The sequence below is a fragment of the Phyllostomus discolor genome, chromosome 6 (genome assembly GCF_004126475.2).
Source record: "Phyllostomus discolor isolate MPI-MPIP mPhyDis1 chromosome 6, mPhyDis1.pri.v3, whole genome shotgun sequence".
Classification (NCBI taxonomy): Eukaryota; Metazoa; Chordata; class Mammalia; order Chiroptera; family Phyllostomidae; genus Phyllostomus; species Phyllostomus discolor.
Genome location: NC_040908.2, coordinates 35,967,064 through 36,111,242, shown reverse-complemented (window position 1 = coordinate 36,111,242; position 144,179 = coordinate 35,967,064). Strand labels below are relative to the sequence as shown.

At 36.5% G+C, this 144,179-nt stretch overlaps 2 protein-coding genes and 2 long non-coding RNA genes across 9 annotated transcripts; 3 read left to right on the top strand and 1 right to left on the bottom strand.

Moving 5' to 3' along the window:
* Positions 1–33,159: 33,159 nt before the first annotated feature.
* PNPT1 (polyribonucleotide nucleotidyltransferase 1) lies at positions 33,160–83,802 on the top strand. Of its 2 annotated transcripts, none has more exons than XM_036027984.1 (28): positions 33,160–33,348; positions 38,576–38,636; positions 39,235–39,305; positions 39,952–40,057; positions 41,449–41,498; positions 42,485–42,548; positions 42,645–42,692; positions 43,621–43,734; positions 47,978–48,164; positions 49,239–49,290; positions 49,531–49,588; positions 51,457–51,553; positions 52,006–52,108; positions 61,276–61,346; positions 62,889–62,925; positions 64,826–64,892; positions 64,987–65,076; positions 66,451–66,504; positions 72,317–72,423; positions 72,869–72,940; positions 73,031–73,094; positions 73,505–73,588; positions 73,898–73,981; positions 74,846–74,952; positions 75,235–75,290; positions 76,314–76,392; positions 81,096–81,143; positions 83,503–83,802. In XM_036027984.1, exons 1-28 carry the CDS (start codon positions 33,205–33,207, stop codon positions 83,659–83,661), a joined length of 2,334 nt encoding a protein of 777 aa, XP_035883877.1. In that variant the 5' UTR covers positions 33,160–33,204; the 3' UTR covers positions 83,662–83,802. The 2 variants fall into 2 exon arrangements, with proteins under 2 accessions (XP_035883877.1, XP_028371421.1); XM_028515620.2 differs by having other exon boundaries at positions 39,231–39,305.
* Positions 81,503–91,845, bottom strand: LOC118501094. Of its 2 annotated transcripts, none has more exons than XR_004903673.1 (2): positions 88,986–91,845; positions 81,503–83,256 (listed from the first exon to the last, which is right to left on the bottom strand). It is a non-coding gene; the product is annotated as an uncharacterized LOC118501094 (long non-coding RNA). The 2 variants fall into 2 exon arrangements; XR_004903674.1 differs by having other exon boundaries at positions 91,348–91,845.
* A 206-nt stretch (positions 91,846–92,051) lies between these two features.
* PPP4R3B (protein phosphatase 4 regulatory subunit 3B) lies at positions 92,052–141,246 on the top strand. 4 transcript variants are annotated; one of them, XM_028516978.2, is made up of 16 exons: positions 92,052–92,519; positions 93,808–93,863; positions 103,208–103,306; positions 105,540–106,163; positions 111,144–111,221; positions 112,328–112,444; positions 113,897–114,013; positions 124,569–124,700; positions 125,965–126,067; positions 127,293–127,334; positions 129,337–129,495; positions 132,984–133,153; positions 135,146–135,285; positions 135,600–135,784; positions 137,367–137,569; positions 139,614–141,246. In XM_028516978.2, exons 1-16 carry the CDS (start codon positions 92,378–92,380, stop codon positions 139,707–139,709), a joined length of 2,463 nt encoding a protein of 820 aa, XP_028372779.1. In that variant the 5' UTR covers positions 92,052–92,377; the 3' UTR covers positions 139,710–141,246. The 4 variants fall into 4 exon arrangements, with proteins under 4 accessions (XP_028372779.1, XP_035883873.1, XP_035883876.1 ...); XM_036027980.1 differs by having other exon boundaries at positions 92,378–92,519; positions 135,621–135,784; XM_036027983.1 differs by lacking the exons at positions 92,052–92,519; positions 93,808–93,863 and adding an exon at positions 100,916–101,255 and having other exon boundaries at positions 105,512–106,163.
* LOC118501093 lies at positions 118,269–120,340 on the top strand. Its single transcript, XR_004903672.1, has 2 exons — positions 118,269–119,464; positions 119,703–120,340. It is a non-coding gene; the product is annotated as an uncharacterized LOC118501093 (long non-coding RNA).
* Positions 141,247–144,179: the final 2,933 nt, after the last annotated feature.

Here is a 144,179-nt window from a genome sequence, read left to right as displayed (position 1 = left end):
GGGGGAAAGAAGAGGTGAAGCTAGGGTTGAAAACAATTTAGGATTGACCTGAGATAAAAGGATTAATTCCAATGCGGGTGGGGGACAGGATTCAGAAATACTGAAAAGCTTTGTTTTCCTCACCCTGTGTCTTGGAACCGCCAGATCGAAGTTGGCAACTCTAGGTTAAACATCATAACAGCTGGGATGAGGAAACTCTTCACAGAAGGGCCACCCCAAAAGTCAGGAATGAAAAAATGCTAGAGAAATAAACACAACAAAATCCCTTAGGAAAACATATCTGGCCACTGGGTGGGTATCAGCCTTGTGTCATACTTGATATGCACTGGAATTTTCTTCCTTTAAAATAAAGGCTTTCTTTTTCCTTTCCTATCCTAGTTTTTAGGTATTCACCCATCTTTCACAGAGAACTTCAATTCTAAATATATTGTTCATAAGATGTTTTATTTTAGGGGAAACATTAGCCAATTGCCTTAACCTAGGGTTAAATTAAAAAAACATTACTTTGAAGACTCACTGGATAGAGAGCAAGAAAGGAAATGTTTAATAATTTCTTCTCTTGGAAGAAGCAGTTTGGTTTTCCACATCATTTCCCCTGAAGGACATATAAAACTACTACTGCTAAGTCCTGGTATGTCTCTTGGTAGAAGCACAATTGTTACCCTACCTTCACTCTGCATCTCTTTCTTTTATCTCAATTGACTTAAATTCCTTCCTTTGATGCTTCAGCATCAAAAGTTCTGTCATCTTTCCCCCAAACTGATAACTCTTCTTTTTTTAACACAGGTAAGCTACACAAGAGAAGCTGTGCACTCATGTTCCCAAATGTTTAAACCTTTGCCTTCCCAATACTTATTGACCTTCATCCCACCTACTCACCTATGATCTCTTATGCCCATAATGTGGTGTGAAAACTGAGAGCATGTAAAAACTACAAGGTTGGGAACCTAACTCATGAGCAGCCAGTCAGGAGACTCTGGAAAATAATGTTGAAACAATATCAAAGTCAAGGGTAGAAAGAGGACCCAAATAGACAACTAAAGATTTAATTCCATAACTGAGATTTTGGCTGGAAAAAAACTAGGTAAGAGCCCCTTTAAGCCAGGGATGGGCTATATAGAGTAACATATATTGAACACTGGCTTGGCAGTCAAGCATATGCTGGGTGTAAATTCTGCTTCTACCAATCAACACACCGATGACCACAGCAAGTTACTTAGCCTCTATATGCCCCAGCTTCTCAGCTATAAAAGTAGAGGTAATATCACCTCCTCAAACAGAGTTGTTACTAAATAATGGAAGTTCTGGCAAATAAAAAACAAGTAAAAATAATAGTGATAATAGCTAAACTGTACCTAGTGATTACCAGATGCCAGTATTGTTTACATATATTACTTAATTTAATCCTCACACCTATCCTATAAATTATTCAATATAAGCTATTTGTAGCTACATTTCACACATGAAGAAACTGAAGTTAAGTAATTTGTCTGTGGTCTCTCAGTTAGGAAATAGTAAAGGCAGGAGTCAAATCCAAGTACTCCTACCCACCATGCAACTTTTTACTACTCTACTACTACCATCCATTATTCACCAGTATATCCCCAGTACCTAGAACAATGCCTAGTATAGTAGACATTCAATAAACACTTCTTGAACTAAATTGAATTTATAGCTTCACTTATACTTTGACAGGCAAGAAGTGAACAGCCCAGTCAACCAAATAAGTGGTGTTCATATTAACAATATCTATCAAAAAGTATGACTGGCAATTTTCATTGAATTAACTTGTTTTTATTAATTTGAGGAAACTAAATGGGAACTTGGGTAGACAGAGCACACTCTAATATTCATAAATGTCACCAGAAGATAAAATTACAGGTCAATACCCTTTATGAATATAATTGTAAATATCCTCAACAAAACACTAGGTTGCCAACTGCAGCAGCATACGAAAAGAATTATATCCTGTGGGGTCAAATAGGATCTACCACAGGAGTATAAGACTATTTAACAGATGGAAATCAATATAATAACCACAAGGGGCCTTGAAAATATGATGTCTAACATTTGTCATTTTACCAAGAAGCAAATTTGAACCACATACAATGCGAGACTGGTATGTGAGGACCAGCTGGGAAGATGTGGTTGGTGTGTGCACCAGGAATATGCCCACTGAAAAGGCAGATTTTCCCTTTTCTAGATCCTTATCTTTGTAGTATTTTTTATAAAGCTGTGGAGGAAAAGGCCTCTTTCTGGAAAAGTGGGCCCAAAAATCAGCCAACAGATAGAGCTATAGTAGTATTTATGAATTTGAGAATTCGAAAAGGACTTGGGACAAATCCCTAGAAGATGTCGGGGACACACCAGATAGAATGTGATAACTGTGAAAACTAATGTCAGATCACGTCAAAGCTACCCAACTGCAAGACCAAATAAATTCTCAGAAATTCAGCAAAAAAATCCCTATGCAAACTTTCAAAATCCAGTTTATCTTATCATCTTCCCAAGTTGTGGTAAGTTCACAATTTCCTGTTTGTCAATTTCCTGTTTGTCTTCAGAAATTTAAAAAAAAAACTTTTACAATGTTTTCACATTTGGAAAAATAGTACAAGCAATCAATGTCAAGCCTATCATAATAAAATAATTAAAATGTACATGTAAAAAATATGAAATTTCTTTGCATTGTATCATGAACTTAACCACATTACAAAGTAAATATTATGTTCTTTGAACTTTGTAAGAGTAGACTAATGGCTCAGAAACATGTGTGATCTGACTAAATTAGTGTTACTATGGAAACTTGATATTTTCAGTTTCCTGACCCTTAAGGTTGATTTCAACACTGCAATATTCTGTGTTTTCCATTTTGCTGCTATAGTTTAGTACAACAGAAAAGCATGCTTCAAATCAAAGTTATTAAAACCTCCAAACTAAAACTAAGGAATAAAAGTAGAAAAAAAGCTATAGTCTTCTTTAAAAAATTTCAGTCATGTGTCATCTATGGTTCATTCCATAATCCAAGTGCTCATCTGGCTTGTCTTTACTTTTCCCAACAGTTTGCTGGCAGATTCACAAACTCAAAATAAATAGAACTTTTCCACTATCTAATTCTGAAATTGGCAGGGAAACTCAATGATGAATCTATTCCTACCTCAAAAAATGTTTTCTTTTATACATTTCACTCACCCATACTCACTCAAGTTTGCAGACTACACACACACACACACACAAAACTTGATTGTGAGGGGTATTTCCATCATATATTTCTCAGGAATAAGTCAAATACAAATTCAATCCTAATTCCTGAAATTTCAAATAGGAATAATCAATTTTCCACCACTTTCCATCTTGGATTCCTTCCAGGACATTTGAGGAGATAAATCCCATAGGCTTTATCACTATGCAGAGAGTATTCTTCCATATCCTCACAATAGCAGGTGGTGCTGCCAGCTCGTGGCTTTACCTACCCCTCAACTTTCATTCTTTTTAAAAACATAAATGCTTTATAGGCTATACAAACTTTTATCCAGCCAACTTACCTAGGACTTACAGCAGTAAAATAATTTAAACTATCATTTTCTCCACTGTGCACAGGTAAATGAAGGGTTATTGTTATCTAAAAATGCTTTCCCTACCAACATTTTTCTCGCTTTTTTCAAGTTAAACTTACCCCTTCTCTGCCCACCAAGTCCACCTTCTAGTAAAAACCTTTCCCAAAGTCTTAAAAGGGCATTCATTCTAGTTTGGAATGAATGCCAGGGAGTGACACAACATGAACCACCCTGCTTTTTCCATGTAGGTGCCTAGAAACAACTTATAATTTCTAGTTGGAAAAAGACAAACCTGGTTATACATGGACTTTTACTGTGGAATCTGTTAGCATTTCTTTTTCAAGCATCATTTTCAGTTTATGTGAGGAAACTTATCCCCAGGGCATTATTTTAATGGGATTTATTAATTTATACTGCACAGCTCCTCTAAATTAATTTTACCAAAGCATTTTTGATCATGGCACTACCCTACTCAAGAACCCTCAATGATCCTCTTTCTTCATTGACTACAGGCTAAAGTCCTAAAAGGACCCTAACAATCTGGCAGCAGTTAGTGCCTGGGACCTCACTTCCTACCCTCTCTACCCAGACTCTCTCTTCCATCCAGACCAAGGAGAACTTATAATTCCTATCCAGTGGATATGATGCTTGCTATGCACCAGAAAAGCTGGGTATTATATTGAAGCTTCCTTTTTTCCTATGGGAGATTATCCTGGTTCTCTCTCCACAATTCATATTAGTTGTGCTGGAAGTAGACCCCTTAGATTATTAGACTGTAAAGAGTTCTATCCACAGCTGATGAAGAGGAAGGAACACCCAGAGATCCTGAACTTGGAGATGAAATTAGACTTTGGATTGTCTCCTTTTGGAGAAAAGTTGTAAATATAACCATGTGTGGGTAAGAAGGATAATAACCATGGATGCTGAGTAGTCAGAGACAGACTGTAAAAAAGTCTGTGAATGTCTCCCCAATATATTATCCACTCCTCTCTCTCTGTACAGCAACCATGCTATCTGGTTGGCATAGCTGGCACATCTCCAGCTGTAGGTGGACCCTAAATCTCTTGTCTAAGCCAGAGATTTTAAATCTTTTTTTTTATCTCATGACACACATGAACTAATTACTGAAATTCTACAGCACACCAAAAAATATATTTTTGCCAATCTGACAAAAAAAACTGGTATAACTTTGATTCATTCACCCTGGATGGCTGTTGTGTTGACTTTTGTCATTTTTTTATCTAACAATGTAAGAGAAAACAAGTCAGTTCACTTGACTACATAGTCAGGTATTGCATGTTTTAGAACTTCTTGCAGTACACCAGTGTGCCTGCCATGGCATACTGGTTGAAAATCGTTGATCTGCCATTCCACTTCTGGGAATATACCCAAAGACTCTTGAAACACCAATTCAAAAGAATGTATGTACTCCTATGTTCATAGCAGTGCTATTTACAATGATTTGGAAACAGTCTAAGTGCCCATCAGTAGATGAATGGATAAAAAAAAAAGCTGTGGAGCATCTACACAATGTAATACTATGCAGCAGAAAAAGGAATTCCTACCTTTTGCAACAGCATGAGTACATGCTGTTAGAGACTATTATGCTAAATGAAATACATCAGTTGGTGAAAGACAAATATCATACGATCTAACTTATAAGAGAAATCTAGTGAACAAAATAAACTAATAAGCAAGATAGAACCAGAGGCACAGAAACATGGAACAGACTGACATCTGTAAGAGGGGAGGGAGGCAGTGGGGACTGACCAACAGAAAGAAGGTGAAGGGATTGATCAAAGAACATACATGAAGGATCTGTGGACATAGACAATAGTGCGGGGATTGACTATGGAAGTGGAGGACAGGCTGGATGTAGGGGGGCAAAGAGGGGGAATGGATAACCATAATAGCATAAATAATAAAACATTTGAAAAAACTGAAAAAAAATTGCTGGTCTACACCAATCATTTCATCATATACCAGACCTAAGTCATTTGGTAGCTGTTATTCTCCCAACCACTGTGGTTGGTTTAATACAATCAGAGCACATCTAAGAATTATCTTCAATGGCTAGAAAAACAACACTCTTCTCTTGGTATAAACAAGAAATCATATAGTCCAGATGTGATAGCCAGACCCCAAGATGGTACCCAATGATTCCAGCCTCCTGTCACATCTTTGTATAATTCCCCTCTCATAATGTACCAGGGTTGGTCTGTATGACCAACAAAATAGGGAAGAAGTGATGGTACATCACTTCTTTTTTTTTTAAGATTTTATTTATTTATTTTGAGAGAGAGGGGAAGGGAAGGAGAAAGACAAGGAGAGAAACATCACTGTGTAGTTGCCTCTCCCACACCCCCTACTGGGGACCTGGCCCACAACCCAGGCAAGTGCCCTGACTAGGAATCGAACCAGCAGCCCTTTGGTTTGCAGGCCAGCACTCAATCCACTGAGCAACATTTGCCAGGGCAAATCACTTCTGAAATTACATTGTAACATACTGGGTTCTCCTTCTTTCCTTCCTTGCTTCCTTTCTTCCTTTCTTTCTTCCTTCCTCTCTCTCTCTCCACCTGCCTCTCCTTCACCCTCACTATCACTTCTGGGGGAAGCCAGCTTCCATGTCATGAGAAACCCATAAAAAGATCCTTATGAGAAGGAACTGAAGTCTTCAGCCAACAGCCACATAAATGAACTTGGAAGTGGATTGTCCAGACCCAGTGAAGCCTCAGATGACCACAGCCCAGCTGATGATATCTTGATTGCCACAACCTTTTGAGAGACTAAGACAGAGCCACTCAGCTAAGCTGTGCCTAGAGTGTTAGCATACAGAAACTGAGATAATGAATGTTTATTGCTGGTCCACTAAATTTGGAGGTGATTTGTTATGTAGCAATAGATAACTCATACACCCGAGGACCCATCTAGCAACTAAGAATACCAGGCTGAAGGCAGAGAGGACTATGAGGATCATGGAGAAAAAGAGCTACAGCCCTAACTAATTCACCTCTAAAGCTCACTCTACCTCTAGTTCTTTTCCATTATATAAGCCAATAAATAAATGCCCTTTATTTTTTTAATCCCATTTGAGTTAGGTTTTCCAATACTTCCAAAGAAAAGTAGGCTGATGGAGAATTTGTCTTGGGGGACTTAATGCCCACAAATTGATATTTCCAAACTTCCTTGATCTCTGCCTGTTTATTCATGTAGCAGCCCTTTAGTCTCTGCCCACTTAATTCTTACCCATCCTTCATAGCACTGTTCAAACCTCACCTTTTCTGATCTAATGACCACTGCAAAGGGTATCTAGGTGACCTAAATTCATAGAGTTCTTCAGCTTTCACTTCTGTTCATTTAGCACTTGTCATATACTGTCTTACCTTTGATGAGTATATGTTTATCAAGAGAGTAACATCCTCTAAAGTAGGGGCCATATTTACATACTTTTAATCTCTGTGGTACTTATCAGAGAAGGCACTCATTAAATTTTGACTGAATCTGTCAGTCAGAGTTTCTTACACAAAAGTGAACTACCGGGCTTGGAACCACAGATCTTTCTGGTGGGTCAGATGCCAAGATACCTGCTGTGGCAGATGGAAAAGTCAGAAGAAAGGAAGAGTTGCCTTTTTGCTGGCCCATATTTTCTCAACTTCATTCTTGGACATGCAATAATGGAGAATTTTAAATATGCTACTTGGTTCCTGACAACATCATCCCATAAAACTTTGTGTGCATTGAAAAGAGGCATGTCTCTCCAGGTAATCTGTAGTTATTAAATATATTTTTGAAGCCTATGTAATACCCATTCTAAATAGCCTGAATTCAGTAGAGTACAGACCAAAATGTCTTTTTTCCCCCTGATTATTACTTTAATCTTGCTCTGCTGAATCTTCCTTTCCTGTCCTTAACAATATTCTGGGCAGCTCCCACAGCCTTGAAATGACTACATTATTAAGAGTCCAGTCCAATTTATAACTTCATTTTCAGTTCCTCCCTTCCTGTATCTCAGGCATTTGTGGCCAGGGCCTAAAACAAGGAAGGGACTTGATCTCCTCACTCCTCCTCTGTTCCCCCCTCAGTGGTGGGCTTGAGGGTCTGGGCTTAGAGTAGAAGCAGAGACAGCATCAGGGACAAGTGTCTACTTAAGTATTGCATTGTTACCTTCTCTTGGCTGATATTGTTTATTGGCCTCTGTATGGCAGACATCCCAACACTGGGGTACATGCGTAAGGGTTCTTCAGGGATCTGAAGGGGACCTCCCCCAGAAGGCCCTTCTAATACCTCCTCAGTTTCTCCCCCTGACATTGTCTGCATAGCCTCTTGCATAGGGTACTTAGCAAGTCAGCTCAAATTCAGCTACTTTCTATGGGGGCTTCTCTACCCCTGAAAAACCCATATGCTGCTACCATGTCACAAAGTTGGTACAGGCTGCTCCACTGCCTCTCTTCTCTCTGCCCTATTATCACACTTCCACTCTCTACTCCCTTATTCACACAGGAACAAGTGTGATGACCAAGAAATGAAATATCACTCTCCTCATTTAATCCAAATCTCTGTAGGTAGTCTTCAGAGCACATCCTTCTGGTTTCAAGGGGGAACCCCAGTACTTTTAATTAAGCCAAAGACTCACTACTCTAAGAACACAACTGTCTCCCTAGTACAGTCAAATGTTTAGTGGATTGAGCATGAGGAGTGGTGTCGTCTCAGATGATAATGGGTTGTGGAGAGGTGGTGTAGGGGGATGCAGAGTTCATTTTTCTGACTCTTACTGAATTCTTCTGGTGATAGCCAATCTCCAATGTTCAGTATATTGAGTACTTGGTACCTCTTTGTCCATAGTTTTGGTTCCTAGTTACCAAATCCCAACCCAGCACTCTAATAAACGTGGCAGAGAACGAGAACCTGGTCTGTCAGGAAGAACTGGATTCTTGCCTCTGCTTGTCAACATTAACTCTTACAGTACTATTATAGTAGTCTCATTTCTCCATATTTTCTCATCTGTAAAATGAGAATACTATTTACTTGATCAATTGACTTCATACATACACAGGCTAAAAACAGAATTGCATTAATTTTATTTAATATTTAGGTTGGGTCGATGGAAGAGCATTCACTGAAAAAATAAATCAGTTATGCCAGTTTCTTAGCACTGATATGTATTCCCAGCTTGTCATATATTATATGTGAGGTAACAGGACTACCATGAGAATTAAATGTGATCATGCATGAGGAGGTCTTGGCATAAAGTAAGTGCTCAATTAGTATTATCCATCATTATTACTATTATCTCTGTGACCTTAGACAAGTCATTTGATCTCTCTGAGTCTCCATTTCCTCATTTTTAATTGAAGATAATCATAGAGTTCTGAAGAGTCTATGAAATCATGTTATCTGGAAACAATTGTAAATTTATTCCTAAATGTTAAAATTATCTATGAAATGAGGACATTGAACCTTTAAATTATTTTCCTCTTCTAAAATGCTATGCATTTATTATGTGGTATTATGAAGAAAGAATAGAAACTTGTTCACTTTTCAAAAGGGTGTGTTGTAGTTATTAATAAATAAAATCAATAAACACTGCTTCAGTCTATCCATGAATTCACAATTCCCAGAGTATAAAAGATTGCTCTTCCCTTGTATCATACATTTATTTTTTATCTATTCTCCAAAATGTTTACCTCCTCAGTGTGTATATTTCAAGCACATTCACATAACTTAAAATGTAAGGAAATTACTTAAAATGCAATGGAAAACTACCAGAGAATCAGCCAATAAATTTAGTCATAGAGGTTACTTATTCCAATTCCTGACATCTGAGATACTGGTGGGAAATTTTCTTTCTTCCATCATGATTTCAAATGTGAACACTAATCATGGAAATTCCAAATTTTTCCATATTCCCTGCCTGTTGAATAAGGTAGAAAATATATTCAGACACTAAGGGTTTTTAGCCTGGCTTGTGTGGCTCGGTTGGCTGGAGCATGCAGTGAAATGCTGTGGGTTCGATTTCTGGTCAGGCACATACCTAGGATGCAGGTTCAGTCCCCGGTTGGAGCATGTGCCAGAGGCAAGCAATTGATGTTTCTCCCTCCCTAGCTTCTCCCTTTCTTTCCTTCCTCTCCCTTCCTCCCTCTCTCTTTCTCCCTCCCTCTCTCTCTCTCTCTAATCAATAAGTACACACACATATTTTTTTTAAATTTTACACAAAGGGTTTTAAAAAATAATCTATTTAATTCCATTCATTAAGCAAGTCTATCAGAAATATCTTGCATCAGCCAATTGAAATTTGAAGGAAATATAAATCTAAGTTTGTGTTGTCACAACTTAAAATTGAAGCCAACTTTACTATATCTGCCTCTGAGGAATAAAATAGTTAATGTATTCTTGCTACTTAAGATATTCAGACTTACAATCATTTCTAATTATTAAACTTTGAAACAGGAGATTCTCTTAGGAACAGAATCGATTTTTTAAGTTTGAAAGTTGGAGCCTCTGTGCAAATTTGCAAGTGGCTCTATTAATTGAATCAAGCAAAATATCTTTGAAAGGTCTTCCTTATTTATATAGCCCTGGACGATTTAAGAAGTATTTTTGCATGCATTGTTTTATCTGATGTGTGAAATCTGCCGGGAGAAAAGCAGAGCAGTTAAGGAAAATGTGGCTCAGTGACGGTCAGTGACATGGTCACAGGAACGGGTAGTGCAGAAAGATGAATGCTGGTCTTTTGTTTCCCAGACCAAGGATCCTGCAACCATAACAGACTGTTTCAGAAAGGTACAGAGACCTCTGAGGTCCTGGGAGAGCATGTCAGCTCTCACTCTGCCATCAACAAGTTAAAATCAGCCATTAAAAATCATATCCTGCATGGAAAAATGCTTATGAACTTTTCCATTTATTCATTCACTCATTCAAAAATTATTTGTTGTGGGTATGCTTTGTGCCCAGCATTGTGCTGGCACTTGGAATGCAGTCATGAGTAAACCAGACACAGTTCCTACTGTCCTGGAGCTTTCAATTTAGTCATGGGGATAAAGTCTACGCACAAAATCACATGAGTAAATGTATCAGTGTAAATGGAGAAAATGCTGTCCAGACTGAGCACAGCATGCCTTTAAAGTGTCTAACAGAGAGGCCAGGCTTCATCTGAAACATCAGGGGTGGCTGGGATGGGAGGAGGAGGTAGGGAAAGGGGCCTCCCAGGCCACAGAAAGATACACTAGACCAGATGATCACACCCATAGAGGCCCCAAGGCCAGACGGATAATTGAACATGCTTTATGATAGCAATTTCACCTAAGCAAAGGGGGAAATCTAGCAGGAAGTACACCCAAAAATTAATGATGTTTTCTTTTGGAGAGGCATTAGCAATGTTCATTTGGTCATTTATGCTTTATTGAATGTTCCGTATTTTCTGCAATTAAAAATATAAGCTTATTGATCTGAGGGGAAAGTCAGCCTAAGAAAAGGGAAAGAGCTGAGTAGAAAATCTGGTCTAAAAGGCTCCTGTGTGAGGAGGGAAAACACAACTCTCCCAGTCATTCCAGGCCAGAAATCCAGGAGGCTGAGCGTGAAGCTGAAAGTAAATGGTACAAGAACATAATTAGCTTTGGTAACTTAAAAGGTTGCTGAATACTTAAAATGTATGAAGCTAATAATGAAAAGAAGCTAATGTTCATTGGGTCCTCTTATGTGCCAAGCATTATCCTATAGTTTTTATTGCATTTCTTGGAACAGGAAGATAAGATAATGGTGCTTTATTTCCACAATTTACCCTCTGATTGTATTTCTTTCTTCCACACTTACTCTACTAGATGGTTATCCCCATTTTGCAAATGAGAAAGAAAGTAAAAGTTAAAGAGGAGTCAAGTAATTTGCTTCAAGTCAGATATCGATTCGGGGAGAACTGGGATTAAAAGAAAAGGTCTGTATGACTCACAGGAAGCTCCCAGGATTCATGTCTCCTGTGTAAATGTAACAGAGATTGTTTACATTAAGATTTTTCCAGGAGAATTAGGAAGAGTTGTAATTATGGTTGTTTGTTGCTGTTCAATGAAGGTAGGATTGTGCTAACAGGATGATAGAAGATCTGTGCCAAGCATTGTGTTTTTAAACACTTCTATAGTGCCAGGGACTGCTCTAAGTGAATTAGAAATCTTGTCTAATTCAATCCTCATAACAACCCTGTATGATAGTATTATTGTTATCCCCAGTTTACAGATAAGGAAACTGAGTTACAGAGATGTAAAATAGCATGCCTGATAGCATGCCCGATGTCACCAAGCTGTTATTGGAAGCAGGCAAGGTGATTCAGAATCTGTAGGCCTAACCACCAAGCTATACTTATTCCTAAATTCTTAGCTGACTCTCCAGGTGCCCACTAAATGTGAGTAATCTATTTCTGAAACTTCCCACGGGCCCTGTTTAGACCAGTGAAAGACAAATTCCTTTAGAAGCTTGAAGTAGGCAGTAGACTACTCTGACACTGACCACCATTTGCCTGAGGGTCTGAGACCTACTATGCAAAGAAGTCAGCTCCTAATTCCCAGGGTGGGAAGGGGAATAGACCATAAGACTGAGGTTCTGGTTGCCTAAAGCAGCTTGCCTTGTAAAAAACAGAGTCTATGCTAGTGCTTCTCAAACTGTAGTGTCCATAAGAAACACCCAGAGAACTTGTTAAAACACAGAATATGAAACACCCAGAAATTCTGATTCAGTAGGTCTGCAGTGGGGCCCAAGAATTTGCATTCTAACAAGTTCCCAGGCGATGCTGATATCACTGGTGGGGGTGCTTTGAGAACTACTGGCAAAGGCCAAGAGATGGCAGGACTGTCCTGGGAAGCAGGACTCACATGAGCGTGGGGCCCTCACATCTAACTTCTGAAAGTGAGTAGGGAGTGTTCTTTACACCCCACCCCACCTTCAGTAACCTGGTTCCAGAGTAGATGGGTAGATGGATGAGATAGAGAAGTAACTGTGGCTCTCAAACCTGCAATAAACCAGAACTGGAAGTGTTTGCTGAAAAACAAAAGCAATCAATTTTGGGGTCATAGAAGTTTGAATGTTTTTTTCCTTTTTTGTGCCAGGAGCTTTTCTGGGGGGGTTGGGGGCAGGGGGTAAGGTGTTCTGTTGTCATTTGGGTAATTATTTTTCATCTGAAAGAAAAAATAATATATACTCAAGCTTTAAAACATTGGTGTTATTAACCCCCAAACCTCTAAGTTCACCTACAAATATAAAAATTACATTTCACACTTTGAGTTATAAAGGAGGTTCCAAAATCGTGTAAGTAACACCGGAGCGCCCTCTGGTGGGAGCTGACTTCTCCATTGTCTAAGCAGGAGTGTTTCTCATGCTAAACAACAATAAATGAGATTACCATTATTTTTTGAAGACTTTAAAGGTGATAAATGTTTTGTGTACTGAGAAAAAATATTTTAAAAATGTTGATTAGAGGAAAGAAATGTTGGAGATTATTGTTATTAAAATATTAGGAAGGTAAACTTTAGATCAGATATTGATCTAAATCAAATCAGATTAATCCAAATCAAATCTGCCACTCCTCACATTTTTACCTACTAGTTTTGGCTCCATTGATAATTTTTGCCTAAAAAATTATTACAATGATGACATAAAATATTTTTATTTATATTATAGCTTTCAAGGCATTGCAATAACATGTTAATACATAAAACTAGGATTCTGGTAAACTCTTGAAATCATATCAAATTATGAATATTCTGCTGGTCTCACTTGAAAAATGCCAATGACTTTTTTTGAAGTCAATAGCTTGTTTCCGTTTACTTGACATTTTGTAAAACTGTCTTATGTATTTTGTAAAATATCCTGACCTATGGCATGGATCTCTCTGGATTCATAGCACATACCTATAGGTTCAGAGCCAGGCCTACAGAGATGCAGCTCATGACACCTTTAAAATATTAAGTCCAACAGGTAATCTCTAGCACTTGCACGGCTGCTAGTAAGCACCACCTTGATTACTATAACATGGTATCAATATTTTCTTTTTTTTTTTTTTTTTTTGCCTTTTGGTGCTTTTTTATTTTTTTTTAATATATTTTATTGATTATGCTATTACAGTTGTCCCATTTCTCCCCTTCTCTCCCCTCCCCCCTGTACCCCCCTCCCACCCACATTTCCCCCTTTAGTTCATGTCCATGTGTCATACTTATGAGTTCTTTAGTTTCTACATTTCCCGTACTATTCTTGCCCTCCCCCTATCTATTTTCAACCTACATTCTATGCTACTTATTCTCTATACCTTTTCCCCTCTCTCCTCCTCCCACCCCCCTGCTGCTAACCCTCCATGTGCCCTCCATTTCTGTGGTTCTGTTCCTGTTCTAATTGTTTACTTCGTTTCTTTTGGTTTTGCTTTAGGTGTGGTTGTTGATATTTGTGAGTTTGCTGTCCTTTTACTATACATGTCTTTTCTGTATCTTCTTTTCTTAGATAAGTCCCTTTAGCATTTCATAAAATAAGGGCTTGGTGATGAGGAACTCCTTTAACTTGACCTTATCTGAGAAGCACTTTATCTGCCCTTCCATTCTAAATGAGAGCTTTGCTGGATAGAGCAATCTGGGATGTAGGTCCTTGTCTTTCATGACTTGGAATATTTCTTTCCAGCCCCTTCTTGCCTGTAAGGTCTCTTTGGAGAAATCAGCTGACAGTCTGATGGGAACTCCTTTGTAGGTGACTGTCCCCTTACCTCTTGCTGCTTCTAGGATTCTCTCCTTCGTTTTTACCTTGGCTAATGTAATGATGATGTGCCTTGGTGTGTTTCTTCTTGGGTCCAACTTCTTTGGGGCTCTCTGAGCTTCTTGGATTTCTTGGAAGACTGTTCCCTTTGCCAGATTGGGGAAGTTCTCCTTTATTATTTGTTCAAATACGTGCTCAATCTGTTGCTTTTCCCCTTCCGATTCTGGTACCCCTATAATTCGGATATTGGAACATTTAAAGGTGTCTTGGATGCTCTTAATCTTTTCCTCAATTTTTTGAATTCTTATTTCATCATGCTTTCCTGCTTGGTTGATTCTATCTTCCTTCTGGTCCACTGTATTGTTTTGAGACTCATATTCCTTCCTTTCACTATTGTCTCTCCTCCGCATGTCTTCCTGCATCTGTTTTATGGTAATCTGCATTCTTTCATCTAGATTTCGTCCAAAATCCACCAGTTCCGTGAGCTTTCTGATCACCAGTGTTTTGAACTGCGCATCTGATAGATTGGCTAATTCTTGGTCGCTCAAAAGGATGAGTCCTGGGGGACTGATCTGCTCTGTTGAAAACATGGTTTGTTTGTTTTTTTCCCCTGTCTCTCCTTTTTTTTTTTTTTTCCCTGGTCTGGTTGCTCTTGTTACGGTGGAGGGCGGAGCCTTAGGTGCTAAACGGGGCTGGGCACCCCAGTCGCTAGATTGTGACGTTATATGTGGGGGCGGGGTGGGGCGGGAGCGGGAGCGGGGCGGGAGAAAACAATGGCGGTAGTTCCGTTCCCCTGGACTCAGACCCTTGTCTGGGCTTCTGGGCCGCGAGTTCTGCCCTGGTCCACAATCGCTGTCCCTCTGGGTCTGCCAGCCGCAGCTTGCGTACTCAGGGATCACCGCTGTCTTCTTACGCACCGGATGGCTTTTGCGCCAATTTCACGCCAAACCTTCCCCTGACCTCTGCCCGCCGCCGACCCAAGCCAGCCCCACGCCCGCCGGTTTGTCTTCTCCTACCAGTCCGGATGAACGCGTCTACTTCAACTTCTTGGCTGCCCGACTTCCATTCAGATAAATCCTCTGCCGGATCTGGGTGTTATTCTGATAGTAAATTATTGTTGTAAATTATTGGTTTTCTAATCTTGGTTGTACGAGGAGGTACGGTGCGTCCACCTATTCCTCCATCTTGCCGGAAGTCCCTCGGTATCAATATTTTCTTACCAATCCTTCCATCCGTCAAAAGAGCTGATGAAAATTTGAATGAATTCCATTTTTTAATATAGCAACTGAATTAGACTTATATTTTGCAGTATTTCCTTTCTTTTAGAATTCTAATAGTAAGCTATTAGCATTTAATAAATGTTATGTACTATTCACAACAACCTTACGTGATGGGTATTCTTGCTGTTTCCATGCTACAGATCAGGAAACTCAGACTCACAGTGGCTAGAATGCTCACCCAAGGGCATACAGCTGGTTAGGAGCAGAACAGAGATAGGCAAGTATACTTTCATCTCCTTTCCTGGAAACAGGTAGAGAAAGGCTCACAATAGAACCCAAAAGATGAGGCCATACTGTTTCTCGCATATTCATTGCTAATGAGAGGTATTTTCCAGCAAATGTTATTTATATTGTTCTTAACCTTACTTTTTTCTAGAAGTTTTTCATCCCAAACTCTTAACCAGTACCTCTGCTGTTTTAAATTGCTTTGCCTGTAATAAAGAAAAAGCCAAGTGGAAACATAGGTAGTTGTCTATTGGAAGGTGCCCCTGCTACTATAACCATGCATTATCTTTATGAACCTGTTTCTCTGTCCGACGCCTTTATTTCCATAGAGGCAACAACGTCTTCTCAATCCCTTGGAATCCAATCATCTATAACCTTTGACCTAGCCCTACTCCAAAATACAATTAATTGTCCGATCTTTTTTGTCCCTGATCCCCTCCTCCCTGCTCCTGTTTCTAGCATCCTGCAGTGTCTTGACTCCTCTCTGTCTTCAATCTCTCTACGTGTATTTTGTCTCATATAATATCCAAGATTATTCTTCCCAAAGCATGGCTCTGTTTGGATCATTGCCCAATGAAAAGCTCAGTGTCCATTACACACAGAACCCCGAAGGCCTTTCATAATTTGGCTCCAACCTACCACTCCAGCCACACCTCCCTCGCCCAGCTTCAGCAAACTCTTTAGTCACAAACAGGCAGTCTCAGTTGTTCTCAAATAATATTGTGAGGGTGTCCATGCCTTTGCTTGGTCTTTTCCTTCTTATCACATCTCTGTATCCAATCCTTACCCATCCCTCAGAGCCTATATCAAACACCACCTTCTTTATGATTTTAACTCTCCTAATTCTGAAAACTATAAAAAACATCTGCTTGTCTGAGTTTATTTATACTTCCTCTGTGCCATTAATTATTTTCAACTTTGTGTTACAGGACAAATCTACATGGATGGTCGATAAGCACCTCAAATTTTGCCTGACCAAAACTGGTATCATCTTCTCTCATGCTCCAAACCTTTCACAACCCTGAGAGGCATACTAGAGGCTCTCCTCCCTCACCCTCATCTCTTACTTTGAATCAAGGGCCAAATTTTTTGTTCCCCCAATATCATCTTTACCATTCACTCACACTTAGTCTTCTTGTAATATCCAAGTTTATGTTCCCCTCAGCACTCACTGAACTGTAGCAATTAGTCCCAACACTTTTCTCTCCCTCTAATCTTACCCCTCAAGTTCATCCTCCACACTACCATTCAGGACATCTCTTAGAAACTCAAATCTTCATATCACTGCCTTGCTTAAACCCACCTACAGTTCTCCACTGCCTACAGAGCACCCTTCTCTAGTTTCCTGTCCTATCACTTTTCACCTTCCTTTTATAGTCTAGTGCCCTGAACACACTGTCATTTTACACTTCTTTGCCTTTGTTCTGCCTGGATTTATCTTCCTCTTTTCCAGGTCTTTCATGTTGCCTTACACTTGGGGGTATCATTTGCACAGGATACAATGAGTTGTGCCAGCAGTGGCCCCTGGCACCCTCAGCCCCTATTCTGTACATGATGAAATCATACCTATTATTCTGCTTCAGTTCAAAATTCTACCTCTTCTCTGGAATTCTTCAGTAGTCTGTGCACATGACTTCTATTATAGTACCATGCTATATACACACACACACACACACACACACACACATATATATATATATATATATATATATATATATATATATATATTTTAATCATCTGGTTATGTATTTGTCTCATTACCAAACTGGATGGGAAAGACCTGACTTATCTTTGTAGCTCCAACTCATAACCCAGCACCTCATACATTCAATAAATGTTGCTTCAACTAGAATATTATGGTCATACCATCTCACTTTCAGGATGTGACTTGCTAGAGATGGGGAATTCTGGTTTATAGTATAACATCTTTACACTTTCCATAGTCATTATACAAAAAAAGGCTGACTGAGTATCAGAACCTTCTGGAGAGCTGTTTTAAATATAGTTTCTTGGAATTGAGTGTATTACAAAGGTGGCATTTCATATCATTGGGGGGAACAAATAGCAACCATTTATTCAATAATGCTCATTTTTATGACACACATAGGAATATAACGTGATCAATAGTTTAATAGTTTGATTGTGATACAGAGCTAATGCTGAGAGAGTAGAGAAAATGTGTACAAAACATAGCACTCAGACCCACTTTGCTGGAGTGGCTGGCTACTCTGTTGGCATGTCCAGTATTTATTTACTTGAGTATACATTTGCTCTTGGGTTTACACTTGGTGTTTGCAAGGTGTGCTCAAGCAAAACTGCTGGGTCAAAGCCAAAGATTAAAGAGGAGAATGAACCTCTAAAGTGAGTGGAATGTAAAGAAAATGAAGAAGTTTGCTTTGTTGGCAAATATAATATAATGTACTATTTTTAGCATTTAATAACTAAATGCACTTGTAGTCAAAATTCCTCTATTTATGAAATCCCTGCAGCAAAAATAACTTGGTTATTGTCAATCTAAAAATCTCTAAACCTTAATTTCCTTTTTCTACTAGAACAATTGTTTTGATAACATACTGTAAGTAGTGAAAAGTATCTCAAGAATGATACTATTGAATTATAGCAGAATAGATTATATCCCATAATTGGTGTTGGGACAACTGGTTGACCAAATGCAGCTCATAGACTAGGGGGGAGGGAATCCTTGAACAATATCAACATGATCAAGCCTGAACTCATATTTTTTCCCAGATCTGGCCTTCTTCACACCTCTGTAAGCAAAGCACCATTACTCACACCTCTCTAAGGCATATCATGTCATATTTGGCTCTTCTCATGCCCTCTCCCCAACATCCATTGCATCACCTAGTCTAATCAATTCTACCTCCTAAGTGTCATGCGAATCTGTCTACTTTTCTCCAATGGACTGCCAACACCCCAGTTTGGACTTCCATCATCTCATATCTGGGTTTCTCCAATACCCTCCCAATGAGTCTACCTGTCCATATTCTTGTGCTTTTCCAATCCATTCTCACAATCCATAGCCAGAATGATCTTTTAAAAATAAATCCAATCAGGTCACTCCCCTGCTTATAACTCTTCAGTGGTCCCCACTTATTGTAGGATAAAAACCACACTCCCTAATGAGGTTAACAGAACCCTGCATTATCTGGCCCTTTCTCTAGCCTCACCTTTGGCCACTTTCTCCAGCAAACCTCCTTATCCAGACACAATGAATCTATATTACTCCTCTCTTATTTTCTGGTTTCTGTATATGTGCTGTCTTTGCATTAACCACTCTTTTTCCATCCACTTTCCTACTTATCAAGCAGCTCCCCACCTTCGCTAGAAAGCTGTGCCTCATACCGCTACCCACCAGTTCCCCATGTCATCCTGCACTATGCCCATCATACCTGCTATGAAACCAAATTATATACCTGTTTACTTGTCTCTTTTCTTCCAAAAGACTATAAATCCACTGAAGGTAGGGATTTTGCCCCTTGTGTTCACTCTCATACCTCTGAGCTTATCACAATGCTGGGTGCATGGTAGGCATTCAGTAGTTAGTTAGTCAAATGAACAGATAGATGGATAAATTAGTAAATGAATGGACAGCGGGATAAGTGTTATAACAAAAATTATCATAGAGTAGGAAGACCACCCTCAGGTTCTATGATTCACTAGAAAGACTCATAGAACACGGAGATGCTACTATACTCAGAGTTATGATTTATTAAAGCAAAACATTACATGTTAAAATAAATAAGGGAAGGAGGTGCATAGAACGGAGTCCAGGAGAGACCAAATGAAAGCTTCCAATTGTCCTCTCCCAGAGGGGTGTCACAGGGAGTGCTTAACTCTCCCAGCAGCAATGTGTGACAACACAAGGCAAAGTGTTGCCAACTTGGGAAACCCACCCAAGTCTTGGTTCCAGAGATTTTATTGGGGTGGGGGTCAACCACATAGGTGTGGAGCACCTCCATAACTGACCTTAGTGGCTCAGTTTCCAGCCGTCCACTCAACGGTCAAACTGATACAGGATGGCCCAAACCCAAGACATTAAAAAAATAAATAAATAAACAAACAAATAAATAAATAAAATTCTTCACTGCTAACTGCACTATTAGCATAAACTATCTGGTGTGACACAAAATCTCAGATATACAAAAACATTCTTACCAGGAAGGATATTTTAAAGACCCAGGAGGTGGTCAAGGGCCAGTCCTGAAGACCTTTCAAATGTACAGGGTTTGGGTAACCCAAGCCTCCCGAGTTAATCCTTTAGTGCTTACAGAAACTCAGTAGACTAGAGTGAACTAAGAAAGACCACATGACAGAAACATCAGAGCTGCATATTAAGATAAAGTCTCAGCCAAAAGATACGTAGTGAGATATATAGGTAAGAAAACACTTCAAGCAAATGTAACAGAAGCAAAAGCAAAATCACTAAGACCTAAGTGAGCATGGCTCTGTTGCACGTGGGTCACCGGCCAGCAGTGACCACGGAACGCTGTGGATGGCTCGCCGAAAAACACACGAGAAACAAACACATGCACAGAGACAAACTAGTTTCTGTGGGGAAGTAGGGACGAAATGGCCACCCCCCCTAGTGGGGAGCGTACTGATTTACAGTCCATACCTGCTTTTATTGGGCTCATTTTTCATAATAATTCAGGTAAAGTACAGTACTTATCAGGGGGAAGTAAGGAACTATAGAAAACAAGGAACTCTGCTGGTCTATTGAGTCGGGGTCAAAGAGCTGTAAGACTTTGAGGAACAAACTTCCTCCTTGGACTCTTCTCATTCAACTGAGAGCATTCCAAACAAAGAAGGTTTCACAGTAATTTACAAGTTCTTTCTTAGGCCTGATCACCGGGGGAATCCGCCCTTTTCAGCACAGAGCTGCACCACCCTGTCATTGTTTTAGGCTTAGCTGGAGCAAGGGAACTAAGGCAATAAGGAGATTTTCTCCCAGACGATACTACATCAAAGCCGAGGAGCGAGGGTCCATCACCCCCTTTTGCTGCAGCCCCCCAAATCCTTCTTTTGGGGGGCCTCCCAAAGTGATCGTGCCTGGCTTAGGTCGTTCCCCCCCGTGGGGAATCTTACCCGTCTTTGGCTAACCGACCAAACTTTTTGGGGTTCAGTTATGAATAAAGTAGCAGAAGCAGCATTCCTGCCAGGGAGATAAGCTTTTGTCTCCTTGCTAGCTTACGGTTCCAAGGGCGTTCCCTTAGCCTTAGCCTTAGCCTAGGTGGGGGTTTCAGCTTCTGATACCAGTCAGGGCAGTTCCCAACATGGCTCCTCAGGGAACTAAAAGCAGCTCATACGGCCAAAATCCTCTCTACTCACAGACCCTCAAGCTTCCCTAGGGTTTCTGTTACCATCCCTCTCCCACCTTTTTCCCTCCCTCTAGGCTCTCTTTGTGAAAACTGGGAAAACAAATCATACATCATCCTATTTTCTTTTCATTTCTATTTTGTATGGTATGTAGAACTTTTTGCTCTCACAAAATACTATAATTTCTTTCAAAGTATCTATATTGCAACTCAAAACCAAGTATTGATTATTTTCTTTCCTTCTTGTAACAATGTTTCCTAGGGTCAGTGAGAATAGGATACCCTAGTTACTTCCTGAGTAGAGGAAAATGATAAGATAGCAGCAAATACTGGAAAAGAGTAGTAAGTTAGTATCTCAAAATATAATCTCACTATATGTGTATGTCTTCTTGAAAATTTCTCATGAGAGAACAGTCTTCCACATTATTTGAATTCCCCGTAGCACATAGCTGAAGGGTTTACATCAGGCCAAGTCTGCATGGCCATGCTCTCCTATTCTCTCCAATTAAGTGAAATAATAAATGTGAAAACAATATAGTGCCTATGCCCAACAGACTCTACAATAAATTATTGTTGAAAATGAACACTAATACTTGAGCACCAATCTAAAATTTAACTGTTCCTCAAAAGGGGTAACGACCTGAATGTGTACAGAATTCAAGATTTGAATGAAACATACCATGTTCACAAATAAAGAAGCAAAACTTACAAAAGCAAAAAACTAAAATTTTCCAGAAGATAATATTGGAGGAAGAGTTAAACTTTGATGGGGAGAGTGGAGCAAACCAACTATGAAAAATTAAACTAAGCTAAGTATCTAAGGCTAAAACCAAATTAAAGGAAGCCTAATAAGAACCAGGAAGAGACCTAAAAGAAATCACATGTGTCCTCTTCACCTTGGTATTGATTTGTTGGGAGTCCATCTGAATCTGTATTTAAAGAAAAAAAAGTACAGCCATTTACTATGGAAATTGCTGTTTTCTCACGTAATGGTGTAGGCTTCATAAATGTTTAGTGGTAATGAAAATGATGTATATTGGAAGCAAAAAGGAAAACATAGAAATTTTTCAAAGGAAGAGAAAATGCAAATGTGAATGCCTAAACAGAATCTCTGTGAACTTACTAATTTTGAAACCAAATCCTGATACTGTGAGTACCAATACCATATGAAAGACTGAAAAAGACAATAAAATATTAAAGTTAATATTACTGCTCAACTTCAAAGCCCCCTCTCTTCATTAGATTGTTGCATGCGTATAACCACAAAAAGGAATGTTTTATTTTAAATGTAACCACTTCAAGGAATAGCATATGACCTTGAACATAATCCCTTTAAAAGAGAACAATCTGTGTGAATAAAGCCTTGTGATTTGAATGAGGGTTAAAAATGATAATATAAAACTACTTTGCACACAATAGTCCATCTATTAACAACAGCTCATGCCTATGTGCAAAGCCACCTGTTTTATGTCCAAGACACAGCAAGTGTATTTCAATACAAAACCACAAGTTACTCCCAGACATCCTAAATTTGGATCAACATTATTATCATATGCAATGAGCAAAAACTCACATGTATGGACTGCTTCTCACCTGATGTCTTTTGTGTAGATTATCAAAGCGGAGGAGAAAAGTGGGTGAAGGATGGCCTTACATTGTTCCAGAGCAAACATTAAAGCCAGCCTATTCCAAAATCAGATCAAAGAAATAATTATTCTGCTAAGAAAACACAGAACAAATTCGAGGAGCAAGAGTTAATGTTAATATGGTCTGAAATTCCCCCTAACATAATCAACCAAAAGCAACTCCAAAAATATTCTCCAAATTTAATCCACATGAATTACAAATGACGAACACAGATAACATAAACCCCGATGGTCTGGACTACTCTGACTGAGCGCACAAGGCAGTGTTGGCATCGCACTTTACCACACACAGGCTTTTGTGCTTGATTGCCCTTCCTTAGTGCCGACTTTAAATGAACTGTTTTAAGAGAAAGGAGAATGAACCCACTATCCCAACATAAATTTTAAGTAATAATCAATGGAGGGTTGAATTTTGTCAGAATCCTAAAGATATAAAAACATACATAAAAGTCTCTATTTAAATTGATTCTACTCATCACAATTCTGTAAAACTTCTTCTGAGACAGTTTGCGACAATGAATGAAGGCACCAGGAGTGTGGCCAGTACAGGAAAACCCCCACTAGAAGAAAATGACAATGACTAGAGGTGGAGGAAGTAACCAATAGCCATAATGGTGACTGGAAATACCATGATCAGAACATTCATGAGACTGAGGGTCTGGATACTAAGCTTAGCTCTTCCAAGGTCTGGAAAAATCAGGAGTGATCCCCTCATTGGAACAGACCTCTTTCTGATATTTTTTGAGGGGGTAGGGGGATGGAGGGAAATTTCAGTACACCGAGAGACGAAGTCAGCTGAAAGAGGTTTTACTATCCCTTATTCTCCAAGAATGTAGCAGCAAATATTGCCCATGAATTATCTAACCTTGACCCTCTCTGCCTAAAGGTGGGAGTTTTTAGTTATTCAAATGACCCAGAGCCCAAAACTACTGAATTCACTTTGTTCCTGGGAAAGATAGAGATGTCTGCTACCTGTTCCACAAGTTTGGGTGAGCATTCCAAAGGAGAGAAATATGCTGACCTTACCCTGTTATTGCTTTCCTTATAGCAAAAAAACGTGGGTCAGTTACAGCTTTCTTGATGAATCTATGACAATGGGGAAAAGGCATTTTCTTAAATGTTCCCTCTACTCTCTTATGTGCAGCACTAGAGACTTGTGAATTAAAATGACGAAAGACAGATTAACAAGAAAAAAAGGCATACAGATTTCATTGCAGTTCATATTTTTTTACTGCACAGGGACTTCACAGGAAAGAAGTAAGAAAGGGCAATAAATTGTAGAGAAGCAGCTAGACCAGGGGTGTCAAACTCATTTTCACTGGGGCCACATCAGTCTCGAGGTTGCCTGCAAAGGGCCAAAATAATTTTAGGGCTGTATAAATGGAACTTCCTTAACTGTTGAGGAGTTGAAATTACATTTAGATGCCTCCCTTTGAAGGCAACCACAAGGCAGATGTGGCCCCCAGTGAAAACGAGTCTGACACCCCTGGACTAGACAAAGGGCAATGAATTGTAGAGAAGCAACTGGACGAAGGGAAGAGGGGTGAGGGCTTCATGGGATGTATCCAGCCTCTGATTCCCTGATTATCTGGAAAGGATCTAACACTAGAAATAGTCTGAATTAATTTCCAGTACCACAATTCTAAGAAGTTGTATGATGTTGTAAAGATATTCAATGTGGGCTTTTAGGGGCAATAAATTGTGAGAAAGCAACTGGGAAATACAACAAGTGCATGAGGAAAGCTAATGTAAGTTATTCTAGTAAAGTTTGTTTATGCAGACTCCTCTGAGGGGCGGCCCTCCCTCTCCAGTGATGTGGCCACTCTCCTCATCCTGGTAGTGGAGCAGGGGGAAACTTGGAGTCACCTTTGCAAAGGGAGATCTACGGCCTACTTTTAGGTATATAAGGGGAGGGCAAAGAACTCTTCCTGTACTTGTTGAGCCTCAATTTCCTCCAGCTCAAATTAATTCTTAGTCCAAAGTGGCATATGTGAGGGTACATATTATCAACCACTTCATTATATACATACATACACACCCACTATGTATTATTTGGAACTATTTTAAAAGCAAATATCAGAAGCCCATAACAAATTCACTCAAAAAAAACCCAAACACTATTGATTCACTTACCCGAAAATGACCCAAATATCCATTAACTAGTAAATGGATAAACAAAATGTGGTAAATCCATATAATAAAATATCACTTGGTCGTGAAAACTAATGACATAATGATGTGTGCTACAACATGAGTGAACCTTATAAACAACCACCATCTTTTCTTCACTGCTATATTCAACTTTCAATCCAATTATCCCACAGTTCTCACTCTTCATAAACATTCACTTGGCTTCGTATTTGGAGCTACTTTTTCAGCCTAGATTCCACAGTTTCATCTCTATAGTAATTCCTCTGCAACTATACACAACTCCTTTGGTCCCCTCTCCCTTTGTCATTCATGCGTAGTGTCTCCGCTTAAGCTGACATAGTAAAATACTATAGACAGGGTGGATCAAACAACAGATATGTGTTTTTCATAGTTCTGGAGTGTAGAAGTCCCAGATCAAGGTTCAGCAGGATTGGTTCCTGGTTAGAACTGTCTTCTTGGCTGGTAAATGACCTCCTTCTCCCTGTGTCCTCACATGGCAGAGAGAGAGACAGACAGAGAGAGAGAGAGAGAGCACCATTTTGATGGCATTCCACCCAAAAGAGCTAAGAGCCAAGACAAGAATATCTTAGCAGTAAAAAACTGTGCTGCAGACCACCAGGAGCAAAAGCTGGGAAAATCACAAAAAGTCACCTCAGAAGGACCCACATAAACAAACTGTGCAGTTTAGTGATCCCGGCATAGGTCACCAGCCAACCCACAAACACACCCTACATCATAGCCAACCTTTGGATATCTGCTGTAATGGTGGAGGTGAAAACCAGCCAGTGTTAGTCAAGTAAGAACTCCATTGGCTCCAGAAATTGAACTCTTTCATCCCTCTTCCACTCTCTCCTCCCATGTCCCAATCCTGGGATTATAGAGGCAGGACAAAGCTAAACAAATTTTAAAAATGAAAGAACAAATTGTACCTTTACTTCACTTCTCTGGACAAGTGGAACAAAGAGGTCTTGAACTATATGTGAAACTTCTGGCTTCCTGCTTAGCAAACAGAAATCTGGGAAGAGCATCCCACCTTTAAACAATCATAAAAATAACAACTGTAACAACAAAGCCAGACGATCCAAAAATTCACAGCTCTTCCAGAACCCATCAGAGACTTAGAGTGACAGAGCAATCAAGTAATGTGAATTCTGAAAAAAAAAAAAAGAGCTTCCAAAGAGAGACAGGAAATGAGTTTTCTCTTACCAGGAACAGTCACCAACAAACATTGGTAAGAAGAATTCAACTATATTTTTAAACCACTTTCTAAAAGCCAGGTGTGGGCTGAGAGAATATAGAACCCCTGAGGACTGCACACATAAGAGGAACTCACAACCATTCACAGGCTCTTCTCTGTGGGCCTTACCGAGTGCTCACAAAAAAAGACTAGGGTAACAGCAAGTGTCCTGAGAAACTGTCCCTCACAGTGCCTGGAAAGGAGGGCAACAGCTGATGTGAGAAAATCAGAAGCCCCACTAGATCCTTCTGCTGTATCACTCCATAGAAATATAGACCTAATGTGCTGTGGGAAGGTAACTAATACTGCCACCCCTGAGACACTGTGAAACCCTATTGCAGATGGGAAAAGGAACCCTTTACCTCTAGGGAAGGACAGACTACATGCTGGATCCAGAGTTACAGTGGCAAGAGAGACAGGAGCACTGAGAATGCTACTCCACCCAACATGCAGGCACACAGTACCTTTCTAAGACTGAAAGGTTAGTTAATCAGAACAGCAGAAAACATCATCATTCCCCTCACCTCCCACCTCCAGGGTAACAAGCTTCTAGTAACAAGAAATAGTTTCTACTGCTGGGAAAGAGGAAAGAGTTTGGAGAGATACCCTCTCTGAGGAGCAGTGTAAAAGAAAGCAGGAAGCAGGAAACTCAGATCAGTTCTGAAGCAAATTTAATGAAAGGACTGTTTACAGACAGGAAGGCAGATTCTGAAACTAACAATGAGGAATGCTAAAATGCTGAAGAAGGAGCAACAGTGGAAAACTGTTAAGCCTTAAAGCAGCAAGAAGAAACAGTGTGATTGGAGAGATAGCACCAAGTAAGCAGGGCCACCTGACAGGTGCTCTAGTGACAGATGAATGCAGTCACTGCCACACATAAAAGAATTATAGATTTGTATTTTAAGTTTCTCTCTTCTCTTGCCCCCTGATCTCCAGCTGGTGTCTCCCAATGGCTGACCCAACCAAAACTCAGAGGGCCAGGAGTGTTGCAGGCGCTGGAGTGTTGCAATCCATAAATCAATCCCTGTGGCACAGAGCAGAACCAAGAAGGGTAGAGAATGGATGGAGGGGGTGTAAATGGAAAATAACCAATGCAATACAACCTAACTTTCCTCTTGCATCAACACTGACTCCATCTCCATAGATTTGGTAGCCTCTCCCTCCTCAGAACTCAGACCCAGGCCTTCTCCCCTTTTCTTTTTACCTTCTCTCTAGGTAATATCTGTGTTTCCATGGCTTGTGATGCCCTTGGCGTACGCATGTGCCAGCGTACACAAATGTACGCTGATCACTCGTACATTTATATTACTCTAGTCCTCTCCTTGGATACGACACTCAGATGGAACCATTTTGACAGCTGCTCTTGGGTGTCTCTGACACTGCATTTACAAGCCATCTAAGCATGTTAATCATCTTAATTCCTCTCTCTCTCAGTGTCCAGTTATCAACAAGTCCTACAATTCCAACACTAAAATATATCCCAAATCCGTCTATCCTTTCTCCTTGTCACTCTTGCCACCATATTACTCCTGATCCCTACATTCCTCTCTTGCCCTCCTCCAATCCATTCTGGACTTGGCAGCCAAAGGGCCCATATTAAAATGTAGACTAGATTATGCTACTTCCCTGTTTAAACTTTCCAGTACCGTCCTCCCCTACCTCATCTTTGCCAAATTCCTGCTTACTACTCTCTAGCCACACTGGCTTTTCCTAGTCCTCATGAAAGCAAAAACCTTCCTGACTCAGGGGTAACCCTCTGCTCCCAACCTGTTGCACACACCTGGCCTCCATGTTTCAGAAGCTATCTCCTCATACTTCGGGGGGCTTAGATGTTTCATCTTCAAGAAGGCTTTCCCTAGCCACCTTATTTGAAGTTCACCCTCCTCCCACTATTCCCTATCTTTGTACCTAGGTTATTTCCTTCTTAGCATTATTTTTTATAAATAAACTCTATTTTTCTGTCTATTAATTTGGTTATGTTTTTTGTCTCTCATACTAGACTGCAAGCTCCATAAAGGGATTATTATGCTCTCTGACTGTCTTGACATGATTATCTCCCCTGAACCTAGCATAGTACCTGTCATAAAACAGATATAAAATAAACATGGGCAAAAGTAGGTTTACAGTTGTGACTATGCGAAACACAGAGTTTATTCTTGTAAATTATTTTTTATTAATTGTTGTATTATTTCCCATACAAACAACTCTCAAACTACTTTGGAGATCCAAGGTGGCAAAGGAGTAAATAGAAGGTACACTAACCTCTTCCTAGGACCAATCTGGAATTACAACTAAACTATAGAGAAATCATCCTCAAAAAACAACTGAACACTTGCTGGAGAGAAGCCTTATAACCAAGGACAAACAGAAGAAACCACATCACCACAACAAGACTGGTAATGAGTGTGGAGGAGGCACAAGAGGGCTATCTGGGCTCCCACGGGTGGCAGCTGAAGCTCCAGAGGGATATTTCAGTTGCCTGGAGGCTCCCTCTGAGAAGCGTGGGGTCTAAACCGCAAGCTGGCTCCCTAGCCTACAGTACCAGAGCCAGAAAGGAACCCAGATAACATCCAGCTGTGAAAAGCAACAGGATTTCTATCTGCCAGGGAGAGAAGACTAGAGATGTGGAGAGCCTCTTAAAAGGCCAACACAAAAAATTTCATTTGCAGCCACTTACCCTGGGCTCTGGCAGAGGGAGGGCAGAGTGCACTAGAGATGTGTGAGGAGAGACTGGGATTGGCACCTCTTGGGAGAGCACTGAAGGAACAGCCACCAGGATTCCTCTGCTGAGTCATTCCCCATACTGCAGGAGCCATCTTTCTCAGGCAAAACACTCCCCTCCAAGTAGCATCAGCCTGAAGGGAAACAATAGCCCTGCCTGCATGAACTACTCTGCCCCACCCTATGGCAGTTAAGCCCAGCTGCTTACAGCTTGGTTAGCTTAACAACTGATCAGTTCAACAGCTGATTAGTTTCGCAGCTAAGGGGGATAATACAAAGGAGTAAAACTGGGAAAACAAGAAAACAGACCAAAAATGAAAGAACAAGAGAATTCTCCATAACAAGAACTAGATGAAATGGAGGCAAGCAATTCATCAGCTAGAGAGTTTAGAGTAATGATTATAAGGATACTCAACTGCATGACAAAAAAAATGTAGAGACCATAAAAAAGGATCAGTCAGAAATAAAGGCTGCAATATCTGAAATAAATAATACACTGGAAGGAATAAACAGTAGGTTAGATGAAGCCAAGGATCAAATCAGTGACTTGGAAGACGAGATAGGAAAAAAAACAGGCAGAGCAGCAAGAAGAAAAAAGAATTCATAAAATGCATACAGCTTAAGAAGCATTATGGACAGGATGAAGTGTAACAACATTTGCATCATGGGAATACCAGAAGGAAAAGAGAGTAAGCAAGGGATGGAGAACCTATTTGAAGAAATAATGACCAAAAACTTTTCTAATCTGGTGAAAGGAAAAGACACACAAGTCCAGGAAGCTCAGAGTCCCAAAATATTAAAAATGCATCTGTCTTTTGATCCAGCTATCCCACTTCTGGGAATATATCCAAAGGGACCCAAAACATTGACTTGAAAGAACATAAGCACTCCTATTTCATTGCAGTGTTATTTACAATCACCAAGGTATAAAAGCAGCCCAAGTGTACATCAGTAGATCAGTGAGTAAAACAACTATGGGACATTACATAATGGAAAGGCAATTCTTTCCATTTCTTGGCCATAAAAAAAAAAGACAATTTTACCTTTTGTGACAATATGGATGGACCTGGAAAACATTATGCTAAATGAAATAAGCCAGTCAGGGAAAGACTAATACCACAGGATGTCACTCAAATAGGGAATCTAATGAACAAACTGAACTAACAAGGAAAACGAGGACAGACTCATAGATGGAGAGCAGAAAGCAGCCAGTTGTGGGGGTTGTAGTTTAGGGGGTGGAGGGATTGAACAAAAAAGAAAGAACTCATGGACATTGACAGGAGTGTCATGATTGCTTGGAATTTGGGTATGAGGGGACTAAACAGTAATGGAAAAACACAATAAAGATTAAACCAATTAAAAAAAAATAAACTTACTTTTGCTCCACCACATATTATAACACCTTATTTCTATGTGGCAGAGATTATGCTTAGCTCCAAAAAAATACATTTGCATTTAAATCTGCATAACAACCCTGAGAGGTAGGTATTATTATTATTATTATTCTCATTTTACAAATGAGGAATCTGAGTCATAGGAAGGGTAAGCAACTTACCAAGAATAATATGTGACACAGGTGAGTTTCCAACCTATCTCATGCCAGAGCTAGCATTTTTAACCACTATGAAATATCCACTACCACACACATCTCCAGGGATGATGTAATGGCTATATGGATTTATCAATAAAGTGGAAGGACAGACATAGATTGTAGCCAGAAGGCAGCCCGAGCAAGTAAGAGAGGATAGTATTGAAGTTGAGCCCCAATTGACACACGGGAGGGAATGTGTGCCGAGGACAAAGAATCATACATGCAAAGACACAGTCAGGAGACAAGGTGGTGTGTCAGAGGGGAACAAGTAGTTCAGCTTACTGGGAGTATAAAATGAGGAGAGGGAAGGAAAGTAGTACAGTAATAAGTCAAAATTAATGAGTCACTACAGGAAATATTTATAGTCCTCACAAAGTAGTTTTGACTTTATTCTGTAGATTAAGGATTTAAGAAGCCACTGAAGAAATTTAATTAGGATGAAGGCACAGCTAGGTTTGTGGTTTAGAAAGATCCCTCTGGCAATGGTGAAGGCTTTCTTTCTTAAAGTTGGGTATGCTACATTCTTTCAGAGAAAAAATTTTCATGGACCCTCTCAGTGTTTGCTGATACTTTTTATTATGTTCCTTAAATGTGTACATATACATTACAAGACATAAAAACTCCTTATATAGGGTCTAAACCAAACTATAAGCCAAGTTAAATTTTAATTCATAATGTAATGATGTTTTACTTAAAATTGCTACTCAGAGTGTAACCATTTTGATGCAGGTTCACTGAAGTTTAAAGAAAAAAAAATCTGAGAAACATTTCTGTTGTGTTTAATTAGGTTACCTTTAATGCCTTCTAGAGTTATAGGTAAAGAAGTTCCTTTTAAATTATATTTTGTCTGTCAAAATATAATTGGAAGAACTATACTTCTAGACTGTGACATCCAGATCAAACCTCATAGATAATGCTTCAGTAGTTATAACCACAAGAATTTCAACTTTTAATATTTTTGCTTTTCTGTTATTCTTAAAATGTTTAATATAAACATAGTCTGGATCACCTGTATGACTACTTTATAACAAAGCTCTAGCACAAGATTTCAGTATCAACATTTGCCTTTATGATTCAATTACTGCCATTTCAACTATTTTGGATTGGTGTGAGGAAACAGGTGGGTTTAATGTATAAATGCTGCTTTCCAGCATTTCCAGTTGTATGAAAGCTAACTGATCTGTAAGGGTCTGAAGGGAAGAAGATTATTAAGTATTTCGAATAAAGGAAACTAGAGAGAAAATTAAGAAAAGGTTAGATCCAAGTTGTATCTACCACAACTTGGAGTGCTGATGATGTGCCAGATACTGCGATAAACACCTTACAACTTTTGTCATGTTTAATCTTTGCAAAAACCCTTTGAGATTCATATTATTATCCACTTCTATAGATGGGGAAACTGAGGCTTAGAGAGACAGGAACAGACAAGTAAATGACAGAGCCAAGACTGGGACCACTTAGGACTAACTTCAGGTCTATGCTCTGAACTATTAGGCAATACTGCCTGAATGAAAATGATTATACAGTATTAAGTACATTGCCAAAAGGCGATTTAGTATTGTTATTTTATAAACCCAAAGTCATGTTGAATTTTGGCAAATAGATTCTGATAGATTTGTCATTATCACAGGTTTCAATGGATTGGTCTTGAAAATACTGCTGCAACATAAAGTAAAATCAAAGGTAGAGGAAGAGGCAAAAAATACCTTAACACTGAATAGCCATAAATAGAGTTAGTAGTAATACCTTCTACTGATATAGAAAGTTCAAATCAGTGATAATAGATCATGAAAGCAAGGTGTCAAGTAGCTGCTTTGTCACCAAATCATTTGTCTGTTTGGAGTTCAACATTTTTAGTTCTTAAAATCATGTCTGAGTGTGTGTTGCATTTTGTTGTTCCAGTTTCTTTGGGGGGAGGGGTTTATAACCTTAAAAGACAAATATGACTCTCAGAATTTAAAAAAATAATAATAATCGATTCATTCAAGGAACCACATAAAGGTTTTTCCAACGGCCTGGATTAGGAGGGGTGGGAGAAATCTATCCACTCCTTAAAATTTATCAAACTCAAATTTCAGAAACATTTTCCAAAATTGAGTTGGGCCTAGAAAATATTAACATTTGAATTAAAGGGGCAGTGAAATAAATTACTAAAGAGTAACAATGAAAATGAAGATGAATCAGAAATTATGATATAAAGATACCTAAAATGATATAGATAAAAAAGAAATTAACTTACTAAAATAAATTAACATAAAGCAGTAATATGTTTGTTGTGTGAAATTTATAAAGTAAACACCAGGGCACAGTGGGGAGATGAAGATCTCTTGTTATGTGGGGTCCACCACAAAAGTTCTAATTCTCAACTCACAGAAGCCAAATAACAATAATGTGTTCTCTGACGACTTCTATTACTACTCCATATGTCATATATTTACTCTACTTATTTAACATATTATTGTAGAACTTTCTTTTAAACGATAGCCCAAAAAAGCGCATTATTTTTCTAATTGCCTTTCATTGGCAAATATTCAGAAGAAAGGCAGGTTGTCGCAACCTCATTCAAATAGGTTTGACCCTCTCTGGCTCTCGTAGAAAGCGTCCAGGGTATCCCAGTCCCCGGAGTTTCCCCGGCGCTAAGGAAATGAAACTGCAACAGGCTCCGCCCCACCACCCGCAAAGTGAGCCAATCAGACCGCAGCCCGGACTGACCGCGTGCCGGGTGTCATGGCGGCTTGCAGGCAATGCTGCTCTTGCCTCCGGGTCCGGCCGCTGGGCGACAGTCCCTTCCGTCTGCTCGGCCGGAATCGGGCACTAACGCAGTTGCAAGTGCGAGCACTATGGGGTGGCGCGGGATCTCGTGCCGTGACCGTGGACTTAGGCAACAGGTAAGGAACGACGTGCATTCTTTGCCCTTTCACAAGGCATTGTGTTTGGCCAGCACAAGTACATTTATCTCTCAGGGTAGGAGTCTGGCAACCCAGGTCTCTTTCCCCTCTTTAACTCCAGCCTAAATTCCAAGTTTCCCTTTCCGGGTTTGGAGTCTGTCTCTCTCTGTCTCAGACTCGTGTCCTTTGCTTCTTGGCTCTCCATCCTGCCCTGTTGCGGGCTTCCCTTCTTCACCTGAGTCTGACCAACTGACTTCCATTCTCTGCAATTTCGAGGAGTCCTGGACCCTGAAATGTGAAACATCCCACCTCAGGATAATGAGCTGACAGTGGATGCGTACGTCATGCAGCCCATTTTCTTGCCTAAGAGCGTAGCCAGTATGATCCTGAGTATGAAGGAAACGCCAGTCATATGATACACTCTTTAAAAACCTGTAGTAAAGGTACTATTACGCCCATTTTTATAGTTAAGAAAGCAGAGGTTCAGTAATGGTTAACTTTCTAAGAGTCAACAAAGCCAATACTATGAGACTGTAAATTTTGAACTAGTGTTTCTCTGTTGCAAACCCCGTACTTTTTCCAGGGTTCTGTTGCCAGAATTCACGTCTAAAATTAGTTTAAAAGATTCTATTTGAATCATTTTTAAAAGAAATGAAACTGTTAATGTCCATGTTATATGTACACATACATACAGACACACTTTTTACACGTACTTAAAAAATTATTTTTACCCTAGCCCTGGCTGGCTTAGCTCAGTGGATTGAGCGCAGGCTGCGAACCAAAGCATTGCAGGTTCTATTCCCAGTCAGGGCACATGGTTGGGTTGCAGGCCACGGCCCCCAGCAACCGCACGTTGATGTTTCTCTCTCTCTTTTTCTCCCTCCCTTCCCTCTCTAAAACTAACTAAATAAATAAATAAAATCTTTAAAAAATTGTTTTTACCCTAGTTCATATGAAAAACCAAAACATCTGGCTTTAAACCAAGGCCTTTCTCCCTTAACCTACTGAATGATTGATCTTGAACAAATTACTTTACCTTCTTATTCACAAAATGAGAAGACTGGACTAGATCAAGAGTCTGCCAACTTTTTCCGTAAGGGACCAAATAGTAATTAGTTTAGACTTTGTGGGCTGCATACTGTCTGTCACATTTTCGTGTGTGTGTGTGTACAAATCCTTTAAATATGTAGACACATCCTTAGCTGAAAGGTTGTACAGAAACAGGGTATAGTTTGTTGACCTCTAGACCATATGATCTATAAGGCTTTTTCCACCTCTGGCATTCTTCAATTCTGATTTTTTGAGGGAGAAGGTATTCTTCTATTCTTCAAGGACTGAACAAATGCCCCAGAACATTACATGCAACAGACACCTACTATGTGCTAGACACTAGGGACTCAAAGCAACAAAATCAGCTCCTGCCCTCCAGATTTTCCATAAATAATCGACCTTGAGTCTTTTATTTATTAGTCAAAAAAATAAAGCTCTTTTGTAGCTAGTTCTTTTTAAACCTGTGTTATGTATTGTAACAACTAGATTCATAAGTAGCAACACTGCTGAGTAAGGTTTTTTATCTTTGTTACAAGATGTTGTTTGCAACATTTAATGGGTGACTACCATGCACTTTACATTTGCTATCATGTGAATTTACAGTGCCTGAGGAAGTTTTATAGTATTGTGGTATTTTTCAGATATGTATTTAATACAGTAACTTTTGAGGCAACTGTTTAATTTTCATTTCAATAAGCTTTCATTGAGTATCTACTATATATAGGGCTCTGTATGAAGAAGTAACAAACACAGGTACAGTCCTGGGAAAATCACTGTGGCAGAGGTACTAACAGGGTATCATATCAAGTGAACACAGGCATATTTATCCCATGCTAAAGCTTCCCATAGAGAGTGAATATTGAAGGGCAAGGAGAAAGTAGCAGAGAAAGTGCAAGTGCAATTGCAGAGGTGAGAGAGTGCCTTTGAGTAGCTACAAATAACTCACTGGATGTAGCAAAAAGTGAAATGTGAGTTTAGCAATGAAGGTGAGCCCAAATGACAAGGCTACATCATAAAGGTGATTTTTGGTTTGTTTAGTTTAGTATTACTGAATTTTTTTTTTTGGTGGATGCTGAAGGAAGATGTTTCTGAAAATGTTCTTTAAGTATCTCCCTGTAGTTCTACTTCCCATGGCACATGGTTCCTCTCTTCCCCTTCCCACTTCCCGAGCTACCTTCTCCCACTCCTCTTTCCACCAATAGAATCTCCTTGTTCATCTTATTCTTTTTACTATTTATTTCTTCAAATGCATTTTTGGATTAGGTATTCACTCACATGGTTGAACATTTAAAAAGCTCAAAAATCTCCTTCGCATATAGTTCCATGGCCACCAGTTCCAATTCACAGAGGACACCGATGTGTTGTCCATCTTATATGTAGTATTTGGAGATGTTTTGTGCATAAAGTACTGATTTCAGCTATAGGTTTGTGGGAGTCTACTTAATGCTACAGCGTGACTGGTTCTGAGCATCACATTCACCCCTCCTACTATTCCAGCTCTAGCCTCATCTCTTCCCCTCATCATTCCATCTGTTAGCGGATGCCATCTTATTGTGGAATGTCATAACATTATGTCTAACACATTGAACAAAAATAGAAACCCAACCAGAATTCCTCAGATATTTATTGTGGTTAAAAAAAAATCTCCATAACATTTCAAGGTCAGGGCTGATAGTACAAATGTACGTGTTATCCTGACTTTCAAACTGAATAAAATGAGTCTAACCGAGTAAATAAACATGCTTTTCACAAACTTAGGCTTCTGTCAAAATAATGGATGGCAATATTAAGAGTCGTCCATTCATCCCTTTGACATGTGATGGATAAAGTAATCTTACTTGGGGTAGGGAATTGGGAGGGGGGTGTGCACACATGTATATTTTCTTACAGATTTCTGAGCACTGGACTATGTTAGAATGTTTCTAAGGCTGATCTCATGGGTCTGAACATCTCCCTAATTATCGTCAGGAGTCACTGAGGTAATTGGCCTCACAGTACTCTCTCATGAATTATGGACTCTGACAGGATTTGCCTGTCTGTTTCAAGCCCTTGTACACTTTGAAGAAACTGGGAAATAAGGCTGACAATGCTGCCTAATTCATATACTGTATAAGATAGCTTTATTAAGTTACACATTTTAAATAGGTAAATTGTATGGTATATGAATTATACCATACAGTTTAAAATGTACAGTTCAATGATTTTTAGTATAGTCATAGAGATTTCTGAACATCACCGATAATCAGTTTTAGAAAGAACACTTTCATCACCTAAAAAAGAAACCTCTTATCATTAGCAGTAACTTCTCATTTGTCCGCAGACACCACAGCCCCAGGCAACCACTAATATACTTTGTGTTTCTGTGGATTTGCCTATCCCAGGCATTTCCTATAAATAAAATCAAATGATAGGTTGTCATTTGTGACTGCCTTCTTTCACTTAGCATAATGTTTCCAAGGCCTATCCATATTATAGCATGTATCCTTTTTAATGGCTGAATAATATTCCATTGTATGGATTATAACACATTTCATTTATTTGTCAGTTGGTAGACTGTTGGGTTATTTCCATTTTGAGGCTATTAAGAATAATGCTGCTAAGAATGTTCATATGCAAATTTTTGCATGGATGTATGTTTTCATTTTTCGGGTATACAAGAGTAGAGTTGCTGGGTCGTATGTTACTTCTATGTTTAACCTTCTGAGGAATGGTCAGATTATTTCCCAAAGCAGGTACACCATTTTACATTTCAGTGTATGAGAGTTCCATTTCTCCACATCCTCACCAACGCATTCTCCTAGTACATAGGAATTTGTATCTCATTGCGGTGAAGTAGTATCTCATTGTGGGTTGTTGTTTTTTCTTTAAGATTTTATTTATTTATTTTAGATTGAGGAGAAGGGAAAGAGAAAGAAAGGGAGAGAAACATCAATGTGTGCTTGCCTCTCATGTGGGCCCCACCAGGGACCTGACCTGTAACCCAGGCATGTGCCCTGACTGAGAATCAAACCGGTGACCCCTTGGTTTGCAGTCCATGCTCAGTCCACTGAGCTATACCAGCCAGGGCTCATTGTGGTTTTGATTTACATTTCCCTGGTGGCTAATGATTTTGAGCATATTTTCATGTATTTATTGTCCATTTGTAGATCTTCTTTAGGGAGACATCCAGATCCTTTAGCAATTTTTTAAATTGGGTTGTGTTTTTCTTGTTGACTTGTGAGAATTCTTTACATATCCCAGGGACAAGTTCCTTGATTTACAAATATTTTCTCTGTGGGTTTTCTTTCCATTTTTTTAAATTAGACTTTATTTTTTAGAGCACTATTAGTTTCACAGCAAAATCAAGGGGGAAAGTACAGAGATTTCCCATTCACCCACTGCGCCCCACACACATAACTTTCTCAGCTCTCAACATCTCCCACCTTTCTTTTACTTTCCTTATGATATCCTGTGAAGCGTGGAAGTTTTTAATTTTGATGAAACCCAGTTTATTTTTTCTTTTGTCACTTGTGTTTTTGATGTCATGTATAAGAAGAATTAGAAGTTTGTGGAGATTTAGTTTCAGCTTTCATACTTAGATCTATGGTCTGTTTTGAATTAATTTTTATTCATAGTATAAGGAAGGGGTCCAACTTCATTAACTTTTTTGCATATGGATATCCAGTTATCCAGCACCATTGGTTGAAAAGACTCTTCCTTCCCCCATTGACTTGTCTTGGCACCATTGTTGAATATGAAGGTCTCTGGAGATAATTTTTGGAATACATATTGTCCTGAAAGCAATGGGGAAACTTTAAAGGATTTTAAGAAGGGAAATGATCCAGTTTGTGTGTTAAAAGGCTGCTTTAGTCAACAAGGCAAGGGATGAAGAGACTAAAGTAGGTAGTAAATGGGAATTAACATTTAGGAAGAGAGTTTCTGTACCCCCAAAATACTTTCATTCGGATTACTCCTGTGCCTTGGTTTCTGTATTTTTCCTTACATAGCTCTTAAATTCCCTTTGTACTTTTAATAATGATTATGAGCTCTATCCCTTGTTTGTTTGCTTGGTGGGGTCCTGTAGGACTGGTAACCTTTAGTTCATCTGTTGTTAGAGTCTTTGATTACTTTATACTAAGCTGGGAATTAAACTGATGATTTAAGTCCTTTTTCTATTGAATTTTTATCTTTTAAACAGAAAATTGGAAATATCTTCTGGAAAACTGGCCAGGTTTGCAGATGGCTCTGCTGTAGTGCAGGTAAAAAGTCCAGTTTGTACATTTTCATTTTTAAAAATGGTTATGGATACTGACTGGTACTGCATATTTTTACATCATGTAACTTTTTGGAATGATGACACTGGAAATAAATTCAGACCATTTCTAGTGTCAGAACTATTCTAGATAACCAGGTAGTCAGATGGTTGAATATGTTAAATGACTTTTAAGATGTCTTCCAAAGTTAGGGTTCTATTTTATTCTATTAATAAATTCTATAATGCTTTTCCTGAGAAAGTAATCTTACTGGTTTCTTCTATAGTAATATTTGGGATTTTTTTCTTTTGTGTAGCCTAAATTTTCACATAAGAAATAAAAATGTGATTGGATGAGCCTTTTTCCTTTTAGTTCTACTGCTTTTAAAAAGCTCGGTGACTGTTCTAATTTGGAACATGATCATGCAGAAGAGATCTAGATTGAACAACTTGTAAAATTATTTTCACTGTCACTAGGCCATGGGATAACAGTCCTCTTTACTTGAGTTTAACTGAAGGGAGGAGGATCCACTCGGTCACTACTTACATGTTAATATCTGATTTTAAAGGAATTTACCTCTGTTGTTTATCTTTAACTAAGTCAGGTGACACTGCGGTGATGGTCACAGCAGTCAGTAAAACAAAACCTTCGCCTTCCCAGTTTATGCCTTTGGTGGTGAGTATTTGCTTGTTGACCTGAACTGTAAATATTGCATAAATGTAGAATTTGTAGTATTTTTGTCCACTGTCTTAACTTCCCACAACAAAGTATTTTCCTTAGTTGTCTGATAATGAGTAATTGAAAGGATTTAAACTGATTGCTTCATACCAATTGTATTAGTAGTTAGCATACTTTAGAATGTCCGGGTTCAGAAGTTGACAAGAAAAGTGGAAGTACATGAGTACTTGATGTTGAATAAACAATGAATGCATTGTTTTCCTAGGGTTCCTTTTAGTATGAGTCTGTAAGTATTAATATATGTTTGCTGGAGTGAAAAGTTCGTTAGGATTTTACAGCTTTTTTCTATTATAAAAAGGGTTGATACAAAAAAAGAAAATGTTTGACCTGACCAGAATAAGCTACTGTGGAGAGTAGTGGGGGCTTTTTAATAATCAATTTGCTAAAACATTTCTATTAGTTTTTCTTCTCCTAAGTGATACAAAACTGTAAAAGTAAATAAAATATGCTCCACTCTTAGTCTAGTCTAAAATATGTTGTTTGCAACTCACAAGAATTATCATCATCATAACAGTTCTTAGGGAGTAGTTTTCTTACTACAAAAAGCAGTCAGTGAACTTCATTCTTCTCGTTGCTACTTCAGGTTGACTATAGACAGAAGGCTGCTGCTGCAGGTAGAATTCCCACAAACTATCTTCGAAGAGAAATTGGATCTTCTGAAAAAGAAATCCTTACAAGTAGAGTAATAGGTAAGATATTGAGAGGCATTAACTTTCTCTATGATACCTGTTTTAGCTTCCCTCTCTTTCATCTGTGTTCTGCAATATCTCCTAAGTTTTCTTTCATTGCATTAACACTGCCTAAGACTATTTACCTGCTGTATTCCTTCACTCAAATACAGGCTCCAAGAGAGAAAAAAACTTTCTTTTTGTTCACTTCTGAATCCCTTGGACTTGGTATACTGCCTGGCATAAAATAGTCATATTCAATAAATATTTGTTGACTAAATGAATGAATCTCCTTGAGTACGTAAATTCCATGGCCCTTGCCTCTACCCTGTTGAATCTGTCCCTAGTAAGTTTCATTTTTATGTTTTGCATAGTAATTCCTAAAAGCATTACATTCATCAACTACTGAAATGTGTCTGTAATCTTTCAAATCTTTGACATCCTTTTTTTTTTCCAAAGTTTTTATAAATTTTACTAAGACTATAAGCCTTTTGGATTGAAGAAGCTCAGTGAACCCCAAACAGAATAAAGTACAAAACCACGTTAAATACAGGCATGTTAAACCAATCACTGTATAGTTTAAGAATTGACACATATATAACAAAAACAAAGAAAAGCAAAGGCAAGATTAAACAAAATCCAGGATCATGGTTACCTCTACAGAGAAGGGTTGGGGGATGTGACCACAGAGGGGAGCTCAAAGACTTCAAATGTATTGATGTGTACTTTTTCTCAAGTGACATAAAGGGTAGATAAGTTTTAATTGTTATTATTCTTTAAATTGCATATATACAAAATAATACATTTGCATATATAACAGATTATAATGTAAAGTAGAAAATAAATTAATGAATTTTGTTCATTCTTCTGTGTTACCTATAACACAAGCCAAAAACCTGGGATTCATCTTGAACCACCCCCTCAACCAAATCCAATCAATTATCTCTCCTGAATCTTTCTAATCTTCCCCTTCCGCTGCCATTCTCTGGTCCAAGCCTCCACCTAGAGCACTGAAACCCCTTTCTCTTCCATAAGACAGAAATCTTTGACATTTAAATGTTGTGGGATCACTTATATTTTATAGTTCTTATACCCAGAAGTTGTTAATTTGTATATATTTATATGCATTCATCAGGCACAGAATACTAAGGAAGGATTTTCTTTTAGTCTGCTACTGCTCTTAAGTTTCTTTCCTCTGCTTATGTAAGTGATACCTATGGAATCAGAATGAGGAGCTGCTGTCCAATTTTAGATTTGAGTGTGCCTGGTTTGCTAATTTTTTGTTGTTAGGGCATAGTGTGTATTAATTGAAGCATTGACATTTATCTTTGTCCTTTTCAGTAAATCTGTCCAAGGGAATTTTTTTAAATGTCTCTCTCTCTCTCTCTCTCTCTCTCTCTCTCTTTTTGCAGATCGTTCAATTAGACCTCTTTTTCCAGCTGGATACTTTTATGATACACAGGTAGGATCTCCTTTAGGTTATTTGTTTCCAGGTCTATCAAGATCATTTAATGAATCTCTGTAATACCTTTTGGCTAAACATTATATAAAGAATACAAAAGAAATTTTGGTGATGCTACTACATTTTACATTAAATTTTTTAAAAAACATAATTTTAAAAAGTTAATATTAGTTCAGTTTCAATTTGAGCTGATACCTGAATTACGAGTAGGAGTTAGCCAACCCAGGAATGTGGGGAAAGCATTCCAGACAGATGGGATGGGAAGCACAAAAATCCTGAGGCAAAAAGGAAATTGATGAGTTTGAAAGTTGAGAGTGGCTGAGGTGGGTGGGTGCAGATCAGGTTGGGCCTTGTAGGTGACATCAGTGACAGAGGCTAGGACAGGCAACACGCCTTACCTTTATGACTCATTTTTATTCCTCAGTCCTCTAAACCTCTGCTTCATTGTGTTTTCATACTTTCTGAATGTTTTCTTTCAGAATGACCCATATACATTAACTATTTATTTCTTTGGTAAAAATAATTACGCCTTTGCAAGAATGTCATTGCCTCAAGAAATTACTTTAAGTATAAGACATAGGCATTTTATCATAGTATAAAGGAATTCGTTGGCTTGTTTTGTCTGTACTTACAAACAGATAACAATATTTTTATGTAATAGAAATAACTAACATTTACTGAATATTTCACCATGCCCAGTTTTATAAATGCTTTACACACAATATTTCCAGTAATTTTCTTAGGGACCTTTTAGGAAGATGCGACTATTTTTCCTTTTAAAGATAAGGAAACTTGAAATTTAATTTCAATAATTTGCCGATGGTCAAGCATGTAATTAGTGATAGTCAGAATCAAGGGGTTTGACTATAAAGGCCATGCTTTTAACCATGTAGTGCTCCTATACTTTAGGGCAAGATATTAACCGAAGTGATAATCCTTCTAAATCAAGCATATTTTAAGTGCTTTGAATTTTTGCCCTGTACCAGGTCCTTTGTAATTTGTTAGCAGTAGATGGTGTTAATGAACCTGATGTCCTAGCAATTAATGGTGGTAAGTATAAAAATAGAGATTAAAATTATCACTATTGAATTTTAAAAGCAATGAAATATTTTTATTTCAGCTCTTATTTTTTTTCTTTTGTTTAAGCTTCTCTAGCCCTCTCATTATCAGATATTCCTTGGAATGGACCTATTGGTAAGTTAGGACTTGAAAATAAGAAACATTCGTGATATTCCAGGAAATACTTGAGAGCATGCTGTAAGCAAGGGCCTAGATTTATTGGTTTCAACTTATTCTCTATTATTATCTTGAATTATATGACATTCTAAGATTTCTTTCAATTCTTTGTGACATTTCCATCCTTCCTTGGGTTTTGTTTCTAACAGCAATATGTTATGGTATTAGAGAGTTTGTGTTCCTAGATACTTTGACTTCTTGGTTGCCTCTTCTATTTAAGGACTTCTCTTTTGACTGAGAAATGGTCAGAGTACATACTCTTTCAAGATAAAAACAAACATGCTTATGATTTATAGCTCTTATAAGTTATAATGACACAATATAAAAATGATTTGTCGAGTAATTATTGAGTGTCCTAAATGCCAGATACTGAGCTAAGTACTGAAGGAACAAAGGCAGCTAGGCACCAGCAATTCAGAGACAAATGAGGCAGCTCTTGAGAAACACAAATAATTATTTGTAAAACAGTATTGTAAAGGGGAAGTCAAAGTGCTAAGAAAGTGATAAAGAAGCATAGGTTTGTTTAGTGTTGTGGAGTAAGGCTGTCAAGAGGGCTTCTCAAACGTAGTCAACATTTAGTCTGAACCTTAGTAGGATCAGAATGTAAGCATTTGCCTTGGAGAAAGTACAGTCTAGACCAGGAGAAGAGTTTGAGCATAATCACAGAGGCATGGAAGACATTGTATGTTTGAGCAACCTACAGTGATTCAGTGAGGCAGGAAGGTAGGGTGGGATACGATGCTCCTTGGGCCTTCAATGCCATGGTGGAAATAGGGACTTTATTTTGGTCACCATCGAAGATAGGGATTGAAGCCATCACTGGAATAATGTCTTGAAAAACGGAGAGTTTTTATTAAACAATTGACAATATTTTAATATACTCTAGGGGCAGTACGAGTAGGAATTATAGATGGAGAATGTGTCATTAACCCAACACGAAAAGAAATATCTTCCAGTACTTTAAATTTAGTGGTTGCTGGAGCACCTAGAAGTCAAATTGGTAAGTAGTTTAAGTACTAAATTTGTTATGGGTTTTACTTATGAGTTCTGGCTTCTTAAAATGCACTTAAACTCTTTTTTTTTCCTATGTGTGTTTTATCAGTCATGAGAATTTTTGTTTTAGTTTATTGCTGCCTTATTTTGATAGTGTGCTTGTCATATACCTGAGATTACCTGACAATACCTAAAATTTCAGAATGTTGTACAATTTTGATTAAAATACAAAAGTCTGTAACAAGGTAGTTTTAGTGATTATTTTTAATGTTTTTATTGATTTGAGAGAGAGAGAGAGAACTATCTATTTGTTCTACTTATTTATGCATCATTGGTTGATTCTTGTATGTGCCCTGACCAGGGACCGAATAGAACCCTGGTGTATTGGGATGATGCTCTAACCAACTGAGCTACCTGGCCAGGGCCAGAAATTATTTTAAAATTAATAAGCCAATCTAAAAATTAAAGTTTTAAATCTGGTAATAAATTGTTTTATAGTTTAAATATGTTCATTTAGCTAATTCAGTCATTCTAAGCCTGTTTGGTGTCCTCTGAGAAGGAGGTGACCTGTTTCTGAGGTGGAAAACTAGTAATAAAATAGAAGAAATGCATTGGGTCACCTTGACTGCTTGTAACAAAAATGTCATAAATGCATGAATGAAAATCAGAGCCTGGTTGTATTGGAGGAGAATGGGCTTTAATAGTCAGAATGAGCTAGATTTGAAACCCAGCATCTGCTACATGTTAACCGTGTTATCTTGGACAGACTAAGATCTCTTCTCAGTTTACATACATATTTGATGTCTACATATTTGATGTCTGAGACTTTTCGACATAGGACCTTCTGATGTAGAAACATTTTGATGAAATATAAACTATTAAACTTTTAGTGCTTCTTTTGGTACAATTAATGTCTGAAACAGCTAATTTCTAACTTCTTTTGGATTATTGGTCAGTAATGGAATAAGAAGTAGGTGCTATATAATAGAACTCCTGTAACAAGAGTTATATGTTATCTACAAATTAGCTAGGGATTGTGTTGTTAAACTAAATAAAAAGGCTTAAGATGGGAAATTATTTTTCTCTCAGGTAAAAGAAATTCAAACGTAAATGAGGCCAGGATAGTTACAGCACTTAGGAAACCTGGATTCCTTCTAGCTTTCTGCTCTGCCATCCTCAAGGTATGGCACTCATCTTCATGCTTATGATCTGGCTGCCAGAGCTCGGGCCAACTTATTGGACTTAGGGGCAGAAGGAAGAAAAAGGAAGGGAATAGCAAAAAGGTGTGTGCTGGCTGAGTGAGTTACCCTCCCTTTTAAGGAGCCTTTCCATAAGTCACCATATGGCAGTTTGCACTTCCATCTCATTGGGCAGAACTGACACGTGATTGCATCCTTGACTACCCAGGGAGACAAGGAGATGGTTTTCAGATTCTTCTTCCAGAAGGTGGGATTCATACTGTGAAGAACTAGCACAATGTAAAGAGGGTATTCCTAAGACTTGGGGAAGCCGTGAATAATAGACAAGCCCCTACATCATATTTAAGCATCACAGAAAGGGCCTTGAGCAGAGTATTAGTGTATTATTTAAGGTTCATTTGGTCTTCATCTGATTATTTTTTTCTTAAAGTAACAGTATTAATTCGTAAATTGATCTGACTACTTTACAGTGTTGGGGTGAAGAATAGAGTCAAGGTTTGTAAAGTGCCCACCATAATACCTAGTACTCAGTAGGCACCCAAGTAATACCTGCTATTACCATTAAGACACAAAAATAAACTTGCTTCTAAATGGTCATGTAGCCTCTCTCTGCCTTAAAGTTTGGATCCCTCTAACTTAAAATAGACGTTTGAGGAACGAAGCAAGCATATTTACTATATATGTGACATGCCGTAAAAAAACCCATAAGACAGCCTTTCAGCTGACTGTTCTCACCTGTCACTCTCTAGATGGCAGAATGATACTTCAAACACAGCGTAAACCATCAGAGTATAGTCTTGAGTAATTAGAGAGAAGCCAAGAGTGATTCCGAACCAGCCTGTAAGGAGACGGGCTTCAGAAATGACCAGCCTCCACTTTATGACTTTTGCATCACTATTTCCATAAAGATATTTAGCCACACTCTGCGCTTTCATAAAAGAACACTGAATACACACTTGACCCCAAGTTCATGTTAACGTTAACATTGGGTCCAAATCAAATACCACTGTCATGGAACTTTTGGGATACAAAAGTAATTGTGCCATTTTATTATTAAAATATTGAGTAATCACAATCTTTAAAGTATGACCTTCTGGTGCAAGGATAATTTCCTTGTGCTATCAACTGCTAGATTACTTCAGCAGCCGTTACTCTGCACAGTGTCATTCAGATGCCTGTTTTCAACAGGTACACATGTTATTGCTATCTTTCTGTGTGTACTCAGGTACACACAGAAAGATGAGTGATAACTGCCAAGAGCCCTGCTGGGCCAGTAGTTTCCCTGTTGTGCAGCACAGATCTATACGTTCCAAACTAGAAGGATTGTTCTTACAAGCATTTTAAAAAATGAATTGCTTTAAAGTTTAATTGGTGGAAACCAAGTTTATTTTAGGAATAGTCATTTTCCTTACCATAGTCTTTTTATAGTCTCTTTTTAAAATCAATATACAGAGGTGTAATTTACATATGTTACATGCATTTTTTAAATCTCCAGTTAAATTCTGTGAAAGTGAAAGGGAATGCTACAAGAATGCAGATGAGTAAAAGAATATAACCATCTCAGTATCATGGTATCAAAAGAAGGTTCTTCATGCCTCATGTGACATATTGAACCCTCACCTCCCTTTACCTCCTCTGTATACAATTGTTTTAATATTCCTCTACATTTAAACTCACAACAGGCAGTAATATAATTTTTGCTTTTGCCTCAGCCATCAAACATAATTTAGAAAACTCAAGAAAAGAAATATATGTTTACCCATATATTTTCACTGGGTATAGGATTCTGGGTTAACAGTTGTTTTCTTTTCAGCATCTGAAAAATACTACACCACTTCCTTCTTGCCTCCATGGTTTCTAATGATAAATCTAATGTTATTTGAATTGCTTTCCCCATATGGATAAGGTGTTGTTTTTCTCTGGCTGGTTTCAAGATTTTTTCTTGGTCTTTGGTTTTCAGAAGTTTAATTATGATGTGTCTTTCTTTAATTACTCTATATAGAGTTTACTCAGCTTCTTGAATCTGTAGGTTTGTCTTTGCCAAATTTGGGAGGGGGAGGGTTAGCTATTTTTCTTCCCGGCCGTCTTTCTCCTCTCTTTCCAGGACTCCAGTGACACAAATGTTCTATTTGTAGTTTCACAGGTCTGACGGAATTGTTTCAATTGATTCATGGAATTCCAACATATAAAGCACTAGGAGATTTTTTCCATTGTAGATTATACCTAGAAGGCTTAGAAGTGACTTTTTATGTAATAATAAATCTTACAGACAACATGATGTGGTTAGACTATTAGATACGATACTCACTGTGCATTAATTACATGATTTTTGATTTAGTACAAATTGGGAAATGCCAGAAATAACACACAGGTTGGCAGGACTCTCCTCAGCCTGGGAGAAACCAAAGCCAAATCCGAATAGCAGATTTTAGTGAGATACCATGCTCAAAGCCCTACTTCAAGCCATACTGTTTAACATGAGTCTTACTGTTGCAAAACCATAAAAACAACCATTTTATGGTAGTAGCTAGTGTCCTCTAGTTGGCTTAGTTGCAACAGCATCACTGCAAAAATTTCCCTCCGGTACAAGATTTACACAATGTGACAATGAAAGAATTAAGTGGGAGATCATATCAAATAAATTTAAACAGACAACATTTATTGGACACCTAGTGTGCTGATATTTTAAAATGTCATTTTAAATACATATTAGGAATCAGTGTAATTGTGTACTTTAAAAGGTGGAATTTTATGGTATTTGAATTATACCTAAGAAAGATTCTATTTTTAAAAGTATGCATTGTTTATTTTCTTTTGTTTAATTTTTTATGAGAAATCCCTTATTAAAAGAATATAAACCTAACTTTGAATATCAAGGTTTCTTCCTTCATTTAATGACTTTACATTTTAGAAGTGTGTTGCTCCTGAGAAAATAAATTAAAAGGTAAATGTACCATTAATAAAAATGATCTGTAGAATTTATGTCATGTTAATTGAAAATGTTATATTGGTAACATGTTCAATAGCAATCTTTTTTTTTTCTTTAAATAGTCATGTTGGAAGCCTCTGCAGAAAACATTTTACAGCAGGACTTTTGCCATGCTATCAAAGTGGGAGTAAAATATACACAACAAATCATTCAGGGCATCCAGCAGTTGGTAAAAGAAATTGGTGTTACCAAGAGGACACCTCAGAAGTTTTTTATCCCTTCTCCAGAGATTGTGAAACACACTCATAAGTAAGAACATCTGTTCAAAAGAAACTGTGAAATTCTCACCAGATTTAATTTCCTCTCAGGAAAATACTTCACATGGAAGCATTGTCCATATGTTACTTCTTAAATAGCACCCTTATGTTTTAAGAGTCATTGCCATGAATACAAGTCTAATCCTTTTAAAAAGAGGTGCCCACATACCTCTTCAATGGCCTAAGCTTGAATTTTAAATGAAAGGGGGAGTGATCTTACTGATCGAGGTTCAGATAGTCCGCATACCTCTCTGTGTCAAGGAAAAATGAGAATAAAGCATAAGATATTTGAATCTCTAAGGAAGCTGTTGAGATTTTCAAAGAGAAATCAGGTTATAACCACTACTATATGACCAGTGCTTAGAACAATCCCTGCACATAGGCAGGCTCTCAGTAAGTATGAATGAATCTCCTGAAAATTGTTTCATTTATGTAAAATAAATTGAGTCCTGGCTGGTGTGGCTGAGTGAATTGAGTGGCAGACTGAACCAAAGGGTTCCTGGTTCGATTCCTAGTCCAGGGTGCATAGGCCAAGGTTGTGAGTGCCCCTTGTAGGGGGCAGTTGAGAGGCAACCACGCATTGATGTTCCTCTCCCTCTCTGTCTCCCTTCCCCTCTCTAAAAATAAACAAATAAAATCTTTTAAAAAATAAAAATAAAATAAATTGAAAAAGTTAATATTTCCCTTATTATTAGTCTCAGAGCCATCAGATTAGAGTTATATAAACTTTCCAACAAAAGAGTTATACATGCAGTAACAAAACAGAAGAGAAAAAAGCAAGAGGTTAAAAAAGAGAGTGTAAGAAAAATCTATAGTGAGATAAATAGAACAATAAAAAACGTGGGGCATAATACCATGTGTGGTGATTCCCCTGAGAGGTAAGGAGAAAGAAATTTGTGTTCTGTGTCATAAGTAGTAAACAGGTTAGCAGTGTTAAAAGAGCAATAAATACATTTTTAAATTCTTTATAAAATGATTAAATATTTGTTTATTAAATATTTCAGTTTTGTGATAGACACTGCCTCTTGTTTCTAAATATGCTGATGTTTATTTTGTCTTAAAATAGACTCGCCATGGAAAGACTCTATGCAGTTTTTACAGATTATAAACATGATAAAGTAGGTACACCTGGATTTTGTCTTACATAATTGTTCTGGGAACTTCTTTTTGTCATAACTCAATTGAATTGTATATAAATGTCAGTCCCATTTTCATGAAAAAAATCCCTAAACAGAAAGCTGAAGACTACTACCATTAGAAAAATCTGAGTACTGTTACAATGTGTTGATTGTAAAATAATTCAAAACTAGAAATGTTGCCATGTATTGCATAAGAACTGAACCACAACTTTCTTTTAGATTTCCAGAGATGAAGCTGTTAACAAGATAAGATTAGATACAGAAGAACAACTAAGAGGTAATTTTTTTTTTTTTTTAATTTAAAAAAGCATTTACTGGCTGGTGTAGCTCAGTGGATTGAGCGCGGGCTGGGAACCAAAGTGTCCCAGGTTCGATTCCCAGCCAGGGTACATTCCTGGGTTGCAGGGCATAACCCCCAGCAACCGCACATTGATGCCTCTCTCTCTCTCTCTCTGTCTCTCTCTCTCTCTGTCTCCGTCTCCCTCTCCCTCTCCCTCTCCCTCTCCCTCCCTTCCCTCTCTAAAAATAAATAAATAAAATCTTTAAAAAATAAATAAATAAAATAAAAAAGCATTTAAAGGAATAGATTTTTAAATTTTGGGATGTGAAACTTTGAAGAAATCAGTTATTCTCATTGATCCTTAATTTATCCTCAGTAAATTTACAATAATGATACATCCCAAGGTTACTTTTAAATTAAATTCTATGAATGTAGTCAGCACTGCACCTGACACAGTGTGTGCCAGTAAATGTTAAATGTGAAATGTTCCTGATATTTTCTGGATCAGATTCTTATACTCTAAGGTGGATATCCTTGTATCCTGTCAAGGATACCTGAAAACCTAGAAGATGTTCTTTAAAATTCTTGAGTTTTTAATCTGTGAAACTGTAATAGTAATAATATCTAGTTTATGGGGATTATGTAAGTGAATAATTTACATCTGTTCCTGGCACATAGCAAGTGTTGGATACATGTTAACTGATGCTTTTTTATTAATATCATGTGGACTAGTGAAATTTAGATTTTAGAGAATTTAGCTCTTAGATATTATTAAGCAGAGGGTTTTATTATAGTCAATCACACAAACTGAGTATGTACCAAAGAGCTGAGTATATACAGCTCTTGTTCATTTTTCTGCTAATAAACAAATGACCTCTCACTTAGTTATTTTAAGATCAAAAACTCTGCTATGAGCACTGATATTAAAGCCATTTCCTGTAATTGCCATTGAAAAAGTTTGGTCTTCTCTCACTATATTTCATCCTATTGAGAATAAGACGACATATAACACCTGTTACCTTATTTTTACGAAGGTGACTTCGTGTATATTATATATAGTAGAATATCTTTATGAGTCTCTGGGTTCATGGGACAATATTTTAAATGCTTTGTTAGTAATTAATTCTCCTCTCCAAGTGCAACCCAGTTAAAGCATACAAGTTCATATTAAAGTAGAATATTTAAAAGTATTCTTGCCTGGTGAAGATACAATATTTAGTGTGCATTTACATAGTCTCTTTATGTGAATTTCTTATGTTCTGGTTACTTTAAAGTTATATTTAATAAATCAAGTGCTTGAGAGACCATTTCTTAAAACTTGACATAAATCTTTTGATAAGGTAAAGTAGCTTACCATTTAAAAGTGTAAGCCTAGGCAAACAGATCTACATTCAGATCACAGCTGTGTCTGTTCCTATCTGTTTTCTTAGGGAACTTACTCCACCTCTTTAGATCTTTTTGTTTCTTCTGTTGAATGGGGATAATAATAGAATTTAACTCATAAGTTGTTGCAAGGATTAAATACATTGAAAAAATAAAACACGTAAAATACCAGGAGCATGAAAGAACGTGATAAATACTAACTAAAAAACCCATCAGTAGGTATTTGTCATATTTAAAGAAAATTATTCCTCTGTTTTCAGACTAAGACAAAAGCTCCTCAGGCAAAACAGCGGAGGTGACTACTTTTCAAAGTGTCAGTCTTTTTCATGATATAGGTGGATGGATTTGTCAGGTAACAATGCAGTAAAGAGCTGATTTCAAAGCAGTGTTCTGGTACAAAGCAATTGATGCAGTGAGCTTAAGAGAAATCCTGTCTTCCAAAAAAAGTAAACCTTTGTTTTTTGTTTGTCTTTCATCTATAGAAAAATTTCCAGAGGTCGATTCATATGAAATAATAGAATCCTTCAATGTTGTTGCAAAGGATGTTTTTAGAAGTATTATTTTGAATGAATACAAAAGGTAAACATACCCTTTTTTCGTGGAATTGAAGCCTGTGCTGTCTCTGCAAGTTGCCTTGAAAGTGGAAACTTTCTTAAAGCGAGGAGCCTTTTTTTTTTAAAGTGAACAAGAGAGAATTACATTTATTTTATAAATGGGTACCTGTTGAAGAGTGTGTGGATTTTGTGGATGTGCTTGACTGTCTCTCTTAGGCCTTGTGCACAGAATGGTGCTTTATGGTAGTGACTGCGCGTAAGAACTACCTGCAGAGCTTTTTAACAGTGTCTGGATTCCACCCTCCATGATTCGGATTCAGTGGGTTTTCAGGTGGGGCCCAAGAAAAGTTCTCAAATTTCTACAGGTGATTACGATATGCATCTGGGGTTGAGGCCTTTCCTGGTGGGGATAAAGTAATAATATGTGATTTTTCTGATTTCCAACACTGCTGTATATAATTTCCTTTATTGCTATAGGTGTGATGGTCGAGATTTGACTTCACTTAGGAATATCAGTTGTGAGATAGATATCTTCAAAATTCTTCATGGATCAGCATTATTTCAAAGGGGACAAACACAGGTAATAAATATAAAAAGTAATTTTATGTAATTTTTTGCTGATTCAGGATTGCTTAATTAGATCTAATAGAAGTCCATTATGTAGATGCTATAGGTTTTTATCATATAGGTTTTTATCTGGTTAATATATGAACCAAATTAAAGCTGATCTTTAAAAAATATTTTAAAAGCTTTTTTGAGCTATGCAAAATTGAGTTGTTCATATTCCTTAGTTTATGGAGTATTGCCATTGTTGCTGTTTTCAAGACTCTTTATTTTCTCCATTTAGCCTATTCCTCAGTCCTGTTCTCCCTTACATGAATATAGGCACCCATTCTCTTGTATTTAACATGTATGTGTATCGTGTGTATCTATTGTTTTGTGCATGATGTTATGCTTTATACCTCCTCCTTTTTAAAATTTTTTTCAATTTATTTTATTTTATTGTTGTTCAAGTACAGTTGTCTGCCTTTTCCCCCACCACTGTCCCCCACCCCAGCCATTGCCACTTCTGTCCCCTGATTCCACACCCTGCCCCCCTTGGTTTTGTCCATGTGTCCTTTATAGTTGTTCCTGAAAACCCTTCGCCCTTTTCCCCCAACTACCAGCTCCCACCTCCCCTCTGGTTACTTTCTGTTCTTAATTTCAATGTCTCTGGTTATATTTTGCTTGCTTGTTTGTTTTGTTGATTAGATTCCACTTAAAGGTGGGATCATATGGTGTTTGTCTTTTACTGCCTGGCTTATTTCACTTAGCATAATGCCCTCCAGTTCCATCCATACTGTCGCAACGGTTAGGGGCTCCTTCCTTTCTACTGCATAGTATTCCATTGTGTAAATATACCATATTTTTTGATCCTCCTTTTTCTTTTATTAATCTCTACTTTAATTTTGCCAATCTAATGGATACAAAGTCGTGTGTCATTGTTTTCATTTGTATTGCCCTCATTATGAACAAGGTGTCTTTATGTAATAGCCAGTCAGAAAGGTTACAGTGCAAACTATTCCCTGGGGGCTGCACACCGCTAGGGCCCTGTTTTCACATACATAGTGTGCCAGGAGCTGTGCAAATTGGTAGTATTAGTTTAGGTTTGCTGTTTTGTGATTTACCTGTTCATATCCTTTGACCAATTTTGTTTCTTTTTTAAATATGGTTTGCTGTCATTTTTCTGCTGTTTTTCAGTGATTTCCTATGTGTTCTTTTTGTTTTTTTATTATTTTTCTTTTTATTGTTGTTTAAGTACATTGTCTCCATTTTCCCACCACCACTTTCCCTCACCACACCTGTACCCACCTCCCACCCTCACTCCTTCCCCTCTTTGGCTTTTTCTTGTCCACGACTTTTATATACATGTTCCTTGATAACCCTTCCCCGTCTTTCCCCCATTATCCCTCTCCCTCCTCCCTTCTGGTCACTGTCAGTTTGTTCTTTATGTCCATGTCTCTGGTTCTACTTTGCTCACTTGTTTGTTTTGTTGATTGGGTTCCACTTATAAGTGAGATCATATGGTATTTCTCTTTCACTGCCTGGCTTATTTCACTTAGCATAATGCTCTCTACAGATTCATCCATGCTGTCCTGAAGGGTAGGAGCCCCTTTCTTTCTGCTGCGTAGTATTCCATTGTGTAAATATATCATAGTTATTTTATCTACTCATTTGCTGGTGGGCACTTAGGTTGCTTCCAGCACTTGGCTATTATAAATTGTGCTGCTATGAACATTGGGGTACACAGGTTCTTATGGATTGGTGTTTCAGAGTTCTTAGAGTATAGTCCCAGCAGCAGAATTGCTGGGTCAAAAGGCAGTTCCATTTTTAGTTTTCTGAGGAAATTCCATGCTGTTTTCCATACTAGCTACACCAGTCTGCATTCCTGCCAACAATGTACTAGGATTCCCATTTCTCCACAACTTCAGCAGTACTTGTTTGTTAATTTGTTTATGATGGCCTTTCTGACTGGTGTGAAGTGGTATCTCACTGTGGTTTTAATTTGCATCTCTCTGATGGTTAGTGATGAGAGCATCCTTTTAAAAAATTTTTTTTTAAGATTTCATTTATTTTTAGAGAGGAGGGAAGGGAGGGAGAAAGAGAGAGAGAATCATCAGTGTTTGGTTTCCTCTTGAGCACCTCCTACTGGAGACCTGACCCACAACCCAAGCATATGCCCTGACTGGGAATTGATCCAGTCAGCCTTTGGTTTGCAGGCCAGCAGCCAGTCCACTGAGCCACAAAAGCCAGGACTGAGCATCCTTTCAACTGTCTCTGGGCCCTCTGTATGTCCTCATTGGAGAAGTGTCTGTTCAGGTCCGTCCTTTGCCCATATTTGAATTGGTTTGTTTGTCTTCTGGAGTGGAGTCATGTGAGTTCTTTATATAATTTGGAGATCAAACCCTTGTCCAAGTGTCATTGGCAAATATATTTTCCCATACAGTTGGTTCCCTTTTCATTTTGCTGATGCTTTCTTTAGCCATGCAGAAGCTTTTTATTTTGATGAGATCCCATTTGTTTATTCTTTCCTTTATGTCCCTTTCTCTAGGGGACATATCGGTGAAAATATTGCTACATGGAATATCTGAGATTTTTCTGTCTGTGATCTCCTCTAGGACTTTTATGATGTCACAACTCATATTTAAGTCTTATCCATGTTGAGTTTATTTTTGTGTACAGTGTAAGTTAGTGGACAAGTTTCCTTTTTTTGCAGATAGCTGTCCAGATCTCTCAACACTACTTGTTGAAGAAGCTATTTTTACCCCAACTTATACTTCTGCCCTGTTTGTCAAATATTAATTGACCATAGAGACTTGGGTTTATTTCTGGGCTCTCTGTTCTGCTCCATTAACCTATATGCCTCTTCTTAAGACAGAACCAGATTGTTTTGATTATTGTGGTCTTGTAATATAGTTTGATGTCAGGTATGGTGATCCCTCTTACTTTGTTATTCTTGCTCAAAATTGCTGTGGATATTTGGGGTTGTCTATGGTTCCATAAAATTTTTTAAATGTTTGTTCTTTATCTGTGAAATATGCCATTGGTATTTTAATAGGGATTGCATTGAATCTATAAATTGCTATGGGTAGTGTGGACATTTTGATGATATTAATTCTTCCAGTCCATGGACACGGTATATGCTTCCATTTATTTGTGTCTTCCTTAATTTCTTTCTTCAGTGTTGTGTAGTTTTCTGAGTACAGGTCTTTTATCTCCTTGGTTAGGTTTATTCCTAGATATTTTATTTTTCTTGTTGCTATAGCAAATGGGATTTTTTTTCCTGATTTCTGTTTCTGAGATTTCATTGTTGGTGTACAAAAAATGCCTTCAATTTCTGAATATTGACTTTGTGTCCTGCTGCTTTGCCAAATTCACTTTTGGGTTGAGCAGTCTTTTGGTGGAGTCTATATAGGGTTTTCTATGTACACTATCATGTCATCTGCAAACAATGACAGTTTTACTTCCTCCTTTCCAATTTGGATGCCTTTTATTTCTTTTTCTTGTCTGATCACTGTGGCTAGAACTTCCAATATTATGTTGAATAGAAGTGGGAAAAGCGGACATTCTTGTCTTGTCCCTGATCTTAGTGAGAAAGGTTTTAGTTTTTGCCCGTTGAGTATGATGTTGCCTGTAGGTTTTTCATATATGGCCTTTATTATGTTGAGGTATGCTCCCTCTACTCCCACTTTGCTTAGTGTTTTTATCATAAATGGGTGCTGAACCTTATCAAATGCTTCTTCCACATCTATTGATATGATCATATGATTTTTTGTCTTTGCTTTTGTCTATGTGATGTATTATGTTTATTGATTTGTGAATATTGTACCATCCTTGCATCCCAGGGATGAATTCCACTTGGTCATGGTGTATGCTCTTTTTAATGTATTGCTGGATGCAGTTTGCCAATATTTTGTTGAGGATTTTAGCATCTATGTTTAGCAGCAATATTGGCCTCTAGTTTTCTTTCTTTGTTGTGTCTTCATCTGGTTTTTGGATTAGGATACTACTGGCCTCTTAAAAAGAGTTTGAGAGTCTTCCTTCTTGGATTTTTTTGAATAGCCTGAGAAGGATAGGGGTTAGTTCTTCCTTAAATGTTTTATAAAATTCTCCTGTGCAACTGTCCGGTCCTGGGCTTTTGTGTGCCAGGAGTTTTTTGATTACTGTTTCAGTTTCACCAGCTGTTAATCTGTTTGTTCAGGCTTCTGCTTCTTGATTTGTTTTGGAAGATTATATTTTTCTAGAAGTTCATCCATTTCTTATGTGTTTTAAATATTCTTTTCAGTTACCAGAATTTGTATATATCGTCACCTTTTCATGTGCTTTTTAACTTTGCTTGTGGTAGCCCACCATATGTCTACAAGGAACCTGAAATCTTCAGTTTTGATGTAGCTAATCCTTCCCTGTGTATCTCTTGTTTGTGGTGTTCAAGTCTTACTTAGAAAATCCTTCCTTCCCTCAAAGTCACAAAAACATGCACCTTCTTTTTTTCTATTAATGTTCTAGTTTTAGCTATCACATTTAGACCATTAGTCTGTCTTGGAGTTGATTCCTTCACATGGTATGAGGTCAAAACCTCCAGAAGGAGCCAATTGTACAACACCATTTATTAATAATTCATTTTTCCCATTGATTTGCAACATCACCTTCTTAATACAGTTTTGAAACATATTCTCTTAATTGCTCTGTGAGTTTCCTGAGCCACTGTCAAATTGTTTTAAATGTTATGATTTTGGTGTATATTTTAATATATGAAAAACAAATCCTCCTTTTTTATTCTTTTCTCCCCCCCAATATTGTTTTATATATTGTCTTTCATTTTTTCCTTCATTTTGATTTTTTTATTATATCAAGTTTTTTAAAATTATATTTTATCAATTATGCTGTTAAGTTATCTGAAATTTTACCCCTTTGCCTGCCCACAGCTCCTCCCACACCCTCAAGCAATCCCCACACCTTTGTTCATGTCCATGGGTCAGGTGTACAAGTTCTTCTGCTACTCCATTTCCTATACTGTATTTTACATCCCCATGGCTATTCTGTAACTACCTATTTGTACTTCTTCTTCTTCTTTTTTAATATATATATTTTTAAGATTTTATTTATTTATTTTTAGAGAAGTAAGGGAGGGAGATAGAGAGAGAGAAACATCAATGTGCGGTTGCTGGGGGTCATGGCCTGCAACCCAGGCATGTACCCTGACTGTGAATCGAACCTGCGACACTTTAGTTCACAGCCCGATCTCAGTCCACTAAGCTACGCCAGCAAGGGCTTGTACTTCTTAATCCCCTCACTTCTTCACCATTTCCCAAAACCCCTTTCCATCTGGTAACCATCAAAAATGTACTTCATATCTATGATTCTGTCCCTATTCTTCTTGTTTGCTTAGTTTGTTTTTTTAACTCAATTGTTGATAAGATATGTGTTTATTGTTCATAGTTTTGATTTTCTTAAATAAGTCCCTTCAATATTTCATATAACGATGACTCAGTGATGATAAACTGCTTTAGTTTTTTCTTGTATGGGAAGCTATATATCTGTCCTGTAATTCTAAATATAGCTTTGCTGGGTAGAGCAGTCTTGGCTGTAGGTTCCTGCTTTTCATGACTTTGAATGTTTCTTGCCAATTTCTTCTAGCCTGCAAAGTTTCTTTTGAGAAGTCACCTGACAGTTTTATGGGAGCTCACTTGTAGGTAACTACCTGCTTAACTACCTGCTGGCATTTTAATTACAGTGTGTCTTGGTGTGGGCCTGTTTGCATCCATCTTGTTTGGGACTCTGTGCTTCCTGGACTTGCACATCTATTTCCTTCACCAGATTAGGAAAGATTACTTTCATTATTTCTCAAATAGAGTTCCAATTTTTTACACTTTATCTTCTCCTTCTGGCACCCCTATGATATGAATGTTGGTATGCTCAAAGTTGTCCCAGAGGCTGCTTACACTATCCTTGTTTTTTAGAATTCTTTTTTCTTCTTCTTACTCTTTTTTTTTAAAGATTTTATTTATTTTTTTTTAGAGGGGGGAAGGGAGGGAGAGAAACATCAATGTGTGGTTGCCTCTTGAGCACCCCCTTCTGGGGACCTGGTCCATAACCCAAGCATGTACACTACACTGGGAATCGAACTAGCAACCCTTTGGTTCACAGGCTGGCATTCAGTCCACTGATCCACACCAGCCAGGGCTCTTCTTGTTATTCTGATATGTTATTTTTTGTTTCCCTGTGTTCCATATCATTGATTTGATTCTCAGCTTCATCATCTCTACTGTTGATTCCCTGTAAATTGTTCTTTATTTTCATTAGTGTATCCTTCATTTCTGCCTGGATCTTTTTATGCCTTTGAGGTTGTCACTAAGTTCCTTGAGCATCCTTATAACCAGTTTTTTAACTTGGCATCTAGTAGCTTACTTGTCTCCATTTTGTTTAGTTTTCTTTCTGGAATTTTGTGTCTTTTTCTTTCATTTGGGCCATGCTTGTCTCCTTGTTTTGGTGGCCTCCTTATGTTGGCTTGTATGCATTAGGTATAGCTGCTATACCTTCCTGTCTTGGTAGTGTGGCCTAATGTAGTAAGTGTCCTGTAGGGTACATTGGCACAGGCTTTCCATATGCCACTGATACCTCTGAAGCTACTACCTTGGTGCTGGAGCTCAGTGGGAGTGAGTCTGAGTAAGCTCATGTGTAGGCCCTTAAGAGGAAATGCTTGGGATTCCATTAGTTTCTTTCACTGACTCAAACCCTGCTGGTTTTTACAGCCAGAAGTTATGTGGACTTAATCTTCCTGGAACTGGAATCCTGGGCTGAGGTCCTGGTATGGGTGTGGGACCAGCTCATTCCACTGTCCACCTCTCCCCATCTCCTACCAGTCTGGGTTGTAGTTGTTCTTAAGTTCTGCAGTTGTCAGACTTGCATTCAACTCAATTTCTGACATCTCTGAGTGATGATTGTTGTAACATTTAGTTGTAATTTTGATGTGGTTGTGTGAGAACATGAGTCGTGTTTGCCTGTGCTTCCATCTTGACCAAGAGTCCATTATATCAAGTTCTGAAAAAAAAATTTTTCTAGTGTTTAAATTGGTATTTCACTGAATTCATGAATTCATTTGAGAAATGATATCTTTACAATTTAAATCACAGTGTTTACAATGAAGATAGTCTATCATTTGTGATTCAGGTTCTTTATACCTTTTAATAGTTTCTAAAATAACCCATTAAGGTATAATATTATATGTACTTTTGTTAGCCATTCTAACAATCTCTGCCTTTTAACTGGAGTGTTTAGTCCATTAGGTTGAACTTATTACTTATGTGATTGAACTTAGATCTGTCATTTTAATATTAGGTTTTGTTTGGCCCATCTGGGTTTGTTTGTTTGTTTGTTTGTTTTTTCTGTTCTTTCTGCCTTTTTGTATTAATTGAATGTTTTTTTAGAATTCCATTGTGATTTATCTCTTTGCATTTTAGCCATACCCTGCACGTTTCAGTGGTTACCATAGAGAATACAATAAACATCTGTAACTATCCAGCCTTCTTAGAGTTAATTTTGTCCACTTCACATAAAATGAGTAAAGTTCCCAACTATTCAGGTGCATTTTTCCTCCCTTCCATTCTTTATACTGTTGTTGTCTTCTGAGATATATCTACGCGTGTTACAAACTGCACAAGGCAATGCTGTAACTTTTATTTCTTACAGTGATATATATTTTAAAGAAGGTAAGAGGGAAAGATTTTTTTATCTATTGACCCACATATTTACTATTTCTGATGCTTTTAATTCTTCCTGAAGATCCATGTTTTCAGCTAGTATTATTTCCCTTCAATCTGACAAGACTTTTTTTAGTATTGTCCTCTGGGTCTTTTGACAACAAATTCTTATTTTTCATTTACCTAAAATGTCTATTTTCCCCTTATTTACAAAGAAACTTTTTGCTGGATATAGATTCTAGGTTGATGCTTTTTTCTTTAGGCATATAAAAATGTTCCACTGCCTTTTCTTTCTCCATTTTCATCTAATGAAAAGTCTGGACTCATTCATATCATTGTTCCCAGTATGTTACTTATTGTTTTCTTTTGGGTGCTTTCAGGATTCCATCTTTGATTTTCAGTGGTGTGACTGGGAATAGTGTGGTTTTCTTTGTATTTATCCTAAGAGTTTCCTGAGCATGAACCTGTAAATTTGTCCTTTGTTTAACTTGAGAAATTTCAGCCATAATTTCTTAAATATTTTCTTTTACCTCATTTCCTCTGCTTCTGGGATTGCAAGTATATCTGTTAGTCCTCTTAATAATGTTCCACAGGTCCCTAAGACAATGTTCTCCCTTCTCCCCTTCTATTTTTTAAATTGACCGATTTCTATTAATGTCTTCATGTTCACTGAGTCTTGTTATCTCCTCTCATTATAAGATAATATATATTTTCAGTTCCAGAATTTCCATTGGTTCTTTTTTATGTCCTTGAGTATAATAGGTATTGAATAGGTATCTGGAGCCCTGGCTGGCGTGGCTCAGTGGATTGAGTGCCAGCCTGTAAACCAAACGGTTGCTAGTTCGATTCCCAGGGCACATGCCTGGGTTGTGAGCCAGGTCCCCAGTAGAGATGCGAGAGAGACAACTACACATTGGTGTTTCTCTCCCTTCCTTTCTTCCTCCCTTCCCCTCCCTTTAAAAATAAATAAATAAAATCTTTTTTAAAATGTATGGAAAAATAAAAGGAAAGTCCTTATCTATTAATCTAACATCTGGTTTAGCTCAGGGTCAATTTCTATTCATTTTCTTTTTCTCTTTAAAATGGTCCCAGTTTATTTTTCTTTTTTCTTTTCTTTTTTTTTGGTAGGTTGTATCCCAAACATTTTGAATGTTGCATTATAGTCTCTGGTTTATGTTATGACCCTTCAAAGAAGATTGAATTTTTTTTATTTTAATAAGGGAGCAGTTTTGTTGGCTGAAGCTTTACTAAGGCTTTCTTTATGGTCAGGTTTTAGAACTATTTCTTTCTCTTCCCCTAGAACTTCTATTACACTGTTTTACATATGTACTGCATGTGATGTTAGACCTTTGGATTATTGATGATTACTGTATTAAGTACTATTGATTTGTATAGATTATACTTACTGCATTTCTTTAAGAGCTAATTGGGTTCTTCTGATATTTTTCATTTTTATCTTTGTTGTTAATGAATTACAGATTGAGGAATTGTGTTTCTTCTTCTTTAGGTGCTTTGTACTGTTACATTTGATTCACTAGAATCCAGTATAAAGTCGGACCGAATTATAACAGCTATAAAGTAAGTTATGTTTTTTGGTTATGATGTTCCAGTGTATAATTGAAGCTCATGTGGTATATCATTAATCATTATTACTTTTAAAAACCCATAACGTACCTCAGTCCTCCTTTTTTCAGATTACATAATAGTAATTTCAAGGGATTTTTTTTTTAGTGTTGTCTTTTTAAAAATATTTTTTTAATTTATTTTTTTAGAGAGGGAAGGAAGGGAGAAAGAGAGAGAGAGAAACATCAATGTACAGTTGCTGGGCTCCGTGGCCTGCAACCCAGGCATGCGCCCTGACTGGGAATTGAACCTGTGACACTTTGGTTCACAGCCCGCGCTCAATCCACTGACCTACACCAGCCAGGGCTAATGTTGTCTTTTAACTCATTGGTTGAACAAATATTAGTAAAGAATTTAATTCTCTAGAATGGATACATTTTGTTTATTCCCTGTCTCTAGAACCATTCCTCAGGACAGATTTCCTGGGTAATCTTGAATGGATAGGTTTTTCAATTATAAAGAAGAGAGCAAATAAATAAGTAGGAATCCAATTGCTGAAATGAATCCAGAGGCTGTTACTGAATGAAAAACCTTGTCTTATCTCACAGCACATTTGAATTTGTACTCAGAAGTATTTGGCTCTCTTCTGTTCCTAGAAAGTCAGCAGTAAAATCCTGTTGATCAGTTTTATACAGTGAGAATCTTTATTACAATCCCCACCAGTATTACTGCATCGGAGTCCTAGGACTCACAACCACATAGCTCTTTCTTTCCTTGGTGCCTAACAGGGTTGCTTCCTTTCCCTGGTTAGGGTCTCAGAAGACTATAGGACATCCTCCCTCTTCCTGCCTCCCAACAGATGAGGATAATCCTCAGAGTCTTCACGATAGCATCACTAATTGTTTTTCATGTATCTGATAAAATTGACAGTGAAGCTGTTTGTAGAAGGCCAGAATGTTCATCATAATCATAATCCTTTTTCTGGGAGCTTTTATACTTAGTATTACAAATTCTCATCTGGGCAAAAACTTGGTTGCTGTGTCCTTCTTCACTTTTGACTCCTTTCTCTTCTAGGAGGCAACACAGCTTCAAACCCTGAAAAGATCTTTACCTGTCAGATATCCCGATTTCTCTGAGTGATACCATTTCAGTTACTAATCTTCACTTCACATGTTGACTGAGAGAAAATGAGATTTAACTTGATAACATTTAGGATTTTCCCAATTGTTATTAATGCTTAAAAACATATATGGTTTTATATATATGGTGTGTGTGTGTGTGTGTATATATATATATGGCCTTAATATTCAAATCTGGATATTTAAGTGCTTGTTGAATTTAAAGCAAAATTGTTTTCCTAAATCTGTATAGAATTTAGGTATAAATTCTATACCAGAAAAAAATACTATCTCTGACATCCTTCTAATTATCTTTATTTTCAGTTTCAGATCAACGCTTTGATACCCAATTATTTTTTTTAAGTCCTCTTAAATCTTTTGTTTATTGAAATAAATTTGTATCTGTGTGAGGTTTTGAATATTATGTTTTTTTTTGTAGTGGGATAAAAGATAAAAATTTCATGCTGCACTATGAGGTAAGGTGAACTTTTATTATGAAAAATATTCAGGATACAGCAAAGTTAAAAGAATTTTACACTGAACACCTGTATAGCCACTACCTAGGTTCAACTGTTAACATTTTACTATGCTAGTTTTAACATATATTTATCTGTTAAGGTAGATTTGGAGGGTGTTTTTTTATTGCATACAGAAGGGATTTAAGAGATAGTAGTAGCAACTTTCTGTTCTGAGTCATACATTCAAGTATAATAAACAATATTGTTTTGTCAAGAAAGAGTTGTACTTATTCACATGTGTCAAACAAAAGTGGGGCTTTCCAAGTACCTCAGCTGGCAAATTACCTTCTTTTATGGTTCATTTATATATTCATATTTTTACTCAGTTGCTTAGTAGTCAAAGAACTGAAGTATTTAATACTGAAGTGTTTTATATAAACTTAATATATATAATTGAGTTTGTAATTGACTTTATTCACAACTAATTGTGAAGGACCAGACATGACATATAATACTTAAATTTTAGTATTTGAATCACAGACTCTGGGAGGCAAGTATAAAGTAGCACATCATTTCACCTTTGAGTGACTGTTTTGGCTGCCCAGAATCCCAATATCTCAGTTTTGGTGAACCTGCTACAATTAATAGAGAACATTTTATGTAATACATGCTACAGAATTTCCATAAACCTGGTAATTCTCACAGGTCTGGAGTCCCTTACAAATATGCTGCTCTGGATATACCCAGATGCTGCAGAAGCACATCCTTTATCATAAGCTGAAGAGCACATAGCAGTCTTTTTAAAAGGGCAGCTGTGAAAAACATAGCTGATATTGGGAAAAGAGGTAGGGGAGAAGGTAGGATAGAAATATAGGCTATATTGTATTATCACATTTTTAAAAATCTTATTGTAAAATAAAATACAGATACTGTACTAAACAGAGGGTGGCTTAATGCATTTTTACAAAACAGACACCCATGTAACCACTACCCAAGTCAGAGAAATGTTGCCAGCCACCCTAGAAGTCACTTCACATTTTTCATCCCAGTCTTAACACCCTTCTTCCCCTACAAGTAACTGCTCTCCTAAGTTTTATAGTAATCACTTTCTTGTGTCTCTAGTGCACATCTCTACCTACTATAGTTTAGTCTTCTCCATTTTTAAAATTTTGATATTTCTTTAAGTCTCTTTTAACCCACAGATTTCTCTTTCATTACATTCTTTTCTTTAGAATTTGTCTGTTGAAGCCCCAGAGCTATTTGAACTGTAGACTTCCCCACAGTCTAGGTGCTGCTGACTACACCCTCATAGTGCAGTTCAGGACATTTCTCTGTACTGTCTCCTGCAATTGGCTGCTAGACCCAGAGGCTTGATCAGATTCATATTCTATTACTCCTACTTAAAAATACTTTGTTTAAAAAAACTGGAATTCCAGATTTCTACAGGAAATACCCCAATTTTTTAAATCATCACAACTAATTTATATCCCTTTAAGACAGTATATTAATCAAATAAAAGTTTGCAACCTCTGGCCAAAGTAAAACCCTTATTGGAAAATATGTTTCCTCAATGTGGATTTTTAAGGAAAAAAGTATATTTTTTTCTTACTACAAAAATATTTCTTGTTAAAAATTTAAACATAGAAATTTATGGTATAAATCCCCATAACTACTTACTTCCCACCCTGATGTACCTATACACTTAGAAATGCCTATTTTTAGTAATTTGTTATATATTTTAGATGTTGCAGACATTTTCTATATATATATATATATATATATATATGTACTTTTTTGTTTTACCAAATGAGATCCTACAGTTTTGTAACTTTTTTATTATTTTGGTAATGTATCTTGGATATCTTTCCATGTCAGTTTCATATGTATGTGTTGTTTGTTTGTTTGTTTGTTTTCCCAGTTTCCTCCTTATGCAACAAATGAAATTGGCAAAGTCACTGGTGTAAATAGAAGAGAACTTGGGCACGGTGAGTACACCGTGAGTACAAATTTGTAAACTTATATGGTATTCTTACACAGACTTATTAGTACATGTTTTGCTCATTTTTTATTGTACTTTAGGTGCTCTTGCTGAGAAAGCTTTGTATCCCGTTATTCCCAAAGATTTTCCTTTCACCATAAGAGTCACATCTGAAGTCCTAGAGTCAAATGGTATGGCATTGCAATATATTTTTTCTAGTTAAAAAAAGACCAGATTCCCTGTTATATTTGTAACTTTTCAGAATTAATGTTACATTGTTTATTACTATAGTACCTAAACCCACTGCAAGAGAGAATTGTGTTTAGTTAATTGTATACTTGTCTGGATCTTGTTCTTATCTAATTAGATGTTTGGAAAGCAATATAAATCAAATGTTTCTCTGTATGTATCTGTTACGACAGATCCAGCTTGGGTTGTCTTTTTATTTTCACAAACCATAGAGCAAGGCCAGCTTTAAGAAAAGAAGGGCCAAAATAGAGTGATCCATTAAGGAGGGGACACCTGTCATGAATCACAGATATAAGTAGATACCACAGAGAGAGGCTGGGTAAAAGATCAAATTAAAATTTAAAAAATCAGCCCATAGGTCAAGACAATTTATGATCTTTAAAGGCAGAACAGGGCACAGAGTTCTCAAAGATGCAGCATACATTATGTGGTCATAGGTTATTTTGTAAATTTTTATTTATTGATTTTAGACAGAGAGCCATTGGTTTTTGTTGTTCCACTTATTTATGTATCCATTGGTTGATTATTGTATGGGAACGAACCCACAGCTTTGGCACATTGGGGCGGTGCCCTAACCAGCTGAGCTACCCAGCTAGACAAATATTTTTGTATAAGTCTAAGGGGTTTTTTTTAAAGATTTATTTATTTTTAGAGAGAGGACAGGAGGGAGAAAGAGAGGGAGAGAAACATCGATGTGTAAGAGATATATCAGTTGATTGCCACTTGTACACCCCCAGCTGAGGACCTGGCTGACAACCCAGGCATGTGCCCTGACTGGGAATCGAACCAGCGACCTTTCAGTTTTCAGGCCAGCACTTAATCCACTGAGCCACACCAACCAGGGCAGCTATTTTTTAAAAAGCAAAATAAAGTAAGCTCAGAATTTATACTAGAGACTTTCTTTTATATTGGATGTGGCTAGGTGCTTACAGCCCAGTGAGAGAGCCTAAGCCCTTTAGTGTATCTTTAACTGCCTCTGAGTAAGCAACAAAAGAGAAGCTGGTTCTTCTGGGAGGATTCTTAGAATCAGAATATCCAGCAGTGCAATAAAACTCTCTTTGATGTTGGAAGCTCTCAATCTTTGTGCTATCCACTGAGGGACTGAATTTAATTCAGTTTAAATTTAGTAGCTACACATGGCTAATGGCCATCATAGAGGACAATGCAGCTCTGTAGGTCATGTTTTAGCAGAGCTTCCCTTAAGTGTTTTATAAAAGAATATCAAATTTTATAATTGAATATTTGTAAGAAAATAACCAATACTAATGACTTTGTATATTTTTTAAAAATAAGTATAAGTACTTTTCTTTCTATAGGATCATCTTCTATGGCATCTGCATGTTGTGGAAGTTTAGCATTAATGGATGCAGGTAAAAGAATTATGTCTCAAAACTTCTAATGTTTTATATATACTTGATTAGTATAAAATATAAGGTGTCTTTAAAATTGGATATTAGTAGGACCTAGAGAAGTCAGATTACTGAGAACCACAACAGGACAGAGGCAAAATAGTTACAAAGTACAGTTTCAACTTTACAACTATACAGTTCTACAGATACTCTGCTGGAATTCCTTTTCTTTCTTTTCTTTCTTTCTTTTCTTTCTTTCTTTTCTTTCTTTCCTTTCTTTCGCTAAAAGCAGCACACCAAGATTATTTACTGGCCTTAGTGACCCAGCAAGCTTTCTCACCTTCCAAAAGGTGGAAAGCTCCACAGTTGATTGCATTCACCAAAGAAGTTTGGATTGGCGAACAGAAGTGTTAGGACTCTAAGGGAAAATAACCACGTAATTGTCTAGTTGATTTATATAAGCCATAAGAAAAACAATACCACTCATAGCATATACACAGAATTTTAGGAAGGAAGACTGCAATTAGTTTGGTATAATCTCTAGGTCTGCAACACCATAAGGGAAAAAATCGGAATGTTAACAGGCTCTGATAACGATTATTGCCAAATAGTCATTTATAATGCTATTCAAGAAAGAAAAAGACCTAAAGTCACTTTAAGAGGCCACACAAGAAATTCCCTATAATTTATACATTTACAATACAAATATGAAAGATAGGGCAACCTAACTAAGGATGAAATGAAAGAATGTTGTGAATTTATGACAATAACTAGAAAGATTAAAACTTAAGACAAAGGTAAAAAGCTAAGGGCAGTTACAGGCACTATTCTAGTTGTGCTCAGTGGAAGGGAAACATAATCTGATATTTAAGGTACCGTATTTCACCATGTATATAATGCACTCCCATATATAATGCACACCCACGTTTTTAGCCAAAACTTCCAGGAACAAAATCTTTTGTTTTAACTTTAATTCAATTTTTAATTTATTTATATTTAGATACAAAACTGATTATTGTATTCCAGGGTATTATTTTGCATATGGATATCATTATATTATCATTAATATAAAAAATTAAATTTGACTAGAATGAATGTTCAAGTCCTATGGGAAGTGCCAGCAAAGTATATGCAACTCAATTAAAATATGACTACTTGTGGAGCTCCAGTCAAAATGGCACAGACAGACATGGCTCTCCTCTTCACACAACATCAAAAAATACATCTGAAATACAGAACAAGCATCACTCAGAAACATCAGAAATCGAGTTGAATTGAAGTCTGACAACAACAGAATTAAAGAAACCATATCCACCCAGACTGGTAGGAGGAGAGCAGGTAGGAAACAGGCTGGTCCTATACCCATGTATGGTAGATAAAAATTCGAGAGGGATATCTCAGAAGCAAGGAGTGCCCCACAGCAGGCCCCCCAGCCCAGGGTTCCAGTGCCAGGAAGATAAGTCCCTCCAACTTCTGGCTGCAAAAACCAGTGGGTAATTTATTGAGTTGCTGGAATAAATTGCTGGAGCCCTAAGCAGTTCCTCTTAAGGAACCCACACATGGACTCACCTAATCAGACTTACTCCCTCTGAGCTCCAGCACCAGGGTAGCAGCTTGAAAGGCACTAGTGGCATACTGGGAGAAGCTGAAGTGTCTGGAATCAAGGCAGGCAGAGGCCATTGTCCCTTTTCTAAACACTCCCCACCACAGAACCACAGAGCCAGTAAGCTATGCCTCATCTGAGATTCCATCAACCTGGCTAACACTGACCCATGTTGGAGGTCCCCAGGGACTCCATCCCACCCAACTTACAGGGCCACCCAAGCTTCTTTTCCATATAAATAAATGCTGGTCTTGGCTCATGCTGCTCAACTTTCTAAATCCTCCCAAACAAGCAACAGCTAGCCACAGTGAGCTCCAGGTCCAGCACTAGCAGCAGCAAACCTAGATTCACAGCTTGGCTTTTGTCTGTGAATCTCCAAGCCCAGCACAAGTAGCAGCCATCTCAGATTGCTTTATACCTTGGGTAGGGTGGCGCCAGGGAAAACACAGGTGGGGACTGACCCTGGCCTACACCACCTGGGAAACTCCAGGGCCAGTGTACCCTATGGACAGTAACCACATCAGAGCACCACTACCCTGACCCGGCACAGCTGATCCTCCATGGAATACGGAAGTTGGTGGTCAGTGGTCAAAGCCAGTCTTTGCAGCTGACTGGCCTGAAGCCTTCCACTGACCTGCCAACAGCATTGAAGGCTCAACAAGAGGAAGTTGTACTCAGCCCACATGGAGGGTGAACCTTGAGCATCCTGCTTGGGTGAAAGGAGAAGCTGTGCCACAGGACACTACAGGACACCTACTGCATTAGGCAACACTATCAAGACACAGAATTGAAGCAGCTCTACCTAATACATAGAAACAGACACAGGAAGGCTGCCAAAACAAGGAGGCTAAACAACATGTCCCAAATGAAAGAACAGATCAAAACTCCAGAAAAAGAATGAAACAAAATGAAGATAGGTAATGTGTCAGATACAAAATTCAAAACACTGGTTAGTTATAAGGATGCTCAAATAACTTAGTGAGGACCTCAGCAGCATAAAAATGATCCAGTCAGAAATGAAGGATACACTAATGGAAATAAGAATAGTTTACAGGGAAACAACAGAGTGGATGAAGCCAAGAACCAAATCAATGATTTGGAACTTAAGGAAGTAAAAAAAACAACCATACAGAGCACAAGATAAAAGGATCCAAAAAACTGGGGTTAGAATAAGCAGCCTCTGGGGCAACTTCAAGAGGTCCAACATTTGCATCATAGGGGTGCCAGAAGAAGAAGAACAGCAAAAATTGGAAATGTATTTGAAAAAATAATGAAAGAAAACTTTCCTAATTTGGTGAAGGAAATACACATGCAAGTCCAAGAAGCACTGAGAGTCCTAAACAAGATGGATGCAAAGAGGCCCACTCCAAAACACATCATACTTAAAATGGTAAAGGTTAAACACAAAGAGAGAATCTTAAAAGCAGCAAGATAAAAGCAGTTACTTACATACAGGGGTGTTCCCATTAGCTTAAGACTGTCAGCTAATTCCTCAAAAGAAACTTAGCAGGCTAGAAGGGACTGGCAAGAAATATTCAAAGTCATGAAAAGCAGGGACCTACAGCTAAGATTGTTCCACCCAGCAAAGCTGTCATTTAGAATCGAAGGGCAGATAAAGAGTTACCTAGACAAGAATAAAATAAAGGAGTTTATCACCACCAACCTATGACTGCATGAAATGTTAAAGGTACTTATTTAAGAAAAAATCAAAATTATTAACAATAAAGTGGCAAAAAATACATTATCAGCAATTTAATCTAAAAAGCAAACTAAAGAAACAAGAACAGACATAACCGTGGATACAGAGAATGTTTTGATGGTTGCCAGGTGTAATAGGGATGAGGGACATGGGTGAAGAGGTGAGGGGATTAAGAAATACAAATAGGCAATTCTAGAATAGCCATGGGGATATAAAGGACAGTATAGGAAATGGAGTAGCCAAAGAATATCTGTGCATGAACCATGGACATGAATAATGGTGGATGGATTGCCTGAAGGAGTGGATGTCCCTGTTGCAGTGGGCAAAGGGGGAAAAATCAGGATAACTGTAATAGCATAATTAATAAAATATAATTAAAAATTAGAAATATCATGTGCATAGTTATGAAGCAATACAGTGTGTTTCTGTTATGTATTTTAAAGAAGTAATGAATTAATGAACTGGGACCAGATTTAAAAGGTCATTGTTGTACTAAGGAGTTTGAACTTAAAGCCAGTATTTAGCAACTCAGTGTTCCATAGGGTATTGATTATTGTGCACCATGAAAAAATTATTCTGTTCTAAGGTATTGTACATTTGAGCATGGTTAAGCAGGTTTATTTATGGGTTAAGTAGACCTTAATATGCTAGTGTGAATACTGGATCTCTAGGGAACAGGATATGTACTATTTCCCAAACTTTTTTGATCACAGAACATGTTAAAAATTTCCTGAAAAGAGATGGGGGCCATGCAGGGTTTTCTGTAGAGTAGCATGATTTGAACTGCTTTTTTTTTTCTTTTTTCTTTTTTTTTAAGGTAGTTTTTCCCAACTAGATGATCCTAAAAGGAGTGCAATGGGAGAGAATGGGAGCTGGGGAGGAGAGACTAAAATCAGGGAAACCAGACAGGAAGACTATTGGCAAGGCAAGAAATAATGTTGGCTTGAACCAAAGGAGTAATGATGGATATTTCAATATTTAGGGAAAAGGAGAACTTTCTCAATACTTGAGAGGACAAACTAATCAATCTTTGATGAGATAGGAAATAAGAAAGGAAATGTTGATTCTGCAATGAGGGTCTTAGTTCCTTTCAACCAAGGTAGGGAATGCAGGAGGTAAAGGTTTATTGGACATGATTAAATTTTAAATACACATATTACACATATATATAATTTTTTAAGGTGCTTTGGAGACATTTAGCTGGAGACTTTCTATATGCATGCTGGCTCTACAACTCCAGGGCTTAGCAAAGAGAACTAGATAGGAGGGACAGATTTTGAAGTCATCACCATTCTAGGCCTAACAATGAGCATAAGTGAGATGCGTGGAGAATATGAAATGAGATCCCTACCACACTCCATTATACCAGATAAGTTCCAAGTGGTCAAACTTTAAACTTTTTAAAAAAATTATCAAAATCTTAAAGGAATAAAACCTTCTTAAGCAAAAACCAGGAACCATGATTGCATATAACTTTTTAAATTCTGTATAGAAAAATAGTTCATAATAAAGTCAACAATCTAGAAATCATATTTAATATATTTATTTACTATAATATCATTTATATTTAACAAAGGTCTGCTGTTCATATTGAAAGCTCTTGTGAATCAGTAAGAAAGAGACTAACAACCAAAAAGTAGTTTAAGGGCATAAAACACACAGTTCACAGAAAAAGAAATATAAATAGTTTATAAACAAAAAAAAGTTCAACCTCATTCATAAAGACAAATACCAAACTATAACTATAGCTACCATTTTTACCCTTTAGGTGAACAAAGGTCAAAAGATTTGACAAGAATTAATAAGAATATAGAACTAGCACCCTCATATGCTCCTGGTTAAAGTATAAAATGCCATACTCTTTGGTGGGCATTTTGACAGTATAAGAAACATAATTCCATACACTCTTTGACTCAGTAATTCAGCTTCTGTTGTGTGACTTATACAGAATTACTATGCAACCATTCAAAAGAATATGGTAGAGCTTTGTTTTATATCAATATCCAAAATGTTAAGTGAAAAAAAGCAAGATGCAGAATAGTGAATGTGTTCAGTATACTCCATCAGTAAAGAAAGAAAATAAAAGATGACACTTACATTTGTGAACAGAAATTTTCTGGGAGGATACACAAGACCTAACAACAGATCTCATGGGGAGGTGGACTGAGGGGTCCGGGCTGGAAGGGTTTACACAATTACTTTTCAAAAAGAAAAAAGAATGGGCCAAAAGCAAAAAGGCAAAGAAACAAATTATTTTAAGAGTTATATTTACTCTTATTAGAGAGATTTGTGCTGAGGAGGGATTACTTGCTAAAATTGTTTTAAGGGGTTTTTATTATCTGTTTAAGAAAAAGGAGGTAGTCAGATGACTTATTAAGACCATTTCAACTTAGTTTTGGCAACTGTCAATTTAAAATACCATCCATATAAATTAAATGTCAAAAGCATGGTAAATACATGTGTTAGGCTGATGTATACATCACATGAAGTTCTTTATCAAATCACACAGAAGTTCTTTCTCTCAATTACAGGGGTTCCTATTTCATCTGCTGTTGCGGGTGTGGCAATAGGATTGGTCACCAAAAACAATCCTGACAAGGATGAAATAGAAGATTATCGTTTGCTGACAGATATTCTGGCAAGTATATTCACATTTTCAAATATTTAATGGTAATGATTATACATACTTTACAAGCATCCTATGCTTAGAAGAATGGTCCTAGGACTCAAAAAATAGAGGCTCTTGTTCTTACTTTTCTCCTCTGCATATACTCCTTAGATTTAATAGGATGTGAGTTAAAAATATATTATCACAGTATAAATATCTATAATATATCTCACTTTAGGGTGATTGTAAAGTAATCCTTATGCATTTATGGGGGAAACATGATCTAAAAATGGTGACTTTTCTGATGAAATATTTCTAACTTAAAAAGCCACAAATTGGCAGCAGTTAATGTAGAAAATATGTGTATTATCTTAGAGGTTACTTCTAAAGCTATTTTTTAAAATTCCTCTACAATGATGATGAGTAAATTTTATTTTAGTTTAAAACTATATTATAATTTCTTTAATTCCTTAAGGGAATTGAGGATTACAATGGTGACATGGATTTCAAAATAGCTGGCACCAATAAGGGAATAACTGCATTACAGGTATTTTTAAACTCATTCTGTTTCATTTTTATATTATTTAATAATGTCATGAAACAACATTTATAGAATTTTTTGGCTTTTTCTTACTAGGCTGATATTAAATTACCTGGAATACCATTAAAAATTGTAATGGAGGCCATTCAACAAGCCTCAGGTAAGCCAAGACAGTGTGCCTCATTCTCCTTTTACCATTGACTAGTTTGTTAACAGAACTATAATTCTTAGTAAGCTTATTACAAAAAATAGGCTTATTATAAAATATGGCTTTAGGAAATGAAATTTCATGCAACACCCTAGATAAAGAAGTATTAGGCACATGACTAACCACCAAAGTGGGAGACCAGTGAACATTCATTTTTTACAAATTAAGTAATTCTCTAAGATAGGATTTATGGAAAAGGAAATATGAGTAGGATTGTCAAGGCAACTAGAGTGTGAAGAGCTTTGATTATTAAGCTAAAGAGTTTCAATTTTCTGCCATAAAAACTAAGAATATTGCTGCTATATCTGATCCTATTTATTTAATGTAGTTATTATTTTTATTGTGTTTTTAATCTCTCCTAGTGGCAAAGAAGGAGATACTACAGATTATGAACAAAATTATTTCAAAACCTCGGGCATCTAGAAAAGAAAATGGACCTGTTGTAGGTAATACATTAAGATTACTACTGATTTCATGATAAGGTAAACATTAATACTGAATGTATATTACTGTTTTTTCATTATTCTTTAACTCCATACACAAAACTAATTATTAAATACTTTAAATTGGGGGGGAAATTTTTGACATTAGAACTTACAGTAATTTTAGTCAAGAAACACAAATTGTTTTTCTATTTCATACTGAAATATTTTTACATGCGTCTAGGCCAAACAGAAAACAAAAGTGTCCAGGGCATGTTTTAGATTCATATGTGTACTTGAGTTATTTATATTTTTGTCTGTACTACATTTCAGAAACTGTTCAGGTTCCATTATCAAAACGAGCAAAATTTGTTGGACCAGGTGGATATAATTTAAAAAAACTTCAGGCTGAAACAGGTAAGTGTTGTATGAAGATGGGGTTTATTTAATGCTAGGCTGTGTAAGTTTGCCATTTCATTTCTGTTGTGTTGTTCCAAAAATAAATGTTTGGTAAATGAGAGAAAGATGAAGAGAAGGATATGACAGGCATGTCTTACTGCAAGTTTTCTGTATGCCTATTAATAGATTAGCAAATGATCATCCTTAATGATATTCAAGGATGACCTAGAATTCCTCAGGTTTTTTTGCAACAATTTAAACCTGAACATTTAGAATGTTTAGTTTTTCACCTTAGAGGAGTTTTTGTTTTCTCTTACAATTACTTTGGCCATTTTTCACATAGTTTTATTTACTCTTTTATTTAAAGAGTATGTATAGGAGGAATAGTATGCTTTATTTTTTTTTTCCTGGAGCCAGTCTTTGGGTTACCTAGTACTTACCAGCTTTGAGTTAATTGAGAGAGAGAGGCAGAATTAATCAGTTAAGATGGAGAAACTGATACGATTTCATCCCTCATCAACCTGTTCACCACTCTAATGGATAAGAGGGAAAAAGAACACAGGTAAGGAAAGAGTGCTAGTATAGTTTCTACTCAATTAAAAGAGCAAAATTAAACCCTTCAAAAGTAGAACTTACATGCGTCATTCTACCAAATGATGGGCTGCCAGAAAGAGGTCGGGACATTGGCTGGCACAATGTGGGTTGCATAACAGGGGTACAGGTGTATTTGTTGATGAATCCCTTCATTCCTAAAGCAGTGATTAAACATAGTACAACCCTGCCCAGCTGCTTCCAGGTCATTTTCCTCTGCACATACTACTTTTAAGAATAGTCTCCACTGGAACGACCAAGTTAACTTTTGTGAAATTATCTTTTTAAAAGGTGTAACCATTAGTCAGGTAGATGAAGAAACATTTTCTGTATTTGCTCCAACACCCAGTGCTATGCATGAAGCAAAAGACTTCATTACTGAAATCTGCAAAGATGATGTAAGTATAGATTTTTTTTAAAGATTTATTTATTTATTTTTAGAGAGGGAAGGGAGGGAGAAAGAGAGAGAGAGAAACATCAATGTGTGGTTGCTGGGGGCTGTGGCCTGCAACCCAGGCATGTGCCCTGGCTGGGAATTGAACCTGCGATACTTTGGTTCGCAGCCCTCGCTCAATCCACTGAGCTACGCCAGCCAGGGCAAGTATAGATCTTATAACAGTTGTCTTTTCTACTTTTTGTTGTTTTCTTAATGAATCTTATGGCTTATTTTACACTTACAGCAAGAGCAGCAATTAGAATTTGGAGCAGTATATACCGCCACAATAACTGAAATCAGGTAATATCAAGTAGTATTTATGCTGTGCGAATTTTTTAATAGAATGTATATTAAAGTCATGTTAACTTTATATATGTTTGCTTTATTTACTTGGAAATTATGTTTAGATTATACATCAGTTACCATGTAATTAATTATTTCAAGGTATAATTTTATTTTCTACACCAGTTTGTAGATTTCAGTAACATGGTTCTATGATTATAATTATTATATTAATAGATTCTTCTGTCTGAATTGTTTAGCCAGATTTCCCATCTTTTTAATTTCCCCAGTAAACAGTTCACAAACCCAAAATAGACATACTTCCTTTTTCTTTCTGTATTTAATGCCTATGTAGTGCATTTTGTTTTACCAGATTAAAGAACTGGATTAAAAAGAGAAATTAATGGATATAGCCTGAATATTGAAAGAAATTTGAAGTGAATAATAGAAGGCAGTGGGATGATTTAATGTCACAAGTGATAACTAAAAAAATGGAATAGCTTATTTTAGACTACAGAATATAAGAAAAATTTTTAAATAAGTACCCCAGTTTATCTAACCACCTTTCTTAAATCACTATTTAATAGGTTGATGGTAATTTTTAAAATATTTAATGTCATTTCAAAATTTTTTGAAAATACTATGAAAAGAAGTATAGCAAAAGAATATATATTCTAAAAACTTTTCACTGCACATTTTCTATTATCTTTTCTCTGTCTTCTGATATACAAATATTTAAAAATATGGTGTATTTTCAATTGAAAAAAGTAAGTATCCCTTTTAGATCATAACTTTTTACAGTTATAAAAACATGTACCGATTCATTATGTTGTACACCTTAAACTTATACAATGTTACATGTCAATAAATGGTACATTCTCAATAAAACTGGAGAAAAAAGAAAGGAAAAAATCATGTACTAGAGGGATTTTTTTTGTTTTTTCATTTTGTTCTCTCATGGAAATGTAATCACAGTTTGATTATCAGTAAGTAGATACATAGATATATAATGTTTTAACCAGGCCTATTTCCTTTTTGTAGAGATATTGGAGTAATGGTTAAACTATATCCAAATATGACTCCAGTACTACTTCATAACTCACAACTTGATCAACGAAAGGTAAAAAAACATTTTTAAGACATTTGCTTTTTAAAACTGCCTTAAAATAATCATAGTGAAATTTCCTAGGTTGATGAAAACTGTACACTTTGTCTATTACTCACCTAATAAAGAAAACCAAAAATGATAAAGATGCTTATGAAAAAAGGTTTTACATTGTTTACCACAGATAATTTGCTTCTCTTTCCATAATGAAATAGAAACACCCTTGAATGTGTTGGTGGAATGACATCTAGAGTTAACACTCTAAAATAGTTAAAACCCTGTTTAGCCAATTTTCATGACCAACCAATTATGTGGCAAGATAATTCTTATGATGTCTTTAAATTTAATCTTTGTTATAGTTCATAGGCATATGAAAATATTCAAGAAAAGTATGGAGGCAGGGGAATAATAAGTGTCTCTTTTACCATATATTAAAATATAAAGCTATAGAGAGTAAACTAGTGTGCTACTGGCCCAGAAATAGACAACCCATGAAACAGGAAAAAAAAGACAAATAAACCAAGTTATGTACCTGCCACTGTAATACATGCTAAACATAAGGGAAGGGAAGATGCCAGGCAGGGAAGAATCATTGGTTATTCCATAAACTGTATTGAGACAGCTGGTTATCATAAAGCAGATTCTCTACTCTTTTTAAAGCAAAAATCCCATCTAGATCAAGAAGCTAAATGTAAAAAATAAATAAGTAAATAAGGCGATGAAAGAAGAAAAAGAAAATTGGGTCACGGGTGACTGTTAAGGGAGGACTAGAATATTTTAATAATCTTGGAACTAGTAAACTATTTCTCAGCACAGCAAATCCAAAAATGTAAATAAATTGGTAAAATTAGATCTTAGGATTTTTAAACTATATGTCAAAATTACAGTAAGTTTGAAAGACAAGCAACAATTTAAAGAAAACATGCTTGTAACATATGAAGAGTTTCATATTTACAAAGGGGCTTATGTAGATCAGGAAGAAACATGAGTATCAATAGGAAAATGAGCAAAGAACATGGACAGACATCACTTTTTTAAAGCCAGTCAACATATTCTTTTTTTTATCATATTTTATTGATTACACTGTTACAGTTGTCCCAATTTTTCCCCCTGCCCCAGCCACCCAGCACCTCCCACTTCCTCAGACTATCCCCATACCTTTGTTTATATGCATACCATGGGTAATGCACATAAGTTCTTTAACTACTCCATTTCCTATACTGTATTTTACATCCCCATAACTATTCTGTGACTACAAGTTGTACTTCTTAAATCCCCTAACCTATACACCCATTCCTCTAAACTCTCCAACCATGTGGCAGCCATCAAAAAGCTTTCCACATCCATGATTCTATCTTGTTTGCTTAGTTTGTTTTTTTTTTTGATTCAATTGTTGACAGGTATGTTTTTTGCTATTTTATTGATTCACAGTTTTGATCTTCTTTTTCTTAAATGAGTCCCTTTAATATTTCATATACTAATGGTTTGGTGATAATAAGCTCCTTTATTTTTTTCTTGACTAGGAAGGTCTTTATCTCCCCTTAAATTCTAAATGATACCTTTGCTGGGTGGAGCAGTCTTGGTGTGGGTCCCTGCCACTGATGAGTTTGAATATTTCTTGCTAATCCCTTCTAGCACCCAACGTTTCTTTGGAGCAATCAGTTGACAGTCTTATGGGGACTCATCTTTTGGGAAATTAACTGTTTTTCTCTTTCTACTTTTAAGATTCTCTCTTGCACTGACTGGTGTGGCTCAGTGGATTGAGCGCCAGACTGTGAGCCAAAAGGTTGCCAGATCAATTCCTGATTGGGGAACATGCCTGCATTGTGGGCCAGGACCCCTGCTGAGAGCATGTGAGAAGCAACCGATTGATGTTTCTCTCCTGTCTTTCTCCTTCACTTTCCCTCACGCCAAAAATAAAATCTAAAAAAAATTTTAAAATCTCTTCATCTTTAACCTTTGGCATTTTAGATTTCATTTATTTATTTTCAGAGAGAGGGGGAGGGAGGGAGAAAGAGAAGGAGAGAAACATCATTGTGTGTGATTGGTTGCCTCTCACTCACCCTCAACTGGGGACCTGGCCCACAACCCAGACATGTACCCTGACTGGGAATCGAATTGGCAACCTTTCAGTTCACAGGTTAGCACTCAGTCCACTGAGCCACACCAGCCAGGGCCTTTTGCATTTTTAATTATGTGTCTTTGTGTGAACCTGTTTGCATCTATCTTGTTTGGGACTCTCTTTGCTTCCTAGCCTTGCATGTCTATTTCCTTCACCAAATCAGGGAATGTTTCTTTCATAATTTTTTGAAATAGAATTCCAATTCCTTGCTCTTTTTCTTCCCCTTCTGGCACCCCTAGGGTATAAATGTTGATATGCTTTGTTGTCCCAGAGGCTCCTTACACTATCCTTGCTTTTTAGAATTATTTTTTCTTCTTGTTGTGATACATTGTTTTTTGTTTCCTTCTGTTCCATATCATTGATTTCATTCCCAGCTTCATCATTCTACTGTTTATTCCCTGCAAACTGTTCTTTATTTCCATTAGTTTATCCTTCATTTCTGACTGGAACTGAGGTCCTCACTAAGTTCCTTGAACATCCTTATAACCAGTTTTTGAACTTGGCTTCTAGTAGCTTGCTTGTCTCCACTTTGTGTTTTTTTCTTTCATTTGGGCCATGTTTGTTTGTTTCATTTTGGCAACCTCCCTGTGTTTGTTTCTATATATTAGATAGAGCTGCTTTGACTCCATGTTTTGGTAGTATGGCCTAATGTAGTAGGTGTCCTGTAGGGTACTGTGACACAGCCTCCTCTTTCACCAAGGTTCACCCTTCCTGTGGGCTGAGTACACCCTCCTCTTGTAGTTGAGCATTGAATGCTGTTGGCAGGTCAATGGGAGGATTTACCCAGGCCAGTCAGTTGCAAGAACTAGCTGTGACCACTGATCACCAACCTCCAGCCTCGGGGGTATCAGCTGTGCAGGGGCAGGGTGGTAGTGTTCTGACATGGTCTGTAGCTGTCCACTGGTTGCACAAGGTCTGGGGTTTCTCAGGTGGTGTAGGCCAGGCTCAGCCACCACCTGTGTTTCGCCTGGAGCCACCCAGCATGTGCTACCAAGTAATTTGCAGATGGCTGCTACTTGTGCTAGGCCTGGGACTGCTTAGCCAGAGGTATAGGAGCTGTGGGCTCACTGACTAGCTGTTGCTTGTTTGAGAGGATTTAATAAGATGTGAAGCCAGAGCCCACACCAGCCATTCATATGGAAGTGCCATTGTTAACAGCTTGGGTAGGCCCAAAATTTGGTGTGGCAGAACCTTAGGGATTTATCATGGTGGAGCCAACCACATAGAGCCTCATATATGACCCCTGCCTGCTGGTTCTGTAGCTCTTTGCAGGGAAGGCTCAGAAAAGGAATAGTGGTCTCTGCCCACCTTTCTGTCTGGGAGAAAGCTGTCCCCCACATCTTGCCCTGATGCCAGACACTTCAGTTCTTCCTTGTAAGCCATTGGTGACCTTCAGGCTGCTACCCCAGTGCTACAGCTCAAAGGGAGAGTCTGAATAAGAGTATGTGGGCTCTTTAAGAGGAACAGCTTGGGATTCCAGTAGTTCCTTTACCAACACAAACCCTGCTGGTTAACAGCCATAAGTTATGGGAACATATCTTCCTAGCTCTGGAACCCTGGGCTGGGGGGCCTAGTGTGGGAATGATACTCCTTGCTCCCATGACATCCCTGAATTTTTATCCACCACAGGTGGGTGTGGGACCAGCCTCTTCCATGTCTCCAAACCTCTTACCTGGATGGATGTGGTTTCTTTAGCTCCATAGTTGGAATTTCATTCACCTTGAATTCTGACAGTTCTGAGTGATGGTAGTTCTATAGTTTAGTTGTTATTTTGATGTGGTTGTGCAAGAAGATAAGCTGTTTCGCCTATTCCTCCATCTTGACCGGAAGCCAGATTAATATCCCAACCAACATATTCAATATCTACAGCAATTTTTCAATTTTCCAATAGTTGAAAATTCCCTGTGTGGATGAGAAAGTGGACAAGAAATGGACATTTTCACACACTGTTGATAGGAATATAAATTGGGACAGACTTTGGGAGGTATTTGCTAAATGTGTGCAAGTACCTTTGGACCTAGGAATTCCACATAGGTCTTTGTTCTGAGAGGACAATTGGAGTAGATGAATACATAATCATGGTCAACACTGCAATTTATCTTTTTCTCAACTTTTTATTTTGAAAAATATATTAAATATCCAAATACCTTTCACCTATAGTTACCAATTATTAACATTTGCAACACTGGAATTTAAAACAAATTAAGTGACCATATATAGGGAGTTGGTTGTATAAATTGTATCATTTGAATACTCAACTGTAATTTTTCATTTATTAATATAAAATTTGTTCAACATATTGAGCAAAACAACAAACTCAGAAGGCTCCATTTTTACAAATGCAGTATACACGCACTAAATAAGGAGACATTTAAAAAGATACTCACTGAAATGTTAATAATAGTTTATAAGTAGAAGGATTTTAGGTGATTTTCACTATCATCTGAATACTTCTGTATTATTTTAAGTTTTTATAATTATGATTTTATAATCAGAAAAACCAATAAAGCTATTTTCCACTTGGGAAAAAATGTATACTACCATAGATATTGTTATGATGCATGACAACTAATAGATTCAACACGTTCTCTTTCAGATTCAACATCCCACTGCCCTAGGACTAGAAGTTGGCCAAACAATTCAGGTACCTGTATTCAACCTTTTAGTCTTAGCGTTGTAAATTATACTTGAATTTTTAATTATTTCAAAAAGCTGAATCAATCCAATCAACATTTGTGATTTCTGTTATTTTTATGCTGTGCTGCTTCTTTAGAGTTGCTTAAACATTAAGGATTTAAGACAATTCTTCCTCTCAAGGACTTTCCAGTTTAGTTAGAATAATAGTCCCCCTTAGAGCTTTTAAAAATTCATGAGCCAGGTCAGTGATGGCTATGCAGAATCAGTGATTTGGGGACAGAACATGAGAACCTGATAAATGTAACTTTGTTGAAGGTCTTAAATGTCATATTTAAGGAGCTGAGACTCTAATTGCTTTTACTCTGCTTGGGGCTAAAAGTTTTTGAGTTTGATAAAAGCCACGTTGTTCAGTTCTAGAACTGATAACAAAATTGACCTTTTGTAGTTACTACGAGTAGGTGAAAGAACTTATGTTGGCATGGGTGTTTTTTGGCCATACTACATTCTGTTGCAGTTATGCCTAATACCTATGATCTGAGTAAACTATGACTACTGATTTATTCCCAGTCTATAATCTCATTGTTCAAGTAGCCTATAGGGAAAGATGAGAACTAAAACATTATATCTCTGTATAAGAGTGGTTTGTTTTTGTTTTGTTTTTTTTAACATCATAAGGGATTTAAAAACTGCCACATTTCTCCCTTCCACTGTCTAAGGTCAAGCCAAATAACCTCCAGTGTGATAGTCCTTTAAGCAGTAGTCTGAGTGACCTAAGTATAATCCTATATAGTTTATAGTACAATTAGGCTCAGAGAGCCCTGTTCTAGAATTATTCACTGGCTTTCACTATTGTTCTGGTATAGGGACCAGCCCTGGAGAGAGTAAGTAGGCACACATAAGTCTAACAGACTGTTATAATTAGGCAAATAATGCCCATATCTCTTTTCCTTTTTTATAATCATTACTTAAGCAAATTATATACAGGGTTCAGCACAAATAATGCCCGTTTTATGAGCTGGCAATCTATACCAAACCTTGTATTACAAAATCATAAGCGTGTAATTCTATAATATAACAGCATGTAAATGTTATGTTACATTGTAACATGTAACACTCATGCACACCATATGTGCTTTCTGTCTCATGCAAGACATTCACATACCCTACCAACTACACTAAACAAGTCTTACAACATAATTCGACAGTAATGTCAGCAAATTTGTCCCAAATTCTGTCTTTCAGTTCATCAGTGTTCAGTCTTGTACACAAGATCTTTAAGGACATTCCACAAAAAGAACTCAGGCAGAGTTAGGTCTTGAGATTGAGCTGGCTACTCCAATGACTCTCGTGGCCCTATGCATCTCCCTTCAAAATGCATGCCTAGCCACTCTGACACTCAACACATGTGGTGTGCTGCTGGAAGTCATGTTCAACTCTAGGCCACAATTCTGTTTTTAGGACATGTAGGTAATTATTCTGATTAACAGTACCATCAAAGAACACTGGCCCAATTATACCTGTTACTGATACTGCCACCCACACTGTTACCCCTGGTAAGTTTATGTTTCTCTAAAATAATGTGTGGATTCACATTGTTCCAATGCACATAATTATGGCTAAAGATATGACTGTTCAATTTGAATGTAGTCTCATCCAACCACCATACCTTGGCAAGTTCTCATCCTTACATAATTTGACCAAAAATCTTTCACAAAATTCTACCAAATCTCCATCATGTAAGGAGTGTAGCAAGTGCAGTATGCATGGCTTCATTTTGTCCAGCAACCTTCAAACATGTCTGTCACTAATACTGAGTTCCCCTGACAGATGCTTACTGGATTTTTGAGGTCTTGTAACAGTGATGCCTGTAATTTGGTAGCCTTTTCTTCTGTCTTCACTGAAACTTGTCTTCCTGATCTTTTGGCACTATGCACAAAAATGTTTGACTCAAACTTTCTGATCAGACTTGTGATGTTACAACTCTGTACAAGTCATATGCCAAATTCTTCACATAACAAACAAGTGGTTGCTGCTCCATTGAACTGGTTTTGATAGTATAGCTTCACTGTTTTTACTCGATTTTCCCTTGTCAGTCAGTGGGCGATTGTACTTTGGGGAACCTGGAACACAAAGATTACAACACGTCTGTTTATACTATGCTATACTACTTTTAAAAAGGTGTTATTTCTGGCAGACCCTATATATAGATAGGGTCTGTATACAACCTCACTTAGCACTGAGCTATGCTTTCAATGAACAAGTAAAAACATTAATCACTGCTTTATTTGTACCACATAAATTTAAATATCTTTTAATTTGGATGTCAATCAATGTGCAATAACTTTAAATTTGTTTCTTTACCACAGGTGAAATACTTTGGACGTGATCCAGCTGATGGAAGAATGAGGCTTTCTCGCAAAGTGCTACAGTCTCCAGCTACAAATGTTGTCAAAACTCTAAGTGACAGAAGCAGTATTGTAATGGGAGAATCTGTTTCACAGTCATCATCTAATTCTTCCCCGTGATATATTTTTAAGGAGAATTAAATCTAGAGTGATAATCTGTAGAACAAAATTTCAGTAGTATCTCCTAATGTATAGATTTATATGTAACTATAAATACATTATAATGATTTATATTAAAATACTCATTGTACGTGTGCCATTTTTTATTTCAAGAGTTACCTATATTTCCTTCTTTACATTACAAATCAAATATTAAAAGTAAACCACTTATACATCTTAGAAAATGTTACTGCCTTTTATTTCCTATAATTCTGAAATTTCTGAAAGCTTAAAAATAATAGATCACATGTATTACTATAAGATATCTCTTCCCACATATTTACTCTTAGTCATCTTATGGCTCACATCTTTGCCCAATTTTACTTGCCTACAAATATTTCAAACTGGAACTTGTCATATTCAAAGCCTATTGAATATGTCCAGAAATATGCCTGTTTCTTTAGTCGAGTTACCAGATATAGCAAGAAGCTGAGGGAGCTTGTTTGATGTTTTTAATGATGTTCTGCCTTTTAAATTGGTCACAAAACCATAAACATAGTAGAGTTAATACTATAAATTGGATCCTAACTAGAATGAGGTAGTAGTTTTTCAAATTTAGAAAATATTTAGGAAATATATAAAAAGCACTGACTCATCAAATAGACTAGAGTCATATTTTGATTTTATAAGAGGTGGAGGAATCATGATTTCAGTTAATGCCTGAAAGTCATATATGTAGAGGCTGTCGATATAATTATTAGTTAACTGTTCACTCCCATCATTTAATATATCACATTATAATTCTAACAAAGTAAATGGCTCATAGAAGTCATAGTGTGAATACTTTTATAAATCTGGTATACTATTTGCAAATTCAGGACTCAGGGCTAACTAGTTTGTAAAATACAAAAAATGCAACAACAAAAGGTTTTTTAAATGTATTTAAGTCAGTAAACATTGACTATACATTTATAGTGTGTAAAATAGCATGTTGGCAGTATTGATATACTTCCTGAAATATTGAAGACTAACTGAAAAATGAAAGATTGAACTATGGTGTACATTTGATCTTTTTTATAATTTTTATTCTCTGCCTTTTAAGACATCATCCTTAATGATAGAATTTCAAAATTTTATGTAATTTTTTTTTTTCAGAGCAACTCCCAACTGCTAATATGGGAAAATGTAGCTAGTTTTTTTTTTCATCTCATTGATTATGCTATTACATTTGTTGCAATTGTTCCCTTTTTGCCCCCCCCCCACAATACTCCCATTCCCTCCAGCATTCCCCCCCACTTAGTTCATATCCATGGGCCATGTATATAAGTTCTTTGGCTATGCCATTTCCTATACTGTTTTTAACATCCCCATCTTTTTTGTACGTACCAATTTGTGCTTCATAATCCCTGTACCTTTCCCCCCACTCTCCCTTCCCCCACTATACTCCTCCCTCCCAACTGATAACCCTACAAATGATCTCTGTATCTATGATTCTGTTCCTGTCCTGTTTGCTTGCTTAGTTTGCTTTTATAGATTCAGTTGCTAGTAGTTGTGAATCTGTTGCCATTTTAATGTTCATAGTTTCAATTGTTTCCTTAAGTCCCTTTAACATTTCATGTAAAAATGGCTTGGTGATGATGAACTACTCTAGCTTTACCTTGTCTGGGAAGCACTTTGTCTACCCTTCTATTCTAAATGATACCTCTGCTGGATAGAGTAATCTAAGTTCTAGGTCCTTGCTTTTTTATCACCTTGAATACTTCTTACGAGTCCCTTCTAGCCTGCAAAGTTTTTTCTGAGGAATCAGCTGACAGTCTTATGCCAACTCCTTTGTAGGTAACTCTTTTTTCTTGCTGCTTTTAAGATTTCTTAAAAATATATTTTATTGATTATGCTATTAGTTATCCCATCTTCCCCCCTTTATTCGCCTCCACCCTGCACACCCCCACCCACCCACATTCCCCCCCCTTTAGTTCATGTCCATGTGTCATACATATACATTCTTTGGCTTCTACATTTCCTATGCTATTCTGAACCTCCCCCTATTTTCTACCTACCATTTATGCTACTTATTCTCTGTAACTTCCCCACTCTTTCCCCCTCCCACTCCCCTGTTGATAACCCTCCATATGATCTCTATTTCTATGGTTCTGTCCTGTTCCAGTTGTTTGCTTAGTTTGCTTTTGTTTTTCTTTTAGGTGTGGTGGTTAATAACTGAGTTTGCTGTCATTTTACCGTACATGTTTTTATCTTCTTTTTCTTAGATAAATCCTTTTAACATTTCATATAATAAGGGCTTGGTGATGATGAACTCCTTTAACTTGACCTTACCTGGGAAGCACTTTATCTGCCCTTCCATTCTAAATGATCCAGCTTTGCTGGCCATTAATCTTGGGTATATGTCCTTGCCTTTCATGACTTGGAATACTTCTTTCCACCCCCTTCTTCCCTGTAAGGTCCCTTTTGAGGAATCAGCTGATGGTCTTAGGGGAACTTCTTTGTAAGTAACTGTCTTCTTTTCTCTTGCTGTTTCTAAGATTCTCTCCTTATCTTTAATCTTGGGTAATGTAATTATGATGTACCTTGGTGTGTTCTTCCTTGGGTCCAACTTCTCTGGGACTCTGAGCTGCTTGGACTTCCTGGAAGTCTATTTCCTTTGCCAGATTGGGGAAGTTCTCCTTCATTATTTGTTCAAATAAGTTTTCAATCTTCCTCTTCCTCTTCTCCTTCTGGCACCCCTATGATTCGGACGTTGGAACGTTTAAAGATGTCCTGGAGGTTCCTAAGCCTCTCCTCATTTTTTAAAATTCTTGTTTCTTCATTCTTTTCTGATTGGATGTTTCTTTCTTCCGTCTGGTCCACACTGTTGATTAGAGTCCGTTTCCTTCCCATCACTACTGGTTCCCTGTACATTTTCCTTTATTTCACTTAGCATTGCCTTTACTTTTTCATCTAATTTGTGACCAAATTCAACATCTCTGTGAATATCCTGATGAGTGAACTGTGCATCTGATAGGTTGGCTATCTCTTCACCACTTAGTTGTATTTTTTCTGGAGCTTTGATCTATTCTTTCATTTGGGCTTTTTTTGGAGGGGCTCGGCACACCTGTTACGTAGTAAGGGGCAGAGCCTTAGGTGTTCACCAGGGTAGGACAACCCACATTGCTGCTTTGTGACGCTGGATGTGGGGAAGGGGTCAGAGAGGGAACAGGGGTGCTTGCTCCGCTCTCTGCTGGATTTTAGTCATTCACGCCTCTACCCACAAGCAAAGTAGGCCCTTCTGGTGCTGATTCCCATGCGGGTTGCCTTGTGTACATTCTAGGACCCCATGGGTTTCTCCAATGAACTCTCTTGTGAATCTAGGGATTTCTCCCACTGCCTCAACCCCCCACCGGTGTTTTCAATCAGGGGTTTGAGGCTTTATTTCCCAGCGGTGGGACCCCAGGTTGCAAGGTCGGTCTCGCTCCCCAGGTGTTCCTCCTAGTTTATCCACAAGTGAATGTAGGACTGCCCGCTCCACCAGCCGCCGCCTTGCCTGCTCCAGTCCTCCACCACTGCTTTGCTGCAAGTCCTCTTCCCCCGGCTGCCCATCTCCACCCCTCCTACTGGTCTGGATGGATGTTTCTTCTTTACCTCCTTGGTTGTCAGACTTCCATACAGTTCAATTTTGTCAGTTCTGGTTGTTTTTTTTCTTTTTAAATTATTGTTGTCCTTATTTTGGTTGTGCGAGGAGACACCGTGTTTCTACCTAAACCTCCATCTTGGCTGGAAGTCCTTAAGATTCTTTATCTTTAACCTTTGACATTTTAATTATGATGCTTTGGTGTGGTCTTCTTTGGGTCTATCTTGTGCTACCTGGTCTCATGTCAATTTCCTTCACCAAATTAGGCTAAGTGTTCTTTCACTATTTTTTTCAAAGAAGTTTTCAATCTCTTGCTCTTCCTCTTCTCCTTCTGCCATCCCTGTGACTCGGGTATTCGTAAATTTAAAGATGTTCCAGAGGCTCCTTAGCCTATCCCTTTTTTTCCCCGATTAAATGCTTTCTTCTTCCTTGTATTCCAAATCATTGATTTGACTCTCAGCTTTATACCCTCCACTCTTGGTTCCCTGGAGATTTTTCTTTATTTCACTTACTGTAACCTTCATTCCTGCCTGGGTCTTTTTTATGCTGTTGGGAGTACCTACCCTAGGAGTTCCTGGAGCATCCTGATAACCAGTGTTTTGAACTCTGCATTTGATAGTTTGCTTATCTCCGTTTTGTTTAGTTCTTTCTCTAGAATTCTGTTCTGTTCTCTCATTTGGGCCATGTTTGTCTCCTCATTTTGGGAGCCTCCCTGTGTTTGTTTCTGAGTATTAGATAGAGCTGCTTTGACTTCCCATCTTACTAGCATAGCCTATTGTAGAAAAGCACACCTGTTAAGCTGTATGGGGCAGAGTCTTAGGTGATACCAGAATGGGGCAACCTGTGTCACCACTCTCTGGCTCTGTGTGGGGAAGGGCTCAGAGAGGGGGCAATGCCGCTGCCTAGCCTCTGGAGTTCTGCTAGGAGGAAAGCTATCTCCCAGTGCTTACCCTGTTATTGCCCTGGTGCTGAATCCAGGGGGATGGGGGGGAGGGGGGGTCTGCATGAGTTTTAAGTCCGTTACAGGCCCTTTAAGAGAATCCTGCAGTTTCTTGGGCTTCCCCAACCCCCACTGGTTTTTACAACTAGAATTTATGTGGACTTATCTTCCTGGTACTGGAACGCTGGGCTGCGTGGTCTGGTCTGGGGCTGGGAATCCCTCACTCCTGAGGTATCCCCAATTTTTATCCACCACATGTAAATGTGGGACTGCCTGTTCCATGTCTCCAGTCCTTTCCACCTCTCCACGCATCTCTGGGTCTTTGTCCCTCCTACCCATCTAGAATAACTTAGCTTCTTTAAATCCTTTGTTGTCAAACTTCCATAGAGCTCATTGGGTAATTCTGGGTAATATTTGTTTTGTAGTCTACTTATAATTTTTGTTAGAGTTGTGCATAGAGGCATGATGTATTTACCTGTGCCTCCATCTTGACCTCAAGTCTGAAGCTAGTTCTTAAACTCTAGGGACCGGCAGCATCACAAAGTGACAATACTGTTTAGTTCATTAATCACAGACCACTAAAAGTATCCTATTTCCACTTAAACCAAGAGCCTACACTAATGGCTGAAGTTTTCTTTTTGTCTTCATTCAAATCTTGGTAGTTTTCCCTATTTTCTAATAAAGTTTTTCTATGAGGGCTATTACATTCTAAAAACCAATTCATAATGACTCAAATCAAATGCAATGTCCATCTTTGGTAGTTAGTGCAATATTGGTACTTACAAGATGTTTTTCTTTATATGCTTTATTGACAGCACCCTGTCCATAAATTACAGTTTTTATACAATCATTTTTCCTTCTCTCATAGATTTTCTTGAATTTTGGGATCTAAAATTGTAGGATGAAGATCATTATCTTTCTTAGTTGAGTCAATTGCAGCATTCATTTACTGAACATTTACATGTGCCAGGCACTATGTGTGCAGGAGATGCATCAGTAAACAAAACCTAAGTTCCAATGCTCACATTACTAGTGAGTGGAAACTGACAGTAAGTATATATTGTAAAATGTCAGGTAGTTAAAGGAGCTTCACAGAGAGGCCCATATTTTCTGCAGTGTAAAAACAGAAATGGGATTTGACAGTTACAGAGCTCTGAAGATACATCAATGCTCAACCAAAGGGAGTCTGCTATGCAGTTAAGGGCTTGGTTTGGTAAGCCTGAAGCTTCGAAATGTGGGATGGGTTTGGGCTCTGTAGACTCCCTGGGCCCTCAGGGCTTGCATATGTGGCTCATACCTCCTAGTAAGTGATAACATTCCCCATGTTGTGCCCCTTCTATGTCCCACCCCCTTGCAGAAGGACTTTTTCCATAGTTGCTCCCATTTCTGATAGGTTTATTTTTTAAGAAAAAACTGGGCTCTAGCTGGTGCGGCTCAATGGATTGACCACCAGCCTGCAAACCAAAAGGGTCACCAGTTCGATTCCCAGGGCACATGCCTGGGTTGCAGGCCAGGTTCCCAACGGGGAGCACATGAAAAGCAACCACACATTGCTGTTTCTCTCTCTTTCTCCTTCCCCTCTCCTATCTAAAAATTAAAAAAAAAAAAAAAAACCTTTTTAAAAAACTGGATAAGGGGATAGAGTGATAAATAAGAGATACAATTTTAGATAAAATAATCCAGAATGGCCTGAGTACGTAACATGTGAGCTGAGACCAGAAGGAAGTAGAGGAAGATGTGCAGCTATCTGGGGAAGAGAATTCCAGATACAGGGACTAACAACTTAATTTGTACTTGTTATTTTAAGCTTGGAATATAGAGCAACCTTTCATTTCACATACCTATTTCACATAGTCTTTTACTCCTTAATCTTGTGCCTGTTCTTCACCAGAAGTAGAAAGTAAATTTTATTAAAAAATATAAAAAGAGATGAACAGTATACAGTGTTATTTTTAAAGCATTTAATCAGACAGGAATGTTTGGTTACTTGCCAGAAGGTAGACACCGAGATCACGTGAACATTAAACAGGCTTACACAAAATTCCAGACTCAAAAGTTGAGACTAAGGTGGTAGGCAGTGAAAATGGAAGAGAATATGTCTTGGTATCAAGAGACAGAAACCAACCTAAGTTCAGCTAAAACGAAGGAGAATTTTTTTAACAGGATTAAATCTTAGCATAATCTGCCTGGGATTTAATTGGCCTACTAAGGAAGGAAATAAATTACACACTGAAGGAATTCAAATAATAAACTAGCATGTAGTAACAGCCAGAGGATTACATTTGGGATTAGATTTTTGGGGTGCTTGATCAAGAGGACTGGAGAACATGACTGGATAATCAAGATTTCACTATTTGAGACCTTTGGGACAGACAGTTATCACTTTGTTTACCCTGTCCCCTCAGCCTTGAACACTTTTGCAAGCCACTGCTACTCAGGGATGCTCTAATATCAGGCTCAAAATTGTGTGAAGCTTTCTCTGACTCAAGACAGAAATGTCATTTTCTCTAGACCCAAAATGCATTTTTTCCACATCAATCATAGCAATTAATAGGCTCTACTGATAAGCATAACTTCTTAATTCAAGTACAATTTCTGAGGTCCTCTTTAAATTAAAAAAAATCCTTAATTTCTAGATTTGAAATTAGAATTGTTTTTTTTTTAATCAGGTGCCTGCTCTGTGTAAAATGTTTCTCGTTTTAGTGAACCGCTAAAGGGTTTCCAAACGTAAGAGCTGGTAAAAACAAAAGCAAGTTTTGACAGGACCATTAAACAATGACTACAATTCCCAGGATGCCCTGCCGGTCAACACATGTATTTCGCCTGTTTTCACCTTTCAAGCTAATGGGTTGTAAAGAATTGTTGGATGAACAAGCTAGGACCCTCTGAAAGAATGAATAGAAGAATTTTACCAAGAACGAACGGGGATTAAAATAAACGACTGTCCAGTGCATCACTTGTATCCACCACGGCAATGTCTGACAACAAACATCAATGCCGAAAGAATTCCTCCTTCGCTTATTCAGTGCAAAAGGCCTCCCGATAGATTACGCAAGAAATTTCCATAAGAGAAACTCAAAAATATCAAAAACATTGCTCTTGGATGTGTTAGAAAGGCAGTTCCCCGCGAGTTCCCTAAACTTACCTGAAGACTTATTTTCCGAGGTAACAACCACAATAAGGTCGCCGTATTTTCGTGAAGCAGAAAGTATGCCTTTCAATGGCCAAACTACCATGAACATAAGGGTGAACTGCTTTGGCGGGAAATAGGAAATTGTCAACACGCTTAACTGTAACAGACTCCCAAACAAGTTTTAGTGGTTTTGGGGTAGCCTTAAAATACTACTCCAAGTTCCCACGTCTTCACAAAAAGAGGCTTAAACTATTTTTCTCCTTATAGGCTGACAGAGTGAGCTTCCACTCTGGAATGTGACCACATCTTCCATTTTGCTCAAGGTTAACTCAGTTCAAGGATGCGTACCTCCCAACTCTACTTTTCCTCAGAGATTGGCCCCAAGACTCTTCACAGACGCGCACACCCAGCAACCAGATGAAACGAGACTCAGGACTCGATTCTCGTCGCTACTCAGAAAAGTCTCGCGTTCCCAGCAAGCATGGGAGATCGCGATAACCAAACACTCGGGCGAGATCCCGCGCTAGCAGGCGTGGCCGAGAGAGGAAGAACTTGCACTTAGACCCTCCCACCTTGGTTCAGCATCTTGCGTCACGAGAACGCTAAGTTCTGCTGGCCCGGAAAGCACCAGCAGAAGCTGCGGTACTGTGGGTTGGCCTCGTCGGTTGCCGTAGCCCCTGCTAGGACAGCCCGTGCAAACCTGCCGGAGGAGGAAGAGAAAGGCAGAGAGAATCGGGTTACAAGATGGCGGACGTGTAGTAGTTACGGCGGCTGGGGTGGCGGGAGAGCAAGCAAGCTCTGGGGGGGAGCAAAGGAAGGGTGGGTGGGTGTGTGGAGGGGTGAAGTGAGAGGTAAGCGGAACTCTGGTCATAGAGGTCTCGGTGGCTCCTGTTGCCCCTTCTTGTGGCTGAACCGTGGGAGCCATGGTGAACTTGGGCCGAGCTGGAGCTGTCGCCGCTGCCACTACGGTCTCTCAAGAGTGAGAGGCGGGGACGAGGTGAACGTAGAGGCGGTGGTCGGAGCTGCAGGGACAGCAGCCACAATGTCGGATACACGGAGGCGAGTGAAGGTCTATACTCTGAATGAAGACAGGCAATGGGACGACCGAGGCACCGGGCACGTCTCTTCCACTTACGTGGAGGAGCTCAAGGGGATGTCGCTGCTGGTTCGGGCAGAGTCCGACGGTAAGGTTATCGAAACGGTAGGATAGGGTACAGTACTTCCCGGTTGGGCACAGCCCTGGGGTTTAGGCCGCAGGCGGGGTACGGTTACTACCACCTCTTGGTAGAATGCGTTGGTTTTGTTCCTGCACTTTTCTGTACGGCAAAAAACAAACTATGCTTTGTCCGCATTTACCCTCAGTCAGACACCGACTCTCTGTTCCCCCGCCTCCTATTTCTGTTTCGGATTTGACCCCTTCCTCTCCAGTCTCTTTTCTTTTGAAGAGGAGAGAGTGTGAAAAAAGAAGGGAGGAAGCTCATGAGACCAGGTAGGGAGCCGACCCTCCCTCCTCTTTCTATTTTATCAATTATGTGTCTGGTATGAAAGGTTTAGTGAAACTTCTCTTTGAGTCTTTTGGGGGTTTTTAACCGATTTTACCAGCGAGCCCCAGTTGCCACAGTCGACAGGTGCTGGGGAAAACCAAAAAGCACCTTTTAAAGCCTGGGGTTATTACAGACGGTTGCCATAATACATGCACGCACATGCACAAGCACATACATCTTTCGTCTGGCGTACCTCCAGCCTGCCTTTGTGGGGGTGCTGTGGATTCTTTACAACCTAAACAAGTTAGAACACCGAAGCAGATAGTTAACTTGTACTCATTGTTTTATTGTACCAGTCGAATGTGAAGTATTTTTAAATTTTGAAATGTAGAGCCGTAACTAAAATTCCGTTCTCATTGTAATCTGAAACTATGTACAGATAATGGAAAAATAACTGTCTTAGATTTATTCTTGATGTATTTTGTACTCTTGTACTTTCTCTTTTATTTTAAGTAGTCTTGGACGTTTATTTTTATGTGCAGTGTCCTTCCTTTTGTTCTTAAGGAGAAAAGGATAAATGCAATACTGTAATTTGTGTGCTTAGATTCCTATTGTGGTCCTTTGTAATATGTTTTATTTGTTAAACTGGAAATGCAATAAAATAACTGTTAAAAAGAGTTTGGCTTCAAGTGGTCATTTAGACCTTAAAATTTCATTTCAATAAAACTTTAATAGTCACCAAGCCTCTTTATATTCTTGGTCTGAATGTTTGTCTTAGATGGATTTTTTTTTTCTTTAAGGGTTTCTGGGGGTAGGTGATGTGTTCTAAATTACATGTGAATTAGAGTACATTTGATTAGTTCAGGTGTCTAGCTGAGTAAAGAGAACATGAAATACTTTTCTATTATTTTTTATGTGAACTGTGATTTTTTTATTCAGGGCTTTATATATTGAAACTCACTTATAAATACTGTTTTTTATCTTTCAGGATCACTACTCTTGGAATCAAAGATAAATCCAAACACTGCATATCAGAAACAACAGGCAAGTAGTTGTTTATCTTTAATTTGAAAGACTTCATCTGTGATCAAGGAAGTATTAATCTGACAAAGATGGGAAAGCTTTCCTGACAAGAAAAACATGTTTGGTAAACAAAGTTACAGAGCATATATAACCCTTGCAGATTAAAAGTTTCAAACTGAAAAGTGAATGTTTATGTACTGCCAATAATTATCTTTGAATTAGGCCACAGTTAGTTTATATTAGAATACAATGTATTCATTAGTCTTATTTAACCTGTAGTTGGCTGGGTCTCTGCTATACCCTGTACACTAAAGGCCTTTTATTCTCAACCACATTTAAAGGAAATGGCATACAAGAAAATTCAAAGGAGTCCTCTTTAAAGCAAGGAAAGCCTGTTTGTGATGTGAAATTAGATCTTTTGACTGAAGCAAAGGTAGTTTTAAAGTACAAACATTTAAAATGATCATCTTTAATTGTATATTTTTAATATAATAATCAGTGATACTTTACAAAAGTGTACATTGTCAAGTATGTATTGTTCTCTGTTAATATTTGTTGTCTTATTTACGAAAAGAAAACTTGTGTTTTAGCATACAGAATGATTTAATTTGGGAATGGCAGCAGTGAATCATCCTATTCTTCTGTGAATGTTTTCGTTTTTATTATGAAAGATATCAAAATTGAAAGGTACAGAGAATAATATAATGAGTATCTGTGTAACACCACCAGACTGAACAATGTTAACATACCATACTTGTTTCAAATCTTTTTGTAATTTTGAACATTGTGGGTAGAGTTAAAGCCCCCTTTGTACCCATCTCATTCTATTCATTCTCTATCTTCCTTATAGGTAACCACTATTCTGAAGTTGATGTGTATTATTTCTGTACATGCTTTTAAACTTTTTCTGCATATGTATGTATCCATAAATAATATGTAGTCTTTTGTGTGTTTTTAAACTTTATACTATTGACCTCGTAGTCTTACATGTATTCTGCAACTTTTATTTTTCACTCGACATTATTTTGGAGATTTGTTCATGTTAACGATGTAGATCTAGTTTTAAAAAAAACCACTGTACAGTATTCTAATGTATGATATACTCCTGTTAGATGTTTGGATTATTTCCAGATTTGTGTGTGTGTGTGCAGTGTATAACGTGAATATGGCAGAGATTTTTGAAGGAAAAGATAAATTATGTTAAGATTATGTTTACATTATTGATGACTACTTTCTTCAAGGCCAGTGAAATTTTGAATACCCAGAATCAAATACTTCCTGTTGGAGGGATGAAACTATGTCTGTTGCACAATTATTAGTAAAAGTCTTACTGTTAAACAATTGTTTTGTGTATGCAATATATTCTTAATTGATTCTTTGAAATATTTTAATTTTCAATATTCAGTTAATAGATTTTTTCCTCTTCTTAGAAAATACTGTGTGTCCTTTCTGATGGAGAATCAAATTAAACATTTGTCCTGCTTTGAACACCTGAAGATGTTTCCTACACCATAGACATTTATATAAACTTAATTTCTAAGTTAGCCAGACTCTCTTTGCACTGAATTTTGCCAGATAGTCACTTTACTATTTTTGTTGTTGTTGTTGTTGCTTGTTTGTGGGGAAGAAATACTAATATTTTATGATTCTTTTTTTCCTATCTGCATGAACATACAGTTCTCAGGAACTGTGATCTTAAATGTGATTCCCTACAAATTAGTAATATGAATTCTTCTCAAATTGTGTATAAGATCCTTTTGCTATTGTTACTATTGGAAAGATCACATTATGGCAGAGTTTTGTGTATAAAATAGTCTCCCAACATTAGTCTAAAAATACAGTGTTTTAAATACTTTGGTACATAGTTTTGTGTGTAATGTTACTCTGCTAGAACATTAAAGTAATTGAAGGGGGAAAAAATTCCCCCCAAAATTTGTTCTGTTAGGAAAATGTTTTCTATAACTAATCACATTCAAATAATATACTGTTGGGTTCTTTTTCAATGTTTTTTCCTAATTGAAGTACTTTTACTAAATAGCATTAAAGTTTAAGAAAACTTTGGCAATAAGAATAATATGGAAAAACTTGTACCTAAGAGTGATAAACCTGTGTAAATGGGGTCACTTGTTTTACTTTATTTTTGTTTAAATTGAGTGCACTCTTCTAACAAATTGGAGAGCCATTTAGGGGTTATGTTAAACAGTTTCTTTGTGATAGATACGATTTTTTATATTTTCACCAAAATCTTATCCAGTTTCACTTTTTACTAAGTTACACAAATTCAGATTTCCAAACACTTCGCTGTTTTTCTGTTTATCAGAGTTACCTTTTTTAGAATGTCATTTAAGTTATTCAATAAATTAGTGTATAAAATTTTTGTTTCCAAAATTGATATGAAGTATATTGTTCATTAGTGCATTTTTAATAAGTGAATGGATGAGACATTCATAGGCTATTTTACTATATTAAAATATATTAAGTTCAGAGAGTAGTGTTTAGCATTCTTTTTTTAACATTATAGTTCTACAATAAGCTAAGGAGTGAATTGTATGTTCAAAATAGTTAGAAATAGTTAGGTTGAAAGATACTTGGTATCAGTAGATTATTATGATTTACACCACTTTCTTGCATACTGTGGGCAATACTGTAGTAGTTAATGGGAAGGAACCAGTATACACATGGGAAAGGGAAGAGAATGACTATATGGTAGAATATGAAAAAGTTCCTGATATGTTTGCCAAAACTTTAAGTCATTTAGACAGCCCCACTAATCTTGAGTCACTTGGATGTGTATTTTTTATATGTAACAATTTGTGTTACTGGGTTTAGGAAGTACAATAAAGTTCTCATCCTTGATTTTATTGGTAAACAAGATATAACAGGTGAAACAGTTACAGAATGATAATAAAAGCTCATAATGAAATGTTTTAACTGAATCTTCATTAAAAGGCCATGAACGAATTTCACAGATAAGGCAACTAAGACGCAGGTTACATTTCTTGACCAAGACTACAGCAGGTATGTGCTGTATGACAAAATACTATAAATACAACACAAAATACTGTAAAAACCAACTTGTATTCCACAGACTAGAGCAGTAGAAAATTAGAGAAGGAAGAGATTGGTATCAGCCAGAATCATTAAGGAAAATTTCACTCTCCTTGGTGGTATGTGCTGTGATAGGGAAGGAAATAGTATACCTGGTATAAATAGTATGAAGCCTATTCGCAGCCTAGGTTTCCTAGTTGAGAGCTTGGTCTACTAAACAAAAGGGAACCATTGTAAGTTCTTGGGTAGGAACCTAATGTGATGAAAGCGATACTCTGTTTAGGAAGCAAGTATGGCAAAGTCATGAATAATGAATTGGTTCAGAAGGAGACAAGAGCTTTAGGTAGCAATTTCTTTTGCAATAATTCAGATACAGGAAAATGAAAGTCTGTTTCAGTGTAGTATTGGAAAGAGGGAACAGAGCTCTAGTGTGTTTTCAAGAAAGTACTGGAAGATTTGGTGAATGAAAAAGAAGGAATGAAAGGTCACTGGTAGTGTTTTTGAATCTTGGGGCCAGAAAAATGATGGTTCTCTCCAGAAACTAGGAAGTTGAGAAGAAAGCGGGTTTACATTAATTATTTGGTTGGAGATTTACGTTAAACGGGTAATACATTCACATTGTTAAAAATTCAGACAATATTTGGTGAAGTATCTCTCTGACCATGGACTCCATCCATACAGTTTTCCTTGTGAGAAGCTACCAGTGTTACTAGTTTCTTGTATATCTTCCTGGAGGTTTTATGCATATGTAAACAAATATATACTCAGTCACAGATATTTCTTTTATTGGCATAAAGGGTAGCACACTACATAGAATTGCACACTATTCTATGTCTTGTTTTTGTTCTTGTTTTTTTTTCCCCCATTTAGGCTTTGAAGTGATTTTGTGACAATGGAAAGGTCTTACTATGAACATCTGAGACTAAAAATACAGTAAGAGTTTGTTGTAGAAGAGTCTAATTTGAGAATCATTAAATAATACAGCTGCAAGAGGAGACCTCCTTTGAGAGAGTAGATATAAATTGAGACAAAAACAGCTTAAGATTGAGCCTTGTTGAATTGTCCACATTGATTCACTCATCAGATGATAACTGGTTGAGTGATTCAGCTCATGGGTTGGTCACTATGTTTGTATTTTTTTTAAGTGCATTTGAAAGTTTCTGAAATCTTTTTAGTAGAGGGATGACATGATCCAAAATAGTAACATCAATCTGTAGGATTGAAGAGCACCAATAACTGGGATGGGATACTAATTGAGAGATCACAGCATGGTCCAAGCAAGAGATAATGTTGGATCGGGTTAGCAGTGATGGAAAGAGATGGATGGATTTGAAATATACATTGAAGATATAATTGACAGGACATTCAGTTAAGAGAAAGATTAAACAATTGGTTAAAACTACAGAAATGAAAATGTGTTGTCTCCAAGCCAAGGAAGATCAGAACCAGAATTTTGGTTAGAGAAGGACAGCTCATCAGTCAGCAAATGGCTATTTCATATCTTGCAAGAGAGATGGAGAATAGTCTAGGTTTTGGATAGAAGAATGTCCATTGAGATGAAGGTACAAATGAAAATAATCATATATTTATTGTATTTCTCTCTCTCAATTGGCAAAAAAAAATCCAATAAAATTGAGTGTTGGTGTTTGGCCTGAGAATCATTGTGGGGAGTGGACTAATAGGCATACATGGACGAATGAGATTTCTACAATTTTGAAAGCTGCATTAAAATAACATAAATCTGTAATGAGTAGAGTTCACTCTGGACTTTGAACTATAGATCAGGAGCATGGGTAGAGGGCAGGAATGGTTAGCTTCGAAAGATAGGTGAGGTGATGGATAGAGGTGTGTTCTGGGTGGTCGTTTGGAATGGGAACAAGGAGGAATCTTTGGGAATTAGATGGAAACAGGTCTGTCTGAGGGTTTTTAGGGAGATGCCTTGATAAATAAAATGCCATAGGGGAGAAGCTTAGGAAGAAAAGTTAAGAATTTTGTGGGTTTTTTAAAGAATTTATTCAGATTTATAATGTGGCAATTAGTAGGAACATGGGTTGCATTTCATTATTTCTAGCTACATAAGTGATTTTGAGCAGATTTTCTCTGAATCTTATCTTTTAAATCAAGATCCTGCTTTGTGGAATAGTTGTGAATTAATGTATGAAAAATAGTTTAGCACAGTACTGGACACACAAGCTCAGTAAGAGAACTATACTCATAATTTTATAACAATCCTGGTATAGGCAGCATTTTCCTCTCTTCCAATGAGAAAAAGATCAAAGAGGCGAAATACTTTGATGAAAGTCACAGAAATACTGGACAGTGAAACTCTGAGTTGTACTCAGGTCCTAATTCTAGTTGAGGATTTTCCACTTGTATGTAAATATGTCACAGGTTTGGGGAAGCTGTTACTACTGTTTATAAGGACTCATCATGCCTATCTTGGACTATGTGTGTTTTACCATAATATAAATTAAAAGTCATCTCAGAAGGACTAGGTTAACTATTAGGAACTACTAGAGAGTAGTATCCTGCATTATTTATTTGGTTAAACTCTCATTTTCAGACTTTTAAGTTGATTTTGCATCTGCAAATTCAGTAAACCTGCTGGTATTTCTATTTTCCTTTCTTAAACAGTCTTTTTGGAGAACTTCAGCTTCGTCTTTATAGAATTTTGTCGGTCAATAAGGGGCAGAGCTAAGGTTGGTCTGGCAAACCAGTGTCTCGGATATTTCCATGTGACTCTGGATTTATCCATGTTAAGGAAGTGGATCAGTACTGGAGAAGTAAACTGAAACTGACAATCCATTGGTTTGTTAGATCCTGTTGAAAGTGCCAGAGATGCCTTTGTGAGTATGACATTAAAAACTAGAGACCCTTTACCCAAAAAAGATGACATAATTTTAAGACATCTTTTAGACTCTGGATTAAGAACCTCTGATTTAAACAGTATAGGCTCAATAATGTATATTTAATACATAAGATTGAAAATAACAATTTCTTAAAATAATACTATAATACATTGTGGAAACCTGACTTGGTAAAGATTAAATTGTCAAGCTTCTCTAGCTCATACATTACTCCCATCCTGAGTTTGGACATAATAACCTTTCTTATTTCTTTAAAGGGCCAGACCAAATATAACTATTTTTCTGCTCTCCCTGCAAGCTCATTTTAAATCTGATTTCCATGGGGACTTAGTGGTAATTAAATGTTTTAGTTAGTAAAGAAGAGGAAAAAACCTCACAGCTTCTCTTGGTTTAAACAATGGCATTAATAATGTCCCAAAGATATATGTACCACACAAATGAGCAAAAAAATATATCACAAAGCACAGTGGTGGAAAAGAGACCTTACTATGAAAAATTGAGCTGGACTGTGTAGACTTTTTGGATATATAGGAAATGCTGCCCTTTGACAGTTTTCATTCTGTTATACATATTCTCGTGCCAACTCTGTGCTTATATAGGAGCTTTTACGCTAACCCTTGGATTGAGCAATTCTAAGCAGTGCTTCTTCCCAGTATATTTTTCAACTGAGACAATAGGGTGTGGAGAAAGGGGAGAAAGAAGAATGGGATTTGTTACCCATTTGGAGTAGATACATAGAGCTCGAAGGTGTCTACTCTAATACCACTTCCCTGTCCTCTGTTAATCAACTAGAGATAATACTTAGGGCAGTTCTCAAATTTGACTTAGCTGAGACCTTTATTAAAAATAGCAATTCTTGCCCTGACCAGGTGGCTCAATTGGTTGGAGCATCACCCCATGCACCAAAAGACTGGGTTCAATCCCAGGTCAGGGCATCTATAGGAGGCGACCAGTTGATGCTTCTCTCTCTCTTTCTCCCTCTCTCTCTGAAATCAGTAAACATATCCTTGGGTAAGGATTTTAAGAAGTTAAAATAAGAGTTCTTATTTTTATAAGAGTAAGCATAAGAATGTAGTAAGCATAAGAATCCATGTTTTAGCCATCTCCCAGAATCAGTCCTCTCCGAATTGAAAAATGAGTGACTGTAAATCCCATTTAGTTTCTGGGATTTTGACTGGCTTAGGGAAAAGAGTTTCCATTAGGAATAGGAATGAAAGAACAAAAGAAATAATGAAGAGGACTCAGTTACCTTAATTCAAGACTGCTGCTTGCCTGGACTTTCTCTTAGAAGATAGATTGGAACCAAAACTGAAAAGGCCTTGGATGCCCAGATTAAGGGTTTTGAATTTCATTCTCTTGTACTAGTGACCTCCAAAATGGAAAATACAATATGAAGCATTGGGATTTGAGAAGAAACCTGTTTTCAGAAGAAACCTGTTTTCAGAACTTGAGTTTTGCTAATATTTAATAAAGTCAGGTGGTCAAGAGTCAAAAACAGGTATGGTATTCTGAGAAAAGAGTAACATTTCCATGAAAGAGTTCCCCACCTATTGTGAATTATTGTAGCCTATCTGTACAGATAAGAGTTTACAGATATTGTTCAATTTAAACTAACCTGTAACCTTAACAAAATAAACAAGTGACTTAAAAAAGGTTGATAACAATAATGTAAGTGCAAATGAACAAGGTAGCAGTTAAACCGACAGGTACACTTCTAGTGTAATTGGTCTGTCAGCCAAGTGACAAAGCAGAAACAATGATAACAGAAATCTTAGAAGTCGGCCAAGTGACAAAACAGAAACAATGATAACAGAAATGTTAGAAGAAGTTGCCCCTCCCAAGAACCTCAGAATTATTGAAACAATGTTAAATATGGATTTGTGTCTACTGCCTTTGTGAGTATACTGTGCCATAAGTGTATGCTGTGTCTTAAAATGCTAATAATGGTATGGAGACATAATTCAAGTATTTTAAAATATTATTTATTTTATCTTTATGTAAACCTTTTTATTTGTATTTTAAGTATGTTTTCAAATGTATGGCTATAGTAATGTTACATTCCTGTATATAATATGTAAGTAATTTGAGGCACAGCTAAAAATGTTTTGGAGATCACTGTTCATGAAGCAGTTTTGAGGAGGGATCTTATACAACTCAGGGACTGAGGAAAGAACAATCTGAGTGGGTGGATATGTTAGTGCTTTAACCTATTAAATACCGCTTGTTTTGCTTTTTTTTAACATGGAGATTTTTAGTAAATTCTGTTTGTAAAAAGCTTTACTGGGTTTTAAAAAAATATATTTCAAAATCTCTTCTGTAGATGGTGGGAGCCACTGAAAGTTTTTTAATAAAAGAGTGACATGATAACATTTCAGAATACCTGGCAGTAAACTTCCCTTTTAAGAAGAATGGCTAGGCAGGAGCTAGAAAACTGATTTCCAGCTATTCTTTTTACCTGATTACACAGCAAAAAAGTATTAATCTCAGGCCTAAATTAATAAAAGGATATTTTTCATTTACTGTTTAGAATTACCAAAATAATGACATGTTTTTATTTTGAAGACTTTGTCTTTATTAATCTAGGGCTTACTTTCAATTTTATATTTTTTAATAGCTCAGATAAACAATTGCTAAAGAAGGTGTTTTGTAGATTTTTAAAAAAATTCATTTCATTTATTTCATTGATATTAGTGTTTAAAAGTATGCGGGTGTTTCTGTTTAAACCCAAACGTTAGTTTTTAATAAAAGGGGTTGACAACTTTTTTCTATAAGACTGGGGTTATAATTAAGGACAATCTGGGAAAGTACTTACCTAAACCTAGGGTTCTTAATTTTTCTACAACCTAAGCTGCTGAACTAGGTGCTATTGGTAACAGAGATAAAGGGAATATCTCCATCATTGTTTCACATTTCTTAGTATTTTTAAGGCTTTTCCTGGTTTTAAAAAAAGGCAAAAATAAAGTTAAACTGTAAGATATTTTCCATTGTTAGCCTCTTTGCAAGCAGTTGACAACTGGCTTACAGGGAAAAATAAACTTGTAGTTGGTTAGTGAGTAGAACAGCTGACTTTCTGGAAACGATAGGAAATAGATGACTAGAATGTCTACTTACAGTTTGGCCAAGAATGACTAGACTTTCAATTAAACCTTATCTTGGTAACATGAGCCAGAGACTGTTAACCTGTTTTAGTCTTTTTTGTTTTAGAAAATTGCTCAGTGTCATTTTTAGTGCCAAAACTACTATTTCTTTCTCTTCAGTATATTACTATATACTGAATAAGTTTCAGAGGATAACAAAATAGAGTAATATGTCAATTGAGTGTATATTAATTGCACTTATGAAAGGGCATTTGTCATTGCTATGTGGTTTTCTCTCCTTTTGATTTTTATTTATACTTTGTAATTACTTCTTTTCAAGTATGATGATCTAGAAATCTTTGTTTTTAAACAGGATACATTAATTGTTTGGTCAGAAGCTGAAAACTATGATCTGGCTCTAAGTTTTCAGGAAAAAGCTGGCTGTGATGAGATCTGGGAAAAAATTTGTCAGGTAAGTGTCTTTGAAGAATATCTAACTTATACTTCTATGTATTCTACTTACATTTGTATGCATTCTTGTTTTGTGTTTTTTTTTTACCTAAAAGATACGTATTATAATTTGGAGAGATAATGTCTTTGTGTGACATTGTGGTAACCTAATCTGGAAATTCCTTTTATATTTTATAGCAAGTTATCTTACTTAAAAATTTTTTTGAATTATCATAATTATGTTTATCACTTGGGATTTTAATACCCTGTAAAATGTCAAGATCTTTCAAAAAAAAAAACAAACAAACTAGGTTCTAAAGCTTTTAGATTTCTTTTGCATTTGGTCACCTATTTGCCTAATGTTCATGAATACTGTGTGCCAGACACTAATGATCAAAAGTGCCCATGATTTCAACTTGTGAAAAACTTACAGGATATAGGATAAGTGGAAACTCTCGGGTAACTGGAATTTTTTTTTAAAAATAGTTTTTATTTTAAGAGTTTCAGATTTATGGAAAATATGAGCAAAAAAGTTTTTATATGCTTTCCTTCCTGACACCACCCCCCCATTTTTCCTATTATTAGCACCTTACATTAGTATAATATACTTGTCACAATTAATTAAATAAACATTTATTATTCATTGTTTATTCATACATTATTAGTAGCTACAGCCCATTCTTTATTCAGATCTCCTTAGTTGAAAAACCCAGTGCTTTTTTTCTGTTCCAGGATCCCATTCAGAATTTTGTATTAAATTTAGTAGTTATGTCTCATTAGGTAAGTGTTTGCTATGACAGTAATAACTGGAATTATAAATTAATTATAACTGCCATTGACTACCATTTTCTATTAATGGAGATCACTGTTTCAGTGGTTGCCTACTCTTTTTTAAAATTTTTTTATTGCTGTTCAATTATAGTTGTCCCCATTTTCCCCCCATTGCTCTCCCCTGTGCTGCCCACCAGCCCTCTAGCCCCTCAGCCCCCCACTCAATCTTCCCCTATGATATTCTATTATAGTGTTTTTTGATTACTGTCATTTTCATTTACATCAGCTTTCCCCTCTAGTGATTGTTTTTTATTGATTGATTTTAGAGAGAAAAAGAGAAGGGGGAGACATCAATTTGTTCTTCCACTTGTTTATGCATTCACTGGTGTCTTCTTGTATGTCCCCTGACCAGGAATTGAACCTGCAACCTTGGCATATCTGGACAGCACTCTAGGCAGCTGAGCAATATGGCCAGGGCCTTCTGTTGCAGGGATGTCCAACCTTTTGGCGTCTCTGGGCCACACTGGAAGAAGAGTTGTCTTAGGCCACGCATTAAATACACAAACTCTGATTAAACCTGATGAGCAAAAAAAGTTTTAAAGTAATTTACAATTTTGTGTTAGGCCACATTCATAGCCATCCTGGGCCACATGCAGCCCGTGGGCCGTGGGTTGGACACCCCTGCATCTAATGATTCTTATCACTGGAGATTCTTGAGTAGTTTCATGCATCAGACTGCAGTCATTTTTTTCCCCTTGGTCTTCCCAGTAATAGTGCCACACAGTGTAATAAAATGGCCTAAGACACACAGCGTAATAAAGTGGCCTAAGAAAGTGTAGTATGAACTTTCAGGTTCCATATAAAGCTTATTTGACATATGGCTCTAAATGACTAAACTTTTCTTAATTGGGAGTAGATGGTTTCTTTTCTTACCTCAAAGCATATATGCATTATGTATTCCTGGAGCAATATTAGTATATATTATTAAATAGAAGAATTCCAGTTTATGAACAGTTGAAAACAGTAATAAATATAATTTTGCCTTAATTGTACAATACATGTAGAATATAATACAAATTGTTTTACTATTTCACCTTTGGTTTTGCCTATTTTTAACCAGGTAATTTGGTGGTAATAGCAGGAAGGTCCTAATTTTTATCCTGTTTTTTCCTCACATGCTCTCTAAGGACTGATATTGAATTTTATGCTTGCAAAGTTTTCTGTAGAGTGAGATGTAATTTAGAGGTGAAATGATCTGTAGTTAGTAACTTAGACTCAAATAATTGACTCTAAACAGGGTGTATTTTCCCCCTCTAGGCTTCACTTCTAATTAAGTCTAAGTGACTAGTAATACAGTGACTGTATTACTAGTACTGATTTTTTGCAAGTTATTTTTACTTAAACTCAGTGGTCAGTAATTTGATTTCCAAAATCTTGAATTCTTTTATATTTTAAGGTAACCAGCTGTACTTGGATATTTTTAGGTTCAAGGTAAGGATCCATCAGTGGAAGTCACACAAGACCTCATTGATGAATCAGAAGAAGAACGATTTGAAGAAATGCCTGAAACCAGTCATCTGATTGATCTGCCCACATGTGAACTCAATAAACTTGAAGAGATTGCTGACTTAGTTACCTCAGTGCTCTCCTCACCTATTCGTAGGGAAAAGCTGGCTCTGGCCTTGGAAAATGAAGGCTATATTAAAAAACTACTGCAGCTGTTCCAAGCTTGTGAGAACCTAGAAAACACTGAAGGCTTACACCATTTGTATGAAATTATTAGAGGAATCCTATTCCTAAATAAGGCAACTCTGTTTGAAGTAATGTTTTCTGATGAGTGTATCATGGATGTCGTGGGATGCCTTGAATATGACCCTGCTTTGGCTCAGCCAAAAAGGCATAGAGAATTCCTGACCAAAACTGCAAAGTTTAAGGAAGTTATACCAATAACAGACTCTGAACTAAGGCAAAAAATACACCAGACTTACAGGGTACAGTACATTCAGGACATCATTTTGCCTACGCCATCTGTTTTTGAAGAGAATTTTCTTTCTACTCTGACATCTTTTATTTTCTTCAACAAAGTTGAGATAGTCAGCATGCTGCAGGTAAGTAAACTAAGGTGTTCTTCACAATTCTGTTTTCAGATGTTTAGTTTCCTTAATAGTTCAACTTGGTCCTTCCTTCTTTTTGAAAGATTTCTTTTGTTTACTTTTGCTCATGGCTTTCTGAGGGAGAAGCATTTCTGAATGTGACCTTTTATATTTCTAAGTGTCCTGTGATGTAGCTAGGGTTTTTTTTTTTTTAACTTTTTTCTTTTTAAAAATTGTAGTAGAATATACATGACATAAAACTTATCATTTTAACCATTAAGTGTATAATTTATAACATTAAGTGCATTCACAGTGTTATGTACCCATTATCTTTGTCCATTTTCAGAACTTTTTTTTTTTGTAAGATTTTACTTATTTATTTTTAGAAAGAGGGGAAGGGAGAGAGAAGGAGAGGAAGAGAAACATCAGTGTGCGGTTGCCTTTCACATGCCTCCCAATGGGGGCCTGGGTGGCAACCCAGGCATGTGCCCTGACCAGGAATCGAATCAGTGACCCTTGGGTTCACAGCCCAAGCTCAATACTCTGAGCTACACTACCCAGGGCATTTTCAGAACTTTTTCACCATCCCATCAGGAGCAGCTATTTTTTAATTATCTTTTATTCCATTTTCTAAGACTTAGTTATGATTGGGCTGTATATAAGTGTAAGTTCTTAAAACTTCCTAAATAATTAAAATGTGCAGCCAGGATTGAGAAATATTCATTAATATTCAGGAGATAATAATTAGTCAGATTATTTGCTATGTGACATTGATTTTATTCTGTCTCCTTGAGTTGTAAAATAGAAGTTTTATATCTTGTTTATATGTTAATATTTTATACCCTAACAGTGTAGTAAACATGACTTTGAAGAGTTTTCCTTACTTGTGGTGACAGTGTACTACTGTCAGCACAGTTTTCTCTTTCTATCTTTGTTATTATTTTCATATGAGGCACTAAGTTTATTGGGCAGCTACTGTATACTTAGTGTAGTGGTTCTCAAGTATGGTCTGTGGACCGCTGGGGGTTCCTGGAGCCCTTTCAGAGAGGTCTGTGAGGTGTCCCCTTTTCCAACATCATGTCAGTGTAAGACTATACTTTCTTCATTATATTTCAACCAAAACAACACTTGACAACAGACTGAATGCTGAAAATATAAGAATCTAGCAGCCCTCTGTTAAGCCAAACATTAAAGAAAATTTCAAAAATATAAAACAGAGACACTTTTCTTTCTTAATTTTTAAAAATTTGGATCATATAGTTCTTATAAATATATTCACATAAACATAATACCTAACTTTTAAAACCAATTAATAAATGTTTTTAAATGTTTCAGTTTTAAGTACAGTAAATATTGATAAATAGAACCCACACAATGAAAGCTCCTTGGGCCCCTTAGTAATTTTTAAAAGTTTAAAAGTGTCCTGAGACCAAAAAGTTGAGAATCTCTGACTTAGTATATAGTTATGAAATTCCATATTATGATACTTCCAGCCATTATTCACCATTCTGTTGTTGCCTTACTTTGTATATAGCATATACTTTTCCAGATCATTCTTTGACCCACCAGTTTTTTAACATTCCACAGTATTAAGTGTGAGGGAAGTTAGACTTACATGTTATGTTTCATTTATAACATATAGAACCTGCTTTTTAAAAACCATACTGTATAATTCAGGGTACCATTTCACTTCCATGCAGGAAAAAAGTTTCAGTCTCAGGAGATGGGAAATAGAGCCATAATCAATGTAGTTGATGTAAGGAGCCAGTGACAGAATCTGAAGTATAGCTTTCAAATGAACTCTTTTGACTTCAGAAGAGTTGCCAAAACCATAATAGTAAATTAGTGCTCTTTTATGTTTTAAAAAATAAGTTATGCAAACTAATATATAAATATTTGTAACACTTTGTATGTCATTTTATATCTTTTATCATAGGTTTATTTGTGAAGGCTATAATTACATAAATGTAGCTTTAAAGAGATAAGTCTTACTCATTTCTGGTCCGTGAGATGCATTTGATGAAATAGCCAGATACCTGTTTAGGGCTTACCACTTGATTATTTTTTATGTGCCAACATGATGCAAACTGTATTTTCAACAGCGTGTGAAAAGAAAGTAGTTAAGCTTATGGCCATTGGCATCTAAAGGTTCATTTCCTGAAGCCTTGGAGTCATCAGTATAAAAAGCAATTGTTGTCGTTTTTTGTCATTTAGTTGTATGCTTGGGGACCACAGAATATGTAAGATTCTACACTAGCAATTTTCAACCTTTTTCATCTCATGGCACATATAAACTAATTACTAAAATTCTGTAGCATGCCAAAATACACACTTTTTTGTGTGATTTGACAAAAGTAGTTACAATTTTGATTCATTCTCACTAGACAGCTATCGTTGTGTTGGCTATTGTCATTTTTTTCATTTGACAATCCTAAGGAAAAGAGGTCAATGCCCCTGACTTGTAGTCAGGTACTACATGTTTTAAAAATTATTTTGGGCCCTGGCTGGCGTAGCTCAGTGGATAGAGCATGGGCTTCAAACCAAAGTGTCGCAGGTTCGATTCCCAGTCAGGGTACATGCCTGGGTTGCAGGCCATGACCCCCAGCAACCGCACATTATGTTTCTCTCTCTCTCTCTCTTTCTCCCTCCCTTCCCTCTCTAAAATAAATAAAATCTTTTAAAAAAACGAAAAAAATATTTTGACACATTAGTATGCCTTGCCTTGCCACACACATTGAAAATCATGGCTCTAGGGATCTGCTCATGTGCTGATATGCCAAGGATTTAGAGAAGGTCACACAGGAGTTCCCACCAGGATAGAAACATAGGTAAAAACACTTCACTCCCTTGCACAACCAAAAGAAGGACAACAACAAATTTAAAAACAACTAGAATTGCCAGATATTCAAACTTCATGGAAGTTCGACCACCAAGGAGTTAAAGAAACACTCATCCAGACTGGTAGGAGGGGAGGAGATAGGCAGCCGAAGCAGAGAGGACACACAGCCAAGGAGTTGGCTGGTGGACCACTTGGTCCCACATTCATGGGCTGATAAGCTGGGAAGAACCATTGGGAAACAAGACAGACCACAGAACCCAGAGTTTCAGTGTGGGAAACTAAAGACTCAAAACCTCGGGATGTAAAAATCTGCAGGAGTTGTGGCAGTAGGAGAAACTTTCAGGATCACAGGAGAGTCTGTGGGAGAGGCCTACAGGGTCCTAGAACATACACAAACCCACCCACCTGGGAATCAGCATCTGAAAGGCCACAATCCACTTGTGGGAAGTAACAGAAAGTAGGGCTAGAGCAGAGCCAGCAAGTGGCATTGTTCTGTTTCTGACCCCTACCCCACAGACAGCACCACTAGGCAGCAAAAAGGGTTGCCCCACCCTGGTGGATACCTAAGGCTCCAACTCTTACAATATAACAGGTGTGCCAAGACAAAGAAACATGACCCAAAAGAAGAAACAGATCAAAACACCAGAAAAAGAACTAAGCCACAAGGAGCTGGCCAGCCTATCTGATGCAAAATTCAAAACAGTGGTAATCAGGATGCTCACAAAAACGATTGAGCTCAGTCGCAAAATGAAAGAAGAAATGAAGGCTACACAAAGTGAAATAAAGGAAAATATACAGGAACCAACAGTGAAGTGAAGAAAAACTGGAATCAAATCAACAAATTGGAACAAATGGAAGAAATAAACACCCAACCAAAACAGAATGAAGAAACAAGAATTCAAAAACATGAAGAACGACTTAGGAACCTCTGGGGCAACTGTAAGTGCTTCAACATCTGAATCATAGGGACGCCGAGAGAAGAGGAAGAGCAAGAAATTTTAAAAAATTAAAAACTTACTTGAACAAATAATGAAGGAAAACTCCCCTCAATCTAGCAAAGGAAATAGACTTTTGGGAAGCCCAGAGAGTCCCAAAGAAATTGGACCAAAGCGGGAACACAAGACACACCATAATTAAGTTACCCAGGATTAAAGATAATGACAAAATCTTAAAAGCAGCAAGAGAAAAGGAGACAGTTACCTACAAAGGAGTTCCCATAAGGCCATCAGCTGATTTCCAAAAGAAACCTTACAGCCAAGAAGGGACTGGAAAGAAATATTTGAAGTCATGAAAGGCAAGGACCTGCATCCAAGATGACTCTATCCAGCAAAGCTATTATTTAGAATGGAAGGACAGATGAAGTGCTTCCCAGATAAGGTCAAGTTAAAGGAGCTCATCATCACCAAGCCCTTATTATATGAAATATTAAAGGGACTTATATAAGAAATAGAAGATGATCAAAAATATGCATAGTAAAATGACAACAAACTCATAACTATCAACAACTGAACCTAAAAAAAAAAAAACTCAGCAAACAACTAGAACAGGAATAGAATCACAGAAATGGAGATCACATGGAGGATTATCAGTGGGAATGGGAGGAGGAGAATGGGGGGAAAAGGTACAAAGAATAAGAATCGTAATAGGTAGGCACAAAATAGATGGGGAGGTTAAGAAAAGGAAATGGAGAAGCCAAAGAACTTATATATACAACCAATGGACATGAACTAAGTGGTACGGAGTATGCTGGAGGGTAGGGGGATGCAGGGAGGATGGGGATAAAGGGGATAACAAAACTGGGGCAACTAAAAAAAATCACGGCTCTATACTAAAATTCCTAGAATGTTTTATGAATTATTGCTGCCATAATTTAGTCTTCTTTACTCATCTGTAATTTAAGTTTTTGATCTGCTGTGGACTGACAATGAGATCTTCAAACTTGCTTGAATTATTTAAATTAAGAATAAATAGGTTTCTGGTTAAATAAATGTATATGACTAATAGTGAATAGTGTAGTCAGACTTCGAAAATTATTACATAAGTATACCCTGGAATTATTATAGTTTATATGTATCATATAAATAAGTATAACTTTATACTTCTAATACTCCATAGTAATTAATGATAATTTAAAATTAATATTTTTTCTCATGTAGGAAGATGAGAAATTTTTGTCTGAAGTTTTTGCACAATTAACAGATGAGGCCACAGATGATGATAAACGGCGTGAATTGGTAAGTTATTTCTTGAAATTCAAACCCTTAAGGGCACTTATAGGCTTACAGGCTTTTAATATTGAATTTGTTAACTTAAGAGAGAATTTTTATAATTAGCATGAGATGAAAGATATATACTTAAATTATACTATAAACAATTACTCTTAAAGTTTCTTAAACTTACTGTTTTATATATTTTAGAAATTTCTTAAGATATTTAATGTGGGTTGCCCACTCTGTGAGAGAAATTGTGTACCATACAAATCCCAAAATCAGACATGTGGTTTATGTTAGAGCAGAACTACAAATTCATGCATTTTCATGATTGTAGATACTCACATTACAGATAGGCCTTTCTTTTTAAACAAGTGGTAAGGAGACTGCTTCTTAAACAAATGAGTGATAAATAATTGCTTCTTGAAAATGTTTCTTTCTTATGAATATATTTGTAATCACTTTTTTGACATATGAACCATGCCTTGGAGAAAGAAAATTGTGTTACTATTTACCAGCAGTTTGTCAATTTTTCTAACATTATTATCAGATACTTGGGTTTTAAGAAGTAATGAAAGATTGCTGACTTAAAATCAGCCAAGTTACTTTTCATGTAGTTATTTATTAATAGCCTATTCAATTTTCTTATAAAATTAGTCCTTTAGACTAAGGAATCTGTAGTGTTCTTTTCAGTTCTTAAAACTTGAATCATACTTTTGAGGGCTCCCTGGAAACCTAGCCACTGTTTTTTATAGCATGGTTTCTGTGAAAATGTGTGGTCTAATTCAGAATATCTGCCTTACATGGCATTTTTGCACCTTAATTATAAATAGATAACAATATGTATAAGTATGTATTTGTGTGATATATGCATGCCTTCTTAGACTTCACATATGTAACATGTATGCCATAATGTCTTTAGAGAGTTAACTCTTCAATGTAAGGTTTTCTTTTAATGGGATGCTAGTTTCTGTGTTCTTTAATGTAGGCTTTGAGGATTCAGGATACCCTGAAAAGTCAAGGTCCTTGAAAAGGCAAGGTCTTTCCGCACTGTTGGTGGTCACATTACAGTGTGCCTTAAGTTTACTTTTGTGTGTGTTAGTGTCTCACTGTACTTTCTAACATTACAGGTTAATTTTTTCAAGGAATTTTGTGCATTTTCTCAGACATTACAACCTCAAAACAGAGATGCATTTTTCAAAACTTTGGCAAAGTTGGGGATTCTTCCTGCTCTTGAAATTGTAATGGTAATTATATAGCTTTTTTTTATGTTTTTGAAATTGTGAATTTTAATAGATTTATATTATAGATGGAGAGTATTTATTATAGTAATGCATAGTAAATTTTTATAATTTATGATTTTCTTGATACTGAGTTAGTACAAGAGTGTTTTCGATCTTCAGGTTTTTAATAACTTAAATTTATAATATTAATATGTAATCACTTGCATATAATGTGGTTTCGGGTGAATAAAAATCTTGCATGTCTTTTCAGGACTTTCTCTTCTGTAGGAAACTAAGTATGTTTCACAGAAACTAATGAAATATATCTTTTAAGACCAGGGAGTAGAATGAGGTCAGACTGAAACAAAGGGGCTCCTACTGCAGTATGGGTTAGGACAGTACTTTGAAAGCCCTGGGGTATGGTCCTCATAGTGCTGTTTATGAGTTTTATCCACTGGTATTTATTATATGAAAAAACAAAATTTTAAGTATTTGTTAAAATAACCCATTGTATGTCAATATAACTAATATAACTTTTATAAAAAATTATTTTTCCAAAACAAAAAAAGTTTAATGAGAAGAATGGCATTGTTTCACATTTTTCGCCCATCTCTTTAATGTCTGACTTAGCAGAACATAGCTGGAGTCTCATAGCAGCTTGTGCGTTTAATTTGTTGTGATATCACATGTTGTATAGCCTCTTGAAAATACTTGTGATAGAGTGAGAGTGAAAAGAGCCAGTAATGCCCTAGTATTATTTATTATTATGAAAACAGTTTTACTCGCATGCACTTCCTGAAAAGAGTCTTAGACTCCTTGCCAGGATTCCCTAGACCACACTTTGAGACATTGTAGAATGTCTTTCAGAATCACCTGAAGATTTTGTAACTTACACATCATGTATTCATCACGTGTTGAAAGTGGCAAAGCATTCTGAATCACTGTGACCTTAGGAAAGTAAGTTGTGGAAAAGAGTAAAAATACCCAAAGTGTTTTCAAAAGCTTTTTCTATTAAATAGGGAAACTATAAGAGAGAATCGGTTACTAAGGCATAAAGTACCTGCCAAATTGAGAACCAAAGAAATTCTGGAAGGTTTTGAGGCCTTAAGTAGGAGATGTCATGCACATTTTTGCATATATTTAAATCAAGAATTCTCTCCCCCACCAAAATAAAAATCTAAAATATTTTGTTACAGCATTTGAAAGCACTGCTTTATAATCCTGTGCTGATTTCTTATATTTAAATTCTCTGAGTATTTATTTTTGTGGCAGTAAAACCCGGCAGATACTAATCATTGAGCTGCCTAAAACTTTTCGATATTTGTAAAAGGAAAAGAAAATAAGGATAGAGAAGTTATATATTTTGATTTCAGTACAATTAAATCCAAAAGTTGGTGGTATACATAGATTTGGGAAAAGGGAAAACACTAGCATAACGTTTATTAACAGTCTGTAACCTAATTTTCCTTTTATCAGGGCATGGATGATTTGCAAGTCAGATCAGCTGCTACAGACATATTTTCTTATTTAGTAGAATTTAGTCCATCCATGGTCCGAGAATTTGTGATGCAAGAAGCCCAGCAGAGTGATGATGTAAGTAATAATGCCCTGGTTCTATGTGAATTACCTGTAGTGTTTTCAAACTATTGAGAGTAAAGGCATTGCCATTATTGTAATCTTTTATGAAGCAAAATAATAGATTTTTTTATCATTTGTGATTTTGGCAAGCCCAGAATATGTGCCAGTTGATTTGCTAATGCAAATTGGCAGTTGGATTGATTGTTTTTAAGAAAAACATATTCAAACTAGTGTTGAGCTAGGTTATCATAGAATTAAATTCTTACGTGGTGGTCTTAAAAAATGTTTTAAGTGCTAATGAAATATAATTTAAAACCATAGGTCAGGCACTTACCTAGAATAACTAAGAAATTACTTTCCCTGTGTTCAAATGTGTGTGTGGGGGGGGGGCGCTTTTAGTGAGGATGAGTGTTTAATAATGAAACCAATGTTGTGTTTCCCCACTACAGAAATGTTTACACTTTCCCCTTATACTATTTTTAAGACAAAATGAACATACAGCTGTAATTTTAAGTAATCTTCCTTTCTTATATTAAATGTATTTTAGTGTTAAGCAGAAAATAACTAAAATATAATTATGTTTCTTCTTAAAGGTTTTGAATCCCAGTGTTAATTTGATCCTTATATGAGTTGTTATTGAATTAAACTACAGTTATTTTATGTTTTGTGCTTGATCTCTTAACTTAGATTTTTACATCTAGGTATTTCCAGTGGGGTTTTTTTTTTAAGCAATTTTATTTAGAATCAGTTTGGGCTAATGGTATAATTTAGCCAGTAGAAAAGAAATAGAAGACATATTTTGTGTTGTATCTTTTAAGGATTTTTTTAACCCGAGTAATTCTAATCTGACTTGAAAGAATAGATACCTGTTTTATCTCACTGTTGTGATATTATCTTAGTGCCATATTTTCTAAAAGATGATTTTGAAATTAATACTCAGTGTTCCACCCTTAGTGGTATGCATAGTTAAAGGCAGTCTTCATAACATTTCTCAGACTATGAGAAGAGTCAGCTACTGACTTCAAGAATTTTTAACTTTATGTTTTATTAGAACTCTTTTGTGTGTTTTTTTAATTTTTCAATTACAGTTTACATTCAGTATTATTTTGTGCTCATTGCAGATATGCAGTATAGTGGTTAGATAATCATATATTTTACAAAGTGTTCCCCCCTGTTTTTAGTGCCCACCATACCTGGCACCATATGTAGTTATTACAATATTATTAACTATACTCTGTATGCTGTACTTGTATCCCTGTGACTGTTTTGTAACTACCAGTTTGTACTTTTTAATCCCCTCGCCTTTTTCACCCAGTCCCCCAAACCTTCTCGAGCAACCATCAGTCCATTTTCTGTATCTATGAGTCTGTTTTGATCTTGTTTGTTCATTTATTTTATAGAACTGGGTTTTTTTTTGTTTACATTTAATTAATGCATGACTTAGAGAAGCAGTTACTGATTTTTGACTGTAAAAAGTCCCTTTCTCTCACCCCAATAAATTCAATTTTTTAAAAAGTCCCTTCTCAAATTTTCTTTTTCTTACAATCACTGTCTTCAGTGCTTTTCATTTCCCTGAATTTTCTGATATCTAAAAATTTTATTATTTAAAAATTTTGTTGCTTTAAAATAATTCTTAGCCCATAAAAGAGGATAAATTATAATTTTTTTAATTTTCAAAATAAAGGATCCTACAAAGTCTGTATTGAAGTCTATAAAGGATCCTATGAAGTTTATATTGGTTTGGCAGCAGCCTTTAAAAAGAGAAAAGAAATAACTTACATGTGTATTCAGTGGGGAGTTGGTGTTTTGATGTTCCTTTAAAATAAATGCACAGCATTCAAATTCAAGTTCTTTCTAATACTATGGAACAGATTTGGTTTTAGGAGCATAGATTACAATATTAACATGTATTGAGACACTAGGAAATACTAACATTTTTTTACTGTAGCCATTATTTCTATCCAAGCTCTAAGGGTAGATTTAGCAGTAATTGCTCTCTTTTTTGTTATGCCACAGATATCACATGTTTTTATGCTAATAGCCTTTGAAACATCCAGTAAAACTTATTTTAGAATCTGCCTGGATAAGTAATACAGCTATTACCGAACTGCTTATTTTGGCAAGTATTTTCAGTGTATTTCTCACTTAGGAATACATATGTTAATTTTTCTGGATATGATAATAGCATTGGGGTGATTTTTTATTTTTTTTATTTAAGTATATTTGTTGGGGTTTACTTTTTAGGATTTCTTATTTTTATTTTTAAAGGGCTCTTTAAAAACTCAAATATTTAATACTGATATATTTATAGAATTATATATGTGGAATTTGCTTCAGAATAATTCTGGAGGATGAAATTTGCCACAATAAGAAGTTTAAAAAAATATATAAGCTAACCTCTAGGTGTTGATTGACTATTCAGTATTTTGTATTAAATATATCACATTTTATTTCTTAAAATTGCATCAGTTTTTTTAACTTTATTTTGAAGTAATTTTAAATTCACAGAAAAGTTATAATAGTACAAAGAACTCTCATATGCACTTCACCCATATTCCCCAGTTTTTAACATTTTGTCTCATTTGCTTTATCGTTCTTTCTTTGCTTGTATTTGTATGTACACATTTATATATATAAATTTATTTCATTCTGAACCATTGAAAAGTAAGATACAGAAATGATGACACAATACCCCTTTATCCCTATTTACTTCAGTGTCTATCTACCAAAAACTCTGTATACATAACCACACTATAATTATCAAAATCAGGAAATTAATGTTTTTACTTTACTTAACTACAGTCATAATTCCAGATTTTGTCAGTTGTCCCAGTAAGGCTCTTTTAGCCTAGACAAAAATGAAAAATTTCTGGGCTAGTTTCCAACAGTTTGGATTTCTCTCAACATTTCCTTCAGTGCATTGTATCAAGAAATTCCCCAGCTGCCACCATAAACAAATCAACAAACAAGTGCTGGCGAGGTTGTGGAGAAAAGGGAACCCCAGTACAATGTTGGTAGGAATGCAGACTGGTGCAACACTGTAGAAAACACTATGGAGTTTCCTCAAAAAACTAAAAATGAAACTGCCTTTGACCCAGCAAATTCACTGCTGGAATTATACCCTAAGAACCCTGAAACATCAATTCAAAACAACCTATGCACCCCAGTGTTCATAGCAGCACAATTTACAATAGCCAACTGCTGAAAGCAACCTAAGCGCTCATCAGTAAATGAGTGGATCAGAAAGCTATGGTACATTTACACAATGGAATTCTACACAGCAGAAAGAAAGAAGGAGTTCCTACCCTTTGTGATGGCATGGATGGAACTGGAAAGCATTATGCTAAGTGAAGTAAGCCAGGCAGTGAAAGACAAACACCATATGGTTTCACCTGTAAGTGGAACATAACAAAACAAACAAGCCAAATAGAACCAGAGACATGGAAGCAAGGAACAAACTGACAGTAACCAGAGGGGATGAGGGAGGAGGATAACCTGGGGAGTGGGGGAGGGGGAGGGTCAAGTCAAGGAACATGTATAAAGGACCCATGGACAAGGACAATGAGGGGTAGGATGAAATATGGTAGTAGGGGCTGGGCTGGACAGGAGAGAGTAATGGGGGAGGGATGGGGGCAACTGTAATGGAACAACAATAAAAAAAAGAAAAGAAAGAAATGCCCCCAACTTTAAAAAATGTTTCAGCCCTTGCCTGGGTGGCTCAGTTGGTTGGAGTGTTCTCCCATAACCAAAGTTTCTGAGTTCAGTTCCCAGTCAGGGCACATACCTCCGTTGTGGGTTCCTAGCATTTCCTATCCCCCATCTGGCACATCCACTCTTCTTCAGTCCAGGCACATGCAGTAGGCAACCAATGTCTCTCTCTCACATTACTGTTTCTCTCTCCCCCGCCTGTCTTACTTCCTCTCTCTAAAAGCAATACAAAAAGTGTCATTAGGTAAAGATTAAAAAGACTTTCAGTTTTCTTTGTCTAAGCTGTTTTGCCATTTCACAGATGTGAGGTTTTGGACCATTTCATCAAATTTGAGGAGCTTTGCTTCTAACATGTGAAAATGGGTTGAAAGAAGTATTGATTCAGTATTTCTCTTCAAGTTGCTGCAGAGCAAATTTCTTACACAGGATTTTTTTAAATTATTACGTTTATATTTTTTTAAGACTAGAAATGTCTCTGCGACATCCATCAGTTATTTTTATTCTATTGCAGAATATTCTTTGCCCTTGCTATTCTTTCTTTCTCCTCTTACCATATTTATAGAATTGAAGATACACAGAATTCTGATATTTTCTTAATTTTACCAGAAAGTATCAGTGGAGAATTTTCATACAACTTTGTCATGGTTTCACTTGGCTAACAGTAACTGTCTAATTCCATTATAAAATTTTTCTCAATATTAAGAGGTTAATATTGTAAAGAAAATGTGTCTTAAAAGCAGTAAAATAAAATACGTTCTCTGTCTTTCTCAATCAGAAAATAGAGATGCCAGCTCTTATCCTGGATGATCTCTGAATTCTGTGTGTAGGTACCCAGAACTTCCCCTTTGTTGCTAATTACTTTTCACAATATAGCAAAATTCTTAAACCCCCTTAAATATACTTTTAAAGCAAAAGTACTTCTAAGAATAGTATGAGGTTGGAGTGTGATGAAACCAATGGGATTATCATTTCTCTATAAACCTTTGATTTACAAATAACTAAAACATTGAAATATCTCCTAGAAACCGAAGTCACATTCACTTAAATGTTGCTATTTAGGCGAGAGATGTGCAGAGTTTTCCTAAACAACCTGAAGATAAATAAGACTTTGTGGGCCCCATGGTTTTTGTCAAAACTACTTAACCCTGTTACTATAGTAAGAACTGTCCATAGACAGTTTGAAAAAGAATAAGCTTGACTATGTTCCAGTACATGTACAGAATAGGCAACTGGCCAGATAGTTTTGTGGTTTGGTGACCCCTGACTTAGACCCCTATTTCAGAATATCTCAGGTAAATGATACTGGCTTTTAGAGGCTCATACTCGTTTGAATGATATCATTGCAGAATCTACTATGGTGGTGTAAAAAGAAGTAAAACAAAGAGACCATAGGAATAAGCAGGCATTAATGGGTAAAGGAAGTTTGGGGATTATTTTAAGATTTATTTTAAGATTAAAAGAGTATTCTCTAGAACAGATTTTGGTGCCCTAGCATTGGAATAAATTCACTGGAAGTACTCTGTAATGGTTTATTTTTAGATCAAGTCACTGTTTGACATCTGAAGGAATGTTCTAGTAGTTTGTCCTACATCTCATTATTTTCCTGCAATTGCTTGAGTGTGAGTTTTCTAGTGCCATTGTTAGATAAGCAGATTAAGGAAAAATGGACTTGCGCTTGTAGTGTTTTAATGCCAGTAAAGAACTCTAGCAGACAATTAGAAATGCTAGCTTGAATTTTGACAGAGTGGTCAGTCTTAGGTGATCTTCTTTTTTTTTTTTTTTAGATTTTTATTTATTTATTTGTTTATTTATTTATTTATTTATTTATTTATTTAGAGAAGGAAGGGAGGGAGATAGAGAGAGAGAAACACCAATGTGTGGTTGCTGGGGGTCATGGCCTGCAACCCAGGCATGTGCCCTGACTGGGAATCGAACCTGCGACACTTTGGTTCGCAGCCCGCGCCCAATCCACTGAGCTACGCCAGCCAGGGCTTAGGTGATCTTCTGTTCCAGTCCCCTTGTGCCATTAGAGAAATAGGCATGGAAGAGTTAATGAGGTCACTTAGCTAGTTATTGGCAGTAGAGCATTTAAGAGGCTGGGTCCTTTGATTTACCTATTCCTTCTGTTCACCAGGCTTGCTCTATGGTGTTAATTAAAAAGTGAAACATGCCATACTGCCATACAGACTGTTCATAATGCTGATAAATCTTGTAGTTCATTGATGAATGCTCAACCATTCATTATATTGCTTAGCACCTGTTTGTAATCACTGAAAGCACATTATTACTTTTGTGTGGATTTAGTCATGCATTATAGTAGACTAATTTTAATTGTTTACTGAAGTGCCTCCGGGATAATATCATCTTGCTCTATACTGCTCTGTGAAGCATAATCTCTGGATCTGTGGTTAATTCTGGTATTTTAGAATTTGATTTTTACTTAGTTTGGCAGAACCCAATTTAAAATAATAATATTTAATAATAATAATAATAATAATAATAGAACTTAACATTCTAATAGGGCTCATCTTGTTTTTCCCCATTTCTGTATCTTACTGGCTAATGTCTACTATATTGTGAACTATATAGTTTCATAGACAAGGTCTGTCCAGAAGGCATCCAGCCATATAATATGAAAAATAGAGACATTTGAAGAAGACACAGGATACAAGAAACATTGTACATAGGACAATGATGCTTCTACCCCCTTCAGAGTAGTGCCTTGAGACCTCACACAGTTCTCCGAGTCACCATCAGCTGCTCTGTCATATTTTCCTGAATCTCATTGATGGTCTGAAATCTCTTCCCTTTCAAAGGTGATTTTAGTTTGGGGAAAAGCCAGAAGTCTCACCATGTCAAATCTGGGGGTGGGGGTCTGAGTCACCTGGGTGATTTAACGTTTCACCAAAAAACTGCATAAGACGTAATGCATGAGCAAGGACATTGTCATGATGAAGTTGTCAGTCACCAGTTGCTCATAGCTGTAGCCTTCTGAATCATCTGAATGGTTTCCGTGGAGGAACATTCAAGCTTAACACAAAATTAGATGCACGTTTGTTGCTCTACTTGCTCAGTCATTTTGAATGTGATGGCCACACAACACACATGCTCACTCAATGGTATCTACTGCCCTCACTGACTAGTACAGTGAAGTCATCATTGTTCGCTCCTTTGCATTCCGGTCCACTCTCCTTGGCTGCCAGGTTACATCGATGTTGTGCAAACCATTCTCATTATATTAACATTGGCTGGACTTTTTCCAGACAGACCTTGTATATTGTCCTTGTTTTGTTTTGCTTTTTGTTGGTGGTGGTTGTTGTTTTGGGTAAAAGAGTAAATCTAGTTTGTTACTTCATCTTGTCCAAAAGCAGAAATCTGATTCAGTTATTTTCAGAGCAGATTTTCCTTTAAATAACTGGACCTTATTAAGAATTGGCCACTTTGTGGATTCATGCCTCTTTTGTATAATTTTTTCTTTCAAAGTTATTCATAACTCATTAAAACGAAACTTCAGAACATTAAAAATTAAAGCCATCTGACACAAGGATTTCGAAACCAGCTTCTTTTAAAACTCATTGACTGAGAAATTTCCCACTTTTTGCCCTTTTTTTCTGCCTCTTTTTTTCCTCTTTGTCTAAGATTTATTTTCCTGTTTTTTTCCTTTTCCCTTCTTTAACAATGAAGCTGTAATAACAGACTTTTGAAGAGTGCCGTTTAGTTTCTATGATAGCGGAAATTCCATAACCATTCAACAAGGTAGTCACTCCCAACCGTGGGCGTGGAGCACTTGAAATGTAGGTTGTGTGACTGAGGAATTAATAATTTTAACTTAAATAGCCTCATGCGGTACATTGATATTGTAATGGACAGCACAGGATTGGAATATTTACTGCCTGCACACAATCTGAGTGGATCTTTTATCTCGTAGCCATTCTAAGCAAAGGAATATCTTGCTCGGCTCTCTGTTTTAGAATAGTTCTGATGGCGTTGTGGAGGTCAGATGGCTAGAGAAAGAAGGCCTGACCTGTGACAAGAGAAAGGGAAAAGGAGAATAAGGAATTAATGTATCACTAAGGTAGGGGTTTGGCCTCATATATCAGTAAGACTAGGAGTGACGTCAGCAAGATGGCTGACTAGGAAGTTTTGTCCCTTATTCTCCCAACAGAAACTTCAATTTAATAACCATAAACAGACAAGAATATCTCAATGAAACTTTCAGAATCCAGGTGAGCAGTCACAGCAGCTTGGTGGAACACGGAAATGAGAAAAGGTGCATTGAAGGGTTAATAATTTGAATTTACCCATGTCTTTCCTCTCCCAAGTCAGCACAACACAGTGCCCAGAAGAGATTCCCTGGACCCATGAATTCTTCCTTGGGGGAAAGAGAGAGAACAAAGCAAGGGTCTGACATCCCCATCCTTTCAGTATGCTAACTGAGAGAATCACTTTTTTCTGCCTCTTCAGAACATTGAAGGAATCATCTCACAATAGCTAAGAACAAATACGACTTCACAAGTCTCAGTAGCTGGTCCATGAACCCCAGTAATGCACCCCACCTGCTGCCCCAGCCAGAACCTTCTGGCAGGGTTGACTGGTGAAGGGCTTTCTTTGCCAAAGTTGATATGTAAAGACTGGAAGAGCTAACTGCTTCTTAAGATATGCAGGCAACAATGCAAAGCTACAAAGATTAGGAAGAATCGGGAAACTTGACACCACCAAAGAAACAAAATAAAGCTCCAGTAACTGACCCTAAAAAAATGGAGAACTACAGCATAGGGAATATAATCAATAACACTATAATAACTTGTACTAGAATTATTGGGGGACATCACTTTTTAAATTATAAAATTGTCTGACCATTATGCTGTGCACCTGAAACTAATACGTGTATGTGAGAGAAGAGTGGAGCACTTTGAACTGCCTAACAAATTCAAAGTAATTGTCTTAAAGAAGAAGCTCAGTGAGCTATAAAAAATACAACTAGATAACTAAACAAAATCAAGAAAACAATAAATAAAACAAAACAAGTTCAACAAAGAGATAGAAACCATAAAAAAAGAACCAAAGGAAATATGGAGCTGAAGAATATAATGACTGAGCTGAAAAAGATCAATAAATAGCTTCAACAGATGGAAATGGGAGGGAGGTGGGGAGGGAGGGGTGGGTGGGCTGGGATGGGAGTAAAGGAAAGAAAACTGTACTTGAACAATGATTAAAATAAAATTGGAAGAAAAAAAAGTTCTTCTTGCCAATGTGTTTTTATGTAGATGTAACCTACATTTGTCATATATTATTTTTCTGCCTAAATTTAAGTGAATGAATTTAAGAGAATTATATATAACTAAATAAATAATCTAAGGCTTTATTTAACTGGTAGAATCCCAAATTATACATATTGACATGTATTAAAGTAAATGCTATATGTAGCATTGTTCTGAAGAAATATCATTGGCTGACACCTTTTTGTAGTATCTTTTTTTTTTTTTTATTCACTTGAGAGAAAGAGAGAGGGAGAGAGAAACATCAATGTGCGGTTGCTGGGGGTTATGGCCTACAACCCAAGCGCGTACCCTGGCTGGGAATCGAACCTGCGACACTTTGGTTCGCAGCCCGCACTCAATCCACTGAGCTACGCCAGCCAGGGCTAGTATCTTAACATTTTATATTAGATATACCTTGCTGAACATTACCACAATAAGAAAGAGCAGCAAATTAATGTACGAGCATGTAATGTAAGAGCATGTAAAACATGCTCTTTTTCCTCTAATTAAAATAAGGCTAGGGTCTGGATTTATTAATGTAGCTCTGTAAATTTTATTTCATAACTCCTGTTTGAAGAAATTTCATTCTCTATTACCATGATAGAATCGATTTACTGGTGTTCAAATTTGGAAACATAGTAGAGGATAGCATTCTAATTTCAAGCATTTAAGTTGCTATCACATGGTTTTGTTGGTTCTTTGTTCCGTTAGGTTCACAAACAACTTCACAGGGATATATTATTTTTGTTTAACAGTGTATTAAGTTTGGGAAAGGCTACCAAAACAAAATAATACAAAGTGTTTTATAATGAAACTTTCTACTTACTACTTTCCAGAATTCTCCCAATTTTAGGTATTTATCTTCATTCCATGCAGTTCCTTATTTCATTTCCTTCAGTTACTACCTTTCATGTTTTCCAAACCACTGAGTTGATGTCAAAACTGTTTTTACGCGAACACTCTGTATCCTAATTTAATGCTCAAGATTTCTACTTTAAAAAATACAAGGAGAAGGCAAATTTTGTATCTGTAAGCTGCTTTATAGGTTTATATATTAAGGCCCAAGAGCATGTTACTAATATAATAATAAATCTATTTGACATTAAATTATTATGTAACACATGTGTGTACTCACTCCCTGTGGAGAATTGTGTACTGGGTTGTTGGGTTTTTTTCCCTCATTTTTTGCTAGAAAGGATTTTCTGGTGAGAGCTAAGATAAGCTGTGTTGGGGGCGGGGGAGGGGTGAAGGCATCACATAATGTATGATATTGCTTGTTTATTCAACTCTAAATTCATACCTGACAGTGAAACCTAGAATGAGAATCTGTTAGAACCTCCACTGAGCAAGAATTAGTGGTAAATGATTTTTCTCCACTTCCCTATATTAATGGTATCATAAGCTGTAGCATGCTCTGCTTTTCATTTAAGTGGATATTTTTTATTCTAGTATGTTTATAAAACTTTGAAAAATGGGGAAAAGAGCTTAAATAAGCTCATACATTCTTTGGAATTTTTGTCTGTGTGGTTTTGATTTTGTTCTTCTAGTTGGTATGTCTCTTATGTTTCCAAGCCAGGACTAATGGAAATATTTTCTTTCAGGATATCCTTCTCATTAATGTAGTAATTGAACAAATGATCTGTGATAGTGATCCTGAGCTAGGAGGTGCTGTTCAGTTAATGGGACTTCTTCGTACTCTAATTGATCCAGAAAACATGCTGGCTACAAATAATGTAAGAAATTACTCAGGTTTTTTTTTTAGTGGGTTTTTTTTAAAGAGAGGGGAAGAGAGGGAGAAAAACATCAATGTTTGAGAAACACCAATTGGTTGCCTCTCATATGACACCAACCAGGGACCCTGCCCACAACCCAAGTACATGCCCTGGCCAGGAATTGAACCTTTTGGTTCTCAAGCCAGCACTCCATTCACTGAGCCACACCAGCCGGGGCAAAAAAATGTTTTGCTCTCATCAGTTGTCAGTGATTTTTAAATATATAATTATATGTAAGTATAAAATTGAAAATGTATACAATTTTGAAAAGCAGTAAGTACTTAAGTATTTGATTATTCAGTATTCAAGTAGCAATGATATTCCTGTAGCAGTTCACTTGGGGCAAAATACAATCTTGTAACCTATAAATTCTTAGTGAAATGTTAGCACATCTGTTTATGACCCTATATGTTAACTTCTTAAAACTTGTTATGCAACGTGAATATACTTAACACTACTGAACTGTAAATGGAAAAATTGTTAAATGGTAAATTTTGTTTTTATTATAATAAAGGAAAAATTAATATGCACAGAACGGTCTCAACTGCATAGAAAAAGAAGTCATTAAAAAGAAAAAAAATACTTAAGGAACTATCCCAAAATATTAGTAGCAATTGTCTCAAAATAATGGGGTCTTTGTTCCTTTATAAAATTCCCTCATATTTAGAGAACACGTATATTATTTTTAAATTATTGAATGTTTACAGGACCAGTTGTATAAAAATGTAGTAGCCCAGAAAATCAAAAGGCATTATTTTCCAAGTTTCCAAATAATAAGCTTTTGGGGTTTTTTTTGGGGGGGGGGGGGGTCTGTTTGTTTTTAATTTTAAAAATAGATCTAAATTCTGTCCTGTGTAGTTGCTGGATAAATTGATTTGGTGGGTTTTCAGATTTGGGTACATTGTGAAGTCTGGTATATCAGATTTTAAGCAGTTAAGTTGTCACATTGCTTGATAGATTCTTCATTGGGTTTCAGATTATAGCATATTTGAAAAACATTGTTCTGAATAATTTTCTCAAAACTGTTTATAATACTCTGATCTTTTTCTTTCATTTTTATTTGTAATATAAAATAGATTTTTTTAAGTCCTAAAGTAAGATTAAGGTATATATAACTAGTTTTTTTGTTCTTTAAGTATCTGTTTATGACCCACACTGCTAATCTGGAAGATGCTTTATTCATTATAAAAGTCATAAAGTATTCTTTAAATTTGGTATGTTTCAGAAAACTGAGAAAAGTGAATTTCTGAATTTCTTCTACAACCATTGTATGCATGTCCTCACAGCACCACTTTTGACAAATACTTCAGAAGACAAATGTGAAAATGGTAGGGTCTCTTACTTGTCTGCTTACAATTTCTGTTTTTAAAGAGTGAAATAAGTATTATAACTAACAGGCTGTTTACTTGGTTCTTTATATGACAAGGGATATATATCCCTGAGTATATATCCTAGGGAACATCTATGCATATGCCTGACAGGTACAAGAATGTTATTGCACTGATTGTCATAAGAAAGTTAAAGTGTGGTATATGCATTTAATGAAATACTATGTAGCCATTAAAATAACTGAATATTGATCACCTGACTAGTTACCAAAAATGTAAAACTGAATGGGTAAAACATCACAAAACATTTTATTGCAGAATGGTTCCACTTATATAAATTAAAATAAATGCATTTTTATCATTCATTTTAAAATAGAAATACTTCCAGCCTACAGAAATATTTAGATAATAGTTTAACATACATCCATATACTTCCTCTTGGCTCGCCCATTCTCATTCCATGCCACCTGCCTCCATCTCTCAGGAATACTGAATTTGGAGTCAGTCATCCCTATGTTTGTTTATATTATTATGACATGTATACTTTTCATGCTTTCAACCTTGATATGCACTGGCTTCTATTATAGAAGCCAGTTATTCTGCAGTTTTTTTCTTTTTACCCACTCCTTTTTTTGAGCTCTATATTGATGTCTAGAGTTCTTATCAATTTTTAACTCTTATAGTGTTCTCTTATGTGAGTATGCTATAAGCCATTCTGCTTCTAATGTACATTTAAGTTGTTTTTAGCTTTTTGCTAGTACAAACCATGCTCCAGTACACATCTTTGTATTTCCCTACACAAATGTGCTCTAAGGTGTGTGCCGAAAAGTTGGAACGAACTTACAATGTTCACCTTACTTTGTTCTTAAAAAAATTCAAAGCATAAATCATTGATTATTAATATTTGTGTTATTATGGAATTTAAGAAATACATAGAGAGACATACCCAATTTGTTGGAGGATGACTGAAGGAAGAAAAAAGACAGTATATCATTTATTAGTAGAATATTTATGATACTTTTAATAACTTCTCATCGGTACCCAGTTTTGTAAAAGATTGTAGACAGAGGTATATCTGACTGAAGCAGCTGTCTTCATGGATGTATCTTAATGGTTATTATGTGGGTAAAATGAGATCATGATCAGAGATGTACTTGATATATTGTAGTGTAAGGGAAATATGAAGTGACATTACTGAAGTAACCGATTTTGTTTTTTTTATTAGATAATATAGTTGGACCTAACAAAAATAGCACGATTTGTCCTGGTAAGTATAAATTTTTATTTTATGAACTAATACAAATAATAAACCTGTTCCTACTCAGAGTATAGTACATTTGTACAAGGCTAAGAAAGGCATATTTTCAACATAAACAAAATCCATAAATTTACTTTTTTTTTCTTTATTGCAAAGAAAATATCTCACTTTCTTTAATATAAAAGGTGGAAAATCATTTGGAATTTTATTTTTGTTTTTCTCTGTAAATGTAGAACTTCTTTTCTGATATTTTTTTGAGAAGACATCTGAACATTGAAGATTTAGTTTGTGCTTACTTTTGAAATCTATTGGGTTGACCAAAAAAGTCCCTATGTTTTTTTTTTTCCACTAAAGATACATTTTTCATTTTCAGCAATAACTTTATTGATTTGGATATTTTTAATATGTCTGCTAACTCTCACATGGTATAACATTGATTGTTTTCAATCAGTGTCTTGATTTGATTGCTGTCAATTTCAACTGGTCTACCTGACAGTAGAGCATTGTCCAGCAAGAACTCTTCCAACACAAAACTTCGCAACCACTTTTGGCACGTTTGATTAGCCACAGCGCTTTCTCCACACATGGTACAAATCTCTGTCACTATACAGTGTAGCAAATGGGGTTAAAGACAACTAAGCACTACTAGAACCATCTTAGTAAAAAAAACGAAATGAACTTTTTGGCCAACCCAATAAAACTAAGACCAATTAGTTAGTAGTCTTCGTAACAGCCATATGTTTAAGTTTTGTTTATGACTCTGAGTGGAAGGAGACACTGTTGCTTTTACTCATAACATGCATACCAGGTATGGCCTGGTAGCATGGAAAACATGCCTGTGTGTACCTAGCATCCTGCAAGGAGACAGTTCAGATAATAGATGAGTCATTTCATGTCTTATCTTGGGAAAGTGAAAACAAGACATTTAACTTAACACTGTAGATCATTGTTACAAAATCTTTTATAAGTAAAATTTGGGAATTGAGAGGTTAAATGAATTTCTTTTTAACTGTGAGGGACTAGATGGTGGTTACTGTTAGACAAACTGGTTTGGAGTAAGTAAAACCCTTTACTTGATTTAAAGTAGAAAATGTCTTTGAAATGCCAGGATTGTATTTTGTATATTAATGGTCATTCTGTTACTTAAAAGAATGTTAATTTATTCCTAATAGCAACATAATTCCACAAAATATTTATGTATGTAACCTTCTTGAAAACTAAAATAATTGTATTAAGTGATGTCAGTTACTTTTTTCTATTCTGTAAGACTGTGATTCCATAATTTGCTCATAGTTTAATATTTCCTTGTCTGAAGCATTTTTAATAGGTGTGGGTAATTACCTATATAAGCCCTTGCATTATATTCAACTTTGATGCCCAGGAAACAGTTTGAAATAATTCCATGAATATATAAACCACAGCCTCTTGAAAAGAAATCTCATTTATTTCCATAGGGCTCTCAACGCATGTATGGTTATGGTTTGATGTTAAAAAAAGATTAACATCTCAATGTAACATTTTTCACTTGATATTTAAATAGCCAAGAATGTCCCTTACTTAAAGATGTCTTTAAAGAAAGCATATTAATTTTTCTTGGGAAATTTGCATTGTATCACTTTAGGCAAAAAGTTTGAGGTACTTCCTCTGTACTGTGGACCCTAATGTAGATTTATTAATAATTAAAACGTATTAAAGAAGCATTATGAAGAAAATCCCATTGCATTTGTGGTTTTACTATCATGTTTGTAGATTTTTATTGAGGGTTTTATTTTCCTCTTGACATTATTAAATATTTTATGCAACAGCCTTAGAAAAATATGTTTAGTAGGTAACTGACATTGCTTCTGGAGAGTCTGCGTAATGAAAAAGTAAAAGTCTGTAACTTCTTTAGTTGATCTAAGAATAAGAAGGAAATACAATTTTACTTTTATTCTAAAATGTAGGGTATAAATTTTATTTTCTATTTAGGTGTATTGCAATACTTGATTTTCATGTGATAATTTCTTTGTAGATAATTATCAAACAGCACAGCTGCTTGCCTTAATTTTAGAGCTACTCACATTTTGTGTGGAACATCACACATATCACATAAAAAACTATATTATGAACAAGGACTTGCTAAGAAGAGTCTTGGTCTTGATGAATTCAAAGCACACTTTCCTGGCATTATGTAAGTAAAAATTTAAATGAATAGTGTAGTAAAATGTTTTAAGGAACAATATTTCTAATAGAGATAAAAGCCAAAGTTACCCATGTGAATTTGTGTATTTTTTAGTAGTATATATGCTATTAAAGAGAGGATTATGAGAAATACTCATCTTTGTTTTATTTAAAGGATAAGAGGAGTAGGTCATAGTGTTTCCTCATCCACACAGTTGCTCACATTTAGATTCAATTAGCTTAACTGAGATAATACTCTGTTCAATGATAACATTTCAGTAATAGAACCAGTCCTGCTATCTTATATATCTGCTTCCTCAAACTGTCATTTAGTAGCGACTCTTTTTATATTTTTGAGATACAGGCCTTCCTTGCTTTGTTTTTGTGTAACTCAGGTTATTTATTGAACTTGTAAAATATTTGCATCAATGTTGATTTTTGGCAAACTATAAATTGTCCTTTCCTCTTTATAATTTCACCTGCAAATGAGATAAATACGCTTGCTTCTGTCATTTTGTTGTTGTTTTCTGAATATAAAAATTATAGTTAAAATTTAAGCATTTACTTAATATATAAAGAAAAGATTAATCTCCCTACTACATCCTTTACTTTTAAGGCCTTAAAGTAGCCACTGTTGCCCTGGCCTGCATGGCTCAATTGGTTGGGCATCCTCCCACAAAATGAAGGTCACCAGTTCAGTTCTGGTTGGGGCACATGCCTGGGTTGCAGGTTCAGTCCCCCATCGGGGCGTTGATGTTTCTCTCTTTCTCCCTCCCTCCCCCTCTCTCTAAAAAAATAAATAAATATTTAAAATAAAGTAGCCACTGTTAACTTCCTGCACTATTTCTTTTCTATTCCTTTATCCATACTTATAGAAATTTACATAAACATGCACAAAGGTCTTTTTTGTTTTATTTTTACAAAAACAGGATACTAACACACTTCTCAGCCCCTTAATATTACTCTAGGTCATTGGATATGGTGTGAACCGATTTTTGTGTACTATACAGAGTTGAGTAACATTTCCTAGAATGGCTTTTCCACAGCTAATTTTAACTATTCTCTCATACATGGATTACAGGATTGTTTTGGTACTCTGCCACTCCAAACAACACTGGAGTGAATAGTCTAGTATATAAATCTCTTATGTACTAGTTGATTTTTTTTCATAGGATAGATTCCAAATAATGGGATTGTCAGGGCAAAGTGTTGATATATTTTTAACATATCCTTTTAAATTTTAATTTAACACATAGCCTCTGGATTTCTTTCCCAAAGGATTGAAGCGCTTGACATTGTTTTAGCACTCCGTTCTACTAGTTTGTTAATATGTTACCAAGTTGATGGTGGAAAATGTGGTATTCCATTTGTGTTTTAATTTACATTTTCCTTGACAATAATTTTTTTATATTTTAGTGCTTTGGTGTTTTATCTGTTATGAATTGCCTATTATGTTTTTCTTAGAGCTCTTTTCATATTAGAGACACTATCAGTTTATCCTGTTTTGGGGGGGAAACATTTCAGTGTCATTTGTCTTTACCTTTATTTTCCATATGACTTTTAAAATTCTTACATGTCTCTTTCCTTTTTATGGCTTGTGGATTCTTTGTCTTGCTTAGGAAAGTCTTCTATGTCCTAAGATTATACACGTATTCTCAATTTTCTTATAATAATGTGTATTTCACTTTTTACATTTATGTGTGTAATACATCTGAAATTTTTTCTCAAATAGCTTTGTTGTCTTCTAGATGGATGGCCAGTTGTGTAAACATTTTTACTAAATAAACTTTTATTTACTGATTTAAAGTTTCTCTTTATTATGCAGTAAGTTGCCATATATACTTCTGTCTTATTTCTGGGCTATCTGTTCTTCTAATTCACTAAGTGAAATAAAGGGAATGTATTTTCTTATGCCATTGTAGTCTCTCTGCTGTAAACTTTAATGTCTGTGAGCGCCACTCCACTTTTCTTGTTTGTCATTTTCTTGGCTCTTGGACATTTTTTCTATCACAAAAACTTTAAAATAATTTTATCCAATTCATTCTGATTGCACTTACATTAAATTTATATATTAATTTAGGAAGGATTCTCATAATAGGTTTTTCTGTCTGCTTTTCTTTAGTCCTTTTTTGATGACTGCAGAGTAGTTCCATTTATACGGATATATCATAATTGAGCAAATCTCTAGTACTTAAATGCTTATACTGCTTCAAGACTTCCATTATTATATGCAGTGCTGTTTTACCTCTAGCTTTGTTTGTGTTGGTTCATTCACCAGCAGTAGATGAGCATGCCCATTTGCTCACCTCTTTGCCAGTACTTCAGTCTTTTTAATCTTAAGTAAACGCTTTCTTAGCCCACCACAAAAAGAGGTGATGTTATAACTAACTTCTCTCCACACTTGTTCAGTGCTACAGTTACCATACATTTTTACTGTCTGTGGCCTGTTTCTGTTTTATTCTCAGATAACATTTATAACCTCTTTCAACAATCACATCTTCTTTGAATGACTTCTATCCATCAACAGAGAGTTGAAATGAGAGACAACTTATAAAATTGGAAACCTTGTATTTTGAAAGATTTGGGTAGTGGCATCAATAGAAGAAACTACTTATGGGAAAGGTTATAAATTACAGGAAAACAAACATAAAAATAAGGGATTAAAATTATAATTTTTAGTAATTTTAGCAGTAACATTGTTAAATTTGTTTAGCTTAGGGGAAAAAAACTAGTTAAAAGGAAAAGTTTTTTCAGTATTCTAAAATGTGAAAAGCCAAATTATACTATTTATTTGTTACTCTATTGTTCTTTTACAAGTACAGTCTGATCAGCCACAGTGCATGTTTACCTAAGGCAAAACAGTTCATAAGCAATTGGTAAACAAGAGAATGAAATTACTATAATGTGGAAGTAACGTTAGGTCACAGATGATTTTTCCAAAGCAAAGAGAGCAGAAATAGTGAACTCTGTTAAACTGGCAGCAGAGGCCCCTTTGGCTGTGTGTTCAGAAAATTTCAAAGCAGTACCTCCCTCCACAGCCCCCTCCCCTGAAGAGGTAGGCTCTTCTGGCAGTTTGCACCACTCCGGGGGGGGGGGGGGGGGGGGGGCACCTTAAGGACAGCCCCCTGCTGATTCTGAGCTGCCTTCACTGCTTTGTCTCCTCATCCACCACACTGTTCTGAGTACTACCATCGTTTGCGTTTTTAGGTTTTTGTGTTACTTTTAAAATCTTTTTGCTGTGGAGCCACCTGCCTAGGTAGTTTATCTCCCAATCGCCCATTATGGGGGTTTTTGTTAGCTCTGCTAACTCAAGTTGCATTCCTACAGGTTTTGAGTGGCCTTTCCCTAACTGTGTTTTTCTCAGAGCCCAGTAATGTTTCGTGCACAGTTTTGCTTTTTATTCTAGAAGAACATAGACATTGTTTTATGTAAAAATACCTGTATAATGATTAACGTTAATAAGATCCTTGACTTATTCCTTGTATTATTTTTAATTAGGTGCTCTTCGTTTTATGAGGCGGATAATTGGCCTTAAAGATGAATTTTATAATCGTTACATCACCAAGGGAAATCTTTTTGAGCCAGTTATAAATGCCCTTCTGGATAATGGAACTCGATACAATCTGTTAAATTCAGCTGTTATTGAGTTATTCGAATTCATAAGAGTGGTAAGTTTATATTAAAGGATTCTTAGTAAAGTAAAATAATTACATGTTTAGTAAAGTTAATATTTTAAATTGTGAAATTTAGCAGTCTTTTTTAACCCCTATTTATCTATAATCATCTTAGTTCCATTTATTGGCCAAGTATTTTAGGATCAAATTTGTCATATGTGGACATTACAGACAGGCATGTCATTCATGTGATCTCTTTGATAATTGTAGGGCTAGTGATAAAAATTAACAGGTTGAAAAATAATTCCTTTGTTAGACATTGATATGAGATGTATAAAAATAGGATTTATTGTGGAATTCTGAGTTGAAGAGTTCAGGGAGTTAGATGGACTACTCCAACTGCCTATTTTACAGGTGAGGGACTTGAGATACCCAAAGTGATTAAGTGAACTATTCAAGAGCATCCATTTGGTTAGGAGCACAGTCAGAGTTTGAAGTTATGTTACAGCTCAGTTTTGGGCAACAGAAGATTTGTCATTAAAAGACCTGGAGAAAGTTCTATATGAATAACAAAGGTAAGACAGATAACTGTAAAACTGATAACAATAAATTTGCCCTCTCTCGACACTAAAGTCATTCCACCAGGGACTGGCCATGTGGTTAGAAAGAACTTGAAAAAAATAAAGTCAAAGCTAGGAATTCACTTTCTAGTTTTGTTTCTTACAAATCAGATTTCTGCTGATGACATGCTATTGTCATATGGAGATTATTTGAGTGACCAGATTGTTTTTATAATATTGGTCATTTGCCAAGAGTATGATACTCACAAGGATGAAGAGGATTGAAGTACTGTCTTTAGCCTTAGAAAAGAGGAAATGTAGTTAACAAGCTCAAGTTCACCAACAAATCTGAACCCAGATTCACAGTGTACTGTTCTAATGAATCAGAGATTAAATTTCAACATTTTTTTCCTTTAAAATTTTTGATGAGATACCAATAAATTGTAAGGTTCCCAAACCCTTCCCTATTCCTGTGATTGAATTTGTTTTTTCAGAAAATAAAAATAGTTGATAAATATACATTGAATCCCAAAACTTACCTTTTTCTTGAGTGTATGACATAGATTGTTTTTCCTAGAGTTCTAATTTTCCTTCTTTGCATTTATTTTGCATTGAGATATCCAGATAAACTCAAAGACTTAAAATCCTTTAATGCAATCAGGTTATGGTGGATCTTTAAGAAATAGCCTGTATATTTCAGGACTAGTATTAAAGTCCTGAATCACAACTTTAATAATATTCAATAATGAGCCTGCTTTGTACCCATGCATTACAGTGATCACTTTGAATGCTTCACTTAGAAGTTAGAAGTTATTACTACTAGTTTGTTTCACAAAGATTATACTATTAGAAGACTGGGAATAAACAAGTAGTATGCAAATTAATAGTTTATCTGATCTGTATATGCAATATAGTCTGAGGAATCTGTGTTTATATCTTAGGTAAGGTGTATCTCGTTTGGATAGATAGGACGTCGTGTTAAATGAGAAGTCATTAAGTAATACCTAATGTTTATTGAAAATATAACGTCAAAATCTGCTTTCTAATTAGCTTTGTGCTCTTTACCAGTCCATCCAACTTCTCTCAGAGCCTCAATTTTCCTTTGCTGTAAAATGTGTATAATAAAACCTGTTTCATAAAATTGTTATGAGGATCAAGTGAAATGGTATGTGCAGGTGCTTTTGAAATTGTAAAGTTCTATGTAAGTGTAAAAAATGAACAGAAGACCTAAACTAAATCCATTTACTTTTGAAATGTTCTTTATAATCCTCCAAAAGGGCTCCATCCAGTGATTTGCTTCTCCTTTTTTCCAAGTTTTCTGTGGAGTCCTGGCTCATGTGTAAAGAAACTAGGACATTTATTTTTAGAAGGTGATTTTGAAAAACCTTTTTTGATCAGTTTTGGAATTACAAAACACAATTTTTTTAAGTTTTTCTCCTAACAAGCATTGTATTATATTTGAAATCTAAATTTTGTGCTTATACAGGAAGATATCAAGTCTCTTACTGCACATATAGTTGAAAACTTTTATAAAGCACTTGAATCGATTGAATATGTTCAGACATTCAAAGGATTGAAGACTAAATATGAGCAAGAAAAAGACAGACAAAATCAGAAACTGAACAGGTATTGTTTAAGTATATTACATTTATAGCCTATAAATTTATGTTGGATCTTACCTGTGAAATTTACCCAGGAATTTTCTTTCCACAATTAGGTAGGACAAGGTTATATATAGGAGGGTAGGCTATCTCCCTACCTCCAAATTTTTGTATGAAAAATTACTGCTCCATATTGTAACTCAAGATAATTCTTCATCTTATAAATATTACCCAGTTAAAATTACTTCAGCTCCTCTTGGTTATACATAAGTATTCTCAAATTCAATCTTACCATGAATTATAAATCATGACTCAAAATTTATGGTATGTTTCTTACAGTGTACCATCTATATTGCGTAGTAACAGATTTCGAAGAGATGCAAAAGCCTTGGAAGAAGATGAAGAATTGTGGTTTAATGAAGATGAAGAGGAGGAAGGAAAAGCAGTTGTGGCACCAGTGGAAAAATCTAAGCCAGAAGATGATTTTCCAGATAGTTATGAAAAATTTATGGAGACTAAGAAAGGTATTAAAATTTTGAACTTCTGAATAGTGCATCCTCTTATAATTATTGTAAAAGTTATTCATTTGCTTGTAAAGTTCTGGTCATTGTTTATAAAATATGAAAGATGAATTTAATACTGCATCATAATATTTAATAAATTATGTACTTTTTCTAAATTTGTTTAGGATTTCTTTTCATGTTTACAATATTTTTCTGGAAGCTTTCTATTTTATGAGAGTCTGCATTTGCTATTTAGAAATTTCATTATCTCCTTATACTTGGCTTTCTATGAACAGTCTTGGCTTTTTTTCTATTCTGAAATCTCCAATAATAATAGACACCATACAGATCCATAGAACCTTTTCAGAGTACTCTGCCTATTATTGCTAAGGAAACTAAGCTCAAAGAAGTAACTATGCTCTTTGAAATGTTAAAATCATTATAGAAGGTTTTTTTTAATTGACTTTATTGGGGTGTCCTGGTAAATAAAATTAAATAGGTTTCAGGTGTACAATTCTATAATATATCATCTGTAAATTGTGTTGTGTGTTTACTACCCAAAGTCAAGTCTCCTATCACCATTTATCCCCCTGGACCCTCTTCTACCTCCTCCCACCCAAAAGTCTCATAAAGATACAGTATCAAGAGAAATAAAAGTAAAATTACCCATCTTCTCAAAGAACTATCTTTTCAAAGAACAGAACTAGTTCTGTTGCCTGAGAAATTACCATTATTGGAGTACTGACCTGTATATATCATCTAAATGTTTAATAAAAATTTATATCTTGGAAGGAAAAAGCATTTCCTAGACTTATATATAAGTTTGTCATTTTTGAGTGAAAGTATCTAAAGGTATTTTTTACTAGTTAGTGCTTCATTGAGTTATTACATTTTCTCTGAAAGTATTCTGAGCCTTACTCATTTTCCACTCATTAATGCCGTAAGTTCCGTTTATTTTAGTTGCAGGAGCAAATAGCTCCTAAGCAATAGACACTTTTAGTAGCCAGATTCTTCTACCTGTACTCATTACAGGCACTGTGTGTACTGGCTACTGGCAAAAGAGTCACTGAGGCCAAACTTGAATTAGTATATCCAGTTAAAAATCCTATACCCCTCAAAAAAATAGTAGCAACCAGATGTTAAAGGATAATAGACTCCTGTCCCAAAAGAAACCCACACAGGAACATGGAATATTCAGGAAATAAAAGACTGATAGATGCAATGATACCATTGTCTTTAGGCATTTGAAATATTAGTTATGGGAAAGATTATTAGGGGTTTAAAAGGAGCATAAAAGTATAGAGTCAGTGAGTGGAAGCTGTAGGGAGACAAGGAATTAAGCAAATAGTGAGTCCTTCGAAGTGTCCTAGATACAGCAGTGTAGAATTCTAGCATAGGGGGACTGATTTGTTATATGCTTCTGAAGGTCCTTTCTGACTTTGAGATTCCAGGTAATAAAGACTTAATCGTGCCTCTCCACTGTTTTAGCTCTTACAAAGCACAGACAGTGTTTTGTAAAAGTTTTTAAATTACTGTTCTTTTCAGATACGTTGACTTAACAATATTTACTGATAATAAGTTTAAAATTTTACTTTTGGTTTAGCAAAAGAAAGTGAAGACAAAGAAAATCTTCCCAAAAGGACATCTTCTGGTAGTTTCAAATTTACTTTCTCCCACTCCACCAGTGCTGCTAATGGAGCAAACAGTACAAACAATAAATCTGTAGTGGCTCAGACACCACCAGCAACTTCTAATGGATCCTCTTCCAAAACTACAAACTTGGCAACATCAGTAACAGCCACCAAGGTATGTGAAACTGCTCGACACATAAATAAACTTGGCTTTTTTCCATCTGTAAAATTATTTTATGTTTACTGAAGAAAATTTGGAGAATAAAAATACTTTCAAAGAAGAAAAATATTGCCCACATCATCAGAGATGACTGCTCTAACACTTGATTGATTTTCCTTTAGGTATGTGGTTTCTTTATCTGACATGTAACTGAGGTCTTTCTGTAAACAGATTTGTACCCTGTTTTTATTTATTTATTTATTTATTTATTATAAGAATATTTATGTTATTAAACATCATTGATGACTCTAGAATTTCATTTTATTTAGCTGTATCATGATACTTTAAGAGTTTCTCTTCCTTAAAGATTTTATTTATTTCTAGAGAGAGGGGAAGGAAGGGAGAGAAGGAGAGAAACATCAGTGTGTGGTTGCCCCTCATGCACCCCACACTGGGGACCTGGCCCGCAACCCAGGCATGTTCCCCAACTGGGAATTGAACCCATGACCCTTTGGTTCACAGGCCCATACTCAAAGCTACATCATCTGGGGGTACAAGGTTAAATTTTATATGAAACTTTTTCGCTTACATTTGTATTATATGTAACCATTCTTTTCCCCAAAATGGTGTCACTTAACAATAAAAAGGCATAAACATAGTTGAACTATGAATATAGAGTAAAAGGACAAGAGGTGGAAAATGCCATAGTGGAAGACCTAACTGAAGTGATGCTTCTTCTTTTGAACACAAAATACAAGTCTCAGTTTATTGTTTTACAAAAATGTAGACTCCAGGTGGAGATTCCAGGTGGTATGGCTCAGTGGACTGAGTACCAGCCTCAGGCTGGTGAACCAGCCCATTATTTCTCTCACATCGTTGTCTCTCTCCCTTTTTCTCCCTCCCTTCTCTTCTTTAAAAATAAATAAATGAAGTATTTTTAAAAAATAGTTCAATAAGGTCTAAATACTACTATTATACTAATTTTACAGTTAAGGAAACTGAGGCATAGAAAGATTAAATCACTTGCCCAAGGTCATGTACCTAAAAAGTGGCGGCATTGGAATTTGGAGTCAAGCAGTCAGGCTACAATCAATGTATTCTTAACAATTTAGCAATACTGCCTCTTGCTTATCAAACGTAAGACTGTGTTAAGCTGAAACTGAAGCAGAAGGATGCTAACGTAAGTATATATGTTTTATTTAGTTCACAGACTTTCAAATAACTGTTTCTAGCTGTTCCAAGGCCTTTGTTGATTGATTTTACAGTGTTTTTGTTATATTCTGGTAAAATGTTAATGCCAGATACCTAGGTTCTTTAGGAATGAAGCTACTTGGGTTTGAAATGAGTTATTTCAGTTGTATTTGTTTAACCCCTAGATGTCTGAAGGGTTTGAAATAAATGCAGTGTTTTCAGTAGCCCTGTAGTCTTAACCTGTAGGACTTGGATAAGTTTCATGGGATTGGTTCAAAATGCATGCAAACCTCAGGACATACAAATTTCTGGGTAGAATCTCCAGGACTTGAATAGGATCTTCAGAGGGGTTCATTACTCATAAAACACCTGAATTACTTCATTCGTACTTTTCTTCTGGTTAGAGAGAGGTAGCCCAAGAATTTTTATTCATTAGTTTTAGGAACCATGTGTTTTATTATCATCAGCCATTTGAAAACAGTGACATGGGCCTAGTTATGAAATGCACGCATAAGGAACAGAGACTAAGAATACACTCACTGTCCCTGACTGGCTGTTCTCTTACATTGGAAATTGGAGAAATTAACTATTTCATCTCCAGGGTCCTTCAGCTCCAAATGCATGATTCTTTGTCAGCCCTGCTGTTTGGATGTAATTATTTTTCCACAGTGAAATTTTGCTGAATAAATTGAATCATGAGGCATCATTAAAAATCCAAGACAAATAGAAAAGTTGAAGGTAACTAAAAGTGCCACCAGTTATATTGTACTTACTAGCTGTGCATAATTTCAGGCAGCTCCTTTATCAAATTCAGATATATCTATTTAAGTTACATGTTTTTTTTATTTATTTTTTTATTCTTCAATAGGGAAGTTTGGTTGGTTTAGTGGATTATCCAGATGACGAAGAGGAAGATGAAGAAGAAGAAACATCTCCTAGGAAAAGACCTCGCCTTGGCTCATAAAATATTTACTGGGGACCCTCAACATGTGGTCTTACTAAAATGCTGCAACCGGTCAATGAGCTGAAACTCTGCTTCAGAAAGCTTTCTCACTTGAACTTATAAATATAACATGGAAGTAGCAAAAGACACTCGGTATATCAGCTAGGAGACTTCTATAAAAAAGTCAGGCTTCCCAGGAACTTGATTGCTTGCTAGTAATTAAGGGGTTTGCCTTACAGGCTGTCAAAAAAAAAAGTTCAGTAACCAGAACCTGGGAGAATGCTTCTCAGCAAGGAAACTCTCAGGTTTGGGGACGGTTTTAGGGGAGGGACAAGGTTGACAATATTAATGCAGGGTTGCTCCAGGGGGTATCGATCTAGAAACAATTACAAAACTTCAGATGAAAACCCAATAACATGTATAATGGTGCTGGCCATGTTGTTCTTTTAATCAAATGCCTCTTTTTAAAAAAAATTTTTGTGGAAAACATTCGATAATCATAAAAAATGAAGTTAACCTATTGAGACCACTTCTCTGAAGATACAACAAACATTCAGCCCTTCTGTGTGGTCAGAGGAAAGTATGCCCCATAACACGGCACAGGTTGAGTTTTCTACACCAGGAATTTTCGTACGTATTTTGATGAAAACAAACAAGCTGGATTCAAAATGGACAGTTTTGTTCATATAACTTTAAAATCAGCACTTTTTAGAGATAACAGATGCCAAGAGTCAGTTCAGTAGTATCCCAAAATGATTTTCTCTAGAAACGGGAGATTGAACATAATGTTCAACTGCCTACCAGTACAATCTTTTGTGGAAGGTACTTTGAAGTTACTTTCTGTTTTGTTAGTAAATTGTCTCTCTCCAGAGCTGCAGGAAATTTTTAAAGTGTAACTTATAAAGACTAGCATACAAAGAATAGTGCTGAATTCAATGGAATTTAATATCTAGAGGCCATTTTGATCTAAGAAGTTACTTTATTGTCAAAGTCAGTATGCAGCACATGAACCTTTTCCATAAACAAACAGGGGTTTAATATTAAAGCTGCTTTTTTTTTTAAGAGTAAAAAGCACATTCCATGTACGTAATGAATTCAAAATAACTTGAGGCAAACAGTTAAGAGGTTTTATTTTTAGAACAAGCAAGTTAAGTGTAAATATTTTAATGTTAGTTTGTTCATCTGTGATCTAAGATAATGCTGAGAAAAACATCCCCCAAACTACAATTTAATGCTTTAGGGGAAAAATTAAAAATAGTAATTCCAGCTACAATCTTCAGATCACCCCTGTAATGTGTTATGGGTCCATTTTTCTTGAAATAGCTTAAACTAAAGCAGTTTTCCCTGTTTTGGAGATTTTGTAGTTAATTTTAATTTTGGCTATTGTTTGGAAAAGATGGGCTGTCTGTGTAGATATGAAGTATAGTTTTTCCATAAAACAGATGTTTATTTTGTATCAAAAATACCACTGTATTTGTTTTACACCATTTGTATACATGTGGTGATATTAATGCTGAACTGTAAAATTCAGGAATTAAAATGTGACCCTGTAATTCTATGATTGTTGCTTTTGTTTGGTTTGTTGTAAATATAAGTTAACTCCATTTGAGATATGTCCATTTTACAATTATATTTTGCAAGCCAATAAATTATCTGTATTTATTACAAACCACTAGGTCATACACCAATCTGAATGAAAGAATTCTAAACAAATGAGGGTCAACTGCACTTTAAATATCACTGACGCTACTTAGAGAAGGCGTGCCTTGGGCAAATAAAGTTCCAGCACCAAAGCATCACAACTTGGGGCTTGTTACCACCTCTTTCATTACAGGCACATAAAATGAAAAACACCTTCCTCTGCATAAGGCAAATGACTTAAGATAATTTAAACCAACATCAGTGACATTACTGTATGAATACATTTTCAAAGTTTCATCAAGCCCCTTCACTCTTCCCAGCTCTTACTGAATTTCCTCTTGTAATCTAAAAAGCCCAGGCCTAAAGTATTTCCCTGTTTCCTCGACTCTTCCTGATTAAGTAATTTAAGTTCCAGTAGGAAGAATTATTGGGTTGGCCAAAAAATATGTATTTTTTTCCATAATATAAAAGACATATTTTTCATTTTCACCAGTAATTGGATTCAGATATTCTGAGTGTGTCGACTCTCTCCTGCATGATATAACATTGATTGTTCCCAATTATCATCTCGATTGCTATCAACTTCAACTGATCTACTCAACCGTGGGGCATTGTCCAGCAAGAAAGCTCCAGCACAAAACTTCACAAACCACTTTTGACACGTTCCATCAGTCACAGCATCTTCTCCATACACTGCACAAATCTTTCTTTGTGTCTGTGTTTCAGTTGTGTTTTTACCTTTCTTGAAATAATAAAGCATAATATGCCAAAAATGTTGCATATTTTCTTCCATCTTCAGTATTAAAATGGCTGTACAAAAATTCCCCAATTTTGATGGTTTTTTTTTTAACACACACTGATGACAACTGTCACAGTACAATCCAACAATTGTTTTGAATGAACTTAGAGACAGCTAAGCCCTACTGGAGCCATCTTACGGAAAAACAAATGAACTTTTTGGCCAACCCAATACATTTATATTTTAGGAAGAATTTCTTTAATGTTCCTTTCTGAGGAACTGCCATGAGTCTTAAACATTTAAATCATGTTGTCATAGGAACCTTTTCTTATAGCACAAATGTGAATGGTTTTTTGAATTATAGGATAATACTTTTCTTGTTACATATCCTCATCCACAATGATATGAGAATGGGACTTAAAATAGCCCTTAAAGAATAACTGTTAATATTCTACATTGTTAACCGCTCTTAAATGACTACCCTCAGGCAGATTAGATTTTTATCTACCTTCACACAGTGAAGCAAGCTAGAGCCCACATTTGTATGCCTGAGGTTCTAAAATTATATCTGTAAATGTGTATCCAATATAAAAATATTTTTAATAAAAAGTTACCTGAAACATTTCTGTGTTTTAATCACTAGTTTTTCTCTTGTCCACTAAGTGATAAAAATGGAACAAATATAGTATCAGTTTTTCTCTGCAGGTTGAAAGCTTGGAACTAAAATAATTTTGGTATCTCTTAAAAAGTTTGTAACTAGATTTAAGGAAATAAAATGGAATTATAAGTTAAGCCACAGGAATGGCCCATAACTGGAAAAAGGGATGCTTGTGGGGTGACACAGGAGGTTTCTAAAAGAAAAGTCTCTCATCCCTGGCATATTACAGTTCAACTTAATGACTTTTGACTTTATAATGCAGAAGTGATGCACATTCAATACAAACCATACTTCGAATTTTAAATTTCAGTCTTTGCCAGACCTTGAGAGCTTGTTTGGAGGTTCTAGCAGGGGAGCACAGCTACTAGTATACCCTTGACCGAAGACCAGTCCTCTGATTGGGAAGGTTGTCTTCAACCAAGAGCACAGGTTCGGGAGGGGCACGTGTAGATCAGTGAGGGAGGGAGGGGACACCTACCTAGCCAGCCAGATCAACTGAATCAATCCTGATTGTCAGCGGTGTCAGATGTCACAGCCAGATCAAGCTCAGGTCAGTCTTTGCCCGGCTAGGGATACGCAGCATGATACTTTCATGATGATGCACAGCAAGCCGCAGTTCCCAGTCAGCCACGAGGTCACAAGGATAAACCTGTGTTGCCAGTGTTTCTGGATATTTTATGTTTTCACATCCCATAATGTCTACAAGATGCCCATCTGTGTCTCTTCTGGTGAGAATCGAAGGCAATTACTCTTAAGATGAAACAAGATAATTGCCCAACTGTAGGCTAGCAGCATTCTGAACACATGTAAGGCAGGCAGGGCTAAGCTGTGATGTTCAGTAGCTTAGGTATATTAAACGCATTTTCAACTTACCATATTTTCAACTTGGGTATATTGGGACACAACCCCCATCATAAGTAAAGAAGCATCTGTATTCACATACAAAAGACACAACAAGCTCAGTTGATTGTTTCTGTTATCTGTTTTAATAGTATCTTTTCTAGAAAGTATTTTAACACCCCCCCATCTATTTCCCAAGTCCTGTTTGCTTCTGCTTCAAACGTAAGATGCTAAAATCTGTCTTACCACTGCCCAAGATAACTACTCTTATCATTGAATTACCTTATACCAGGTGTACCCACAAGAACTCTTTAATACCCGACTCACCCAGTAGTCTCCATACAATGGTCACACATCTTTTTTGAAATGAACATTATGATCATGTAACTTCTATGTTTTAAAGCTTTTCAATGACTTCCCAGTGCCGTAAAGTTTAAATGCTCACATTGCCTATAAAAGCCTGTAAATCAGTGCCCTGCCTATTTCCAATTTCATGTTAACCTGCTCGTGTTATTTCATATGTGTGGTATATTCGAGCCATACTGACAGCTCCTCAGTATGTGCTTTATTATTTCCCGATGCAGGACCTGAGTGGTTTTGTCCCCTTCTCCCT

Excerpts from the sequence above, each read along its gene's own strand:
- PNPT1 (XM_028515620.2), top strand. The coding sequence starts at position 33,188 with ATGGCGGCTTGCAGGCAATGCTGCTCTTGCCTCCGGGTCCGGCCGCTG. Across the intron at positions 52,109-61,275 it reads TTCAAAGGGGACAAACACAG|GTGCTTTGTACTGTTACATT; the intron begins GTAATAAATATA and ends CTTCTTCTTTAG. Across the intron at positions 64,893-64,986 it reads TAGAAGAGAACTTGGGCACG|GTGCTCTTGCTGAGAAAGCT; the intron begins GTGAGTACACCG and ends ATTGTACTTTAG.
- PPP4R3B (XM_028516978.2), top strand. The coding sequence starts at position 92,378 with ATGTCGGATACACGGAGGCGAGTGAAGGTCTATACTCTGAATGAAGAC. Across the intron at positions 111,222-112,327 it reads ATGATAAACGGCGTGAATTG|GTTAATTTTTTCAAGGAATT; the intron begins GTAAGTTATTTC and ends CTAACATTACAG. Across the intron at positions 112,445-113,896 it reads CTGCTCTTGAAATTGTAATG|GGCATGGATGATTTGCAAGT; the intron begins GTAATTATATAG and ends TCCTTTTATCAG.